The 102,379-nt window shown below is 39.4% G+C and overlaps 2 protein-coding genes and 1 pseudogene across 7 annotated transcripts; all 3 read left to right on the top strand.

The window, feature by feature from the left end:
• The first annotated feature begins 10,584 nt into the window (after positions 1 to 10,584).
• On the top strand, positions 10,585 to 27,768 carry LOC137260431 (AN1-type zinc finger protein 5-like). 4 transcript variants are annotated; one of them, XM_067798089.1, is made up of 5 exons: positions 10,585 to 10,740; positions 17,363 to 17,615; positions 23,131 to 23,295; positions 24,082 to 24,183; positions 25,481 to 27,768. In XM_067798089.1, the coding sequence occupies exons 2-5, from the start codon at positions 17,390 to 17,392 to the stop codon at positions 25,627 to 25,629; spliced, it is 642 nt and encodes a 213-aa protein (XP_067654190.1). In that variant the 5' UTR covers positions 10,585 to 10,740; positions 17,363 to 17,389; the 3' UTR covers positions 25,630 to 27,768. The 4 variants fall into 4 exon arrangements, with proteins under 4 accessions (XP_067654190.1, XP_067654192.1, XP_067654193.1 ...); XM_067798091.1 differs by having other exon boundaries at positions 10,637 to 10,740; positions 17,363 to 17,561; XM_067798092.1 differs by having other exon boundaries at positions 10,637 to 10,888; positions 17,363 to 17,561.
• Positions 27,769 to 45,593: 17,825 nt separating this feature from the next.
• LOC137260054 (synaptic vesicle glycoprotein 2B-like) lies at positions 45,594 to 83,813 on the top strand. Of its 3 annotated transcripts, none has more exons than XM_067797746.1 (12): positions 45,594 to 45,746; positions 64,039 to 64,107; positions 65,330 to 65,491; positions 68,765 to 68,927; positions 69,451 to 69,572; positions 70,280 to 70,440; positions 71,629 to 71,703; positions 72,548 to 72,646; positions 73,936 to 74,024; positions 75,917 to 76,167; positions 77,393 to 77,552; positions 78,647 to 83,805. In XM_067797746.1, exons 3-12 carry the CDS (start codon positions 65,446 to 65,448, stop codon positions 78,828 to 78,830), a joined length of 1,350 nt encoding a protein of 449 aa, XP_067653847.1. In that variant the 5' UTR covers positions 45,594 to 45,746; positions 64,039 to 64,107; positions 65,330 to 65,445; the 3' UTR covers positions 78,831 to 83,805. The 3 variants fall into 3 exon arrangements, with proteins under 3 accessions (XP_067653847.1, XP_067653845.1, XP_067653846.1); XM_067797744.1 differs by lacking the exon at positions 45,594 to 45,746 and adding an exon at positions 48,439 to 48,633 and having other exon boundaries at positions 78,647 to 83,813; XM_067797745.1 differs by lacking the exon at positions 45,594 to 45,746 and adding an exon at positions 59,112 to 59,282.
• Positions 83,814 to 86,043: 2,230 nt separating this feature from the next.
• Positions 86,044 to 92,710, top strand: LOC137259632 (uncharacterized; annotated as a pseudogene).
• The last annotated feature ends 9,669 nt before the right edge of the window (positions 92,711 to 102,379 follow it).

Here is a 102,379-nt window from a genome sequence, read left to right as displayed (position 1 = left end):
TTTCTGCAGCCTAAACTGGTGTTATACAAAGGTATCCGCTGCAGTAGGTATCTTGTGCGACACTAGAGTATTGATTATAGAAGGTAAGTAGTGCGTATAAGCTATCCATAATCTGTCATACAGACCCAAAAATACATAAATATGTCCAAGAAAACCCATGCAAGTGTAGAATATGTGGCAAGTCTATATTTTCACAGTTTCATAATATGTATTGTGGCTGGGGGTTTGGGGCGGGCGCATTGCATTGTTTCTTTAAACATATTTTATTCATGAAAATATACAAGTCATGAATGGACGAACGTCGCTCCCATGTTAAAATATAGAGATACAAGCAAGTATAGAATGAGCTGACACAATATTAATAATGATACAATTGCTATATATCAGCATATATCAGCTGGGACGCATACAGTGCTTTGTCCAATTTTACTGCGCATTCCTGAACCCGTAACTAAGTGTTTGCATCATTCCACTTATATGGGTCTTGTCCTACCTATGTCGGTGTTGTCACACCTGTATGAGTGTTGTTCTACCTGCATGGGTGTTTTTCCAGCTTCACAGGGGTTGTCCCACCTATATGAGTGTCATTCCGCATATATGTTTGTTGTCCCACCTGTACTGTATTCGTGTCTTCTATTATAATATTGTCATATTGCATAAGTGTATTCCGTGACATGTTAAGACTTATTTGGACTAAAATATGTCACATACTTGTCATTCTGTGTTATAGAGTTTCTCTCTTAATACACACATGCACCCGCTGCGTTGTAGAGTTTATCTCCTAATACACACAGGTACCCGCTGCCTTGAAGATTTTATATCCTGAGACTCACGGGTACTCGCTTCCTTGGGTGGTATATATCCTAACACGCAGATACCCGCATCCTTGTAGACTTAACTCCTCATACACACATGTACCTGTTGCGTTGTAGGTTTATCTCCTAATACACACAAGTACCCGCTGCGTAGTAGAATTTGTCTCCTAATACACACTGATACCCGGTTGATGTAACCGTTGCCTTGGTTACTTATTTCTCCTAAAATAAACAGAGGCATCTGCGGCCTTGTAGAGTTTTATCGCCTGATACATTTAGAGATGTCAGCTGCCTAGTATGGTTTTATCTCTTAACACTCGCATTTACCCTGTGTTTGGTAGAGTTTTGTCCCCAAACACACTCAAAGGAAATTGCCTTGTAGATTTTTTTCTCCTAACACAGACATGGGACACGGTGCCTTTCTCCTAAGACATATATAGAGAAACTGTTTTCTAAAGTGTCACGTGCTTTTACAATATGTACATACATTAAATATATAAGCACTTGGGCTGTATGGCCAGAATATCACAGCTTTACAATAAAGTAAGAGAAAACAATCACATGGAAGTTATAACCACGTTGACGCACGCATGCACACAATAATGCTCTTCCTCACTCATACACTCTCCCATGCATACACGCAATCAATCATTTACACAGATTAGCAATCGGATAATCACACGCTCACATACACAATCACAAGCTTATTGTGGTTTCAGGGTGGTTTATTCCTTATTACATATTCATTAATTAATTACTTAGTTCCCACCAGGTGTGTACTTTGTCATCTGACATATACAGGGGTAACCGCTGCTTTTTAGCATTTCATCTCCAAACATATGTAACTGCTGACCAGCTGCCTTGCAGAGCTTATTGCCTTTCTATAAGGGAAAATACTACATTTAATACTTACGGAAAATAAATCTTTTGTTGCAGATATCGTATTGTTTGTTACAGATATGCTCAATATATGAGCATGTACAAATATGTTGAAAATAACACTTGTACGAATATTGAATGAACTTAGTTTGTGTTAGATTTTATTTATAAATTTAAAAAATCGCATCACAAAATATATCTGCATGCAAGATTAGTAATAATTAAATTCATTTCACAAAGTCTTATAAAAGGCCCCGAAAATATATCTACACAGCATTTGTACCATAACTTCAAATTTTAGACAGAAATTTGAGTCGACACTGGTAGTGACGCAAAAAAACTTCAGTATCAATTATTATGCTACGATATATTAAATTAGTTAATTGCAGGGTGAATGGCACCATTATATAAAAGGACCGTCGTGCATATAACAGACTTATATACACGACATTGTCTTGTCGTGTATATAAGAGCATTATATACACGATGTCGTGTATATAGCCACAGCCGAACAAAATGGCGTGTGCGGTTTAGTCATGTAACTGTAAATTTGATTGGCTAGCGGTTCAAGAACTAACCAATATCTATTGAGTTTACAACGAACATATCAAGGGAAATAATTCTCAAGTTCAGTGACATTCTAAACTGGTTCCACTGATATACGCATGGCAAGCATAGCGCTTTAAGTTCACATACAGGCGCCTAGTCACGAGGAGACTTGTTTTCCTGAGAACGCGTAGGCCAAATATAACACGCGTTACAGTAGCCAGAGGTTACAAGATGGCGTGTAAAAATATTTTAGAACAGTAACAGTTATTTAAAGTCACTGGACGGCATTTTGAGAACTTATGGATCTCAACTTTATCTTTTTTATCTTTATCAACTGGATCTTTATTTATATGGAAAAACAAAAAAAATTCTTTCCCTTAAAAGCCGCCTGTGATTTTTTCAACGGGCTTCCAGAACCAGCGGTTTTGTGCTTAATAGATTTCGTTACCGTAACTGTTATTGAGCTTCTTATTCCGGCGTCTATTAGAGGAAATATGGTATGTCACTACAGGCGAATGAATGAAAACAAAGTGCATGTGAAACGCAAGCTGTAATTAAATAACAAGGGAAGCCAACAGTTCATCGCGCTGTTTTGTAATATCAGTGGTCAAACTGATGTCGCATTGATTAATTACAGTCAGTATTTCTTAATATTTATTTTCAAAATCTTAGTCCTATAAACCTATAATAAATGTAATGATCATTATATAATCATATATTATATTGGACAAGGAAAGTTCAAAATGAATGAAACAATGTCTTTTTAATTATAGCCATTTATGATATGAATATTGAAGCATTTCTTTCTGACTGTAATACTGGATATATTTTAGTGTTTCTCTCCTCTGACGATGCTAGGATTTTATATAGTGTTAGTCAATAAATAAATAAACAATAACCTCTGATGGGGTTGAAACATTTTCGACTCCAGCGGAGAGAAACAAAACAACAAGCAACTGAAGCAGTTCTTTTTCCTTTCAGCGTTGGTGACGAATGTTGTCAGGGAACGAGTTTGTCTGTAAGACCCTCTTATAACCCTGTTCGTACTCGTTATGCCGCTGTTCGTTGCTCGTGTTGCCTAAAAGGATGTACCCGGAAGGCATTCGTCAAAACTGAAACATATACTTTTACATGACAATTTCATACGCAAATCCAAAAGGGATAGACTTTCACACCTGTATCAAATAATACAATGGTGACAGGTAGATTAGATGGGGAATTTTCTTTCAAAGCGCGAATCAAAATTGTGTTCTCATTTGCATATGCATGAACATCAAAAAGACAAACGTGGGTGAATGAGTGAGTTTAGTTTTACGCCGCACTCAGCAATATTCCAGCTATATGGCGGCGGTCTGTAAATAATCGAGTCTAGACCAGACAATCCAGTGATCAACAACATGAGCATCGATCTGCGCAATTGGGAACCGATGACACGTGTCAACCAAGTCAGCGAGTCTGACCACCCGATCCCGTTAGTCGCCTCTTACGACAAGCTGAGTCGCCTTTTATGGCAAGCATGGGTTGCTGAAGGTCTCTTCTACTCCGGACCTTCACGGGTCAAGACAAACGTAAATGATACGGAAATGATATGGTTGTATGGCGGTGATAACGATGCCCCATGTGTAATGCGTTGTACATGCAGATTGAGAAAGGAGGCTGTGTGAGCTATATTTAGATATGTACTTGATTTAGAAAGGAAAATCTTGAAAGTTCTACGTGGCGCTGTTCCGTAGACGTGGCGTCTACTACTACGTCTACTATTACTGGAATGCCAAGGCCTTGTCGTTTGTCTATATGAGGAGCTGGCTATTGCCTTTCATCTTACGGGACATCTCAGGATACAAGGCTGGCGTTCTTGCAATGATCATTATTCCATTATATTCACTGGCCACTTTTGCAAGTTTGATAACTACTGAGAGGGCATGATAGTAGCCCCTTTTAAGTTGCAGTCTGCCTCGCAGCCCCTGAGGTAGACTAAACCGCCTCTTTCCGTGACCTGCAAGCTTGCCGGAATGACACGATCGCGAGTACCAAGTTTAGTTGCGCGGTACTCAACATTATCCCATATACATGGCGGCGGTCAGTAAATAATCGGGTCTGGATCAGACAATCCAGTGATCAACGGCATCAATCTGCGCAACTGGGAGCCGAAGACATGTGTCAACCAAGTCAGCGAGCCTGACCACCCGATCCTATTAGTCGCCTCTTACGGCAGTCATAGTTGCCTTTTATGACAAGCATGGGTTGCTAAAGCCTTGTGTGGAATCAAATCTAGGTCTTCGTCGAGATGCGCGAACGCTTCAACCACTGGCCTATCAAATGGGAATGGGGTAAACTATTTTTCGTAGAAATTCTTCAAAGGCATTTAGAAGTTGGTGAGGTAATACAAGACACTATTATGGATGACAACTTCTTTAATTCTTTTAACACAAGGCTAATTCTTACCCCTTCGTCAGGTGGATAATGATCATAGGTAACATTGCAGAATATATACAGGTATACATGAAGCCAGAGAGGTAAGATGTATATACAAGCACATAAATGTAATTAGGTATGTACAATCACAGAGGAGAGATGAAAGGAGGAAAGTTTTAACAGTACATAGTTGTTTACACAGCTGATAGATTCAGAGTCTATGAGTCCTTGTTGACACACCAGTATATCCACTACCTATCCAACCACCATCCACAAATAAAGCAAGCCATAGTCTCCACCCTAGCCAGACGTGCCAAAGCCATCTGTGACCCAGTCCACCTCCAAGACGAAACTGACCATAATATCCATAATAGCGTCTTGTATTTTTCGTAGGACATGACTTTTGGTGCACCAGGAACTCTCGGACTCTTCCTGACGTTAAAGGTCAACTGATACATTTTGGTTTGATTGTAAACATTTAGCAGAGATGGCACTTTCTCAGCCATATGGCAACGAGACTAAGACAGTTTAAGTACAAAGCTTAAAGGATTTGAGCATTTGAAAAACATATTTGTGTGTGAATGAGGTTTTAAGCCGATTTTAGCCGTATTCCGGCATCATCAGGGCTAGGTACACCAGAAAAGGGCTTCACACATTGTACCCATGTGGGGATTCGAACCCGGGTCTTCGGCGAGATGAGAGAACGCTTCACCTACCAGGCTATACAACCAGTAGAGATGAAGCCGCCATGAGACAGGTAGATGTGGGACAAAGAGAAAAGAAGTATAGTGCCTCACGCAGTAATGTTCCTATTTTGGACCACTCACACATTCAAGTAAACATTGTAAGTTTGTTTGTTGGTTGTTTACACCGCTATCTGAATCAATCCAGTGATTCAGGCAGTCTATCTGACTGTCCGTCCGTCCGTTCAACTATCCATGTACATGTACACGTCTGTTGAATAGACAGACAAACAGAGATAACTAACTGCATACATATGGTATATATACATATATATAGCTAATGCCACACTGATACTTTTCCTAGATCTAGTGTTTATAACCCCCTGACGGGAATTTCTTTTATTATCTCACCACTTGTGAAATACCCAAAGGGTTAATTACGCTCTCGTGCGACTGCTGAGATCGAAAGAAAAGAACAACAAAATCTATTTTGGGCCTCACGTCATCCAGGATGAACTGGTCGGATCTATTTATAGCACATCGCATGAACGCATTCGCCGCCATGCAGTTGAACGACCGCATGGCCTATGACGACTTCTGACGTAATCAGTTCAGAGCTTGCGTTTATGGGATGAGGAGGGTGTTGTATATACTGTATTTCCTCTAACATGCGCCGAGTCTTTAATAAGCGCGGGGATAGAGCAGCTCAGCAACGGCGATGACACCCAGTAATTAAGCGCAAACTGACGGGCCTGTAATAAGCCCGGGACTGATAGAAGTCCGTTGACAACATCAGCGCCTGGGCGCATATTAGAGGAAATACGTAATGTGTCAGTTGAGTCTCGTCGCAGTGTGGCTGAAACAATGATAATATGAAGTAAAATCTCACTTCACATTATATAGGTACATTTAAAAAAATAAGTTCCGCCATCTATTTTTAGACCATATTTGAGGGTTAAATTTAAGCATTGATATCCTCCCGAATTCAAACACTTGTAAGATCGCAGTTCTTTTAAGCTAGGAGTCGTCGACGTGTACGTATTTTCTGAGAAATTACGTGATGCGTAATGTGTATTGCGTGTGCGTAGTGTCCATTTTCATGTGTAAGTGTATAAAGCTACGTGATGCGTTATATCAATTCTTTCGTTTCCTGGATGCAATGAGAACCAAGTGGCATTTTGGGAAACCCCTTTGGGAATCCTACTTCCGGTGTGAACATACGTAGTTGACTGATGTGTGAACAGTTGCCTTTCAAATATTGTCTATATTCGTAACATCCCTGAGGTCCGTCCTGGGTACATCGTAGACAGATGGATTATATCTAACGAGTTTGATTAATTGTTCAAAAAGTATCTCTGCTACCGGAGTCCTTCGTATATTGATACTTGTGCAATGAGAACCAAGTGGCATTGGGAAACCCCTTTGGGAATCCTACTTCCGGTGTGAACATACGTAGTTGACTGATGTGTGTCCGGACACTGAGCGTAAGCAAAATCATGCCCTGCGCACAGCACAGTAAGAATGACGCCTGTAAGAAAACGGCTGTTACTATTTTAGTGTTGTTTACGCACACGTGGAAATGCAGCTTTATTCGGATGTCGTTTAGAGTGAAATAAATAAATAAATAAATAAACAAACAAACAAACAAACAAACAAATAAATAAATAAATAAATAAATAAATAAGTCAGCACCCCACCCTACCCCAACCCGAGTCCTAAAGTATGAATGGCCCCTTACAAATTGATGCACACACAGAGATGATGATGATGATGGGGTTTTTTTGTTTTGTTTTTTGCTGTTGTTTTTTGTTGATAAACAGGCGTACGTATCACTTTCTTCATAAACATAATCTCAAACACCGGTCCAAACCGAAAGTGTGCACTCGGTGGAAAACCCGTAAAGTTTAAATAGAATATTGATTCAAGAATTCAACCGTATCAGCAGTATTTCAATGGGGTGCACATTAAGACACGATAGCCGAGGTAGCTTGTATCGGTTGGCATCAGATTTACATACAAAACGGCTTACTTCCCCTTGTCCGAACATGATCTGCTTCTTTGCTTTAACTTTTCTTTATATGTTTTTCCTAAGGTAAGCTGTAAGATGCGTTTCTTTGTATTCTGCTCAAATTTGAACGCAACACCCCACTTGATAAATGTGAAACTGAACTGAAAGAAAATACCTTCAATCACTCACTCGCTATGCCATGTTTCTGTCTGCGGGTAATGACAGCTTGCGGTCACTCCAACCCGGAAGATGACCTTTGTGCATGTATTCAATATCAGTCCAACACGTGCTGACTGCGGAGATTATTGACGGCCATGCAATTTAATGTCGGTCAAGAGGTCGATCCAAATTAGGGGGCATTCAGCGCATGCGCGTAATTAACTCTCTGTCGCTTGTACGTATTCAGAAGACATTAAAACGTGTGAATAAATTGAACTCACGGATAATACAGACTTCGCCGCTGGCTTGGGGAGACCTTAAATTGTGACAACGTGACTGGACGATTTTGTGTAAGACGAAGGTGGATTAACGAAGGATAATCCCTACATGTGATTATTTGTTATACCATGTTAATTCCTGCGACTTTCGAAAGGTTAAATATCAATGTTATTTTATGTGTTTGACGCAGGGGAAATTTACGATAGACGAGACTTCAGTATTAATGCGGCGTTGAGCCTGAATTAGAGTGGATTAGGTCATGTCTGGTAGATTTCAGTCTCTGGCCACCGGCATGGCTCGTGGGCATCATCGGCCATCTTGTGAAACATCATAAACATCAGTGACGTCACAAACATCCTGAGATGTGAAGATCTGTGTTAAAATTGATCTTCAATAACTCATACTTGTCGTAAGAGGCGGATGGAGTTGAAGAGGATCGGGTGGTCAGACTCGCTGCCTTGGCTGACACATCATCGTATTCCAATACTGTAGAATGATGCTCTTGCGGTTGATCACCGGATTGTCTGGTCTAGACTCGATTATTTATAGACCGCCGCCATATAGTTTTAGATGAAATATTGCTGAGTGCGGCGTTAAAAAAAACCCAACCCAATCCTGAACCCAAGGAACATAATTAATTCCATTATCATTATAAATATGATTAACATCCTCGAGATCCCAAACATGATGAACAACCTCACATGGACCGTGAAACGTTATTAAACATCCTCGAGATCCCAAACATGATGAACAACCTCACATGGACCGTGAAACATTATTAAACATCCTCGAGATCCCAAACATGATGAACAACCTCACATGGACCGTGAAACATTATTAAACATCCTCGAGATCCCAAACATGATGAACAACCTCACATGGACCGTGAAACATTATTAAACATCCTCGAGATCCCAAACACGATGAACAACCTCACATGGACCGTGAAACATTATTAAAGTCATATTCGTTTTAAACATGAACATCCTGGAGATCCCAAACACCATGAAACTCTGAACATCATTTGAATCAAACACAATATTAACATCATAACCATCATAGGCGTAAGAAACCCCATAACACAATTAACATCATAACCATCATAGGCGTAAGAAACCCCATAACACAATTAACATCATAACCACCATAAGCGTAAGAAACCCCATAACACAATTAACATCTTAACCATCATCTGCGTAAGAAACCCCATAACACAATTAACATCATAACCATCATAGGCGTAAGAAACCCCATAACACAATTAACATCTTAACCATCATCTGCGTAAGAAACCCCATAACACAATTAACATCATAACCATCATAGGCGTAAGAAACCCCATAACACAATTAACATCATAACCATCATAAACGTAAGAAACCCCATAACACAATTAACATCATAACCATCATAAGCGTAAGAAACCCCATAACACAATTAACATCATAAGCGTAAGAAACCACATAACACAATTAACATTATAAACATAATTAACTTATGAACAACCATAGACATAACAAACATGACAGATAATAATAACATCAAAACATCATTACAAGCTGTAACATCATAAAAGTCTTTTAACAAATCTTTTTGAATCCCCCTCCTCCTCCCCCCCCCCACTCTCTCTCACCCTCTCTCTCTCGTTGTCCTCTTGTAAAAGATAGAAAGGAAAAAAGTAAAGTTGAAATAGAGTAACTATTAACAATTTCTTTAAAGCCTTCGATAAATGTCCGCTCGCGTGATGCCCTACATTGTTTGAAAATATCTTGAGATATTAATGATTAGGTTAAAAGTAGTTTACTCATTTGATTTACGAAATCACAGTCTTCTACTAATAACACATTGTTTTCTGAAATCAAAAACATATTCATGACACACTTTGAACACGTGTTCTAAATCACAGCACGCCTGTTCTAAATAAGGCCTATATGTCCCAGTTCAAAGCATGTGCGGAAGCGTCGACTGTGCAATTTGAACACTTGAGGTTCAGAGTGCACGCATTAAAAGAACCGTTTATATCTGATTAATTGCATTGTAGCTGTCCGTGGACGTGTGTTGACGTTAGCTTTCGTTAAATCAATAATTGTCAGTAGGTTTGTCAGACAGGATTTTCCCTAACGCTGATTTTGAACTAAACTATGGAAAGTTGGTAATATTGGTCACAGTGTTCGAGCTCGCATAAGAGAAATGAAAACGCTCCAACAATGTCGTGAATGCATCTGTTGTCCAAAACCGGTAGACAGAAGAGATTGAGTTAATATACAAGTGTAAACTGCTTGTAAACACAAACATACATATCACAAAATTATCATCTTTGTCATACAAAACTAAACCACCTTCATGACTTTAAGCAGTCGCTGAAAATTTATCATTATTTATTATTAAGTTGAAAATTATTAAGGTGAAAATTTAATTATTAAGTGCAATTTATTATTGTTTAAAAAGAAACTGGTATAAATAATACGAGGACGAATGAAGATCTGATTTATTTTTAAGTGTGTCATCATTATTACACATGGCGAGTTTATGGGATGAGGGATATGACACAATACGGAAGATTGTTATTAAGTGGGTGTGGCAACTTCCAAATATATGGGTTTCTTTAAATTGTAAATCCTTGTCTTATGATCCGTTCAGTGGGTATTTCTAAACGTTACTATCATAAAAAGTAAATAAACGTGTGATCCGGTGCACTGTTTTCATTACGCTTTTCCTTTGTGATGGGGAAAAGTTCATTTGGTAACGGGACCTATCAAGCAACTAGTCATCTGTTTGTGACGTCACCAGAGAGGTCGCTATTTGGGGTCATGTACGTTTCAGCCAATCAACGACTTGGAATGGAGGTCATGTGACTAGAATAATCAGGAATCGTGACACTGTGACTTTGAGCTGGGTTCACACGTAGGCAACAGAAAAGGTTTGGTACGCAGTTAAAACTCGACTCCACCAGGTAAATACTGACTGTTAGTTCAAGAAAAAGATCCTAGCAAGACTTACGAACCAATATTTTGCCAATGAAGCGCGTTTAAGGAGGATATTTGAGCGACGAAAGGAGACTTTTCCACTCAGACGATTATTCGGTCGCCATCTTGGACTGGGTGAGAAAGCAAAACAATATTTTGTATTGTCTTTATGGATGAAATACAGTGTCAGTGGGCCTCCTTTTTCGCCTATTATTGAATCCATTAGAATGATAATCGACCTATGTATGTTTTAGAGTTGTCTTTGTATAATTTGGGTGGGTGGTTTTTGTGTGAACGGTATTTTCCTTGATGGTGTTTATTTCTCTGCCAACGCAACGACCCAGCTTGTTTAGCTGGTTTGATAAAGCAGGATACACGTACTTTCCTTCCCTCACCTTTCCCAGAGATTTATGTCACTATCGTTACTTGTACGTGGTGTCTTGAACATGAATTGTTGAGAAATGGCTCATTTTACGTATTTTTGTCCGCTTGACTCTAAGTAAGCTAGATGTAAACAAAGTGGAACTTTACGAGTTGAGATTCAGGTATGATCAATTATTTCTAAGTAAACGCAGACTTAGGGTTTAAAAGTCTGCTATATCAACAGAGAAAGTCGATCTTGTGAATTGTTGGGGAATGCATGTGTGAAAACATATGTAGACGTATATATGTATGCTTTCATAACAGTTGGTTGAATAACAGGTCTCGGGAGTGGACAGCTGTGAGTCACAACGGGCACATAAATACTGTTAGTTATGAGAGATCATAGTGCTTTGTTCACGGTCTCTGCTGTTAAGGAAGGTCAAATTAGGATGTCTGACTGTACTTGGACTTTGTCTCCATGAAGTCAGTACATGTTACTTTCACCTGTCTTTCTAATTTTGTTTGTGTGTATTAATGACGAGGGGATTACGAAATTCAGCTGACAATCAAACAATTCTGCATCCTGAGTATATCCTTGGATGGTTGGTTATGCACTGTTTGATGTTAAAGATGAACATGTCACAGACTGTGTTAATGGGACCATCTCAGTTATAATGGAGTTGCATGGGTGTAATTCTGTTAATTAATTTATTGTAAATAAACCTATTCCCTGATAAATTAGACACTGTTTTCCTGGGGTCTTAGAGTTTTGTGATGTGTAAAATAAATTAGTCCATACATTTTTTTCACCCATCCATCATTCTCGTCAACATCTAATAATTTGGTAAACCATGTCAGGAAATGTTTCTGTGGTTTAAACTTTTTGTCTTTGGGATACTAATTGTGCATAGAGAAACATTTGTACCTTCATCAAATTTGTACCAATTTTGGATGTCTGGGACTGCTTTGGGATGGTCTTTACCCAAATTTGGACAACTTGTACCCAAATTTTGGACAATTCAAACCATACCCATGAAACATGAACTGATAAAAAACGTATAAAACACAATATTTAATTTCATGATGATTTATTCACCCCCATCAAAACAATCTACTATACATACCTCATATGTTTCAACCATTCATTCATTATTCATTCTAAACATTCATTCATTATACATTTCAAACATACATGCATTTTAAAGGTTTATTTATTGAACAATTCAAGCATTTCACACGCAGTATGCTGAGCTACTACAGATGTTTTGCTAAAATATCGAAGGGGTCGACACAACTTTATCAGACGCTAACAAACTTTTTCGCAATACGTCCCACTGCATTGACATCTTGACATCATTCTTGTATATATTCCCAATGGGAAAGGATTGGCTTTTTTGGTACCTGCATCATTCATGTGTACAGTAAAGCTGCCATAATTCACCCAGATTTCGATTCGATTTTTGATATTTGAACTTCCATTCAATCATTTGTTTAGATTTGATCATCATACAAGTAAAAACATCAGATTTCATTTAACTCTTAGCAGCCTCTTTAGCATGAAATCCATTGTCAACTTGCCAATGACTACTAACAATTCATACAGAGCACTGAATACCTTCCACCAGCTTTGAAAGCATGCAGTTTACTTTTGGTAAGGGTTGGGGCTTGGGCAAGCTTTAGGGTTAGCATTAGGGTGACATGAATCTAAACAAGATGGCGGGTAGGTATCCATTAATCTATAGGTGTATTAACAATTCTTACTGGATGATTAGCTCTGCGTCAACCAGTCACATGTCACCTTGTTCCAGACCTCAAACATGTTGAAGTTGGAATCAAGATTACGTTCTGGTGGCATGGAAATAATTTAGCGATGTAGATAAGCATTCAGATATCAAATCGAAAGAGTAATAATGGTTGTTGAAAATCGAAAGTAAGGTATCAGATTTGATTTTTGATGAATGCAACTGTACCGTTGCAGCCCTAGTGTTTAGTTAAGAATGCATATGGGCTTCCCAGCATCATGGGTTGTGTCGCCAACTACAAATTCAGGCTAGTGGAACTAGCACAGTTTTGTTAAGGACAGTATACTGAAGGAATGGATATTTTGATCCAAGGTCCAGGACCATGGTAGCATATTTCACATGTTTCAACTCTGTAATGTAGGCTACATGGATTTGATAGTGTGGGTTGTGAGGTAACATACTGGTTGAAGTATTTGCTTGTCATACTCCTGTCTCCACATTTGTACATGTGAATCCTATCTCTGGTAAGTAAAAGCTGTTCAAACCCTGCTTGGTAACTGATGGTACGATATCCATCAGGTTGAGCGGTTGGACTACTGGCATAGGCTTCGCTTTCAGACCTTTTAATTTTTTGTATGTGATGATATGTCATCAATTTTGAAGCACGGTGTGAAATAAAGCCTGTGCGACAATCTGAGATGGTCTAGATTTCTGATGGACTGTCTAAATTTACAGCTAGGTGGTTCGATGGCCTGGTAGAAAATTAGATTTCTTTACTGTCTTTATATGTTCTGTAAAATTCAGTGTCAGGTCAGGTTAAATCTATTTGGGCTGGTAAGTTACCAGCCCTTGATGTCAGACTGGGTTCTTAGCTTTTTTCATACACTGCTTGAAAATGTTCAACATTCTGCTCTCTGACACTGACATATCATCTTACTTGATGTCCAGTGCTGTTTTTCCCAGTCCACAAAGAATAAATAACAACCTGTCAACCCATAAACACTGACATTATGATCGAAAGTGATGGGACATGGCTGAAGTTATGGTGTGTCTCCCAATAGTTTGTGTGTGATGAATGTCCTAGCTTTTGCTATGGTGCAGAAACATTAACTGAACACTGGTCAGCAGTGGATTTCAGATAAACAGTTATGAGTTTTTTTGTTATTTGAGTACTGACTGGACTGGTTTCTAACCCTTAATTATGTTTAAAGTAAAAGTTGTCGCTAGTTTATTTCAGATGGATTATATATGTGGTATACTTCATCATGACACCTTTTTAGGGCTGAAAATGTTTCTCAGTTTATTTCAGTGCTTTAGATTAAATATTTTTTATTTATTTATTTTTTTCCAGAGGAGAAATCTGATTGATTTTATACTACATTTGAAAGCTCTAAATATTGATCCGAGTATTGAAATTTACAGTCGCATAGAAATGACCGATGAACTTCCAATGATTTGATTTAACAAAGCAGACATTACCCAGGTGTAGGTTTGTATGTGCGCGATCTGGTGCTTCATGGACGGTGTGTGTCTAATGTTTAGATGGATATGGTGGTGGATAATTTGTGCTGGAACCTGTTGTGATCCCATTGATATTAGAGATGTGCAGCAGTGATGGATTGTAATGTCCAGATGTTGGCAAATCGTTCAATGTAATGGCGCAGACAGACGGTCAGTCAGGTGGTTTCTGGTATTTCTGTTGAGTGTCAGACTCAAGCAGTGGAATACTCTTGTAACCATAAAGGAACAGCGCTAAGATATCATATTATTAAAAGTAAGAATTTTACGGATGTGAAATTTTTTATTTTGAGGGATACACTAATTTAGCGCTGTTTCTTTAGTTGCCAGAGCACCCTTGTAACAAACTGGGAAAATGCACAAACAAATGATAACAGTTTCTTAAACAACTTTTCTAGTTTTGTGACAAAATTATGCAATTTTTTTTTCCAGAGTTGTTCTGTTTTTATTGCACTCTATGTTGGTTGAATTTTTTATGTCTATTTGTGTGTGTATTCGATTTCCGTTAAACATCATTTTGTCTCAAATGGACTTTAACAAGATATCTAAAACCCTGATGATATGCATGGAGGCATGTCTTGTCTAGATTATTACCAGTATTAGGAGTTAAAATGTTCACAATGTTGTATGTTTATTCCTTGTAAACGGGAAGGAGTAATGTGATGTGTTCATTGTTACAAGGACAACATATGAGACCATGCAGTCCTGCTGAGGACATAAGGCAGGTCATGTTTGACAAGTGCCATTTTCAGTCACTGTAAAATCCTTAAAATTTAAGTTTTGTCCTGAATAGGTTTGGTGGGGACAAACCAAGTCAATTTTGAAAGATAAGAATAACACATTAACATAAGTTAAAGGTCACATGCAACGTAAAACACAACTTTGCAGATTCTTGTACCTTTTGGTATGCATTTACCGAAACAAATCATAAAAAATGCCAATTCAGCCTATAAAGTTGGAAAAAAACGCGATGAAAAAAAAGCCCGCGAAATCGGAGTTCAAACGTTTCACTAAATTCCCCCCAGCGCTGGGGGGAAAACTGGTTCCAACAGATGTGCTGCGCTGCGCCCGTGACGCATGCGCAGTTAATAGGTTCGCGGAGCTGGAAACAGTATGTATGCCCAGCGTCTGAGGTTGTGAGCAGTAGTCTAATCTTGGTTGTGTACACAAACAAGTAAATAATCTACTCGTTACGTAAAAAAACTTGTTGATTGTGGTAAGCAGTCTCTGTCACAGAGAAAGCTCAGTGTCTGGTTTATTCACACCTATATGTCTACCTGCCTGTCTGCTAAAGGCAACATGCAATACAAAGCTTCGATCATTGACCACGTGCAATTTGAACTTAACACCTATCAGACTATACGACATAAAGAAAATAAGTTGATTTATGACTCGTGCACCCGAGTCCCGTGTCTGCCACATTATGTAATTAGGCACGTGTGATACACATGTCATGTTTTTATGTCTGTGGGTTGCAAACATACTACTTTCATTTTTTTCGGATGACTGGATCTGACGGAAACTGGTGCAAACTCTTGTCAGTTTCAAGTCCTGCTTTGTACTTGGACGAATGACAGATTCCAGTAGTTTATCATCTCTACTGAAATGATTTTTGATTGGATCGAGCGCAAATTCGGAGAACATGTATTTTCCAAACCCAACATCTCTACATTCTTCATGGATAATGGCTTCTTTTGGGGTATATGATTTTGTTTGACAACAGTATATGAATCCATACTGAAACGACGCATCAAGTACACAAAAAGAAGTTGTTATCCATACAGAATCTTACTTTCTTGTGACCGGCTATGCTTCTAAAATGCCCATCAAATAAATCATCTTTCTGTACACACAATGAACCCTTAGCATATCAGCAAATGAAACAGCCAATCGGAAGCCGTCGTTACACTTAAATGCATATCCACCAGCTATGACTGGGTTCGGTCTCCCGAGGGCTTCGTTTCGGGGGAAGTAAGCCCAAGTACAAAATAAGGCACTTTTGAATCGCGATTGTACGCTTATAATTTGTTTATTTCTTTTTTTAAAAGCAGCAATGTATATTGTATGTCATGAATAAGTGATACATGTGTTTTAATTATGTTTGATTTTTTGGTTGCATGTGACCTTTAACTGTTTAAAGAGAATCGTGTTTAAAAGGAGGTTTATTATTTCATTACATCACTGTTTGGAAAGTTTACGTTATAGTCAAATTGCCGCTAAATGTTTGATTCAGAGGATAATTAATAGGTAAGGTTTTTTTCCTCATTTGAGTTGAGGATTATTTTTTTCAGCGTCATTGATGTTTTAGTAATATGACTTTCTCAATACTGTGAGAATTGCACTTCATTCCCTCTCTATGTACCACGTCTTGTCATAGTTGCCCAACCTTGCATAGGAGTTTACCCTGTCTTCATCCAAGTCCCACCACGCAGTGCACACCTAGCAACATGTTGTGTTTATGTCCCTCACCTTCCACGTAGTGCCCGAGGACTACATCCAGATTTCCACAACATATGACCCTACCGTGTCTTGGCCCCACCTTTAGAACCCACCTGCCACCACAATCTGTGCTCCAGCGTACTTTGTTTTCTACCACTGTTGCTTTAACCGTGGATGTCACCATCCACGTTCTGGCCCACTGTCCCAACCATGCTGCGTCCTACTGTCTCAACCTGCCCCAAAAGGCGACTATGCTTTGCAACTATGGGGCGACTAACAGGATCGGGTGGTCAGACTCACTGACTTGATTGACATGTCATCCCAATTGCGCAGATCGATGCTCATATTGTTGATAACTGGATTGTCTGGTCGAGACTCGATGATTTACAGACCGCCACCATATAGCTGGAATATAGCTGAGTGTGGCGTAAAACTAAACTCACTCACTACTGTGTCAACCACGCCGTGCCCAGCTGTCTCAGCTTTGTTGCACCCCACTGTCCCAAACAATTTGTTCTCTTCCTCATGTGTGTACCCTCTGTTTCAGTTGTGTGGGTGCCTGCCAGGGTTCTAGATGGAACAGAACGGGAACCAGAACCTGCCTCCCACTACACTCTGTCGCACAGGCTGTGGTTTCTATGGCAATGCTGCTTTCGATGGCATGTGCTCCAAGTGCTACAAAGATGCACTAAAGCGAAAACAGAACTCCTCCTCGCCTGTGAGTAGCGGTCGAGTCAGCCCTACAGGTGAGACCAACGACGTCTCCAGCATGTCTGCCACATTGGCTCAGACATCTCTAGGTAATTCTTGTCATCTTTGTTTGTAGTTCCATCCCCTTGTTCAGTTACCTCCCTTTGTTTAGCTCGGCTTCTTTTATGCAGTGTCTTTATCTATCCTTTAGATGCTTTTGTGGTAGACTTGTGACAATAACGCCTCAATGTGTACAGGTCTATCGCATTGGCAGACATTTTGGGCTAATTCTTGGCGCCTCCATTTGTTTAGCTCTGCTTCTTTCTACGTGTCAATATCTCTCCTGTAGATGCATTTGTGGTAGACTTGTGACTACGCCTTAATGTGTACAGGTCTTTAGTTTGAGCTAATTCCTGTCAACTGTGTATTTCCATCCCCTTGTTCAGTTACCTCAGTGTTAAGCTTTGCATCGCTATCGTCTTTGCTGAAGCTTTTGTGGCAGACTTACAAACTTCCTCAGTATGTACATGGTTTGGTATTCAGTTTACTGTCACTGAATGCTGCTAGTAATACTAACTCGTATTAAGCAAACGTCAAATAAGCTTGATGTTGATTGTTTTTAAGGGAATTCAAAATGTTTTATTTCTTCGCCTCTGTATAAACATACATACCAAACCTGAGAGCATACAAACTAAGGAATATGTGCTCGCTTCAAATAGAAACAGCAGCAGTCATTGGACACAAGGAGCATTTCTCATAATGATTTAGAAGCAACTGATGCTTGACACAAAAGACGACTGCAGATAGATGCTCATGCTGTTCATCACTGGATTATCTGGTCCAGACTCGATTATTTTCATACTACCTCCATATACTGATACAGTTAGAAAGCTCCATTCCCTCGCTCAGGATCAGTATATGTTTGAATGGTTTATTACAGTCTGGGAGCATGTTCCACATGAAACGTGTTTAAACTTAGGCCATATTTGATGCCATTTGGATAAACATCACTCACCTAGTTTGTTTGCGGAATGTCTCTACCGACGAGTCATGCTTGACTCAGTCCATTTATTTAACTGCATGTTTTTGATCTGTTTCATGTTGCAGTAGTTGACACACAGAATAACTTTCCTTGAAACTTTCACTGGGATAACAAGATTTAATAACCTGTTACATTTGTATGTGTATTTTACAACATTGAAGCTGTATGGATACAGGGCCATACTGTCACTTTAGTTTTTGAAGATATTTGCCATTCTTAGTGATTTAGTTCCTATAGAAAATCTATATATTCATGCAAAATTGTAAGGTTTCTGTTAGTCGTTCTCCTTGGAATTGAGTACCAGTTCATTGGTCAAGTTTGATTGTGGCAGTGTGTAATTATCCCCAACAGCATGTTTAGCACAGAGTTAGGGATATGGTATCAAACGCCATCTGTCTGTCATCACATACGTATGAATTGGAATATCTTAGTAACCTGTTGACTAGATTCTTTTCATATGTGGTACCTAGGTTGATCAAAGTATGCGAAAGGTTTGGGGACCTTGACCTTCATTTTTTCCCTTGTCATCCCAAGAACCCTGTGCTGGATTTCCTTCATATTTTACACAAGCATCATCAAGGGAATGCGCAGGGCCAACTACTTCTGGCGACCTTCTCATAAATGTCGATGTCAATACAACTTGTTGTTCAGCTTGTTAGTCTGCATGTTAAGTTTATCAGCGAGATACCTCAAGAAATATTCTCTGGATTTTCTTCATGTTTGACACCAAGCTTTGGGAAGATGCATGGCCCAGTCAATTTTGGTAACCTTAATTTTCAAGGTCATTGTCTCAAGCACACTTCTTGGGATTTGTTTTAACAGCTACATAGCAAAGATCAGGAGAGGTTGTCTGGTCATATTTTTGTTGACCTTTAACTTTATCTTAAACTACGACCATAAATTTCATTACTTTTTGATTTGATCATTGTGGGGTTTTTCACCTTTGTGACTACTACTTCTTCTCTATCACATTCTGTACAGTACTACCCAAACAAGGAGGCAAAAATATCACTTGCAAAATACAAAAATCCTTGGTAACCTGTTCTGCTGGAGCAACTTAATGGTTGGATGCGTGATACCATGTTTTACTTTGCTTGTAATTTTTGCATATATGCCTAAACAATTTTGTTGAGGTTAAATAGTCCCTAAGCATTTTCATGTATGATTCAAGCTGAGGAAGTACTTTTTCAATCTAAAAAACACTTCTAAATGCAATAACCATGCCCTCCATCAAATTACTCTCAGCAGAAGACAAGATCACAGAAGTGGAGTCACAACCATAGTTTTATTTAGACTTTAAACTGGATATAATGGAGACCTCCATTTGTGAAGGGGTGGTGGGGTAACCTAGTGGTTAAAGTGTTGGCTTGTCACACTGAAGACCAGGGTTCTATTTCCCACATGGGTACAGTATGTGAAACCCATTTCTGGTGTCTCCACGGCAGTGATATTGCTGAAATATTGCTAAAGGCAGTGTTAAAGTGTACTCTCCTTCACTCCTATTTATCACAGACTGTCAGAGGCTTTGACTTTCATTATATCAATCACTAGATTGTCAGGTCCAGACTTTATTCTTTCAAAGCCACGTTTCAACCTCAGTATTTTCAAAAAGAAAAACAGTGTTAAATGTAAATAATGACTTTGAAAAGAAACTACATTTTCTAAGACACTCAAATTGGTCAGTAAATCAAATAAAGAGAACCATTAAACATTGCAGTTACACTTCTGTTTACCGTAGACACATCCTAGACACACTTGGCTCAATTCATTGTCTTTCCCACAGAGGTCACGCGTGTCATATCGTCCCATGTAAACTCTAAAAAAATGTTCTAAAACATCCATATTTCCCAGTTCTCATAAAATCTCCCAGTGGCCAAAAATCACAACACAAATTATCTCCCTTCTTTCTATCCAATCTGACCTTGTACCATGGATAGATTTGGATCAGAATCAAAGGCAAAGAGAGTGCAGAATTCAGTGGACAAGGTGTTTTTGTCGATGTGACATACATGACATTAATTGCCAAAATGTCCTTTGTCAATGAGAGCGATGGAGACGCCTTTGAGCCTCCATTAGATGACTTGGTTCTTTCTAGAAGAAATGTTTGCGCATGGTGCTGGAGAAGACACTTTAGTGTTCCCAATGCATACTGAAATTTCTGAAACTTTGCAAATGTTCAGTTTTGAAATGTTGCTGATCGCACAAGTAAATCTGATTACAACCAATCATGAATCCAGAACACTTGTACCATGAAAGGGCCATACTAAAACAGGTTTATGTAGGAATTTTAACAGGAGTAACTTCTGTGGGAAGATAGTGGATTCGATTGGTCATAGAATGTAACATGGATTGAAATTAATGAAAGATTACAGACAAGATGTTCTCTCAACAGAACCTTTTCAGAACAGATTGTGTCAGAATAGAAATAACTTATATCTGTACAGATTGGTTGCTATAGTTTCTGGCACAAGAACTTCCAAAATTGACACTAATTGTCTGTGTGTATTGAAGGCTGGGCTATCTAGAACAGCAAAATGATATGTGGGGTCCTCAGCAAAACTAAATCAGCTTTCTGAAACAATTAAGATTCATTTCTATTCCTCCATTCAGAGAACTGGTGATGATCCAAGTACGAATTGGTCTTCAGCAACTCAAGAATTCTGTTAGACGACTGGCAGAATCAGGTGGTCAGACTCACTGATATGGTTGCAGCATTTCTCTGTTTCCCAGTTGTGTCGATTGATGTCAGAAACCATGTGAACCAAGTTAGCAAGTCTGATTGCCTTGTTTAGACTTTAGCCTTTCATGAAATCACCAGTGCTGACCTGGATCTTTATTGGTGCTCTGTTACTGTAGCTCATCTCACAGGACTGAACAGAAATTTACTATAGAGAGAGTGAGCCAGACAGGGTTCAAGATAACTTCCATGTTTGTGTATGTATTGATAAAAAATGTGCATGATACAGTAGGAAATAAGTTTGAAAACATAGCAGAATTGCACCACAGCAGTGGTGTCAGCAATCATTTACAGTATTTGTCTGAAACATAATCTTGATTGCAAGCAATGTCCCATCTATGAATTTATGTGATAGTGACACATTGAGGTTTCCCATGTTGTGTTTTGGGAATCCTGGTTGCAATGGTTAAATTCAGCTGATCAAAATTGGCCATGTGTATGCAAACATGGCAACACAGAAACAAATGAGAAGTTTGTCTCAGAAACATGACAGTGTCTAGACGACTTGTAAACAGTCAAGTAATCAAATTTATGCACGAATGATAATGAACGAACTGCTTACTAGCATCACTGATTTGTCTCGTCAGTTACACTCGAGTTAATATCATTCAGTACTTCAGTGAATATACGTCTAAGGTTTTCCAGTAGTCCTATGTTGAAAAATTAAGAATTATGTACTCCTTATCAAATTATCAGGAGCCCTGTCCAGAGGTTGAAGTGATTTTCAGTGTTCACAAAAAAGTAGTATTCAGTTTACAAGTTGTTGTGTGAAAAGTTTAGATGTATTGGCTGAGTGCCTTTCTCATGCGTGTGCTTGGGTACAGTGTCTGGTGGACCCTAATCGGGTTACTGGTGTTTTCTGCCATGATATTGCTGGAATAAACACCTTCATGCAACATTTTTCGCTCCTTCCCCTCTTGCCAAGAGAGAGTAGGAAGGTGATTCAAGATGCTACTCTGCTGGGCAATGAGTGGATGTAACATGTTGGATCAGAGTCTGTGACTTTGTCTAAGTGTGGGTTCTCCATGCTGGAACAGCAATGTGATGGCAGATCCAGAAATATGAAAGGCAAATATTCGCAGCCCAATTTTATGACCTAGCATGCCCAGATTATATACATGCAGTTATCAGTTCTTCAGCCAGGAGGCACCATCGCATCATTCATGCTAAAAGATATGCAGTGGCACTTTTTACAATGCTAGAGCGTACCAGTTGGTGCAGTATTGTATATTGTTACTTGCCCATGGAAGATACTGCCGTGTAATAATTTTACTGCAATATTGCACTAGTGTAATACTGCTGGATGTATGGTGGCATGAGAGGTCAGGGTTGTGAAGTCGCAATGCTTATGCCGCTGTTGCAGTGGTACTGGACCTTGTTGAACTGGAGGAAAACTGGGAGTCTTCACACTGTAGCTGCAGTTTCTGTCCATTTGTGTTGGAAGTAATAAACAGAATACTAAACTGGCTTCAGTGAAATACCATTTTCATTATTTAGTATCAAACTTTTGTTTTTGCTCATTTGATACCAAATTATTCTTTTTTTGTTAAATAAAAATGGTATTGCACGTAATGTTGTTTAGTATCCTCTATTAATCCACAGGTTTTCTATACATTGGTAAACATGCTAGGCAAAAGGCTCAACTGCATTGGTACACATTTTAGTAGTTAGGTGCAAGTAGCAACACACCTGAGAATCCTGGTTGAAGCACTGAGTTATTGGATATTTATTCTATTGTAGTCATAGGTCGATGGTCGATTGTGTTTCTGAAAGAAAGGAAAAAAAAGCATTAGCCTATAATAATGCTTGGCTGACTCAGCTCTGACTTTCCGTTTGCTGCTTCCAGGTACAACATCATCAGATCCTCCATCTTCCACGTCGCCACCCCCTGGCAGCACCCCCAACACTACCAACACCACACCTAGCGTGGAGACAGCCACGCCCACTGTGCCTGTAGCCAGCGCCAGTCAGGAAAAGCAAGACACGGAGAAGACAGAAGAAGGAGCCACTGGTAAGAGTTATCTCCCCTTGATATTACTTTGGATATTCTCAGTTCATAATCGCATCAGAGGTCATGAATAGTGTCAGACCCTTTAGTAAATCTGGCACATTCACTGACAGTGCGATGAAAGTCTACAACCTGCCAGCCCCTATGTCCTGTTGTATCTTTTCACAATGACTGAAACTATATGTGACAGTTGTTTACTGTTTATTAATTTTGTTTGTTTAATGTCAGTCATAAGAAATATTAAATCTGAAATGTGTGTTAAAGTTGTATTCTGTTAGTTCTGTGAATTTTCAGTGGGTCAGACGGACATCTGGAACTTACATGACCCAATTCATTTGGTTTGTCTCCGAGTTATAACTGTTATATCATGTAGTACGTGTTTGGAGAGCAGTAGCATTCTTTCACTAAGGTCCTAATTATATGAAGGTTTCGACAAAGGAGTAGTTTTTGTTTTTGTGTCATTTCTTATGGAAAGCAACCATGAAGATCCAGGGTCTTCAGCAACCTATGCTTGCCACAAAGGCAACAATGTTTGTCGAAAGAGGCAACTAAAGAGTCAGTCTCGCTGACTTGGTTGGCACATAGTTGATGCTTGTGTTCTTGATCCCTGGATTGTCAGGCTTAGAGCAACTTGATTACAGATTGCCACCATATGGCTGGGGTCTTGCTGTGTGAGGCGTAAAGCTAAACTCACTCATTCACTTGTTCGTTCTCATGGAAACAGTTGTGAAAGCATGTAGTCAAACACCAGGTGTTTTGTTTGCCTAACTGACAAATGTTTGTCTCCAGGGGGGACTGAGGTGTCAGATGATGGGAAGTCCGAAGACGGGAAAGACAAGAAGCCTAAGAAAAATAGATGTCACACTTGTAAGAAGAAGGTTGGACTAACAGGTGAGTCAGCCAGGACCATGAACTCAAGGAATAATAAGCCTCATCAGTAATAGATTTTAACACAATTCAGTGTTTTGTGCAAGCAAGGACAGTTACTGTTGGCTGTTCGAATCAAATGCATCTTTGGTTGCAACTTGAAAGGTTCCTTTGACTTCTATGCCATCTGAGTAGGAATGAAATATTGATTTTTTTATTGTACTTCAGTTTAACAACTTACTCTGAAACTTAGAAAAAATCCCGATCCTTATTGATCAAGAAGAGGTATCAAATCACAATAACCACCTCATTTTAGTCAAAATTAATTGGTAGCTCTTCTTCATCTGTCAGTTTGTTTTGGAATTTTTACATGATAAAATATGTACTGTTATTGCTTGTATTGAATTTTAAGTGTGTATTGCTTTACAATTTGATCTCAAAGATTGTTCTCATAAGTACTTTTAATCCTGTGCTGTGTGACTTTGAACATTAGACACTTCCAGCATGCATTGTGTGTGGAGAACTGCGCATTGTGAATGGACTATTACTATTACAATCTCTACCTTACTAACAAGAAGTCATCAGTAACAGTGCATGCCATAGGAGGCGACTAAGAAGATCAGACTGGCTGACACATCTTATACTAGTTCCACAAATTGATGCATATGATGTCAATCACTGGTCCAGATTGACATCATATTATTCCAGACAATGGTCATATGGATGGAAATTTGCTGTTAAAGATACCCGTGAAGGTCCCGGGGTAGAATAGGCCTTCAGCAACCCATGCTTGCCATAAAAGGTGACTCTGCTTGTCGTAAGAGGCGACTAACGGGATCGGGTGGTCAGGCTCGCTGACTTGGTTGACGCGTGCCATCGGTACCAATTGCGCAGATCGATGCTCATGTTGTTGATCACTGGATTATCTGGTCCAGACTCGATTATTTACAGACCACAGCCATATAGCTGGAATATTGCTGAGTGCGGCGTAAAACTAAACTCACTCACTCACTCACATTGCTGTTAAAGAAACGAACAAATCAAGCTAAAATAACTTGATTTGAGAGCAGTGTATTTTGACATGTTGCTGTCCATCAAGGCATTTGGTTCATCACAGATTTGTTAAGTGAAACTGCTTCTAGATGAAGAGAGGTTGCAGAGTAGATGAAGAGATGGTTTCAGTTCCCGCGTGGGTACAGTGTGTGAAGCCAATTCTGGTGTTACCTGCCATGATATTACTGGAGTACTGCTAAAACTAGCATCAAACAAAAACTCACTCACTTGCTGCTGAATATTGACGTGTGATATTTGTATTTTCCAGGCTTTATGTGTCGCTGTGGGGGGCTCTACTGCAGTCTACACCGATATTCAGACAAACACGACTGCAGTTTCGATTACAAAGAGTTAGCGCAACAGCAGATCCGGAAGAATAACCCAGTGGTTGTAGGCAAGAAGATTCAGAAGATATAAGTTACCAATAAGGATAGAGAAGAGCATTGGGATTTGAAAAGTGGGAGTTTTTAAAAATATCAACAATTACCAACATGATTGCGTTCTGCCTCTACCACTGCACTAGGGGCTCTGGTAAACTCTGATACAATGAAACCCTCCTGTTGTTTTGTTGGTGCAACAAGCGTTGGTGCGGGTTTTTTGTGCACACTTCAGTGCATTATCTCAGTGCAGCCAGAAAAGACTGAAGGGCATTATGGGATTTGCACCATGGATAAGTTTGCCACAAGTGGATTTGGATTGGTGGTTATTCCGAGCTTCATCATGGCTAATTATAATATGTTGATCATGATACAGATTTTCTTTCCTTATTATTATTATTATTTACAATTGTGTGTAATTTGAACTTATGGTACACTACATATATGTGCGTATGTAAGTTTGTATGTACGTTCGTTTCCGAATCTTGGGCTTTTTCTATTACCCCGGATGCCCCTCAATGTTTGTTTGTTTATGGTGTTATGACAATGTACCCTCCAACTGACACATTGAGCGCCTGTTAGTTGTAATTAAGCGAGTGCTGTGGATATGTCTATTAACAATCACCTGAATAGGAGCTTTCCTTCGCCACTTTTGTATGCTTAAATAACCACAGTGATTATCCTCGGTTTAACTCGTTGCGGAATGTGTAACATGATTAAGCAGTATTACCACAAGGATATATACTGACCAGAGATCATACTTAACATTAGCTGCCAGGGAACGATTTAGGAGATGCTAACCCACTTGCACCAGGTGCAACTAAGATAAAAACCTAGCTGCACCAGACAGATTCCAGATGCACTGCTTTTTCTTGCAAGAAAGAATATGCCTTTGAATTACTAGATTTTTTTATCTGAAGTTTTCCCAATTAATAATTAGTGCAAGTTAGACTAACAACTAGGTTGCACCAGTGCAAGTCAAAAAGCACTAAGTCCAGCTGCCCACTTGGAAAAGCGTTGTACCGTGTTCAACGACATCCAGGCCTCGTTCCTCGGAAGAATCATGGCTCTAAGACAGTCATAAGTCTATGTTGAAGTACTGGAGTTATGATATCATATTGCCACGATGCTTTGAGGAGTGTGGCCCAATGAATATGCAACTAAAAATCTAAGGGTTTTGGGAGACATTTCTTTGTAATTGTGTCATTTCAAGCACATCTTCCCAATGTTTTGTGATCCCTAATTTTTTTGTTAACTATGTCTGGTTTTTCACTTCAGTTGTACAGTACAGGCACATGATATAGTGGAGTTAAGTTTGATCTCTGTGCTTTGTGGTTTTTATTTAATATGCCTAGTATACGCATTGTTTCCAGTATAAATGCGTATTTATTGAACGTATTAGGACTTTTTTGATTGTGTATTAATTGATTACCTCCACAATCCTGCTTTGTAAATTGACAACTAGCCAAATGTCACCTCAATCACCAGTTCTAGTGATTGATGCCTTTATGCTGATGGTGGAGTATTGAACTTATATCTGTAATTGTGTTCTGGGTTTTAGTTTGGTTCAAGGTAGAGGTACATATTGATGATTTGCTACCATTTTGAAGTCTAAAATGTATATTAGCTATATAATTGATTTGAAACCAGAATATGTATCCTCTAGTCTTAATTATGATTGCTTTTGATTATAAACCGTATCAGTAACTGTTGCCATGGTAACTTACCATGGTTACACTTTACCTCATTTTGTAGGACAGTTCTGAGCCCTTGGCAAAATGACCGCAGCTCTGGGACCTTATATTTCATAAATCTATTATCAGGACTTACTATCCCAGTGTTTCGGTTGTTTTGTGAGGTTCCACTTCAAGTCACTTAGAATCCGGTTTATAGACTGAAAGCTCCTTACCTCCAACTCTCCACTCTATGACAGTGTGTATCTTGATTACCACATCCTTTCACAATGTACAGATTTCAGCCACTGGATTTCTTGAGCATGAAATATTATTTTCTTCTATGCAGAATAGTTAGAAAGTTCTGTTCAATATTTGCCATGAATACGGTATATGTAATAATGCGTCAGAAATTTGAAAAAAAATATTAATATATAATAAAAAAAATTGTCAGTGCTTTCTTCATAAAGCAAGAAGCATTTATGAGTATTAAAACATGAAATACATGTAGTTGTTTCATTATGTCCTCCATCCGATTCAGGTGAATGAGACTTGGAAGCTTTAGGCTATTACTGCAGTGGAGAGCAGAGATGTTTAGCCGCATTGTATTCATATCTATTGTCAAAATTTAATACACAAGACACATATATGGAAAAACATTCTGGTACGGACGTTTGTTACTTGAAGTTGACACCGTGATCTATCATCTAAAATTGGCCTCGGGTGGAGATCGCCTACGTTAGGAAGGGAGATAACTCTGCTTTTGAATTGATAGAAGCGACACCAACGTCTGCTTTCCACCAAATATGGCGCTGAGCAACTTACGACGAAAAGATGGAGCCAAGCTGAAACATTGCCCTGTTGCCCCATCCTGAAATAATAATTCTCCGGATCAAGTGTTTTGTCGTTATGTTTGGTGTAGTAAAGCATAATTTGTTCGACTTTAAGACAAGAAATTTCTGAAGGGAAGACCTCGGGGAAAACTATTTCGCCCCCATGAAATCGAGCAAACTGCCGGTATGAATCAGCGTGTGTGTTGTTTCTTGAAGACGAGTGCTTTAGCACTGTCAACTTTAACAGACCACCGTAATACTAATCATTGGAGAATACACTGATTGTAGAATTAACTACATGCAATCATGAAGTGACTTTCAGTTTTTCCAAATCTAATCTCATATTTTTGGTATCTGAAATAAACAATAAAATTCGACGGGTGCAGAAGCAAACCAATCGTTTCGATGCAATACATATACTTGTCATCATTACTTGAAATATTTATCTCGTTTATACTGTTTTAGTCAGGTGTTCGGTGTTGAGAGACAGAGGAAGAGCCTCATGATTACAGCGTTCGCTCGTCACACCGAAGACCCGGGATCGATTCTCCACATGGGTACAATGTGTGAGGGCATTTCTGGTTTCCCCAGATGTTACGGGAATATTGCAAAACGCAGTAGAAATTCAACTGTCACTCTCCCTGGCATTGAGTGTCATGGGTATTTGTGTTGTCCTATCGCAGGAAATTTGGAGCCCAAAATATGATACGGCGCACTTAAACCAGTATTAGATAACAGATTTGCCACTTCACATAGGGATAAACAAACTCCGGTGGAAGCCATTTCTCTGGAAGCCACAGTGACTAAGGAAGTAGATAAGACTGTCCAACAAACGTACTAGAATCTCTACTTAACTGAGAGTTAGATTTCCTTTACACCGCATTCAGCAGTATGCCAGCTACAATACGGCGGTCTATAAATAATGGAGGCTTTTGACAATTCAGTGATCAACAGCATGAGCATTGGTCTACGTAACTGGGATATGATCACGTATCAACCAAGTCGGCGAGAGCCTGACCACTTAATCCCTCGAGTCGCCTCTCATGATAAGGGCAACTTTACAAACAAAGCGTAATCCTCCACCAAGAAAAAAAACTCTTTAAAAATTCTAAAAAGAAGAATAAAAACGCCCCCCAAACAAAATTAAAAAACATTGTCCACACTATTCATTTAAAATAATACAAAACCAGAGTCGATCAATCAACATAAACAGACAAACATGTCCTGCTTAGTCAGTTCTAACGTGTCCAGCACTGCGTGTAGACTAGTAGAAAATAACAGACAAGCATTCTGTGTACTCTCCGAAATGTCTGATACGAAATTAGCTGTACATGGCATATGCTCCTTGTTGGGAGACAAGCGGGCGTGTAGTGCTCACATCCATTACCCCATTACCCCAGACAACATGATTCTCTATCAGACAACCACTATAAACGACCGTGACACATGAAGGACAGGGTCGTGATAAGATGGCAGGGAGAGCGACGACATGTTTATATTGGGAGGAGCACCATACGAACCGGAACAGTTGCCGTTCGTTGGTGTCAGCAAAATATTTTCGTGGTGAACCAAATCGCATAGTCTCCCAGCCAGGGTCAGTGTTAGGGTTAACCAACCCTAAATACTTTATTTGAAAATAATATGATTTTCAACTTCGAACTTGGGCCAACCAAGCTGGTTTTATGTTTGAAATGCGCATTTAAGAATCTCCTAGATTGTATTCAGATAGGGTTAGCCTTGTGACTAAAGGGTTTGCTCGTCACGCCGAAAACCCGTCTTCCATTGTCCTAAAGTGTTCGATCTGTAAAGTCCACTTCTGGTGTTCCTCGTCTCGATATTGTTGGAATGATACTGCACCGCAAATGAGGTGCGACGTAGAAAAATGACCTGTCTTCCTGTTCGCTTGCATATAGAAAGACTGGTCATTTTTGTCATTCGCAGAACGACGCCATATAGTGGAATATTGCTGAGTGCGGCGTTAAACGTCAAACATCCACAGCAAACATACAATCACTGGATTGTCTGGTCCTGACTCGATTTATTTACAGACCGCCGTCATATAGCTGAATGTGGCGTTATACTGCCAGCAAATCATAGTCAGTGACTAGATTATCGGGTCTGACTGTACTATTTACAGATCGCAGCGATATGGCTCGGATATTATTGAGTGAGGCGTTAAACAACATGAATATCACATTGTCAGTCACTGTATATTGTCAGGTCTGAAATCGATTATTTACAGACCACCGTCATATATCTGGAATATTGCTGAGTGCGGCGAAAAACAACAATCAAATCACGATGTTAATCACTAGATTGTCTGGTCGAGACTCTAATATTTACAGGCAACCATCATATAACTTGGATATTGCTAGTGCGGCGTGAAACAATCAAATCACGATATCAATTACTGGATTGTCTGGTCGAGACTCGAATACTTACAGACCGCCGTCATATAGCTTGGATATTGCTGAGAGCTGCGTTAAACAACACAACAACCGGGGTGTACGGGCCAGAAAGTGAAACGTGTTGATAATCTTCAATACAACAAAAAACGTAAACATGTTGAACTTGATCAAACTTCCTTATCAGTCGTTAAGGTGAAGGTCACTTGCGCTACTGACACACTGACCAGCTGTCGTCTATTGTCCTTGTTTTTGAACCCCCGCTACAACGAAGTGCGAGTCTATCAACTCAGTTGTTATGCGTACCAGTTATTGATTGGTACACAAGTTCGTCATGTTCTCCATGATCCCTAGATGTGTTTTTTGGGGGGTCACACCACTTTATTATATTTTATTTTTTGTGTGTATTTTCCATGACAACATGTTTGACCTTGACTGAAATTGATGGTTGAGCTCTTTTCCGGAGCAGAACTTTAAAACCGTTCACTATTTCTTCACCAAAACTCGCCGCATAGATAGGTCTGCAGGTAGGTTACGATGTCTGAATAAAATATTTCTTTGCGTTTCCATTGGCAACAAGTTCGACCTCGACTGAAGTTGGTGGCAGTGTTCTTTTCTGAGCAGAACTGTACAATTCTGCAATCCTCTCGTTCCACTCTGCCATATGACACGAAAACGCTGACACACTGCAATAATAATCAATAGACATACTACTAATCACGAAGAGTATTTTGCCATCGCGATATTGATGACTTGTTGTTTCCTTGGATGCACATGCATCTAGGGTAGCGCTCCCTTGGCGAGTTTCAAATGTTCGAATCCCTGGTTTTGCTCTGATTTTGTATTATTGGGATTGTTAACACAATAGCCACAATAAATCACAAGAAGGTACACAGTGTATGAAATAAGGTCTGCCCGGCGGCCCGCTGCTTGTTGGTTACATGGCGGGCTTTCAACTTTTATTTTATAGCCAGCTCTGTGGCCTAATACATTTTCCAAGGGTATCCACTGGACCATGTCACTGACTACGGGATATATTTCCAAAATAATTTACAAATGTGGTAGCTAGACGATGTCTGTTTAGTTCATGATCAATCAAACCGTAACTTTCACCCATTTTATCTAACACTAAATGTGATTGGTCTAGAGCATGCTTTCAGCCAATGAACAGTGTGGATCGTTTCTGATAATATGTAACAATCACACATCAATTCATTAATTACATTATTATTTTCACGACTTATTTAAGTTTCCTGTTTTAAATACAGCACAGGCTACATGTTGACAGGGCCGGCGACATCTTCAGTTGTGAGCTTGTTGGGTATTTTAGGACTTTCATTCATTGATCGGGTACATGTATATAGCTGCATAGGGTTTCATCTTTAATTTCGACGGATGGTGAGGTAGCCTAGAGGTTAAGCAAGGGTTCCATTCTCTGCATGGGTACAATGTGTGAAGCCCATTTCTGGTGTTCCCTACATCGATATTGATGGATTGTTGCTAAAAGTGGCTAAAACTAAACGCAGTATAGATTTGTGGTTTATGCCAGTGTTGAAGTTTGTCGGTTTTGTTGAGGTTATTGGCAATGCCGAGGTTTATCGGCAGTGTTGGTAATGGTTGGTACTACAGTAGGAGTTATCGGTAGTGTCGAAGTTTATAGGTAGTGTCGATAATGGTTGGTGGCATCGTGGCATCGTTGGAGTTATCGATAGTGTTGATCTTTATCGGTAGTGTTAGAGTCTATCGGTAGTGTTGATCTTTATCGGTAGTGTTAGAGTCTATCGGTAGTATTGTGCAGCTCTTGAATCGCGATAACTTGCGTATCGATTAATCATCACAACTCTAATCGGTAGTTTTGAGGTTTATATGCAGCATCGATAATGGTAGTATCGTTGGACTTATCGGCAGTATCGAAGTTTAGAGGTAGTGTTGGAGTTATCGGCAGTATCGAAGTTTATAGGTAGTGTTGGAGTTATCGGCAATATCGAAGTTTATAGGTAGTGTTGGAGTTATCGGTAGTGTCGATGTTTATCGGTAGTGTTGGAGTTATCGGCAGTATCGAAGTTTATAGGTAGTGTTGGAGTTATCGGTAGTGTCGATGTTTATCGGTAGTGTTGGAGTTATCGGTAGTGTCGATGTTTATCGGTAGTGCTGGAGCTAACTGTAATGTCGATGTTTATCGGTAATGTCGACGTTTATCGGTAGTGTCAATGTTTATCGGTACTGTCGACGTTGGCAGTAAGACTTGTTCAGTATGTAGACTGTCTAACTAAAGAGAGTATACACCTAGTGTTATGATATTATTTTCCAACAAACGACACAAATATACCCATAGAAACAAATACTAAAACACCCCTTGTGCTCTGAGAGTATTTATGGCAGCAACCACACAATGTTTGTGACAAGTCAGAATCAAAACATTCAAACTATACTCATGGAAACAAATAAATGAACACAGTGTTCCTTTATTTTATACATTGCACTGTGAGTGAAATTCTGGAAATAAATACATGATCACTTGTCCTTTCATGTGTTCCCTTATTTGTGTCCATGAGTATAGTTTGAATGTTTTGATTGTGGCTTGTCATAAACATTGTGTGATTGCTGCCAATAATCAGTGTATGAAACTCCTGGAAAAAGACAGGAAGCCCACAGGGCTGATAACTAAAATATGTTTGCCGGCCCTGTTAACGTGTAACCGGCCCTGTTTTAAATATAGGGAATTGAGATATGGTGTTAAAAGAACGTCATTAATGAATTACTTGTAGTGAGGTAAACTTAAACATGTGCTAAAGCAAATCTAATAAAATCATGACTTGGTGGTCGCTGTTAATTCATTTAATATCACTGTCATCAGAAAAGAACGACATTATTCATTGACTGAAAGTATTCTTTAAACCAGTCACATTTAGTGTTTGGTAAATGGGTAAATGAGTAAATGGGTAGGTTGATCTGTGGAAGTTACAGTTTGATTGATCATGAACTATACAGACGTCATCTAGTTACCACAGTTGTGAATTATTTTCGAAATATTTCCCGTAACCAATAACATGGTCAAAAACATACCGTTGGAAAATGTATTGGCGCACAGGGCCCACTATAAAATAAAGTTGTAGAACCGCCATGTAACTAGTAAGCAGCGGGTAGTCGGGCCGCTATTTCATACACTGCAAAAATACTCTCAGAACACAAGGTGTGTACTTTCTTTCTACGTCCATTTATGTGAGAATTGTTGAAGGTGTGCGGCTGTTGATAGCATGCAGACGCGCCAAGCTGTCGAAATTGTTTCGTTATGTTTTACATGTGCTAGGATAACAACAGGTGGTTTGAGTCATGGTGTTCGAGCACATGACCAAAACGTGCAAATCAAGCGGGCATTGTTCCCTGTAAGCTCGATACTTGAGTATTCGCGTGAAATACATAAGAGAGTTTATCTCTACACTAAGTGAAGAAAAAAAACCAGACAAAAACAGCCGTTACTAACAACAACAAATGTGTATATATGTGCAGCAGAACTGAAATTTGTGACCTTTTCTGACATTGCTCTCATTACATAAGCACAAGAAATATACCGTTAGATCGGATCCAGATCTATTATTAAATCAGTGAGTGAGTGAGTTTAGTGTAACGCCGCACTCAGCAATATTTCAGCTATATGGCGGCGATCTGTACATAATGTAGTCTGGTAGAGGCAAGTGTTCAACAGCATGAGCATCGATGACATGTGTCAACCAGGTCAGCGAGTCTGACCACCCGATCCCCTTAGCCACCTCTTACGAAAAGCATAGTCGCCTTTTATGGCAAGCATGGGTTGCTGAAGACGTATTCTACTCCGGACTTCCCTGAAATCTCCCAATCCTTGTCAATGGAAATGCACAAGATTTTACCACTATTAGAGGTATTGCCTCTTGTAATTGTGACATGTGTCAAGTAAGCACTGCTACAGTATTCGACCCGTGAAGGTCCCGGGATAGATTAGGCCTTCAGCGACCCATGCTTGCTATAAAAAGGCGACTATGCTTGTAAGAGGCGACTAACGGGATCGGGTGGTCAGGCTCGCTGACTTGGTTGACACATGTCAGTGGTTCCTAGGTGCGCAGATCGATGCTCATGATGCTGATCACTGGATTGTCTGATCCAGACTCGATTATTTACAGACCACCGCCATATAGCTGGAATGTTACTGAGTGCGGCGTTACAGTATTCACAGTCATCGACAAGAGATAGCTTCGACACACAACTGGAACAGACACAGGGAGACACAACGCTTCCGTTAAACTTGAACATTACCATAAACCTCGAAACTACAGTGAGTGAGTGAGTTAAGCCTCACGCCGTTTTGAGCAACTTTCCAGCAATATCACTTCAAGGGACATCAAAAATGGGCTTTAAACATTGGCTCAAGCGGCATTGTCCACTCACGTCGAGTACAGTACAGTGGGTACAGTGTGTGTTCGAATGTTGCTGAAATGTTGCTGAAAGCAGCTTAATACCATATTCACTGACTCACGTGTGACTCCCATGGTCCATTGATCATGCTCACTCAGTGACTGGCTCAAGGACTTGCCTGATTGCATATCATTGACTGCGACAAGTTTATCTAGACATGGAAACGGAAACATGTGGGGACAGATTTCATTGTGTAGATATGCATTTTAAAACACGCGTCATATTTTTGGAAACTGCAAGTCATCTCTCTTAAAGACGGACTAACTGTTTGGAATAGTGAGTGAGTGTAGTTTTACGCCGCACTCTGCAATATTCCAGGTGTGTGGCCGCGGTCTATAAATGATCGAATCTGGTGTTTGCAGTAGATGACTGTCGGTCTTGTAGTAGTCGGCTAACGATGTCCTAATACGCAACAATTGTCTGATAGGCGACTAGTAACGGTTTGCAATAGGCGACTAACGGTTTGAAATAGGCGACTAACGGTTGTGTAATGGGCGACAAACGGTTTATAATAGGCGACTAACGGTTTATAATAGGCGACTAACGGTTTGTAATAGGCGACTAACGGTTTACAATAGGCGACTAACGGTTTGTAATAGGCGACTAACGGTTTATAATAGGCGACTAACGGTTTGTAATAGGCGACTAACGCTTGTGTTATTGGCGACTAACGGTTTACAATAGGCGACTAACAGTTTGTAAGACTAGTGGTTAGGAATAGGCGACTAACGGTTTGCAATAGGCGACTAACGGTTGTGTAATGGGCAACAAACTGTTTGCAATAGGCGACTAACGGTTTGTAATAGGCGACTAACGGTTGTGTAATGGGCGACTAGCTGATTGCAAGAGGCGACTAAATGGTTTATCATGGCGAATAACGGTTTGCAATAGGCGACTAAGCGTTTGTAAGAGGCGACTAACGGTTTGTAGTAGGCGACTGACGGTTTGTCATGGGCGACTAACGGTTTGCAATAGGCGACTAATGGTTTATAATAGCCGACTAACGGTTGTGTAATGGGCGACTAACGGTTTGTAATAGGCGACTAACGGGTTGTAATAGGCGAGTAACGGGTTGTAACGGGGGACTAACACTCTGCAGACTCGAATCTATTACCCACATGGGTCAATGTGTAAACTTGATTTCTGGAGTGACAGATTGCCGCCAAATAGTTGGAAAATTGTCAAGTGCGGCATAAAACTAGACTCACTCACTATAATCCCGTGACATCCGTGTTGTGAAAACAGGAGCACACAACTTTTAGTGTCACCATTTTCCAAGATAATACAACAACAACAACAACAACAACAACAACAACAACAACAACAACAACAAAACAGCCGCCTCTTTCGACAAGCCAGGATTGCTAAGGACCAGTGCAACACCAGTACTTCGTTGGTATAGACTAGTAATAGTTCTGAAGACTACATAAGACTATAGTCCACCTTTAAGACAAATTACTCGCAAACACAGGAATGTTTCGCTGTTTTAAGTACACATCTACACACCTATATCCGGATCCACATTTTTCAGTTTCCACGTGTTATGTACACTCTCCTGTCACGTGCAAGGACTGACCCGTCACGTGTAAGGACTGACGACAAGCGTGTGAGACGACGGCCAACATGGAAGGTAGGGAAACTTTATACAAGTGCCCATATGGCAATGGTATAAGACAGATATCGACCGATAACGCCTTGGTGTCCATTCATGATGATATTGTCTGCTTATCCAGTATTTTATACCACTAACAGCGTCCATCTGGGCTACCACGTAGGAACCAAAAGTACGATATGTCTCCATACTCTCCAGAATGGTGTCCTATCTTTCTTTTATGGAGTGAGCGAGTGAGTTACGTTTTATGCCGCTTTTAGCAATATTCCTGCAATATCAAGGCGCGGGACACCAGAAATGGGCTTCAAACATAGGGATGGAACCCGGCTCTTCGGCGTGGCTCCCCAACCACCCCTTGGTTGCTGGAGATCTATAGAACGTATTTATAAGGTACCGTTACGCGTACTGGTATTTTATCGTTACAGTATCCCTGGTTATACAACTACCGTTATATGCTTGTACTGTCATTTTACTGTCCTTTGGCAGATTTTATAAACCATGATTTATTTTCTTTGTGACAATCACAATTAAGCGAAGAAGGTAGGAAATAACACGTATCATTTTCAGAAAGGTTGTCTCTACTACGTTTTGAACCAAGACCAGAAAACGTATGTCATTTTATGCTTGAAATTTATGCATGATAATTTAAGGTGTATTAGTACCCTAAACATTTCGGCGAAATATATTCAGCAATGTCAATATGTTCATATCCCCAAATCCCAAAACTGCTTTGCCAAATATACATTTCTTTGTATTGTATGGAGAGGTGTGTTAAATGTTTTTACGGATTCAAATTTTGATATGTTACCACCAACAATGTGACTATTGATGTCCCAACATAACTATACTTTTCCTGTGTTTTTTATTATTATTTTGTTTGTTTGTTTTGTTTTATTCTTTTATTATTGTATTGTAATAGGGGCCGGTGGCCTGATTACGGATTTAAAGTGAAGTGAAGTCACAATTAATTTGAATATTGCTGACGTGACAATAAAAGTTAACTCATTCTCTTGTTAACAGTGTTGTAACTGAGTCAGGTGCCTAGTCTCTCAAAGAGGCAGGTTCGTTTTCTGGAGTTAAGGTGAGCGGGCACCTGATCGTAAATTTCCTGAGGGAAGATTCCTATGTCACAAATTATAGTTTCATGGGGAGAATAACGAAGTGCTTACTTTTGTATTCGATACTATGACATCTTCTGTTTTTAAATGGTGGTGAAATGAAAATATACGTTTTCAAATTCAAACTCTTTTGGACGATGAAGTTAAAATGGTAACGGATGTAAACTCGATCTCGTCTCTATATGGCAGGAAAAATGCCACTGTGACGTAAAGCCCAACTCAACTCCATGGTTGAGTTACGTCCCATGGATGCGTCAGATACAGCCCTTTACGGATCAAGAAAATCCGCTTTGTATAAAATTAGTTATGGCATCTACCCCTGTCTCTATCAGTATCTTTCGAGCCCAGAGTTTTCGCATTCGGGTGCACCTGCTGATGGAAAGCAACTGGATGAGGTCACATTGTATTGTAAAAATCTATTCATATAAATCCCAAATTCGCAGATTTCCACCAATAACACGTTGAGGGACACCAGAAATAGCTCGGTACATTGCACCCATGTTGGGAATCGAACCCGGTTTTCGGAGTGCTGAGCAAATGCTTTAACTACTAGGCTACCCAGCCGTCCAAGTACGGAAAAAGCTACGGACAAATGTATTCGAAAATACGGATCCGTTTCACGCATACGGAGCAAATGAATTTACGGCCAACTGTGTTCCCTTAATACTTTCAGTCTCTCCTCCTACCTGGTTAGGGAGACGCCTGTAGAGACTACAGAGATTGTTCCAATTATTTATTGACAGATAGACCATGAATTATTGAAATAACAGAAACATATTATATCACATACTTTCATAGATAAATAAATCACTAAAATTATTACTATTATTACTGAATGATAAACTGACAACCAAAAGAAAGTACACAGGTGAAATCACAAATATGCGTTACAACTAGCAAAATTATTGAAGAGCATTGATTGCATAGAAAGTAACCATCATGTTTCCTTTGCGAAAATGCAAACAAAATCATTTGTACATGTTATGCACGAATTTCGCAAAATTGTGATTATTGTTCAATGTACGATCACTTTTCGCATAGAGGGTATAAAACGTATTTGTGGTGACATTAATTTCAACTCTGACAATGGTGAAGACTACAACGAAGTATTTTCCCTCCATGAACTACAAACTGCTCTCGTGCAAGCTCATGATACAGCAACAGGGGCTGATAATATTCACTATCAGCTCCTGAAACATACATTTACCTGATTCATGTCTTGAGGTACCTTTAGACATATTTGATGCTGGTGATGTATATAGCCCCTGTTTTATCTTGTCTTGACCAAATAGTTCTATCACTTTTACCGTTCCACACTAGTTTTATCCGTAACTGTGATATTCTAGTTGTTTCACTGTCCTTTGACGACAGTTTTTGTATAGTATGCACATATCCCATTTTAATTTTCAATCTGTTCTCGTCACGATATGGCTGATGTATTGCCGATGTGACGTTAAATATTAACTCACTCACTCACTATTTGTCGTGAAGACTGAACAATCACTTGACACAAAATCTCACGAGAAGATGCCGAGACTGACGTCGTCGAACGAGAACGGCCCACGGGAGCTTCAAAGATGGTGCTTCTAACAGCCATATTGAAAGGACATCGGGTTGCACAAGACAAACCATAGTTAGGAGATAAACATGTGTTGACCGATTTCCGGGTGTTATTGGGTGTTTGAAGCACCGAAATACCGACGGTGAAAGGATGAAAAAGCTTAAATCAATGATATATGTTGTGGTATATACCAACTTCTAATTGCCGCCAAAAGACGGAATTATGTTTTAATCAAATTTGAGATACACACCACAGTGGTATCATGATACAAGATATGCATAAATACATATATTCTCTTTTCACATTTACAATTCCAGGTATGCTGAAAATATTATTACTAAAAACTCGCATATATACACACAGAGACACATCCATAAAGTGGAGATACCGCTAGGCGTGACGGAGAACAAGATGGCTGAGTAAAAGTTTATTTACTGCAGCGTTAAGAGTTCCGCCCGTATAAACCCCACTCCCATCAAAAACCAAAATCAATGAACTTATTTCATGAACTCTTTCAACTCCAGCAAGTTTATTTGTGTTGCATTTGAATAGGTAGGCTTCTCTTAAGGAAAGTTTAATCATATCTCTGTTTAATCATATCTCTGTTTAATCATATCTCTGTTTAATCATATCTCTGTTATTACAGTTTATTGAATGATTAGTTTATATTTTGTGATCAAGCGAAATTTGAGATTTGATGTAAACGGTCGTTAATCAGCTGAGCCTAATGAAAAGACTGGGCGTGGCAATTGTTCATGTCGACAATTGGCAAGTGTCGAGATGTAGCAATTTTAGGGTTGGGCCACAGGTAGGGGCGGGGATATTCTAGGAACTTGACAACTGTACAGACATGACGATATCATGGATGGGGCATTTGCAGGAGCGGGGCTATTGTAAGGGCAGGGGACCTTGCTGTTTTAAAGATTGTCGAATTGTAGAGGCAGGATTATATTAAGGACGTGGTATTTTTTTTTGGGTAGGCCGGTTCTTGGGGCGGTGCTATTATAGGGCAAGCCGAAACTATTGCACGGATGGACAAAATGTGAAGACGGATAAACATGAGACTATGTGGTGATGTTGTATTGGAATGAGCTACTGAGAGACATTAGGTTTTAATAAGTTAAGTGCAACTCGCTGCTCACAGTATTTTTTCTCTCAGGGGGGATAACTCTAAGTTGGTAACGTTATGAGCGGAAGTTGAGGGTTGAAAGGAAGCTATGCGGTCTGTCGCGTGAAGTGGTAAATTTGAAGGTTTGTTTTGCAGAAAAACAGGTTCAAGTCTGTATTCGCCAGGAAAGTTTCACCTAACGTTTCAAATAACCTTAACATATTACTCACAAAGGTTATGCTTCAGTTTCAACGCAGTTACATCAAATTCTTATGAATGTTTCACCAAGTCGCTACTGACTTTCTACTACGTGTTGGAACCTTGTTGTAACAGTGGAGTTTTGGATTAACCCAATTGAGACTCCATGAATACGAAGAGGCTTAGCCACCCACCAACATCGAAAAGCAATACAGATATACGAAGTGAACGAAAACAATCGTCACTCAGGAATGCAACACATTACAGCATCACTCGAATACACAAGCATGTGTACCGAGAACAGACAGATATACAAGAAATGGGATGTCTGTCCCCACTTATAAGGTGCTGGTCAGTCCACTGACCGGGTCAAATACCACCGACGCCAACCTACGAATACAGAGGCATCTGTATATAAGATAGGTAGGTTCCACGGCAGGAAAACGTCAGCAATACCGCATCCGTTTGGTTCAAATGCGGATTAATATGCAAATGCGAAAGGTCGGGTACTACTTTCAGTGTTTCCAAACATGGCGGCTGTCCTGTCACTCGGCGATCGAGTCAGTATTAACCAAAGACGTACATTAATGTACGTCTTTTGATTAACTAACGAGAAGGTTACAGCCACATTTCCGAAACAGAGAGCCTCAACTGATGTGGCTTTCCCGGCAATAGTTACGGCTGCGTGAACATGGAATGTGGCTCTCCCGGCTGTGTTGTCAAAACACGCTTAGTGATTCAAACCCGTTACCGTATTAACAAAGGAAGACATGTTTCCTCATAATTTTATTCAGATACAACATGTTATTTTGTTACACATCCTTAAAAATTCAGTTCTGTGAACGCATGTTTATGAAATATACCTGTTCTACAGTGAGACTACACTGTGTCAGATGAAAAGGTGAAATCTGCTAGTACTTTTCAATGCTCTTGATATTCCCTCAACTGTCTCACATTAAAAATTATTGCCCTGAAGGTGATTTGAAGAGAGTATTGATATTTCTGATTGATTTCTGACAATATCTCACTCTTTAGGTAATACAACATTTACTTTCTAGTCCTGCTGATGAAAGACAGTTTCGTTACGCAAAGATACTCTACGTTATTGGAAAGAAAATATGTCAAATAAATTTGAAAAACTATTTAATTGTAACAGAAATGTTTGATCTATCTGTAATGAAAGAAAGAGTTATTTGAGTGTTACCAGGAAAGACAGGAAAGACATTTTTCTAGTATACAAGAGAAAAAGATTGTTTTTTACTTCAAAATTCAGCTTGAAAATCATAAACATCTACGAGGAATGGGAAAAAGGTCTATTCTTTTCAACTACTCCAGAAACAATATCTTCTTAAATGAAATTTCGTGCACAGCAGACACCCGATTTTAGGTTTCTGCATCCGGATACTTGACGAAATGCATATCCTTTGTTACAAAAAGGAATAAAAAATATTTGATCCTTTTGTTTGTAATAACAAAATTCCCAGGCTAGATTAGATATTGCCAATGAAGGAGATATCAGAGTTTTAACACATTGATAAAATTTGAAAGTTATATAGTGCCAATCTTGTTATAAAACATTTACCCACTACCAACCATTTACGCGTGTGCTAAATATATAACAAACCTCACCCTGGTCATACGAGATTTCAAATGTATTGCAATGCATGTCCCACCATCACAACATTTACATATGTTACACATGCTGGAAGCGAAATGACAACAATGACCAGATTTACACACGTGTGAAATACATGTAAATGCAGAGATGATTGTTCGTTTATTTTAACACTGCTTTGAGTGTGTGTAAATCTGGAAGCCAGGTGATACGTAGATTTCAAACGTTGTTCATATGGCCACAGGATGACACGTACATTTTCTAAAAGGAAATTTGAGTAAAACGTTATTTTGTGCAGTGTTATAGACAAACAGTGTTATAGATTGATTCAGTGTCAATTTAAGTGGGGACGCTATTTTACCGATTACGTTAATCCATTAATTAATTAACGTATTTGAAATGTGGCTTTGCCTGCTACAGCCATATAATTGAAATGAGGCCTTCCCGGCCATAGTTATTTTTAAAATGTGGCTTTCCCAGCCTGATACGAACGGGAGTATGCAGCAACTGCTTTGTTATTTTCAAAACTGTAGTCTGAAATATTGAAAGTATTACTAACCCGAGCGTTGCTAAGAAATGCTGGGAAAATTTACAAGTTCTGGAAAATTTCCAGATATGAACTGCAAAAACATTTGGCAAGGACAAAACGCCCAAATCAAGATATATCATTTAATCAACTGTGCTTACTGCTTGGTTCATTTTGCCAAATTTATGAAATACTGATTTGTCCAAAATATACTGATGTACAATAGAAATTACGCATATATTTTGAAAGTTGTTTTAACTGTGACGCTAACCTGTTTCCAAAACACCGCTCATATGTCGTACGTGATTGCGACTTTGCAAGCGTTCCTCATTTATTCACTCGATGTTGGGCGTATAATTCCACGCCCCGAAATGGAGTCGTCCTATCACACCATTCCTGAACAAATGCTAAGGATGTTGATATCGTTCTGGCAGTGCCGTATGTCTGGCCGATGCTGTTGTGTGGTTGAATCACGTAAGATATCTGACGGTAAAGAGCCCGGAAGTTCTTGACTGACTGAAAGTCATTTCCAGTTCCGTGTGAGTAGGGGATAGTTGCGAGTGGGGAGGGGATCATACTACCCTCCTTCACTTGTACTTGTTATTAATTCGCTCTTTAATGGATTGTGATTCCAATGCCTAGGGTATCCAGTGCAAAAGCAATTTATTAAAACTAATGTTTATTCACCACCACCACTTTGACTCGATCTGCCTTGGACCTATTGGAGCTTTCTTCGTGAGACTTTAGTGCTTCCGGCGACAAACAACGCTCCACATTTCCGAATGGTCTCATGGTTGTCAGTCGACAGTAAGAAACCGATAGTCCTTGCAGGAATAACAACTGTCCTATCTTAACATCCCTAAATTTGCCAACCCTACGACAACAACAGCTGTGACAGCCATACATGGTTCTGCACTTGGCCCTGTCTAGTATAGTCATATTTGGCGGTCGCGCAATTTGGAACCGGAACTGGTTATGGAATATGTATATTTTGCACCGAGACTTACAGGTCCTCTATGCAGGCACATTCCGGCGCAGCGATGATTTAGCATAACATCACTGCCACAGGCTAATTTGCATATCACGTGATCGGACTTTTCTCTTGTTTGTGAACAAATGCGCTTATTCGTAAATAAGCTGAGACTGGCATAACGCAAGCTATTCGGCGAGGTTTTCACATTATTTTACACTGTTACGTAAGTATTCTTCAACAACTATGTCAATAAGGTTTATGACAATACATATTTATATGTCAAACCGGCTACATTGTTTTCATCTCCATAAGGATTCGATGACAGCACGTGGGGCCGTACAGCCCATGTAAACAAAGGATCGTTGGCAACTTGCGCAAATCGAAATAGTGTTACACGTTTTAAGGTAATTTCTCAGTGAAACTGAACCATTTTAACAACGATTTTAATTATATGTACAGACTCATAAAAAATGAAACAGTTATCTGCAGATTATATTGAATGAACTGTGTAAGACGTGAGGAATCGTCACATCTTTCTGGCCTGTGGCAGATACACTACGCTGGCTCGCCGCATGGAGCTCTGGGCAGGAGAGTGCTATGCAGGGCCTGAACGGACCTTCGATCCCTTGAACAGCGCTGCGTTAAACTTTCCGTGCAGTATATCACTAAATTACGTTAAATCGGTAAAACTCTGCACACAACTGCAGACCTTACCCTCACCAAACTTAACAAAATCGAAACCAATTCTTTGGTATTACAGGTAGACTACAATCAGTTGCGTTCCGTGTATAACACCTATAGATCCATTTGTAAAAACAGAACCAAGGATGATGGCAAGGTTTCCACAGTCACTGGATCCAAGACTTCCCAACAATACTTCAGTCTTCACTGCTGAGGCTAAAACAACAAAACCACTGGAACTTCATATTCCTTGTCTTGTCCTTTGGCACTTTACAATGCCGCTGTCTATCCATCTTGTCATTCACGACATTTTAGAACTTTTGATTCTACTTGCCCAGACCCGTGAAGGTCCCGGGGTAGAATAGGCCTTCAGCAACCCATGCTTGCCATAAAAGGCGACTATGCTTATCGTAAGAGGCGACTAACGGGATCGGGTGGTCAGGCTCGCTGACTTGGTTGACACATGTCATTGGTTCCCAAATGCACAGATCGATGCTTATGTTGTTGGTCACTGGATTGTCTGGTCCAGACTCGATTATTTTCAGATTCCCGCTTATAGCTGGAATATTGCTGAGTGTGGCGTAAAACTAAACTCACTCACTCGCGTCAAGAACAAGAACTCTACTTGCCAGTGTTACATTGTCCTCTGTTGGTTACCAGGTGACATAGGCAGAGCAGGTTATGTAAAAACAGATGTTGGAATCAGCTCTTGACAAGCGTTATCTCCACTGCTGATCCCACACAGAGACTGAAAGCTACAATCTGTTATACCTGTCAATCAAGGCGTGATAAAGCCATTTTATGAAGTTGGTGGCGCATTGTCCTGAAAAATATACATATGTGCAGACTTAGTCTCGTCGCTTTGTGACTGAAAAATATGCCGATGCGACTGAGAATTCAGCTCAAAGCGGCGTTACACCCAACTGACGCACTCACTCACTCACTGAAGCAAAAGTACACATATGTACTACGTATCACACTGCCTCCATATCAAGTCAGGTTTTATCACTCATATGACGTTATCTCCTACGCTGACGTTATCTCCCGGACGGTATTCAAAAGTAACACTCGCATCCACGGTTCACCAGGAGCGTATCCCACCCCTTGACACAGGTAAACCTGCCGCAGCAGTCACTGACTGTAATCATCATGCACACGTCCCGTCTCTCCAGTGAAACAAAGATCGACGTATACATATTCTGTCCTCAGCGTCAAGTAACTACGGCCCGGAATGTGTATGCTAAATATGATTGCAGTCACACGCTGAGTTTACTTGTAAGAACTAGGACTTATATTGGAGGTTTCGTTTGTGTTTGGGGTTATGTGTTTAGTGTTTTGTGTTCAAGAGGATGACGTCATACGTTCGCCGTGGGCCGGGGGGCTCTACCTATCAGGCCGTCTACAGGTAAATTTGGCTGACTGGGTCTCCCATGTCATCAGGACATTTCTCATTTGTCATGGCATGACAATAGCATTTCTTATACCAGTAATACTGCATCGCACTTAACGTCAATCTGTACAGAGTGTCTTTTCATATCGAACACAAACTGAACAGCCAAAGAAACGCAACTCTGGCCTTTTGTCAAGTTTTTAAATGGAAGACATGACGATGAGAGAATCATTTTATGAGATTTCGGGTTTTTTTTAAACTTGCGTTTCTTTTGCTGTTCAGCATATATGAAATGATTTAAGTTTCTGGTCGAGCAATTTCATAATTTTGTCAAGGAATGTTGACAGAGTCTACATAAAAAGACGCAAGAATAAGATTATGCCTTCTTTTTTTTAATTTGAAAGAGTTATAATCTGAGTCGAGTGTAAAATTTACAGATAAGTAGTCAGTTTATCACTTGATTCTCTGGTCCAGAGGGACGTTGCAATACCGAGACTGACCTACATAGGCGTACGACAGTCTTAGCGCTACGGCTGTCGTAAGTCTATGTTAAAGTGAGGGAGTTACGATCACAGCAATACGAATGCCGTAACTCTGTGTTGAAGTATGGGATTTACGATCGCGTTAGAGCTACGACCCGGGGCCATTATTCTCGAAACGTTCGCATTCCACAAAGTTCTTGACTTTGATCGTAGCAAATGTGTTAAGGATGGACTTCAGAAGTTCGTAGGGGGCCGAACGTTTCGAGAATAGCTAGCCAGACTATTGTCTACAGAATGTCGTCTTGAAACTGGACTGTTTCTGACAGCGACATTGTTGTGTTGTAATTACATTCTTATGCAGCTATAGGAAACATACCAATATATATGTATGTTCTCAGAAAAAAATACACCTTACATTTGAAAAAAAACACACAACAAAACAAATGAGAAACAGTACAATGTATCAATTATGTCAACACGAGTCGATAAAGTTACAAATACCCGAGGCTTGCCAAGGATATTTTTACCTTCATCAAAGACTGTTGATATAAGTGACATCAGTAGACACGAGATTCTAGGGTGAGATTCATCAAAATTCATTCCTCATACGTTTTGAATTAATGATTACCTCTCTCATCACTGTAGTACCGTCAAATTTGCTGTGACGTCACAGCATTGTGACGTCATCAAGTTCTTGACGTCATTGCATTGTTAGGACAGTACAAAATTTACTGTAAAAACGATATCTCCTAGGAGATATAGAGGATACTAAACGACCTTCCGTGTAATACCATTTTTATTAAACGAGTTAATGATCTGGTATCAAACGAGCGAAAGCGAGTTTGATACTAAATCTTTAGTGAGTGAGTGAGTTTAGTTTTACGTCGCACTTAGCAATATTCCAGCTATATGGCGACGGTCTGTAAATAATCGAGTCTGGACCAGACAATCCAGTGATCAACAACATGAGCATCGATCTGCGCAATTGGGAACCGATGACATGTGTCAACCAAGTCAGCGAGTCTGACCACCCGATCCCGTTAGTCGCCTATTTCACGGAAGCGAGTTTAGTATTCTGTTTATTACTCGCCAACATAAACTGACAGAAACTGCGGCCAAATTGCCTATAGTGTGAGGACTCTCAGCTTTCAAGTCAAGCAAGGTCGAGTAAAATCGCGACATCAACATTAGCATTGTGTCGTCACAACTTTGAACCATTTTGACGTCATAGGTCAAGCGGTATTACACTAGTGTAATATTGAAGTGAAAATATTACACTGCAGTATCTTCAACGGGCGAGTAATAATTAATCATCATACAATCTCACACAAGCAATATCTACTCTGGAACTCAATTTTGGAAGATAAATCATATTAATACCAATCAGAGACCATATCTATTATATGGTCTCTGTACCAATATAAATATGTTGCTCATGCCATACTATATTTACGATACGATCGAGAGCGAGGGATGTAACAGTTCGTCGGCTCTAGTTTCATAAACATATTTTGATATGGGTGCGAATATAATGTTTTATATTTTATCGAAGTTGTCAAATTGAGGAAACTAAACCCAAATGTACTTTCAAACATAGATTGGCTACCCGCCACATGTAGAACGCAACGTCAGAGAAAAAGTAGCACTGCTCACGACGTCAGACCACCATGACACAGTGATATTGCCAAGGGGCATCGTATGAAATATATGAATCCGGTCTGCCTTCTTCGCTGTTAGGTCCTTTGAACATTTTGCTCATCGCAATATTTGGCTAGGCTACTGTCTACACACACGGATGCGGAATAATGGCTGCGCGTACCAATCACAATTCCAGTTAAGGTCCCTTGCATCATGTGAAAAACAAAACAACGGTCAAATATAGCTACCTCTGAGGAATGGAATGTCAGATTCCAAACTGATCATCATGACTTCACTCCTTATGTCCACGCGTGTCCACAGGGGACTGTCACTTAAACAGAATAAAATTATGACCAAAATGTCTCGGTAAACAGTTGCAATATATCCCCATACAATTTAGTTCACAATATCCCCATACCCAAACAGCTTCACTGCAGAGAAAGACCATATGCTGTATAATATTTCTAAATCTAGAGCATAGTCAACATAGTTAGGTGACACAGCCCTGGGAAGTATCAGTTTTACTAAAACGTGTTTTGAAAATATGCCACGTCACTGCTTCATATTTCACAGGAAAGTAATTGAATATTCACCGTCTTAACACAAACATGAACACAAGCTATATGACTGAAGTTTACTAATGTCGGTGGACAGAACGCAGTCAGGGGAAGATCTGAGGCGTATCGAGGACGAACATTCCTTTACAATGGACGGGGACGACGAGAGGAAGCGCCTTATCCAGTGGGAGGACGGCTTCGAAGGGGATGGACATGGTCGACGAGGTTGGTGAAGATTTGCTGGCCTAAATAATCTGGATGATCGTCAGCTGGTCATGTAGTGTCAGTCATTTTCGTAACTAGTGTCATGTTACCTAACTACCGCAACCACAGTTTAGGTCACATGGTTTTTTTCTCGTAACGTCTATTCCTTTTTAATCATTTCATATCTTAGAATATAGGCTTATGGCTTATGAAAAAAGTCTAATTAATCCTACCCCAAACCTAACTCTAAACCCTAATAAATAGATTACATTCAAACGTGGTTAGAGCGAAATCTTTGGTGATGGTACTTCAACCATTGTGATATTTGGCACCCTTTGCCATAACGAAAATGCTGTATTTTACATACTTCCCATGAAAAATTTAGACTCACTATAGTATATATATAGCCACTTACTTCAGGCAACTGTTAAACTGAATTTTGCAAAATATTCAATACTGTTTAAAGGTACTGTTTACACATATGATGTATTGTAAAACAAATTCAAAACACTGAAAAGATTATTGTCATGAGTTCAATAGGTGCTAATAGTCAGTGAAATTTGGCAAATTCTTAACAAAACTTTACACCAAGAAGCAGCTGTTCATATGAATGATTTTTACAGCAATGTGATGCTTGATGCAGTTCAACTGCATGAGTTAGTTCCCCAAAGTTAGTGGAGAAATAAATCTTTGATATAACCATATGCACTACTTAGCGAACGAGGTTCTGCTTGGAAGAATAACGCAAAACAGGTACGGGGTTGTTAACCGACAGCTATCTTTATTTGTTTACTAATTTTTTTCCAGTTCTTTAAGTATTATATAAAATACTATTAAAATGTCTGGCAAATTAATTACACCAGCCATATCACAAAAAGAACTTTGATTTAGACATGAATGATATAGACAGGGAATCGCAGCTACAGTTAAACTGAAAAGATTATCTTGAGCAGATTACATTGTATGCCTTCATCGGTGGATCCAGGAATTTTGAAAAGATGGGGTTGAAAGGAGTTCACTGGCTCTGCCAATGCGAAAAAAAATATCTTCTATGTGATCATAAGTCATTTCCAAAAGGAGGGTTTGAATCCCGCCAAACAACCACACACACACACACACACCACTACCAAGACCACCATGCATTACTCATTACTACCCACAAAGGCTGACTCATTACTACCCACAAATTGTCAAGTAGGGATTTAAAAATCCCATCACAAAGGACAAATCAGTTTTCATTTTGGCCAGTTAAATAATGGTATCTTACATGTCCGTGGGTTACTAGATAATTTCCGCTTATGGTTTCAAACTGCAAATAAACTTGGATTTCATTTCACATTTGCTCAAAATGTAGCTGTTTAATTTCGCAATGATAATAAAGTAGAGTTATCTTTCTTTGTTATTTATCACTTATCGATAAGTAGTCCAGTAAACATTAACATCAAATACTGTGTTGATTTATCCTTTCATCATGATTATGTTATAAAAATCAGGGCAAGTGGAAAATTAGTCAGGTTACTCTCTTAAAAGGTCACTTGCCCTGTGGCAAGTGGCTTTTTAAAAACATTTTGAACCCCTGGTCAAGATATGTAGTCAATTTATACAAGATGTGCAGCTACCTAGCTATCAGTGTCCAGTTGGAATATCCAACAATTGTTTGCACAATAAGGAGCAACTAGAAAAAATGGCAAATATATAATATATTGGACATAAGTTCATGGATTAAGAGAGAAATTATGTTACCTTTAAAGCTGGTAGAATATCTGAACATTTAAATATACATAAATACTAATTATGAACTACTAGTCAGTAACATACACTAAATGGCAAGTTATTTGTTGGTTTAATTGAAGAATATATATAGAGGAATATATCTTATCAATGCATGAACTCAAACACAAACTGGCCATACGTATACATAGAAGTGAAGTCCATGGCCAACTCAGTTGACAAAAAGCCAAACTTTTTGCCCAGCAAAACATGTATTGGACCTCTGACTTGTAAAAGTAGTATCTGACAACTGCTTGATGAAATAAAGTTGTAAACTGTAGGCAAGGGGACTTACATAACATGAAGACAGGAAAAGGGAAGACAATACAATGCACTTGTCATCAGAGTGACAGTGGCTATTATGAAATCAGTGTTATATAAGTGCTGGGGTAAATCTATTGTTACTGTCTGTAACCTGTGTAGGTGATGCAGCTTGTACAGACTCTTAATGATCTACAAACAGTATGACTTCTGTCCGTGTCTGTCCTAAATTATAACAGTGAGGAATAATGTCTTTGAGTGACATATTTGTAAGATGGATATTGTTTTCAGTATGTTAAGATACAATTAAGGAACCATGTTAAAACTAATTTTTTTAGATGAGACATATATAGTCAAGTGATATGATTTGACCAGAGTAAAAGTTAAGGGGGAATACAGAAGTCTTTGCCTACAAGCTAGGTAGATTACAACATATTTCTGAAAAATTTGCAAAACAAATGCAAAATCATCTCGGGCACATGTACGTAACATATAGTGTGACCAGAAATTATTGAGAAATTTAGGAATAAGTTTACTTGGATTTCTTGTATGAAGAACCATGACCAGCTATCAAGTGCTTGGTTTCATTCATTCAAGAAACCCCATTAATCCAAAGACATACATGTATATACATACATCTTTGATTAATCATTTTTTATTAGTTTGTGAAGAGTTATCCTCCTTGGTTTTCTTGCCAGCAGATGACATCTTCATTGATCCTCAGTATGGATGATTTAGAGAAGAGGAAGTAGATTTTAGAGTATTATAACATGGACATCAGATCATCTAAAGTGATTTCAGGTAGAACAGGCATCCCTTTGTCTGCTGTTTATTGTGTACTGAAAAACATTGCAAATAGATATGGCACTGAGCACCAGGGAGGTGCAGGTAGGCCCAGAAAAGTGACTGTCGGTGACAGGAGGTGGCTTGGTATTGTTGTTTCTGTGGCTGTATGTAAGGAGACAATCTGAACTGAGCTGCATGTAATAGGTTGACAGAGAAGTCAAGGAATTTTATCACCGATCATGAAACCTGAACAAAAGGAGCAAAAGTTGAACTTGCAGCGTAGAAATTTTAACTGGGAAAATGTGATTTTCTCAGATGAAAACACTGTATGACTGTATCTGAAAAGACTGAAATTCTGGACCAAACATACTGAAAAACCTTTGTATCAGATCTGTGTTAGGGGCACCACCCCTCTGTGTGTTTGAGTGAGTGAATGAGTGAGTTTAGTTTTACGCCGCACTCAGCAATATTCCAACTGTATGGCGGTGTTCTGTAAATAATCGAGTCTGCACCAGACAATCCAGTTGGATTTTCCAGCATGACCCAAAACATCGTTCAAAGCATTCACAGACCTGGTTTCGGACCCATGATATAAACTAAAGTGTACTTCTCACTATATATTAGGTCATCTCTTGTTTTCCCAGAATAACCACATTTGAGGTTTTTGCTTTGGAGGGACAGGTTTTACTTTTCACTAGAAAGACCTCTTCCCAGGTTTTACTGAATATGAACATCAGGGCGGTGGGGTAGCCTAGTGGTTAGAGCGTTCGCTCGTCACGCCGGAGACCCGGGTTCGACTCCCCACCTCGGTACAAGGTGTGAAACCTATTTTCTGGTGTCCCCCACCGGATATTGCTGGAATATTGCTAAAAGCAGCGTAAATCTAAACTCACTCAATCACTAATATGAACATCCACATTAAAATGATGTATGAGAAAATATTGTTCAAAATGAAACTCATAATACTAATATTTTCCCAAGCAGTGCGAGTCCATGGTTACTAGCTACATCCTTAATAGTTTGATCACGAAGGTTATTCTTTGTTACGTCAGCTATCCTTCATAATGAATCTAAGACTAATTTCAAAAAGGGCTATTAAAAACTGCCATTTGTGGTACAATATCATCAAACACTAATTTGCATAGAGAAATTGTTCCAAATAAGTTGCTTTGGACTTCGAAAAAATCCACATTGCTCATATCTGGACCATTGTCTCCTCAGCAGAGTCCATTTTTGTTATTCTCTATATCCCTACCACTGGAACTGTAGTTAAATTGAACTTACTTTAACAGATATTGCACACTTTCGCATATCAACCACTTGAATTGTATTTGTAGAGATAAATGTGTAAAATTGTCTTTGATTATTTCCAACAGTACCAAGGTACACACGCACTATTACTATTTATAGATCTATGTACACATAATTAGCCCAAGATTAAGTGTAATAAATGTTAAATGTAATATAAATATAATATATATATATATAGATATAATATATAATACTGCCAATTTTTGAATAATGATGTCGATGGACTATATTACTGATATCAATCAGCTATACATATTTTACATTGATGAGTGTTTTTTCAATAACCAGAGCTATAAGCTGTAAACTGTGTCAGTTACAACTGAAAGCACCATATGATTTTGAAGCTCCACACACTAATTATTCTACTGGTTTCCTGAGTTATTGCTGATCACAGAGAATAATTATGAAAATAATATGCTGTATTTTCACAACATTGCGTATAATGATGAGAGTGCAGAAATGTAGATATAAACATAATGAAAAACACCAGCTGTGTTAATTACTAATGAAAACATCATATAACAAAATTGATGACACTCTAAGTATTTTACTGGTGTCATGAATTATTACTGGTGCCATAATCATATTATTATCTCATATATATACAACACTGTCGTTGTGAGACGGTAGGAATACAAATATATGTTTAAGGAGGTTGGATACAAAATGAGAAAATTTCAAGAAATTGCTAAATTTGGTATCATTTTGTAGAAAAAAGTGTCCCATATTGTAACAAAAATAGCAAATGACATCAGCATTTGTTTGACAAATGGCATGGTCTATGAATTGTAAAATATCAATAAAAGTTCTCTTAAAGGTCAATTGTTTACCATACTTTTATTATTCAATATGTGTCTTTTTATAAAGATATTTCAGTATTGATATGAAATAATGCTGGAAAATCAATGTAGGATTTGACACATTAATTAACTTCTAAAAAAAAGGTTTTTTTGAAAAAAATATTGATTCATCAATGAGAAAAAACAATTTTTTAAAAAATGAATTTTTATGTAGTGCATTCACACTTGATTAATATTCAGAAATAAAACAAATATGGTACCCAAGGGTATCAACATTATCTGCATATAAAACAGCATTATCAAATTAAATTTGATAAGGGGAGAAAACTCAAGCACAGGTTTACCTCAGAATAAATGCATGTATGGCCAAAATATCATGAAGTATGATTAGAAGGTAGACAAAGGGAAATAACTGCATAACATAAATGCATGCTCTTACTGTCACACCCTGTCGCATACAGTATACACTCAGTCCACGGTATCCAACCTGTTTAATGTAAAAACATATTTGTTGAGTCTTAAGTAACTGTTTCTAGCCTCATTATAAGTTACTGAGGATGTCTAGATTTACATGGCCAGTTGCTGCTGCTCTGCAGAAGCCTTTTGGTGCCAGTCTGTTTTTGTTTTCTTCTTGAAATTTTGAATGACCGTGAAAGACTTTGTATCCTATGTTGGGGACTTTAAATGCAGCAGTTATCAAAAAGAGACATTATAAGTTATCACATCGTGCCGAGGGAAATATGGGGTTTCATCAGTATCGAGTAAGGTTGTATACAATTCAATAACGCATTTTTCTACCTGAATGTTTTCACTAAAATGTTAGAACGTTTTACTTCAATTTCGTCTTCTGATGTTGTGGCAAAATGTTTCATTGCTGCCATGTTGACACCAGCTGATCGCTTGACCTCAGTGAACCACACGTTACTAAATGCTTGTTGATGCACTCTTTTCTCACTTTGCGTTGTATTTTATCAGAGTCACATGGACCAGTCAAAACTTGACATTTTTACATGAGGTTAGATAATAGGAGTCGTGTGCTTCTCTCAAGGGTAATACAGTCTGATGTACACTTTTTTGTAGTGGTAGCACCTGAGCCGGTAGGCGATGGATGACACTGCCTCAAAGACACTTACACTTGACTGTATTACCCGAGGGAGAAGCACACAGCTCATAATGTTTTTCAGTGTCATTATTTCGATGGAATAAAGTTTTAATTTTCTCACACAACATACAGAGTTAGGACTTTATTTCTGGCCTGCTTTTAAGTTATGTTCAGGACGCTGTTTTGTTAATAATCCTTGCAAAAACATCACCACTCTTCAGTCTTCTGAAATCAGTTAAGGTCTGGGTTAGAATATTGGCTTTCAGAAAACCATCCTTGTCATAAGAGGTGATTAACGGAATTAAGTGGTCAGACTTGCTGACATGGTTGACACATGTCAAAGCAACTGATTCCTTTTTCATTATGCAAGCGATTTTTTAAAATGAATTTATTTTTAAATGAATATTATGCAACTTTTTGAGTATCTGACATTTTAAATGCCTAATTGGCACACAGCAATTATTTCTAAAAGTGTAATTGAGAATTTTCTGTGCTTGATTTACCTGGACGTGCAGCTTGTCTGGGCCTCTGTACCGGTAAATATCAAGAGGCAAAAGGTTTTTGTTTGGAGCAAAAGTGCCAAAGTGTCTTGAAAATATATTTCAGAAGACTCAGTGAGTTTGGTTTTATCCCACACTCAGCAATTTTTCCAGCTGTCTGTGAATAACTGAGTCTGGACCAGACAATCCAGTGATCAACAGCTTGAGCATTGATCTGTGCAATTGGTAGACGTGTCAACCAAGTCAACGAGATCTGACCACTCTATCTCGTTAGACACCTGTTACGACAAGCATAGTTGTCTTTGGTGGCAAGCATGAGTTGCTGAAGACCTAGTCTCTCCTGGATCTTCATGGGCAGTAAGGGTAGGAAGATCTTTGTATAGCTGTAGTGAGCGACTTGATCTGGCATTTTTGATATTGGAATATTACAAAAAATTTCAAAATGAAAATTTTTAAATATTTTCATTTTCATAAAATGAGAAGAATTAGGAATTTTAGATTTCAAATTACAAATATCACTATCAGTCTCGAGCAGGCAGCACTCATAATAAAATAATTGGAGTTGTAGATTGTTAATTAATTAAAATATTGCATTCTTGCCAGGGCTTTATTTAAGAAATTTTAACCTACTGGTACCAGTAGGAGCACAGTGACACAGCTGTTTACAAGATATGTCTATATATAGCAATGTTTCGGTGCCACAGCTGTTAAAAATTTAGAAGAAAAATAAACTGACATACATATATAGGTAATGTTAGATTTATCGTTGATTTATATCTCAAAAAAAGACTTGCACTTTGTGCAAGTGTGACAAAAAGCTAGGTTGCACTTTGTAAGCACAAATCGACCCCTGCTTACCCATGACATTGCTTGAATATTTCTAAAAGTGGAATAAAACCCAACTCACTCACTCACTCTCTCTTTCCCATGAAGGAAGGACCGAATCTGCTGCGAGGTGACCTAGATTGCTCACGTCCTGTAAGCCATGAACGTGATTACTGTGGCAGTGCTGACCAGGAAATGTAACAATGACAATCAAAGGTCATCATGCAGCTCCGAGCTTACAGAGCATGTTGATTAAATCATCAGTTCTAGATTAAATTGTCAGTTTTAGTGTTACTGTTGTACCATATGGTATACTGATTGGATATTGACATGAATATGGAAGCTGAATATCAATTTTTGATTACCTATTTTGGCTCATACGGGTTTGGAAATAACCCTCTGCCTGACGTCCCAGTCCAGTGTTTTTTTTCTCGGGCAAGCATTTTTTTTTCTATCATGCCATACCGGTGTCCATTTTTATTCCATTGTTAATCATGTTGTTTATATAAAAAATTGAACATTGAAATCAGGAGAAAAATCATCATGGCCACCGTACTAAAGTACACAAGCAGTTTTACAGTTATTTCTAACTCTCCCATATATGTGTTGTGATGAAGATAATTTCCCTAGACGATTGCAGTTGTGAATTCAGGATTGTGAATCTGGGTACAGTATGCAAGTTTGGGTACAGTGTTTGAATCAAGGTACAGTATGTGAATCTGGGTACGATATGTGAATCTGTATGTGAATATGGGAACAGCATGTGAATCTGGGTACGATATGTGAATCTGGGTACAATATGTGAATCTGGGTTCAATTCCAGATGTGTGAAGCCTCTTTTTTCCAACCATGGTTTGCGAGCTTGCCACTCACCCACTCACCCACTCACCATGCTGCTTGTTGATGTAAAATTGTAATCCCTACACACATAAATGCAGTTCATACATGCAGTTATGAAATAGCGTCTGCCTGACTACCCGCTGCTTGCTAGTTACATGGCGGTTCTAGAACTTTATTTTATAGACGGCCCTGTGGGCCAATCCATTTTCCAAGGGTATATATTTGACCATGTCATTGACTACGGAAAATATTTTGAAAATATTTATAAGTGTGGTAACTAGATGATGTCTGTATAGTTCATGATCAATGAAACTGCAACTTCTACAGATCAACCTATCCATATATCTAACACTAAACGTGACTGGTCTAGAATAATTTTGTTCTGATTTCAGTGACACTAAATGAATTAACAGTGACTACCATGTCATGGTTTTATTAAATTTGCTTTAAATTTGCATATGTTTAAGTTTACCTCACTACAAGTAATTCATTAATAACTTTCTTTTAACACCAAATCTCAATTTCGTATATTTAAAACAGGACTGGTTACATGTTAACGCAGCCACAGTATTAACGCAGCCACAGTATTTAGTTATCAGTCCTGTGGGCTTCCCCGTTGTTTTCAAGGAATCCTTGTCATATTTGTTTACTGGTGAGTTGGATAATTCATCTTTCCTGAAATCAATTATCGTTTCTTTTGTTTTGTTCACATTTGAAAATAGAAAATTTGAATTTGACTCCAAAAAGTCACTAATTTTATTTCTCTTATTAGTCCCACCAGTGTGACATCATCCACAAATTTAACAGTAAAGGCAAATTCAAGGGTACATCTGCAGTTATTTGCGTAGAGAATGAATAAAATTGGTGAAAGAACACAGCCTTGCAGTGAGTGAGTGAGTGAGTTTAGTTTTATGTCGCACTTAGCAATATTCCAGCTATATGGTGACGGTCTGTAAATAATCGAGTCTGGACCAGACAATCCAGTGATCAACAACATGAGCATCGATCTGCGCAATGGGGAACCGATGACATGTGTCAACCAAGTCAGCTAGTCTGACCACCCGATCCCGTTAGTCGCCTCTTACGACAAGCATAGTCACCTTTTATGGCAAGCATGGGTTGCTGAAGGACACAGCCTTGCAAAGCACCTGTGGCTGTACAAACACGTTAAGAAAAAATACCTTTTAAACAAACTGTAGTCTATTGACAAGGAAAGAATTGATCCGTCTCATAAAGTTTGGGTTTAACATTCATATCTAAGAGCTTCTTCATTAATACATGATGTTGAATGGTGGTAAATGGTTTTAGAGAGGGGCAGTACTCCAGCTATATGGTGGCAGTCTATAAATAATTGAATCTGCACCATACAATCCAGTGATCAACAGCATGAGCATTGATCTGTGCAAATTGGGAATGATGATATGTGTCAACCAAGACATCGAGGTTGACCATTCAATCCTGTTAGTCGCCTTTAGACAATCATGTGTTATAGAAGGGGCCTAGTCAAAATGACAAAAGGGCCGCAAAATGGAGAAGTCTAAAGGGCCGCAAGAAAGTCAAAAGGGCCGCAAACCCCTAGTCAAACCATTACATAGTCTATTGTTTATCATTATTTTCTTTCTAATATTGAAAAAGATATCTGTTGAGTACAGGACTAGTATGCACAAAATATACACTGTGCAGATGTGAAATATTTTACAATGATTAGTTTGAAAAAAGATGTTGTTATTATTATTATTTTACTTTTATGTGGCCCTTTTGACTAGGAGTCCGAGGGCCTTTTGACTTTTTGATGAGGCCCTTTTGACTAGGGGTTTGCGGCCCTTTTGACTTTCTTGGGGCCCTTTTTACTTTTCCATTTTGCGGCCTTTTTGTCATGCGGCCCTTTTTACCTGTTACCTTACAGAATATAATTGTTTAGTTGGATCTTCATGGTTCAGTGTTACATTGAACAAACTAATTACTAAATAATGATAATAACAATCATTATTTCCCATTATTATTATTGAGATATAATTTTTCAGTTCTTGATCAGTTTAAAATGTGTTTGATGCATTTATTCTGTTCATTATGCGTGTATTGTTATTGCTTAAATTGGCAAAAGGACTCAGATTTCTGCCCCAGGTGTTTGTTATGGTATTGCTAGATGCTTGAAGCAACAATGTCACACATCAATCATTAAAACTCATTTGTGGTCTTGTTTTCATACAAAGTTTATATTCCACCTTATACTGAGGCTGATGATGATCCCGAACTGAGCTTTATGGTGAGGTGATATTGATGGACTGCAACAGATTGGCTGTTAAATGTTTACACACCGATGAAGACTGTCATGCCAGTGTGAAAGCTTGCATGACAAAATAATTTTGCACAATGTGAGGACCATTTTTTGGAGTAGGCATCTGGTGATTATGCCAACTGTGGAATATGATCAGTTATCGGAGATAGGTAGCCATGAACAGTTATATTTGACAGGTATGTTCTCTGTTCATATAGGTCAGAGCAACCAGTTCCTCTGTTTGTAGAAAGAATTTTTTGGACCCATTTCGGTCGTAAACCACACAAGGTTTAACCAGAGACTACCATATGTAAGAATGTCCATCTCCCATTGGTTCATTTGAACTTGAACAAATTACCACCGTACACCGCCCAAAAGGGGTGTAAGTCTTTGCACAGGAGAATGAATGATTTATACCCGAACTATGAAAACGCATTCATCCATGGCTGTTAGTGAACCATGATGAAGCAGTGATTCGGATCGACTAGCTGGTACTATGTTTGTAAATTGTATGATTGAATTTCAGCTTGTGTTTGTGTTATGCTTATGTAATGAGAGATTTACTTATTCGGTAATGTCAGTTTGCTGTAGCATTGTGATGAAAGGTAGACAGGGCTTCCATGCCCCTGGTTAGGTTTGTTTCACCTAGGTTATGACTCGGCATAAAACTCTCTCTGCCTGGCATCACAATGCTGCATTGTGTATTGTAATGTCTGTGAATACTGACTGCCATAGCTTTGTGTTTTTGAGGAACGAGAATGTACAGTTTGGTTTGACCTAACCTGTCATTAGCTCTTTTATGATGATGTCCAGTTTGGAAGCACAGTTTGGTGCCGGGATTTTAGAGAAGGGCAATGCACATAAATCATGAAGTCCTAAGGTTGGGGGAAATAATCTTCAGGGAAAGTTTTCTGAAGAGTGTCATTACTAGCAGTCATCCTCATTCTCATCATGACATGTCCCTTTCCTCTTACTAACACTTGTCCTCACTCTACGAGCACTCGTCCCCTACCTATTACTGGTGCCATTCCTCTTCCTATTATTGACTCATCCTCATTCTATTACTTGCACTCATCCTCTTCCTATTATTGACTCATCCTCATTCTATTACTTGCACTCATCCTCTTCCTATTATTGACTCATCCTCATTCTATTACTTGCGCTCATCCTCTTCCTATTATTGACTCATCCTCATTCTATTACTTGCACTCATCCTCTTCCTATTATTGACTCATCCTCATTCTATTACTTGCACTCATCCTCTTCCTATTATTGACTCATCCTCATTCTATTACTTGCACTCATCCTCTTCCTATTATTGACTCATCCTCATTCTATTACTTGCACTCATCCTCTTCCTATTATTGACTCATCCTCATTCTATTACTGGCACTCATCCCCTTCCAATTACTGGCCCTCATCCTTTTTCTGTTACTTGCAGATCCTCTTTCTGTTACTGGCACTCTTCCTCTTTTAATTACTGGTACAGGTGTTCTATCTGTCTTGGAGCTAAGGCAAATACTCAAGTTTCAAAATCTCAACCATTCACATTCGAAGTCGAATTTCAGGATGTAATGATATATTGAGGCAGATATATCCTAATATTATGGGCGTGATACAAAACTTGTATTTCGATAGTTTGCATTGTGTCACTTTTTGTGACCGGCAAAAATGTGGGTTAGAACTGCTTGTCGTTAGAGGGTGTTGGATGGTCAAACACGCTGAAACATGTCATTTGCACTTGGCTGAAACATGTCATTTGTACTTGGCTGAAATATGTCATTTGTACTTGGCTGAAACATGTCATTTGTACTTGACTGAAACATGTCATTTGTACATGGCTGAAACATGTCATTTGTACTTGGCTGAAACATGTCATTTGTACTTGGCTGAAACATGTACTTGGCTGAAACATGTCATTTGTACTTGGCTGAAACATGTCATTTGTACTTGGCTGAAATATGTCATTTGTACTTGGCTGAAATATGTCATTTGTACTTGGCTGAAACATGTCATTTGTACTTGGCTGAAATATGTCATTTGTACTTGGCTGAAACATGTCATTTGTACTTGGCTGAAACATGTCATTTGTACATGGCTGAAATATGTCATTTGTACTTGGCTGAAATATGTCATTATATTTTTAATGCGTAGATTGATGCTCATGCTGATACCGTAGATACTTGACTTGTTTGGAATGTAACCAGATGTTTGGCGTTTGACAGGAAGGACACCAGATGTTTGGTGTTTGACAGGAAGGACACCAGATGTTTGGCGTTTGACAGGAAGGACACCAGATGTTTGGCGTTTGAAAGGAAAGACACCAGATGTTTGGCGTTTGAAAGGAATGACACCAGATGTTTGGCGTTTGAAAGGAAGGACACCAGATGTTTGGTGTTTGACAGGAAGGACACCAGATGTTTGGTGTTTGACAGGAAGGACACCAGATGTTTGGCGTTTGACAGGAAGGACACCAGATGTTTGGCGTTTGAAAGGAAGGACACCAGATGTTTGGCGTTTGAAAGGAATGACACCAGATGTTTGGTGTTTGACAGGAAGGACACCAGATGTTTGGCGTTTGACAGGAAGGACACCAGATGTTTGGCGTTTGACAGGAAGGACACCAGATGTTTGGCGTTTGAAAGGAATGACACCAGATGATTGGCGTTTGAAAGGAATGACACCAGATGATTGGCCTTTGAAAGGAAGGACACCAGATGTTTGGTGTTTGACAGGAAGGACACCAGATGTTTGGCGTTTGAAAGGAATGACACCAGATGTTTGGTGTTTGAGAGGAATGACACCAGATGTTTGGTGTTTGACAGGAAGGACACCAGATGTTTGGCGTTTGAAAGGAATGACACCAGATGTTTGGCGTTTGACAGGAAGGACACCAGATGTTTGGCGTTTGAAAGGAATGACACCAGCTGTTTGGTGTTTGACAGGACGAAGGACGCCAGATGTTTGGTGTTTGACAGCAATGACACGAAATGTTTGACAGGAATGACACCGGATGTTTGGTGTTTGACAGGAATGACACCAGATGTTTGACAGGAATGACACCAGATGTTTGGCGTTTGAAAGGAATGACACCAGATGTTTGGCGTTTGAAAGGAATGACACCCGATGTTTGGTGTTTGAAAGGAATGACACCAGATGTTTGGTGTGTGACAGGAAGGACACCAGATGTTTGGTGTTTGAAAGGAATGACACCAGATGTTTGGCGTTTGACAGGAATGACACCAGATGTTTGGCGTTTGAAAGGAATGACACCCGATGTTTGGTGTTTGAAAGGAATGACACCAGATGTTTGGTGTTTGACAGGAATGACACCAGATGTTTGGTGTTTGACAGGAATGACACCAGATGTTTGGTGTTTGAAAGGAATGACACCAGATGTTTGGCGTTTGACAGGAATGACACCAGATGTTTGGCGTTTGAAAGGAATGACACCAGATGTTTGGTGTTTGAAAGGAATGACACCAGATGTTTGGCGTTTGAAAGGAATGACACCAGATGTTTGGCGTTTGAAAGGAATGGCACCAGATGTTTGGTGTTTGACAGGAAGGACACCAGATGTTTGGTGTTTGACAGGAAGGACACCAGATGTTTGGCGTTTGAAAGGAAGGACACCAGATGTTTGGCGTTTGACAGGATGGACACCAGATGTTTGGTGTTTGACAGGAAGGACGCCAGATGTTTGGTGTTTGACAGCAATGACACCAAATGTTTGACAGGAATGACACCGGATGTTTGGTGTTTGACAGGAATGACACCTGATGTTTGACAGGAATGACACCAGATGTTTGGCGTTTGAAAGGAATGACACCAGATGTTTGGCGTTTGAAAGGAATGACACCAGATGTTTGGTGTTTGAAAGGAATGACACCAGATGTTTGGTGTTTGACAGGAAGGACACCAGATGTTTGGTGTTTGACAGGAAGGACACCAGATGTTTGGTGTTTGACAGGAAGGACACCAGATGTTTGGCGTTTGAAAGGAATGACACCAGATGTTTGGCGTTTGAAAGGAATGACACCAGATGATTGGCGTTTGAAAGGAATGACACCAGATGTTTGGTGTTTGACAGGAAGGACACCAGATGTTTGATGTTTGACAGGAAGGACACCAGATGTTTGGCGTTTGAAAGGAATGACACCAGATGTTTGGCGTTTGAAAGGAATGACACCAGATGTTTGGCGTTTGATAGGAATGACGCCAGATGTTTGGTGTTTGACAGGAAGGACACCAGATGTTTGGTGTTTGACAGGAAGGACACCAGATGTTTGGCGTTTGAAAGGAATGACACCAGATGTTTGGCGTTTGAGAGGAATGACACCAGATGTTTGGCGTTTGAAAGGAATGACACCAGATGTTTGGTGTTTGAAAGGAATGACACCAGATGTTTGGTGTTTGAAAGGAATGACACCAGATGTTTGACGTTTGAAAGGAATGACACCAGATGTTTGGTGTTTGACAGGAAGGACACCAGATGTTTGGTGTTTGACAGGAAGGACACCAGATGTTTGGTGTTTGACAGGAAGGACACCAGATGTTTGGCGTTTGAAAGGAATGACACCAGATGTTTGGCGTTTGACAGGAAGGACACCAGATGTTTGGCGTTTGAAAGGAATGACACCAGATGTTTGGTGTTTGAGAGGAATGACACCAGATGTTTGGTGTTTGACAGGAAGGACGCCAGATGTTTGGTGTTTGACAGCAATGACACCAAATGTTTGACAGGAATGACACCGGATGTTTGGTGTTTGACAGGAGTGACACCTGATGTTTGACAGGAATGAAACCAGATGTTTGGTGTTTGACAGGAATGACACCAGATGTTTGACAGGAATGACCCCAGATGTTTGACAGGAATGACACCAGATGTTTGGTGTTTGATAGGAATGACACCAGATGTTTGACAGGAATGACACCAGGTGTTTGTTGTTGCAGACAGTGAGCGTAGCCCATCTGACAACAGGAAGAATGTCTTCACGTATGAAGAGGCTGTCAAATGTATTGGTAGGTACCACTGCCTCTTGTTGTAACACAAGCTGTTGAGTGTTTGTTTGTTTGAACCCCACCTGATGATGTTTGTTTGTTGTGAAAAAACGCTTTGAATGTTTGTTGTAATATCAGCTGTTGAATGTTTGTTGGAACCCCACCTGTTGAGTGTTTGTTTGTTATGAAAAACCCTGTGAATGTTTGTTGTAATATCGGCTGTTGAATGTTTGTTTGTTGTGACACCACCTGTTTGAATGCTTGTTTGTGAGGCCTAATGCCACCTGATGATGTGATGATGATGATGATGATGTTGATCATGATGATGATTACAGTCGTGCTCCGTTCATCCAAACCTCAGATATCCGGAAACTTGCCTTCCAAATGAGAATTCCATAAAACGAATTCACAACGTTGTAAAAGTACTCACCTATCTGGAAATCTGGTTTCCATACCTGTGCAGTCATTTTCACACACAAAACACTAAAGTATGTGCATTTTTTGTCTCGTATATCCGGATGGTTGATCACCTGTATGTTTACACACGTGATTACTGAGGGCCTTGCATGCCATAACAAATAAGTCGGCAGTCTTTGAAGCGTGAGAAGATCAACTACCTCTGAGTAGCAAGGTGACACTGAGTTAATTTTGAGGCATGTGAATTTGTGGCTCACTGTAATTAATTAATTCAGATGATCAAGCAAGCCTGGACAGATGTGAGCGAAAAGACAATTGCTAACTGCTTTCGTCATGTGGATATTATCCAATCAAATGAGGACCCACAAGAGGACTTGGCTATGATTGACTTCTTCAAGCTAGCGTAACTGCATGAACAGGCATAAGACATTGTATGCAATGATATTTGTTTATGTGTACCGTAATCAATAAAGGTTATGTCTGATGCCTACTATGTTCGTTTCATTGTATGTTTCTTTGTACATATGGCCCATGATTCAGATATGCGAAAATTCTCTTAAAGGGACAGTTTCAATAAAAACATGTGTTTGGATAAACAGGGCACGACTGTATAGTGATAACAATGATGATGGTGATAATGCTGACGATAACAATTAAAACAACAATGAAAACGACAACAAAGATGATGATGATGATGATGATGATGATGATGATAACAATGATGATAACAATGATGATAACGATGATGATGACGGCGGCGATAACAATTGTAAGAATGATGATGATGATGATGATGATGATGATGATGATGATGATGATGTTTCAGGCTATGGTAGGTTCCATGTCATTCTGCTGCTGCTGTGTGGCTGGGCAGTGTCCAGTGATGCCGTGGAGGTGTTGTCAGTGTCGTTCCTGCTGCCGTCCGCTTCCTGTGAACTCAAGATGACATCATCTCACAAAGGCTGGCTTAGTGCTATAGTTTTTGTCGGTGAGTTGCCATATGAAGCCATGAGAACAGGGAATGACACCCAGGCAAGGAGCCAATTGAATGGGACAGAACAGAAAGCCTTGTATAAGAGACACACAATAACCATCACCACCAATCACGACTCCCCACCTGCCAGTCCCTACCTGCTTGAACTACTCCAACCATGACCTCCCTAAATCACTTCTACCCCCATTCAAGCCTACCAAAGAAAACTTTCTCACTGTGCAAAAGAGTGCTGAATAGTTCACATAAAAATAGTCAACATAAACATAATTTCTCTCTACTGAAACAGTAAAAATGGTAACTTTAAATCACTAAAACTGGATGGGAAAATGAAGAGCCTGCATCTTTGATTTTGTGTATGGAAGATGAAGTCTCAACTGCAGGTTGACATTTTCCAGCTTGGACAAAGCTATATTGCTAAAACTGGATAAAAACCCCAAAGTTCCTGCAACTATGAGGAACACATGTTGACATTTTCCAGCTTGCACAAAAGCTATGTTCCCATTTTAAAGTATTTCTGTTGTGTCATTTGCCAGTTATCATCATGATATTTGCGGTCACACTTGTTCAGTTTACTTTCCATTGGTATGAAATAATAGACAGCAATTATTTCGATATAATCATACTTTTCTTCTTGAGGAGATTCACAGATGAAATTTGACAGAAGCGCTGATCTTATTGCACATGCTCTGTGGAGGCCAAAGTTCACTGATATGAAAATGGTGCAGTTCTATAGTCCTTCATTGATTGCTGTTTTTACTGTTTCAGTGATGTGTGTATGTTCCTGTTTTCACCTACATTCACATCCTGCATGACCTTGTCATGATGTTGATCCCCATTGCCACCTCTATTCACCTCCCCCATTGCCACCTCTATTCACCTCCCCCATTGCCACCTCTATTCACCTCCCCCATTGCCACCCACCCCAATTGCAGAGATGCCAACCTCTACAATTTTATTGTCGTTGCAATGAATTTTAGCTTCAAACCATGCAAATATGACTGCACTAGAAATTCTGTGAAATTTGAAGGAAATTCATTAATATTCATATATGTAGGCAAAAACATATGACGACAAGGAGGAATGTAAATCTGATAATATGAAAATCTGCTGTTGGAAGTAACTAAAGCTTCACTCTTAATTAGTGCCATATTATCTTTTAGCCGAATCCATCATAAGTTTAAGGATTTAGTTGTCTACCATTTTTATGGTCAAACTATTTTGTTCCTTGAAACTACTATATGCAATACTGTGTGGTTTGCATCTCTGCAAAGTGTTTTCTGCTTTTGTCTGCGCTTGATTTGGCTCTAACTTATGCGTAGAAGGGGGATAATGTTAACTTATGTGTATAAGGGGGTTAATGGTAACTTATGTGTATAAGGGGGTTAATGGTAACTTATGTGTATATCGGGTTAATGGTAGGTTATGTATATAAGGGTGTTAATGGTAACTTATGTGTATAAGGGGTTAATGTTAACTTATGTGTATAAGGGGGTGAATGGTAACAGTCCAATGCCTGAACAATTATAGTCTGTTCAAGTCAGTGGTGTTCACTCTCACCACTGAGCTCACTAACTGACCAAACTGAACACAGTTTATTATCATCACTACATTTTTTTAGAGGGAGGTATGGGGGCTGTGGGAACCGAGGTGGCAGTTTGGAGACTCCTAGGCCAGGTGATCCAAAAACTGCTATTGTACAGTCATGCCCCGTTTATCCGAACCTCAGATATCTGGAAAACTCGCCTGCCGAACGAAAATTCCTTAAAACGAATTCACAACGTTGTGAAATTACTCACCTATCCGTAAATCCAGTGTCTCATGCGATTACCAAGGGCTTCGAGTGCCAGAACACTTGCACCATGAAAGGGTCGTAATAGAACAGATGTTTGTTGGAAGATATGACAAATAACCTCCATGGGAAGAAAATGGGGGCAATAAACATAATGGGATAAACTTTAATGTTTCCCAGCAAGTGCTGGCATACTTACATGTCTACTGCAGACTATAGCTTCAATTCCTAATGTTTGAAATGATTATGGTCCAGTTTATTTAATCCCTAAACAATACGTGTAGGCACTTGTTGTGATTTTGTAATGTGTACAACATTCACCATGAATTCAGCTCCACGGAACACTGAGCGCACTGTGTTCATCAGCAGTGTCCACGCTCCAATGGACACTGACAACAAGTCTTTGAAATACACTGCACAGGAAGCATCTGTGGTTAACAGCTGATGAAGAGGAGAACAACGCTTTTGAATGTTGAATTTATGACCAATAATATCACAGTGTATTTTCAATACAGGGCATGTCCGTCATACTTATTTGTTATTTACATATCTGTCTCAGGTGGATGAACTATTTGGCTTGAGATCTCCACATAGTTTTAAGGTTCTTTGTCCAAGGGACTTAACTCAGTACCAGTTACTTCCCTTTGTTTTACCAGGTTTGAATCACTTCTGTTGGTTGTGTTCTGGCTCGAGACAATTATGTTTTTTTGTATTTTTACATGTTCCTAATGTAAGGGGGTAGCCCAAGTCAAGTTTCCACCTATCCTTAAGTAGACTGGAATTTTCAGGGCTTGATCTAGAGATGCCAACCCTCATGAATTTATCAGCATCATCCTGAAAAATGCTTGTTGATTCTGCAATCCAGACAAAGCCAAAGTCTTAACATTTTTTTTGCAAAATGTAACACAGATATAAAATAGTCATGTTAACTGGAGGGCTGGGATCATCTTTGACTATGAATAGAGATAATTAAATAGATATAACACTTTATTTACAGAAGTTCTCAAATTGTTTACACAAGAATGTAATCTGGATTTTGAGGTTGGCTGCTTGGTAAATTCCGCACACTGTTTATTTTATTCACATAACATTCACAAACACTGCTGGCGAGTACTGTTAACTGGTTTTAGTTGTATTTAAAAATAGGATCGTTATGTGTCATGGCATAGAAAAGTTTCATTCTTGAGTATAGCAATTTATAGGAGATCCCTAATTTGGGGGATAATTTTTCTGTCTGATGGAGCTCAGGTTCCTAATTGCACCAATTAGAAGTTGCCATCTCTGGCATCATGGCACCACCTTAGCTACTGATGATGACTTGGAGTTTTATGTCCATTTTGCAAAATCATGGATATTTCACATGCAGTTACTTAGTGTTAGATTCATGCCACTCACTCACTCCCTCACTCCCTCACTCCCTCACTCACTCACTCACTCACTCACTCACTCACTCACTCACTGTCAACCATGTGTTTCAGGTATGATGGTTGGGGGATATTTCTGGGGCTCCCTGGCCGACAAGGGTGGACGTCGTTCGATCCTGCTGTGGTCACTGATGGTCAATGGAATTGGAGGGCTGCTGTCCAGTGTGGCCCAAGTCTTCTGGCTTTTTCTCCTCATGCGCTTCATCAGCGGTGTTGGGTGAGTCAGTGATGTAGTTGTCTCCCCTTTATCAGCGGTGTTGGGTGAGTCAGTGATGTAGTTGTCTCCCCTTCATCAGCGGTGTTGGGTGAGTCAGTGATGTAGTTGTCTCCCCTTTATCAGTGGTGTTGAAAAGAAAATAATAGATTGTACATTTAACTTTTCTGAAATGTTATGTGTGTTTTTCAGTATTAGAAACATTAATGCGTATGTTTCAGTGTTGGACATGTCAGTGTGTATGGATCAGTGTTGGACAGGTCAGTGTGTATGTTTCAGTGTTGGACATGTCAGTGTGTATGTTTCAGTGTTGGACATGTCAGTGTGCATGTTTCAGTGTTGGACATGTCAGTGTGTATGTTTCAGTGTTGGACCCGTCAGTGTGTGTGTTTCAGTGTGGGGGGCAGTATGTTTCAGTGATGGACACCTCAGTGTGCATGTTTCAGTGTTGGACACCTCAGTGTGTATGCTTCAGTGTCGGGGGCAGTATGTTTCAGTGTTGGACATGTCAGTGTGTATGTTTCAGTGTCGGGGGCAGTATGCCGGTCATCTTCTCCTACTTCTGTGAATTTCAACCCAAGGACAGACGAGGATCCATGATCTCATTCTTGGCAACATTCTGGATGGGAGGCAACATTCTTGCCGCAGGTATTCACTGATATACAGATATAGTGGCTGGAGTAACAAACCGATATACTGGCTGCAGGTATTCATTGATATACAGATATAGTGGCTAGAGTAATAAACCGATATACTGGCTGCAGGTTTACCTCTGATATAGTGAATTGGAGGCACACACCGATATACTGGCTGTAGGTATTCACTGATATGCAAATATACTTGTAGTTACACACCTATATACTGGCCTCGGCTATTAAGGTATATGTATATTCAAATACTGGCTGTAGGTACACACCGATATACAGATATAGCAACTGTATTTACACACTGATATGTTGATCGGCGGTATTAATTGATACGCAGACAAAAGGCTGTATTTACACGTCAACGTACAGATATAGTCTCTGTACATACACATCATTCACTGATATACAGATATACCAACTGCAGGTACTCACTGATATACTGGCTGCAGGTATTCACTGATATACAGGTATAGTTCACTGATATACTTGTAAAACATGACACACTTGTACACTATGATATACTTGTGCATGATGATACACCCTTACATGATGATATACTCATACACTATGATATACCGGTACACTATGATATACAGATATACACTGACATGTTGTATGAGTATGTGATGTTGTGCTGTGTATGTGATGTTGTGCTGTGTATGTGATGTTGCTGCTGTGTATGTGATGTTGCTGCTGCTGTTGTTGCAGGGCTAGCATGGATCATCATCCCTCAAGAGATGTGGGGCTACTTCTCACCCGAGTTCACTTACTCCAGTTGGCGTATCTTCATCGCTGTCTGCACTATCCCTGCGCTGTCATCCGCCGTTCTCTTCTTCCTGATGCCTGAGAGCCCCAAGTACCTGCTAACGGTAACATTCTCTCTGTAGCCTGCTCATGGTAACATCAATTCTGTGATCTGCTCATTGTAGTTTTCCATCTGTGATCTGCTAAAGGTAACATCCTCTCTGTAATCTGCTCATGGTAACATCATCTCTGTGATCTGCTAACAGTAATATTCTCTCTGTAGCTTGCTCATGGTAACATCCTCTCTGTGATCATGGTAACATCCTGTCTGTGATATGCTCATGGTAACATCCTCTCTGTAGTCAGCTCATAGTAACATCCTCTTCGTAGCCGTCTTATGGTAACATCCTCTTTGTAGCTTACAGAAAAGCATGCAGACCCCATTAAAATTAGTTTGATGACTGTAGTCCTGACAAGAAATAGATTATTTAACACCAGTATCTTTGTCGGCTTGTTGGCCATGAGGTAGAGTGTCCGCTTACTAATGTGACAAATAAATGTGTCAATTGTATACTTGTTTTTACGATATTTTCCGTTAATTTCAAACACTCGCATATCATCTGAATTTAAATGTTCATATAGAGTTAGGAAATGGTCTAACCTGGGAAGAGGTCTTACTTACAAAAAGGAAATAGATCTGACAAAAAGTAAAGTTGGGCACAAACACAAACCTGAAATGCGGTTATTCTGAGAAAAGAAGCCATGTCGTTCGTTCGTTCGTTCGTTCGTTCGTTCGTGAGTTTTAACGCCGCTTCTAGCAATGTTCCAGCAATATCACGACGGGGGACACCAGAAAATGGGCTTCACACATTATACCCATATGGGGAATTGAGCCCCCTATTACCACCCCTAAACACAATGCTTGATATGCAGGTCCACAACGCAGTAGCCACATACACATGTACGGGGTCCCATTCTTGATTTTGACAGTTTTCAAGAAGGTCGTGAAATCACTTAGAATATTAATTTTGACACTCGTCTTGCATCACACATTTGTTAGTATTTGTTTCTAGTCATTTGTTTTAAAATGAATATCGTACACATGCAAATAACATGCCATACACCAATCATCTTTCAAATGCGACTACATTCCAAATAACTATGGTTGTAAGGACGTGCAAATGGTGATGCACTCTCAAAACATTCAATTTTATCATATCAACATTGATTGACTCCAATAAATAAATAAATATTTTTAATTGTAAATTAAAAAATGAAGACCCGCTACTTGAAGAGTATATGTTTCTCTGCAGGTTCGACGAGAGACTGATGCCATCTACGTCCTTAAGCAAGTCCACGAGAGAAACAGAGAAAGAGAACCTTTTAAGGTAAGTAGAATTTAAATCAAACTTTGCCGGAACAAGTAATAATTATAATAATCATCATGCTTAAATGTGTACAAAAATCCTCATTTTTTTTTTCAACTGTTAATGGCCATTATATCTCTTCCTTGGAAGTAGTATTTTATCCGTGAATTACCTTAATGTCCCTTTTCCAATTTGTAATTTCAATAACTATACCATTGGCTGTCTCGCTGAGTATGTTTTTTCCTCATTCTTTACTTTACTGAAGTTAAGTTAGTAACCTGTTTGTTTGTATTCACTATAACTATACATGCTCATTTCAACTGGTGCTCTAAGGTTAATATCATTGTTTTTACACCTTCACATGAAAAATGGGCCGATGGCCTTATTTACTTTCGAATAAATAATTTGAATTTGAATTTGAATTATCCTCATTTTCTGAATTAGTTCACAGATTCTGTATTTGGAAAATGAAAACTCAAAGACTGCAATATATTTCATCAAATGCAGACTTACGTTTTACGTTTTACGTTTTACACACATGAAGTAGTAATTTAGATGTGGTATATGTTGCATACTTGTCTATTTGTATACAGGCTTTCTGTAAAAATGTATGATTGTATGATATGTCTGTTTAATATGTTCGAGGTGGATGCATGGTTTGATTCCCCACATGGATACAATGTGTGAAAATCATTTCAGGTGTCCCTTGTTGTCGTATTGTTGGAGTATTGCTAAAAGCAGCAAAAAACCTAACTCACTCTCTTCAAATTTTTCTGATGGTACAGGAATTTTCGAAGAACGAAAATAGTATTGACCTTTAATGTGGTTGGAAATTCACTTGACCTGTTGTGGTTATCTCCCTTAGGTGGAAGCGTTGGTGCTGTCGGAGGATGAGAAGTATGGTCACACGTCTGTTTCTGACAATGTGCAGAAGCTTCAAACCATGAAAGACAAGTGTGCCCATGTATGTATGTCATGTGATTTAGAATTGCTTCTTTATGCTGAAAGGTCACATGCAACCAAAAAATCAAACATAATTAAAACTCGGCTATCATGTGTTCATAATATGTAAAATGCACTTGTAGTTGTTAAAAAAGCCAATGAAGTTATAAGCGTATAATCACAAATTAAAAGTGCAATATTTTGTACTTGTGTTTACCTCCCTTGAAACGAAGCAGCCATGTTACCAAACCCAGTCAGAGGTGGTGTATGTGCACTCATGTATAACAATGCCTGTCATTGGCCACTGGTGCACTGGTTTGACGATATGCTTAGCCTGCTCTTTGTTTATGGCTTATAAGCCCAATAGGTGTTAATTTCAAATTGCAAATGGCAAGTATTTGAAGTTGTGCATTGCATATTGTCATTAGCAGACAGGCAGAAATGTAGGTGTCAATAAACCAGACATTGACTTTTCTCTGTGACAGAGTCTGCTTATCACAATCAACATGTTTTTTTAATGTAGAGTAGATTATTTACTTGTTTATGTACACAACCAAGATTAGACTACTACTCATGACCTCATATTCCGAGCAGGCATACTCTCTCAAGCTTCGCGAACCTACCCATGGCTCATGCGTTATGAGCAAAGTGCAGCATAGCTGTTGAAACCACTTTATACCAGGGCTGGGGGAAAATTAGTGATTTGTTTGAACTATGATTTCGTGGGCTTTTTTTCATTGTGTTTTTTTTCAACTTTATAGGTTGAATTGGCATTTTTGATAATTTGTTTCTGTAAGTGTACACTGAAAGGTATCAGAATCTGCAAAGTTGTGTTTTATGTTGCATGTGACCTTTAATGGTAGTGTTTCTTTATATGTAAGTAGCCGAGTGGCTGGAGCTGGCTCATCGTGCTTAGGATCTGGGTTTGATTCCTAAGTGGGCCCATTGCATGATCTATGCAAATGGGCCCTGAGCATTGATATAGGCAAATGGGATGTGATGACATGTGCCAAGCGAGTCAGACCACCTATCCATTTGTGTCTTTTGCCAGAAGTTAAGCTGGCTACTGAAATTTAGCTGTAACGCAGAATTTCAAAATTTAGCAGGCCCTAATTTTGTTTTGGAGAAAGAACTATTTGTAATATACAGGCTCAGTGAGACTTGGAACCTTCCAGAGACATTGATTGAAGGTTATGACATCTGACTTCAGCTTGAAGTGAATTTTTACTTCTTTCAATGGCTCAACGCTTAATTTTCATTATCAACTCCATGAGGAGTATACAATCCAGCACTGCCTGACCTCTGTTACAGCTGCTGGACACGACTGTGGCGCTGTTCCGTCCACCACTGCTCAGACGAAATGTTGTCCTACTAGTGATCAACTTCACACTTGCATTTGGGTAATTTGGTTTTAGTTCCGTGTGTCCTGCGAAACTAATAGCAGGAGTAATATCAGTGTCCTTTCCATGTAATTTAGATCAGAGCTAAATGACATTCATTTTCTTTCCTTGGGTTCAAAATACGAAAAGCTGGGTTTTACGCTGTGCACAAATCTGCGTCCTGTATGTACAGATGCAGAGAATGGACACAGAAACAACAACAAAAAATATTACATCTTGTTCAGCTTGACCTGATTAAGTGATTATCAGTGCATTGCGAGACTGTATCACATCTGGCTGGGTCTATTATTGTAAAGGGGTGCACCTTTGTCAGTTGATTGTAAACATGTCTGAATAGCCGAGATAAGGTCACCGTTTAATATTCTCTGCTCCCCTGTTTAATGAAGTTAAGCTGACCTGTCATTTGTAACAACTAGTTAATGAGTGAGTGAGTTGAGTTTTATGCCACAGTCAGCATTATTCCAGCTATGTGGTTGCGGTCTGTAAATAATCAAGTCTGGACCAGACAATCCAGGGATCAACATTATGAGCATCGATCTGCGCAACTGGGAATAAGTGATACCTGTCAACCAAGTCAGCAAGCCTGACCACCCGATCCCGTTTGTCACCTCTTATGACAAGCATAGTCGCCTTTTTATGGCAAGCATGAGTTGCTGAAGGCCTGTTCTACCCCGTGACCTTCATGGGTCAATTATATGAGGAAGTAACAGTAAAAGGATGAGTGTCAGTAATAGGGAGAGGATGAGCGCCAGTAATAGGGAGAGGATGAGTGCCAGTAACAGAATGAGGATGAGTGCCAGTAATAAGGAGAGGATGAGTGCCAGTAACAGAATGAGGATGAGTGTCACCTTGTGTCAACTAACCTATCAGCTCATGCATATCTAGACTAGCCCAGGACAAGCTGAACAAGCTCTGCATCTGAAGGAGTGCTGAATACTCGAAAACAAAAACTGTTTTAACCGTATACTTTGTTGGATCCTGGGTCATGCATGACACACAAATGTGCATCCAGTAATGACAAATGTTGAGAATGGACACCGAAAACCCCAAATACTGCATTAGAAGAGACCCATAAAATGTCAAGATAGTACCTACAGCATATGAAGATATATGTGTCACCCATCACTTATGACCACTGTCCTCATGGTCACTGATTCATTCCTGTCTCTGAAGTATGTACCTTCCCTCTATCATTCAACACCCTCCTTCCTTCCTCCAACATTCATCACCCTCCTCCCACCATCATTCAACACCCTTCTTCCTACTTCCGTAATTTAACATCCTTCTTCCACCCACCAATCAAAACCCTCCATCCTGATGCATCCTTCAACACCCTCCCTACCTCAACCATTCAACACACTCCTTTCTCCCTTCCTCATTCAACATCCTCCTCCCTTCCATCATTCAACACCTTCCTCCTTCCATCATTCAACACCTTCCTCCTATCATTCAACACCTTCCTCCTTCCATCATTCAACACCTTCCTCCTTCCATTATTCAACACCCCGTCCTTCCTCCATCATTCAACACCTTTTCCCCTCCATCATTTAACACCCTCCTCCCTGTCTCCCTCATTCAATACCCTCCCTCCTTCCATCATTCAACATCCTCCATCCTCCTTTCCTCCCTCCATCATTCAATGCGCTCCTTCATCCCTTCTTCCATTTAACACCTTTCTTCCTTCATCATTCAACACCCTCTTTCCTCCCTCTATCATGCCATACCCTCCCTTCATCATTCAACACCCTCCTTCATAAATCATTCAACATCCTCCTACCTCTATCATTCAACACCCTCCTTTCTCTCTCCCATCCATCTTTCATTCAACGTCCTCCGCCTGTCAGTACCCAGGAGTTGTTCATTCCTTCACTCCCCTGTGTTCTCCCCACCAGGTACTACGGGTTGTTCATGTGGTTCCCTGAGCTGTTCAGTCGGATTGAGAAGTTTGGCGGGACACCATGTGACCCTGGCCCCATGAACTCAACCATTGGCAACTCCACTGACAACCACAACAACACGACCATGTGTGAGCCGCCAAGTAACACCATCTTCTTGGAGGGTTTCCTCACAGCTGTGTCCAACCTTCCTGGAAACTTGTTCACCATTTTCCTCATGGACAGACTCGGAAGAAAACTACTACTTTGTGAGTGTTTTTTGTGAGAAGATGGAATGCATGTTGAAGATGATACTAGTAATGTTCTTATTTATTTAGAAAAGTGACAGACAAAATGTAATGCAACAGTCACCCCAGCCCATACTACAACCATGCCATGTCACATCACAGTCACCCCAGCCCATACTACAACCATGCCATGTCACATCATAGTCTTGTTCTTATTTATTTGGAAAAATGACAGACAAAATGTCATGCAATGGCCTAGTCATTTCAGGCATCAAAATGACGGTGCAGAGGTATTTTCCTTTGGAGTGCCAGTAACCTGTGACTGTATGATTAGACATGCCCTGAGAATGGACAGCCATGCTGATTGTGTTTTTGTCTACCTGAGTCCTACGGATTAATAAATGTTTGAAGGAACACCAGGCTATGCCTTATACACCATCCAAATCACCCTAGCCCATACATGCCATGTCACATCATAGTCATGCCACACTAAGTCACACCACATCACAATGCAACACGCCACAGTCACACCAGACCAAAGCCACACCACGTCACATCACATAACACCACACCACACTACATCACATCACATCATGTAACACTACACCACACCAAAGCCACACCACATCACATCACATAACACCACACCACACTACATCACATCACATCATGTAACACTACACCACACCAAAGCCACAACACATCACATCACATAACACCACACCACACTACATCACATCACATCATGTAACACTACACCACACCAAAGCCACACCACATCACATCACATAACACCACACCACACTACATCACATCACATCATGTAACACCACACCACACCAAAGCCACAACACATCACATCATGCAAAAGCCATGCCACACCATGCCACAGCCGCACCACACCAAAACCACACCACACCATACTAAACCACACCACACTGCAGCCACTTATACCAGCCATGCCACCCCATGCCACGCCGCACCACCCCACATCACATGCCACGCCACATGCCATGCCACGCCATGCCAAGCCCCACATCACAGCTACCTCACCCCACATCACAGACACACACGCCCCCACCCCACCCCACACCACACCACGCCATGTATATAATAGGACTGGCAATGTTCATGGTTACCTCCCCTTGCTAATTCTTCTTTGGTCTTTCCACTTCCAGCAAGTGTATATGAGGGCTGGAGGTGTTCATGTTTACCTCCCCTTGCTAACTCTCCTCTGTTCTTACAGCATCCAGCATGTGTATATCAGGGCTGGCGGTGTTCTTTATATGGTTTGTACAAACCAGAGTACAGAATGTAGCAATATCGTGTGTGTTTGGAGCTGTCTCCACCATTGGCTGGAATGCACTTGATGTTCTCTCCACGGAGCTTTTCCCAACCAACGTCAGGTACGTAGTACTCCACCTCTAGGAATCATACTAATGAGGAGCACTTAACATTTTCCCCAACTATCCTGTTGATGCAAAAGCAAGAGAGTAACAAGGTGATCTGAACCCCTCAGTGGCTATATCTCACAGATTAGGCCAGACCAATTTTATTTCCTGTTTTACTGTTGCATTTTCTCAAAAAATAGAAAAGAAAAATTTTTTCACAAATCAAACTATAAAATCCAAAGGTTTTTAATGGCCAAAAATGTGAACTTACAGGACAACTTTTTAGATTGTTTGTTTGCCCCATGTACAATTCAAAAGTGCAAAAAGATATAATGTTGAGAAGGACCCGATGTATTTCATGAATATTGTCTATTTTAAGAAACTAGTCATGGTTAAAAATACCTGTAATGCCACACTCAGTGCTTTAGTTCATGCAGTCATGGGACGTAGACTGTTGCCAATCAACCCACAAAATTACTGTAAGTCCCCATGGTCCCTAGTGTGGTGATCTACCTTCAGTTGTTGGCGATCTATAGCCTGTTTTTATACTGTATTGTCCATATAACGATATCAGTTTTAACTTTCCACACTAGTTTTAATGCTAATTGTGATATTGTATGTGTTTTGCTGTCCTTTGTTGACAGGTTTCATAATGTACATATAGTCCTTTTCATTGCTGAATGTTCTCGTCACGATATGGCTGAAAAATTGCCAAGGTGACGTTAAATATTAACTCACTCACTCACTAAGGTCACAGTGGAAGTGGAAGTCACAGAATATCGTGTCCCTTACTTATTATGTAAATATCAACTTTGTAGAAAAGTTCACCTTTGCAGGTTTTTATGATCTCGTATAGCTGAGGTTGTTTCTGACTCAAACGGACTGTAGATAAGCTAAATTTTGAAGTGGTGGGATGGTCAAAGTATCTATCTATCATGCTAAATACCTGGGTTTGATTACCTGCATGTGTTCAATATGAAAAGCCCATTTCTGATGTACTCCACTGTGGTATTGCTGGTATATTCCTAAAAACAGAGTAAAAATTAAACTCAATCTCTCTCTCACTATGTGGAATACACCATTATCCAAACTGAAATTTTGCATTACAGAACTACAGCATTTGGTGTCCAAACAGGGATGGCTCGTATCGGTGCTATCCTCGGCAACGTGGTGTTTGGTGAACTGGTAGACATCCACTGTGCTGTACCGATGATCATGGTGGCTGTCTTGTTGTGTTTGGGTGGCCTGACGGCCATCAAACTCCCAAACACCACCGGCGTCGACATTCACTGATGTACAGAATCTCCAAACATCACGTACTCCACATCTATATGCATGGATTGCATTGGGGACAGTGCTCAGAGACTCTGTATGGAGCTTATGCAAGTGCTGTCATTTCAGAATGGTAATGTGTAAGGTATTCCTGTTTTCTCGGTGCTTAATGTACACAGGTTTCTTTAATGTACACCGCTCAAAATAATTTAAAGGCCACATGCAACGTAAAACACAACTTTGCTGATTTTGATACCTTTCGGTATGCACTTGTTGAAACAAATCATCAAAAATGCGAATTCAACCAATAAAGTTGAAAAAAAACACGATGAAAAAAGCCCACGAAATCAGAGTTCAAACGATTAACTAATTTTACGCTGGCACTGGGAGACAATGTGGTTTCAACAGTTACTGTGCGCTGCGCTCAGAACGCAGGCTATATACTTTGCCTGCAATGCATTTTGTGTATCATGAATGGATAGCTATGTTTTAATTAATTTTGATTTTTTGGTTGCACATGTCCTTTAAGGATCACTCATTCTTAGAAAGAGGCGGTGCGGTGTAATGTTTAAAGTGTTTGCTCATCATGCCGAAGATCCGGGTTCAATTCCCCATATGGGTACAATGTGTGAGGCCCATTTCTGGAGTCCTCACTGTGATATTGCTGGAACATTGCTAAAATTCCTCACTCACTCACTCACTCACTCATCCTTTGAAATGATGCTTCAAAAATATTTTTGGACTTTAATGTTTTGATTTTGTAACATATCAGTGTCTTACTCCTTTTTCGAGATATGCGTGAGATTGTTCTTCAGCAACCCATGCTTGCTGTAATAGTTGACTTGCAAGTCTGCTTGGTTGACACATGTCATCATGACCCATTTGCATAGCATGATGCTCATGATGTCAATCACTGAATGGTCTGGACCTGACTGGATTATTTGGATTATTTTTTTTGCAGACCATCACAATATAGCTGGAATATTGCTGAATATGGCATTAAACAAACAAACAAACAAACAAACAAAATGAAACAAATATTTCTCTTCAGTTGAATGACAGAGCTGAAATGGATATGCATTGATCTGCTCCCCGAGCAATGTACACAGCTAGGACAAAAAGGCAATATATAGTAACAAATCACCTGAAGACAAAGACTAGTTGTTAAAGTGTTCAGTCTGAAGACCCGGGTTCGATTCCCTACACGGCATTATGTGTGAAGCCCATTTCTGGTATCCCCTGCTGTGATATTGCCAGAATATTGATTAAAGGCTAAACTCCCTCATTCCTGAAGACAAAGAAACCTTGAAACGTATGTTTTAAAAAATAAGGAGATGATAATATTAAACAACATTAACTTAAAGTTTACTGACACACTTTCTACAGTTCTTATTCTAATTAAGGATCAATTTGTTTATGAAGTATAATTATTTGGGGTTATTTCATATGCAATGCTGATATTGAAGCTAAGGTTTGTATATTTGTACAACATGAAAGTTTTGTACTTCATGTTGGGGTATATTTTTTAAATGTTTCATATTTTAACTCTTAGGTTGTGTTTAGAGTCAGACAATGCCTGATAACAGTAACATGTGTCCTGGTATGTAATTGTTTATAAAGAATGAAGACATGCTTGTGTGTTATACGTCATGAATATGGTCCACTGTTCACAGAAAACACAGATCCTGAATACTATTTCCCTAACAACTACTGTCCTTCAGGAATATCCACATGTATATTTTTGTGTCTTTATTTCATAAATATGAGGCATTAATCCAGAAGTGTAAATAGATCCAGTTTGTTTTAAGGTGATTGAATGAGTTGTGACCAGCTGGCATTACTGACAATCAGTTGTTGGAGGATAGTATTTAGGCAGTCTGAGTTAGAGAATGTTATTTGGCATGGATCTGTTCTGGAAAGCAGTCTTGCATTGGAGCTTCCATACCTTACAACAATATATCATAGCCCAAAGAGGATCCAAACTCCCATTCTGAATGAAGACTTGCAACAATATATCATAGCTCAAAGAGGTTCCAAACTCCCATTCTGAATGAAGACTTACAACAATATATCATAGCCCAAAGAAGATCCAAACTCTCATTCTGTAATGAAGACTTTCAACAATATATCATAGCTCAAAGAGGTTCCAAACTCCCATTCTGTAAAGAAGACTTTCAACAATATATCATAGCTCAAAGAGGTTCCAAACTCCCATTCTGTAATGAAGACTTACAACAATATATCATAGCCCCAAGAGGAACCAAACAATCAGTTGTGAGAGGATAGTATTTATGCAATCTGTGTTTCCCCAAGTTAAACTTTGCAGCTGGATTTGAGCCCTGAGCTTTTTCTTTGTCTGCACTCCTAGTGTCACTACTGAACACACCCTCGACTCCCCATCTCGCCCCCATCCATGCTCTTTGTCTATACTCCCATTGTCTCTACTGAACATGTCCTGACTCACCTCGACTGTATCACGACTCTCCTCGTCTTTATTCCACTGGTCCTTATTCCTCTCATCATACTCGATTGTCCTTATTCCTCTGTCCTTACTCCCTTCATCCTTACTCACTTCATCTCTACTTCCCTAGTCCTTACAGCTGAACTTGTGCCTTCAACCAGTTCTACCTGTTTGTGGTAACATGGAACTAATGGGACTGGGTGGATATATTGACTTGGTGCATGTCTTCAGCCCATGTCAGAGAGCACACTTGTGATGGAACGGTTGGGTTCACTGACCTAGTTGACACTGTATCAGTTCCATAGATCGATGCTTATGTTGTTGATCACGGTATTGTCTGCTCCAGACTTGATTAATTACAGACTATCCCCACATAGCTGCATGATGCATTGAAAAGGACAAATAAGTGCACATCGCTGAATGAAGGTGAACTTCAGTGCCTATAGTAGAAGTATATACTGAGTGAGTTAACATTCAGCACTCACATCTGCATTACTTCAACCATATTGTGACTACAGATATATCAGTCTAATTAAACTTATCCTCAGTACTTTTCGTTACACTCCACTACTGAGTCTATCAAAATCTTATAGGAGGTTGCGTCAGGTAACCTTTGAGATTGAGCACTCAGAACACAGCTTACGAAATCGTGAAAGTGAACATTCGCACATACCTTTTGAACTTTTTATCTCGAAAAGGTTCATACCCAAATGCTATATAGCGTATGCTTGCTTCTGGGTGATGCACACGGTGTACATACAACCATGACAACGGTGAGTAAACAGTCGCTGAAAATAGTGTTTTGAGCAATATTCTTGCGGAAATATCAGCTAATGGTAACCATGTCAACAGAAACCCCAAAGCAAATATACTGCAGGTAAAATAACTGTGTTATATGTGGACTTCTGTTTGTGGAGAGATCTGTGTCAGTGATCTGAATATTTTGTCCCTCCGATCCCTAAATAGTAGCCGTTGTCTGATTGGTGAAATCTATTTAACTGTCTCGCGTTTGATTGGACGGTCATTGGTGACTCAAAGGTTACCTGACCACGACCTACTACTAGGTTTTGTTAGACTCAGTGGTGGAGTGTGACGAGATACACTGAGACTAACTTTACTTAGACTGACAGATATATAGGATTATTAAAAACTTATCACAACGTATATGGTTAGGGATATTGGTGTTTTTAGGATTGATATTGTATCAGTGTAACAGTGAATAAATACATCATTATTCATACATCTGTAACTATGTTTGTCTGGTATATTACAATGGGATACAGGGTATGGCTATCCCCATAGGATTCACAGTTGTATATATACTCTTAATAAAATCTGGGAACTTGAGCATTTAATTTGGATAGGATGTGTAACCGTTAACTATGGTTGTAAGGACGTGCAAATGGTGATGCACTCTCAAAACATTCAATAATATTATATCAACATTGATTGACTCCAATAAATCTCCTAAATATGTTTAATTGTAATTAAAAAAAAGAAGTTCTGCTACTTTTTTTGAAGAGTATACTGTATATATTCCAGCATTCCACCAGTCCACATACATGTCATATGTACTGAGGGAAACAAGTAAAGGAACACATGAATTACAAATTTGTTGACTATTTCCAAGTTTCCTTGCACAGTGGGTGAAAATCTTGATATGTTTCAAGGAACACTGTGACAAAGTGGTGTTCCCTTACTTGTTTCTCTCAGTATATTATTTCCCGTGAAGTAGAGCTTTGTTTAATTTGTTGAATGTATAGTTTTGTTTATGCAATTGAATATGCTGTATGACAGACTGTTTATATGATTTTTATGTATACTGGACAAAATTTAGGGATATTGTTATTTTTATGATTGATATTTCATCAGATTGTCAGTGAAGAAATATTCATTATTTATAATTTCAAAATTTATATATATCCCTAACTGTTTTTGTCCAGTGTATATCTGGGTATTTTTATGGTTGTACTTCAGACAATGATTATGATTATGTATTTGATTGTTGAATGATTGTTGATGATTTTATCTAGGGCTGGCTAAATTTATCAATATCATGAAATATCGTTTATAGGAAAGATTATCGATGATTATTGATATGAAAACTTTTATCGATATCACTGACTTTTGTGATGGAACAAAGAAAATGTTTCATACAGCACATTTAGGACTTTATCTTCCGGATGCCATTTTGTAAACTGTTGAAAAGCATGTCATCACTCACCAGTAAGGTGAAACACTTTAATTCATTTCAGACATTTTTTGCAGTGTTTCTCAAAGTTACAGCTCTGATATGTATCAATAATCGATAGATACCTACTGAACAATGATTGATCTCTATTATGTATATCAATAGACAGCCCTGATCTTATCTGTAGTAGTACTTCTGTGATGATAAGTGAGACAAACACCAAGTTGATGCTGTTTCACATATATTTTGGTAATGCAAAAAGAAAGAGGAACCAAGAGAACATTTTTTTATCTGACTGACTGTATTTATACCAAGAAACTTTTGAATAAAGATGTTTACAAAAACATTAAAATGTTACACCATGGAGAAAGACATTTTTTCTTTCGTATAAAGACTCGCAATACATTTTCTTTCAAAAGCGAGGAAGTTATTTGGCATGGATCAGTTCCAGAAAGTCTTGGATCTGAGCTTCCCTACCTTACAACAATATGTCATAACCCAAAGACGATCCCAACTCCCATTATGTACTGAAGACTTTCAACAATATATCACAACCCGAAGAGAACCCAAACTCCCATTCTGTAGTGAAGAGTTTGAACAATATATCATAATCTAAAAAGGTACCAAACTCCCATTCTGTTATGAAGACTTTCAACAATATATTAACCCCAAAGACGATCTCAACTCACAATCTGTAATGAAGAATTTGCATCAATATATCATAGCCCAAAGAGGATCTTAGCTTCCTTACTGTATTGAACACTTTCAATCAATATATCATAGGCCAAAAAGAGGATCCAAACTCTCATTCTGTAGTAAAGATTTACAGCAATATATCATAGCCAAAAGAGGATCCAAACTCCCATTCTGTAGTCAAGACTTACAACAATAAATCGTCGGCTGAAAGAAGTCAACACCAGAAGGACAAGGGCAACTGCCACTAAGATCTTGAAAGCCTGTCTTTGTGAGAAAGGTTACTCCACGGATTTGGAAGAGCTTGAAGTTTGCAAACTTGACTAGGTGCTGTCAAAATGCAAACTGAGACAAGAAAATGGCGAGCAACATAAACGCAGTTTGTTTTCTCTGCGTCATGGAATTAACAGGTATTTGGCGAACGTTGGAAAACAATTTGTCATGTCACATAACCCAGGGCTCTCTGAATCGAACAAAGTGTTTCGTTCTATGACAAAAGCGGAACTAAAGCGGAGGAGTAGATCCTTATCCACCCACAGAGACCGCGTACATGCAAACCATCGTTTGATACAAACTGCAAACAATACAGAGAGAAGATGGAAAAAATGTTTCCGACAATATCCGACTGTGCGTAGCCTGAATGCTGTTAATGTCAATAAGCAAACTAAATGCCTGTCATGGGGGATATGTGTGTCCAAAATCGACTCCCGCACACCCATAGCCAAGATGTGGAAAATGATTAAAAAATCAAGGGCAAAGAATCCAAATCTAGTGTTCGCCATCTCAAAGATGGTGATGCTTTTTTATGAAATAAATATGAAATTTGCGGACAATCTTGACAAAACTTGGCAAAACTCTCCTCTTCATCAAATTATAACCCTCAGTCCCAGAAATACAAAACCCAAAAAGAAAAGATACCAGTTAATTTTGATTCTGATAAAGGAGATGATTACAAGGAATTACGTACTGTCCTCTTACATATACAACACGTGAAGGTCCTGGGCTAGAATAGGCCTTCAGCAACCCATGCTTGCCATAAAAGGGTGGCTATGCTTGTCGTAAGAGGCGACTAACGGGATCGGGTGGTCAGACTAGCTGACTTGGTTGACACACGTCATCGGTTCCCAGTTGCGCAGATCGATGCTCATGTTGTTGATCCCTGGATTGTCTGGTCCAGACTCGATTATTTACAGACCGTCGCCATATAGTTGAAATATTGCTAAGTGCGACGTAAACTCTCTCACTCACTCTTACATATACATGAATTGCAAGAAGTATATGGTTCATTAGGTCAGTATCATTCCCTCCAAGTAACACTGTATATTTTGTCAGGCTAAAATTCTTATGGTTATCCTAACCCTCTCATTCACTTAATGCAGACCATAATAACTGTACCAGAGCTACCCCGGCTGCTTGAAGGAGTGCAACAAATAGATTTCATAATCAAATCTGCCAACGCTGACGTCTTGCAGTGTGCCTAATTGTCAGAGCATCTTTTAGATGGTTATGATAGGGACGGTTCTCCTTAATGATCATCTCACATTAAATATGTCAGTGGCTGGTTTGTGAAGTGTAACCTGTTTAAAACATAACTGAGGACAAAGTCAATTCTTGCAATGCTCTGTTGTTCTCCTGCTACCTGGAACCATTCCAAGAACCGAGAACAGGTCTGCGTGCGAATTTGAAATGATAAATGCCCTTCCTGCTTCTGGACAGACATGTCCCTTCAAGATAATCACATCATCAATTTGTCAGTGATTGGTTGATGAACAGAACCATCGAATTTAGTTACAACGTAACCGAGCGTGTGGTCAATCCATCGATTAATACAGATTACCCTCCCGTTCTCTAACTAAGGGGAAATGTTCCCAGAATCGAGAAGCAACGGCATGGCTCTGTGGGAATTTGTTACACTTGTTTTCGCCATCACCATGACTTACAGTTTAGCTTCACAATCATGTGGCACTCTGAAGTTTCATCATCTTGAAAGTTTTGATGGCCACCTGTTCAGTGACACCTTCATCACTGAACGCAATGTTTCTGACAAAGTTGCATGTTTGTGGTGGTGTTTCCATGATCTGCAGTGCAACATGGTACTGCACAATCCAGCGTCACAACGTTGCCGGTTGTACTATTCGTCCGTCATCAGTGGGGAGGAACAAGAGGCAGACTGGCAGTATTATACAGGTAACGAATGCTGTGTGTCATTCTTGTGGTATGCTCATAGTAATACATATCTTTGTTTGTTCTTTAAAGTTGTTCTCATTTCTAATCCTGCTAAACAGATAGAACACAGATTAGCTTGGACTATACAATATAGCTGCCTACATGAACAACATCGGTCTATGAAGTTAGGATACGATGACTGACAAAGTATTTGAGCTTTGTTTGCTTTTGACACCCCGAATCTTGCAGTATCGAATGAAAATAATGATGGTTTGCTAAACAACTTTTATATTTTGCTGACACAAATTATAACAAACTTCTGCAGTGTTGGTGTGTTTTTCCTATCTACTTTGGCGTCAGCTTGAGTCACGATTATTTGTTTTTGGGTTAGAGTGCAATTCATTAGGGAGAGTTTGATTGTACTTCATATCAAACGAATGACTTTTCAGACACCAAACGGTTCATAAAGCTAAAAAATTGTGTCATTTTTCAAAGAATTCAAATTCAAATCCTAATAACGTACCCTCATAACATTACAATGAGTCAGTGAGTGAGTGAGGTTTACACAGCTTTTAGCAATATCACGGTGGGGACACCAGAAATAGGCTTCACACATTGTTCATGCATTTTTGTCTTCTTCAGAGAATTAGAACCGCCTTATAAAAATAAAATACGTATAATATTAACATTTAAAAGGATGGATATGTCATTCTGGAGGTGAAAGAACTTGAAAGGTATTGTCCCAGAAGAGGGACCTAAAAATGTACATAATATTCGGCTGAGTGAGTGAGTGAGCTTAGTTTTACGCCGCATTCTCAGATGACCTGTGCCAACCACGTCAGCGTGCCTGACCACCCGATCCCTTTAGTCGCCTCTTACGACAATCATGGTCGCCTTTTATGGCATGCATGGGTAGTTTAAGGCTTATTCTACGACGGACTTTCACGGGTCTATTCGACTGAAGTGAATGTGTTGGTCTAATTCCTTCAGGAGGAGAATCTATTAGTCTGCAGTATGGTGGTCTCAGATAGATTACTAGTGTCTGTAGCCTGGTAATAAATAGGGAAAATCGATATGCTTTTTTGTATTATGTTTGGGCTACTTAAACTGATACATTGATACTGTCCTTTGTCGACAGACCATTAAATAACTACTGTTTCCTTGTTTCCTTGTGTTTCCTGGCTAATGACATCTAACAGTCTAAGTCAGTAACTCAGCATTAAACATTTATGTCGTCAAAAGCATCAAATAACCCATTGCATGAAGCAATCATAATAATCCTTCAACACTCATAATACTTGTGATAACAATCAATCCAAACCATTCGCATAATAAATGGACCATAACAAACCAAACTTGAGATGTATGTATAATTCACGTTCATTGCAACAAGAGTAGACTATCAGTTTCAGCATCTTTATCTACACCTATTTGTTTCGATAATATTATCAAGAGTCTTTAGTTCCTTCTCAGCTTCATGGAAATACAAACTAAATCGATTCTGTCTCTAAAGTGGGACTAAAGGTGTTGATAATTCAACTTCAGATACTTTGGACATGGTATGGTACAAATGCTTTATCAATTACAGATGCGGTTCTTTTACAACTTGTTAGTGACACTAGCCACTCAGAACAAATTAAACCGCAATCAGCATTCATAACAAAACACATTCGTTTGAGGAACTGACGCTTATAATGAGTGAGTGAGTTAATATTTAACATCACATAGGCAATATTTCAGCCACATCGTGAGGAGAACATGTCTGATATTGAAATCAAATTCAAAAGACATTTGTCAAAGGACACTAAAACAACGAGACTATCACAGTTACAATTAAAACGTGCGTGGAAGTTAAGACTAATATCACTATTTGGACAATACAATATAAAAACAGGCTCTAGGTGGTCAACAACTGAAGGTAGATCACCATACTAGGGACCCTGGGATACCTGCTTGGACTCTCCCTTCAGCCGCTGGCGAGTGTGAGAAATACTTGCCAAAATTAACATACTCTGTCTGAAAATCCTGCTAATTTTAAATCTGCTTCAAATCTGCTTGATTTGGGACTTACGTACTCTCTCGGGAAGACAATAATTTTACAATACTTCAACCCACTAATAATCTCAGTTGCTCATCTAAACTACCAATAATAAAATATTTACATATTTACAAATCATTTAACAAATCTAATTCTTTCAAAAATGGAGTAATAATTATTTTAAAAAAGTCCTTCATAGTTGGTGATATTCTGGTTTATATTGTAATTCATTCGTTTCTGATTTTTCAAAATGTAGTTAATGTTAGATCAACCTGTGAAGCTATATTTTCCAGCACAGTGCTGGCAGCAGTAAAAAACGGCTTAATTCTGAGCCCAAGGGGCGGAACAAGAGAAGATTTCTTGTTTACAGTTCCTCATAGAGGGGATTGAAGAAACAGTTATATGCAGGGTTTGGCACTTTGGAATACAGTTTTGTGATGTAGTGTAAAGTTAATTTTACACTGCGTTGTTCAAGAGATGGTACATAAGCCTCGACGTAGAGACTGTCCACAGATAAAGTTCTACAGGAACCAAAACAAAGTCTTAAACCTTGGTGGTGGACAGAATCAAGAAGTTTAAGGTTGCTTTTGCAGGCTCCACTATATACGATTGAATAATCATAATCAAGTTTTGAACGGACCAGTGATCGATATAGGTGTAAGAGGGTAACCTGATCCCCTCCCCGCTATGAGTTAGAGACAACTTTCAACAAGTCGAGTGCCTTTAGGCATTTGGCTTTGAGAGATTTAATATGCGGCACAACAGTTAAATGGGTGTACAAATGAGGCCCAAGAACATGATCTCCTTCACAACTTTGATGGGTGTGCCATTTAAAGATAGTTCAGGGTCATTATGAGGCTTATATTGACTACAAAAATGTATACAATTAGTTTTGGATTTAGAAAATTTAAAGTCGTTCTCAAGACACCATGCATTTATTTATTTTGTTTGAACATAACTGTAGTTCAATAGTATGCATATTTCTACCACTACAAGAAATATTAAAATCATCCACAAATAACGATCCATCGACTGAATAAGTTGAAACCTTGTATAAACTGTTTATCTTGATGCTAAACAGTGTGACAGACAAAAGACTGCCTCATTTATTCACTATAGCATTTTGAACAAAGGATTCTAACCGTACCAAATGGTCAATTGTTCTACGATTTTTCCTGAAACTGCATTGAATATTTGTTATGAGGTTACTGGTTTCAAGATACCAGACTAATCTATTATTCACCATACGTTCCATGGTTTTACAGACGGAGCTAGTTAGAGATAACGGCCTGTAATTTGACGGATCTGTATGATCCCTGCCAGGTTTAGGTACTGGTATTACAATGGCATAAATGTTTGAGGTAGGAGCTGGATGCACTTATATATAAAGCGAAGTTTCATGAACTTTCTGTTGTTACTTTGGCTCAGCTATACCGGGATATTCTAGAACATGCCCTTGAATTTTTCAGCACATCAATGCTTGTAATGAATGGTAACAGAAACAATATAATATGAACAGAACACCGTTCTCTAGTGTCACATGGCTGATGTTATCACTACATGATCGTACAGATCGTACAGACTGTACAGATAGGCATCAACTGCTGATAATGTATTTGCCCAGTCTCCACCAGACACAGCTTATGTATCAGGAGAAACACAAAAATTATTAAACGTCACGTGCAACTAAAAAAATCAAACATAGTTATCACACTGATCATTTGTTCATGATACATAAAATGCATTGGTGATTGTGAAAAAAAAATGAAATAAAAGAATTTATAAGCGTATAATCGCAAATCAAAAGTGCAAAAGTTTGTACTTGGGTTACCTCCATTGAAACGAAGCAGTCACGATAATGAACCCAGTCAGAGCCGGTGAGTGTGTACACATTACACATGTGTAACGACGCCTTGTCATTGGCCACTGTTTCATTTGTCAATACACTTTCTGTTTTTGGCCTCTAAACCCAATAGGTGTTGATTTCAAACTGCATGTGGTCAGTAAGTGAATCGTTTGAACTCACATTTTTTCAGCGCTACATCTCATGTTTATAGGTTACGTTGATATAGCATTTTTGATGATTTGTCTCGGTAAGCTATCAGAATCTGCAAAGTTGTGTTTTGCGTTGCATGTGACCTTTAATAGTTTACCGTTTTTGGACACCCCCCAAAAAAAACCAAAACAAACAAAACTGTTGAAATTAGTTTTTATTGAACAGATTACTGCTTCAACATTGTAATCACAGCACAGGTTGGAAAATAATTCATTCATGATGAGATTGATGTGGATTCTATGTTGTCTTAAGTTGCCTGCAGTGACTTCCGGGTCCTCAATGCACTCTCAGTGATGACGAACCAGACCCACGTGACTGTGTCCTGCTCCAACGGATTCTCCTACCTGCTGACCACGTCAGGCAAATGTTTCCATGACAACGTACCATTAGACGTAGGGCGGTGCATGCAGACCCTCTGGATTGACCCGGTAAGGTGATACATGTTTGTAGATCTAATGCATGTATGTGCTCGCCTTCAGCATATCATGTGCATCACTTCACATCACTTACTGAAAAATGCACTGATGACTGATAAAAAATAATCATACATTTAATTCAATTAGGTTTAAACTGATACAAAAATACTATAATATATGTATGAGATAAGTCTTTACTTCATTGAATAGATATAAAGCACTGACAATTACACAATTTGCTTCAGTTCTGCATAACATTTCAACAGGTGCCTGTATTCAGGAGGCCTCTCCCTGTTCCCCCTGTATAATTGTTATGTAACACACACCTTCTCTGTGTTTTCTTTACAACAGGTGCGAGTATTAAGGACGCCTATTTGCTTCCGTGTCTAGTTATTATGTCACACACTGCTGCTCGCCGTCTTCTTTACAGCCAGTGGCACTATTTAAGACGCCTCTCCCTGCTCCCCTGTCTAATTGTTATGTAACACACTCCTGCTCGCCATCTTCTTTACAGCCGATGGCACTGTTCAGGACACCACTCCCTGCTCCCCTGTCCAATGGTGCGGAGATTATCGTGGAAGCAACCACAGATGATATAAATACGTAGGTGTTTGTTTACAATAATCAGCACTATGTTCCTGGTAATTCCTTTGCGTTGGTTGAGAGGGTTGGAATGGGATAGATTCAATTGTGGCTGACGCACGGACAAATCATCCATGTACATACAGTCTGTTAATAATGGAGAAGAGAAGTATAGGCAATGATCCATGATAAGAAATAACGGAATTAGTCTTTGGTCACCACGCCTGTTGAAAGATGACCCAGCTGACTTTCTTGATGCTCCTCATCGAATCCAAATTGCATAGACCAATGCTCATGATGTCAGCCAACACCTCATCTGAGACAAAGACAAATCACAGACAAGGGTTGACATATGTTGAATACAAACATCTTCTTCAACTCTGAAATATATCTGCTGACCAAGACAACAGCTGTGTTATGATATAATACCTGGTGAAAGGGAACACAGCGTCTTCTGCTTCTTATTCTTCAGCTCTGAAATATATCTGCTGACCAAGGGTGACGATAAAGCGGTGTTTTTACTGTCTGCTCGGTGGTCGCCCAACACCATCATCTACAATGTTGCTGGTCCGTCCTTGACATGGGGAGATGAAGAGAGGTCTTCCAACCCTGTGTTCACACCAAACGAGATGTCAAGTCTCTCCATCAAGATGACAGAGACTCACTTTCTGGTAGGTTCTAGAGGGATTAGTGCAAAGACATGTAAATGGGGTCTGCTGTCTGCTTAGAAATTTAGTCTATATCGCGGTGGCGATCTTTACTGTGAAAGGCGAAGACTTTAACCACTGTACTACCCCAACGTTCACGTGGAGCAAACAATCAAACCTGTAGTATGTCTTCAATGTACACATTTGTACAATCAAACCTGTATTATGTTCTCAATGTATACATTTGTACAATCAAACCTGTAGTATGTCCTCAGTGTATACATTTGTACAATCAAACCTGTAGTATATCCTCAATGTATACATTTGTACAATCAAACCTATAGTATGTCCTCAGTGTATACATTTGTACAATCAAACCTGTAGTATATCCTCAATGTATACATTTGTAGAATTGGTCCTGTAGCATGTCCTCGATACATTTGTTCAATAGCATTAGAGTGATGAGAATGTAAGCCCTCATTTTAGAGCTGAAAATTACTCTAATGAAATTGAAGTGGTTTGTATCTATTTCAGATATCCGTCGATGATGGCAGACTGTTCGAGGTTCTTGCAAGGATACCTCTGGACGAGGCCGTCACTCTTCAAATTAAATTCACAGTCATCAAACGAGTGCAGATAAACTATCCATAAGTGAAAACTATACTCTGAAAATGCTCTTTTGATTTCGATACATTTGGCAATAACATTCAGATTATACAATGGAAAATTCTTTTGTGAAATTTGTGAAATACTGATTCATCGAATCTTTGATACCTTTGTCCGAATATTCTCTCATACCAACATACAGACTTTATTTTGTCTTGGACGTTTCCTGTGTCAATTTATTCACTGTGTTAATACGTAAGTACAATATGATGTTAACATTGTGCCTGCATTTCTGGATCAATATCTTAATAAATGAGATACCCCTGAAGGTCCCGGGGTAGAACAGGCCTTCAGCAACCCATGCTTGCCATAAAAGGCGACCATGCTTGTTGTAAGAGGCGACTGACGGGATCGGGTAGTCGAGCTTGCTGATTTGGTTGACACATGTCTTCGGTTTCCAATTGCGCAGATCGATGTTCATGTTGTTGATCACTGGATTGTCTGGTCCAGACTCGATTATTTACAGACCTCTGCCATACAGCTGTACTAGTGCTGAGTGCAGCGTAAAACTAAACTCACTCACTCACCAATACATGTATATGAGAAATGTGAAGATATTAAACATGTACATTTGTTAACCACAGTATAAATTTATCAGGACAACATCTTGTAATAGCACAAACACACTAACTTGTTTTTTTACGTTGCTTCTGCTATATGAAGGAAGCAAGAAGCAAATATGATATTATTTATTATTATTTATTTATTCATTGTGAGTGAGTGAGTTAATACGTAACGTCACATCGGCAATATTTCAGCCAATATTTCGAGAACATTTGACACTGAAATAGAATATATGTATATCATAAAAACCTGTCGACAAAAGACAACAAAACAACTAGAATATCACAGTTAGATACAAAACTGAGTGAGTGAGTGAGTGAGTTAATATTTAACGTCACATCGGCAATATCTCAGCCATATTGTGACGAGAACATTTAACAAAGAAAAGGACTATATGTACATTATAAACTCTGTCGGCGAAGGACAGTAAAACAACTAGGATATCACAATTTGATTTAAAACTAGCGTGGAAAGTTAAAACTAATATCACTATTCGGACAATACAACATAAAATCAGGCTATAGATTGCCAACACCTGAAGGTAGATCACCATACTAGGGATCATGGGGACATACAGTGCCTTTGCCACCTGCATGGACCCTAGTTGGATTTACATCATCCCCTCAGCTGTTAGCAATTTAGTCCCATCTAGCCAAAAATTAAAAATACACATATGCTACGATTAATAACAGTGGAAGTCTAAACGTACAGGAAAGGTTTTGGGACTTACGTACCCTCTCAGGAGGACAATAATTTTATGGTACTTCAACCTCCTTTGAGGGTACAGCCACTAACATTTCAAGTTACTAATCTAAACTACCATCAATTAAAATGCAGCTATCTACACAACATAATAATCAAAATTCAACGATGAAATCAGTTTCTTTTAAAAATCCAAGAATTAAATGAGAACTTACGGTGTTAAAAAGGTCCTTCATTGTTTTCACATTGAAATATTTATCCCTTGTGATGGAGAATTCAACACAGTCAAGCAGTATATGCTTGACCGTGGTTCTCTCATCACAAGGGATGCAAAACGGAGGATCCTCACCTTTCAATAGGTATGAATGAGTATATCTAGTATGGCCAATACGACATCGTCGCATAATGACCTCTTCAAATCTGGACTGACAGCCCAAGTGAGTGTAACCAATATAAGGTTTTATGGCATGTAATTTATTTATTCCCACTTGGGTGTCCCACTTCTTTTGCATCAGATCACGAATGTAAGTTCTAATGCTCACTGTATGGAATAAGAAGTGGTGTCACAGATTTGTTGAGTGCAGCCTTAGCAGCAAGATCGGCCATTGCATTCCCAGAAATACCTACATGGCTGGGTAACCAACAAAAGACAATGTCGTATTGGCCAGTAGCAAGATCATTGTACAATTCAATAATTTCTATTAAAAGTGGATGTTTACAAGAAAGATTTTTAATCGCCTGAAGACAAGAAAGAGAGTCTGAATAGATTATATATTGTTTACGTTTAGGGTGTCTTTGAATATATTTGAGAGCTGTTAATATAGCGTTAGCTTCTGCTGTAAAAATAGAACTATTATCAGGTAATCTAGAAGATATTGTTCTGGATCCAATGACAGTGGCACAAGCCACTGCGCCACCATTCTTGGACCCATCTGTAAATAAGGATTTATAATTGCTATATTTATGTTTCAAATGATTATATTCTTGTTTATACTGTAATTCATTCGTTTCTGACTTTTTAAATGAAGTTAATGTTAGGTCCACTTGGGGTCTGACCAACTGCCAAGGAGGAGAAGAAAGAAGACGGGAGGGAGCTATGTTTTCCAGCTCAATGCCAGCAGCAGAAAGAAAGGGTTTAATTCTATGTCCTAGAGGCGGGACAAGAGAAGACTTTCTGTTGTATAAATCCTCATAAAGGGGATTGAAGACACAGCTATATGCAGGGTTAGATTCATTAGAGTGTAATTTAGTTATGTATTGTAAGGATAATTTAATACGACTTTGTGTAAGAGATGGTTCATCGGCCTCAACGTAAAGACTGTCAATAGGTGAAGTTCTGAAGGAACCAAGACAAAGTCTTAGACCTTGATGATGGACAGAATCAAGACGTTTCAGGTGGCTTTTGCAGGCTCCGCCATATACGATGGAGCCATAATCAAGTTTGGAACGGACAAGTGATCTGTATAAGTGTAGGAGAGTAGCTTGATCCCCTCCCCACTTTGAGTTCGAAACAACTTTAAGTAAATCGAGTGCCTTCAGGCATTTAGTTTTTAGGGATTTGATATGTGGCAAAAAAGTTAAATGGGAGTCGAAAATAAGACCCAAGAACTTGGCCTCCTTCACAACTTTGATGAGAGTGCCATTTAGAAATAGTTCTGGATCCTTATGATGCTTATATTTTCTACAAAAGTGAAGGCATTTAGTTTTAGACTTTGAGAATTTAAAGCCGTTTTGTAGACACCAGGTATTTATTTTATTTAAACACAACTGCAATTGCCGTTCAATAGTGTGCATATTTTTCCCACGACAAGAAATATTAAAATCATCCACAAAAAGTGATCCGTCTATTGAATCATTTAAAACATTGGATAAACTATTGATTTTAATACTAAACATTGTGACCGACAAAATACTGCCTTGCGGAACACCCTGATCCTGATTATAATGGTCAGACAGGGTAGAACCCACTCGGACTTGAAATTGTCTGTCACTCAAAAAACGTGAAATAAAAAGAGGCAAACGACCCCTCAAACCAAAATCATGTAAATCCTTTAAAATACCATGCTTCCAGGTGGTATCGTATGCTTTCTCAAGATCAAAGAATATCGATACTGCATGTTGTTTATTAACTACTGCATTTTTAACGAAGGATTCTAGTCGTACCAAATGATCAATGGTACTACGGTTTTTCCTAAAACCACACTGAATATTTGTTATAAGTTTATTGGTTTCAAGATACCACGTTAACCTACTGTTTACCATTCGTTCCATGGTTTTACAAACACAACTCGTTAAAGAGATTGGTCTGTAATTAGACGGATCAGTATGATCCCGGCCAGGCTTTGGAATAGGGACAACAATGGCATTACGCCACGAAGGTGGAAACTCTCCTGAAGTCCATATGTGATCAAATATTTCTAAAAGGATTTCTAAACATGAGTCGGGCAAATGCTTTAGAAGCTGGTAGTGAATATTATCAGCTCCTGTTGCAGTATTATGAGCTTGCTCAAGGGCAGTATGGAGCTCATATAATGAAAATAATTCGTTATAATCTTCACCATTGTCTGAATTAAAATTGATTTTTTTCTTCTCCTGTTCTTTCTGATATTGTTGAAACTCAGGGACATAATTTAATGAAGATGAATTCGTGGCTAAGGTTGCACCAAGTTTATTTGCAATGTCAGTTTTGTTAGTTAATATAATCTCACCGTCCTTCAGATGATGAATAGTAGATTTGGAGCCTTTGCCCTTTATTCTTTGGATCATGTTCCACACCTTTGACATTGGTGTACGTGAATTTATTCTGGAAACATAATCTCGCCAAGACTGACGTTTGTTTTGTTTAAATGCACGTCTAGCCTTAGCGTTAGTAATTCTGACTTTGTCTAGATTATGGACAGTAGGATGTTTGCGAAAATATTATTCAACTTTCTTCCTACACTTTCTAGCCTGTTTACATTCATTAGTAAACCGTGGTTTACGAATGTGCGGAATTGGAGAGGACTGTAGAATTGTTTTGTCAGCAATGTCGTTTAGGATGCTCGAAAACGAGTGTATAGGATCTTCACTGTTCTTAAAAAGATCACGCTTCAAGTGTTCAACACACAGTCTGATATAAAGACCAATCAGCCCTGGCAAAGTTCCTTCTTAATACAGGTGGATCATCAGCAGGGTTTATGTTCTTGAGAATGGTGGGGAAGTGATCACTGCCACATAGGTCATCATGGACCATCCATTCAAATTCATTATATAAGGTGGAATCAGCTAGTGATAGATCCAGGGAAGAATATGTTCCCGTAGCTGGATGTAAATAAGTGACTGAGTCGTCATTTAAAATACATAACTTATTATCGGAAATGAATTCCTCTAAAATTTTACCTTTATTATTAGTATTTTCACTTCCCCAAAGCGGATTGTGTCCGTTAAGGTCCCCCATAATAATGCATGGTTTTGGAAGCTGATCATATAGATTTTGAAGATCGGATTGGCGAACATCTGAAGATGGAGGAATATACAAACTGCACAATGTCAAAACAATGTGTAAAGTCAGGCGAACTGCAACTGTTTGAAGATTCGTATTTAGAGTAACAGGGCTATGTGTCACACTCTGGTGAACCAAAATAGAAGCACCTCCAGTTGCTCGATCTCCCGGAGGAGAAAAAGAATGATAATTGTTGAACTGTCGTAAAGTAAAGGTATCAGTAGTTTTTAAATACGTCTCTTGGAGACATAGCGCTGATGGCTGAAAGTCCTGTATCAGCAATTGCACTTCGCTGAAATTGTTTTTCAGTCCTCTACAATTCCACTGCAGTATATGTGACAACTGTGTCATGGTGCCTCAATGGGCGATCTTTCACGTGAATGTGAAGAAGAACTATTCCTCCGCTTGTCCTGTTGGGACAGAGTTACGTCCATGTCTAGAGGTCCAAATGAATTTTGGAGAGGAACCTCTGAAGGTGAAGAGTCAGTAAGTGAGAGATTTCTATTTAATTTTTTCCCTTTCTTTCGTTTTGATTGAACTGTGGCTGGTTGTGAACTGACACGTTGCAAGGTAGGCGTTTGTGATGACTCAGGCTGAACATCAGTCTGAGACCCAGACGTCGACAGGATAACTTGGGCAGTAGCTTGTTTGGGTGAAAGGACGGGTTTTTCTGACTTGACCCATGTCAAGTCAGTCTGACACAATACAGACGATGTTACCACAGATCGGGAGACTGCAGCGGAATAAGTTTTAGTCAATGGAGGTGTTGTCTGAGTTTGAAACAGTTTCTTTGCCTCCAGGTAAGAAATATTATTTTGACACTTGAGTTTCATGATATGTGATTCTGTTTGCCACACTGGGCAAGACTTGGAAGACGCAGCATGAGTGCCATTACAATTGCAGCATTTGAGGTCCTTCTGGCAGTCAGTGCCATCATGATTGTCACCACACCGATGACAGACAGGAGAGTTCCGACATAAGCTTGAACCATGTCCAAACTTTTGACATTTATAACATCGGAGTGGAGTGGGGACATACACCTCCACTCCAATGTTAAAATAGCCTGCTTTGATGGAATCAGGAAGGGACGAACGAGCAAAAGTCATTAAGTATGTATTTGTGTTAATGATAACACCATCTTTCTTTATTGTGAAACGTTTGACAGCAGTTACCGCCTGGTCTTTCAACTCGGTAGTGATTTCATCCTCAGATATGTCAGACAGGCAACGAGCCCTGTCACGAACAATGCCTCGACAAGAGTTCAGAGACCTGTGCACAGTCACAGCAACCTCAACATTTGCAAATGTTTTGATTGACAGCAAATTGAGAGACTGCTGTCTCCGTGCACACTCCACAAGAAGCGAACCACTACGGAGACGGCTGACGTTGCTCACCTCACCACAAATCCCAGATATAGCTTTGGAAATGGCAAATGGGTTTAGTTTGATTGGTGAAAAATCAACAGCCTCGATCACCAGAAATCGTGCCCATGAATCATTATTAAAAGAAGTATTTCCAGATGAAACATCCAAATCCTCAAGACGTCTTTTCTTTTCGCTGCGAGATGAACCAGAGTTTATTAGTGCCATGATGAAAGAAAAACGTTTCAGCACCCCTGCTCCCCACCCACCATGGAGTGTCAACAAGGACGGTGTCAAATAGCATCGGATATCCTAGATGCCGACACCAGGGATACAAGGATGTTATACTCCAGTGAGTATGACACAAATAGCAACATTTGTATACCATATTAACTGCCAGGGTGGTTCTGCCCATGACAAGAAATTGGACACATGTTGAATCTGGAGGTCAACATCACCAGATTGGCCCTTGAGCCACCGCCTTCTGGCACAGGAATCTAGGCAATGTAAATATATTACAGAGTAGAACGCACCTATGTAAAGTTATGAATCATTTAAACATTGCAAATCAAAAATGTCCAAGACCCAAAAGATAATTTACTGTGCAAATATAATCACCATGCACAGGGCTTGGCGTGACCAGCCGATTGGTCGAACCGGGCCCATTCGACCTCCCGTCTAGGTGAAGTCAGGGCCAAAGTGGTGTGTTGAGCAACAGGAACACGGTTCCAGGCCCCTGTTACCCTCAACCACCAGGATCCCTTCCTCCACCGACACAGGGCCGCAACCCACGGCCAACGGGTTGGTGGATCAAATATACCCCCGGGTCCACAACGGGGGTGTCGGCGAGCTCTTGGCGTTACCCAGCACCCACCGCGAGGAGGTGGCTCGCCACGGGTGCCTGATACTAAACTAGTGTAGAGAGGTAAAACTAATATCACTTTTTGGACAATACAATATAAAACCAGGCTATAGATTAAAGGTAGATCACCATACCAGGGACTTTATTCATTGTATTCTCTGTACTAATATTATTAAAAATGTGATGTCCTGCATTTGTATTGATGTGTTAATATATGAAGATATTAGACTGCACACTTTTAAACGACTATTTTGATTATTTTAGTTGGCTAAAGTCGCGTAATAGCATACACTAGATTGCCTTCTACGTTTCTACTACCATATAAAGGAGGTAACATATTTATATGTTATTCATTATATTCACAACATTGATATTTAAGTATATGCATTTTTATACCAATGTATCAATTTCTGAGTCAGTGGGTGAGTTTAGTTTTACGCCGCACTCGGCAATATTACAGCTATATGGCGGCGATCTGTAAATAGTCAAGTCTGGACCAGACAATCCAGTGATCAACAACACGAACATCGATCTGTACATTTGGGGAACGATGACATGTGTCAACCAAGTCCTCGAGTCTGACCACCCGATACCGTTAGTCGCCTCTTACGACATGTTGAGTCGCCTTTCATGGCAAGCATGGGTTGCTGAAGGCCTACCCCGGACCTTCTAGGGTCTCAATATATGAGACATATACGGCCTTGTGTATTGCCTTACAAGAACCTGGCCACACCACCCCGTCTGTACACTTGGAACTGTGTACAAAACAAAAGGAGCTGTGTACATGTGTTTTATGTTGGGTCATACATATACATTACGACGTTGATGGAAGACTGGAGTCTATCTGCACTACGTTTTGAAAACTCGATGAAAGATCCTTCACACAGTGTGAGCCCATACAAAAGAGCACACCCAAAGGCTGTGAATTATCAACGGTTGCGAAACACGCAGATTTTACGACGCATCACACATTTTCACATACTACACACAACAGACGCCTGTGTTGATATCACTTTCTGTCAGGCGACTGCAGTGCATTAGTATTCAATTCCTGTCATGATACTGATTGGAACCAATGCCTTGCCTTAGAGGCGACTAACGGGATTGGGTGGCGAGTGAGTGACTGAGTGAGATACGTTAGGCCGACAGTATTTCAACCAAATCGTTACCCTCACTGATTTCATTGATGCATGTGGTGGTATCGTCATTGCATTAATCAATGATTATTATGTCTGTTTTGTCTGGCGAGGTAATGGGTTCCGTTTGTAAATATATGGATGCTGAAGATCCGGGTTAGAAGGGATCTTCAGCAACCAGGTTTGTTGTGAGAGACTTGGGTGACAAACGTCTTCTGTATTTCACTTGTGAAGATCGATAAGAATGATCACTGGAATGTCTGGTCCAAGCTCGATTATTTACAGACCGCTGTCATATAGCTGAAATGTTGGTGCGTGCTGTGTAGATCCACTCTCATTTCGATCAGTGCAGTTTGTGGTAAAGAGTCGATTATATACAGACTGGTAATTTAGCTGGAATAATGGTGTGTAAACAACAAACAAGGAAACAAACAGACATTAAACATCAACGATAGTCTGTGAATAATGGTTTTATCAGGCACTGGTCGACAGGCGACTACTTGCATCAGATGGTTTGGGAGTGACTGAGAAACAGAGTTACAGATACATGTATTTCAGCTATATCGTAGGTCTTAGTTGATGCATGAGTGAGTGAGTGAGTGAGTTAACATGACATAACATCTTATGGCATGTCATCGGTTCCCAATTGCGCAGATCGATGCTCATGTTGTTGATCACTGGACTGTCCTGTCCAGAATCGAGTCTGAGTTGATGCATGACATCTTATCTTTTAAATCTTCCGACTGCCTCATATTGCTGAATGCAGTGTTAAAACAGCAGCGAACAAACAAACAAGCAAACAAGCAAACAAACAGAACAAAGAACACCACTACAACAAACATTTGCTCACACCTGACATTTTATGTGAATTTGATGTTCTCTGCCATTTAGATACAACCAATGTTCTACTCTTGCTTGTCAGTCCCATCTGAGTGGAGAGGGTTTGACCAAAGTGGTTCGTGACGGAATCAAGCAGCAATTATCCATGTTCTGTTCCCTACTATAAACGAACCACTTCCTACAACTGATAGTGTTACCCATCTTCCAAGAAGCACAACAATAAAAATCTAGGAATCAAACTGGTTAGTTTACATAACAGTTTCGAAATGTTCTCTCCTACAGTTTTCTTCCTTGAGAACTAAATTCATTTACTAATTTTGAATAAACTAATTATTCTCATTATTAGATATTTATATAACGTACATATCCGCGGAACTAGAACATGCACATTCTGGCATTCCTTAACAAGCTCAACTTCCTGGGGAGTATTCAACTCATGCACAAAGACTCATCCTCACACGGTACCCATATGCTTTTGGGTGGCCAGGGAGACTTAGTTGCAACATTTTGTCCTGAGATACTGCACTCGCAATAAGGTATCTGCGCATGTTTGTGTGTACACCATTTGGTTGCCTACAATCAGATGATTGGGTTGTCTTTCAGTGTATAGGGTTGTGTATTGCACACTAGGGGTCGTGACAACACTGAAAGAGTGAGTGAGTGAGTGAGTTTTACACAGCTTTTAGCAATATTCCAGCATTATCACGG

This window comes from Haliotis asinina, chromosome 13 (genome assembly GCF_037392515.1).
Source record: "Haliotis asinina isolate JCU_RB_2024 chromosome 13, JCU_Hal_asi_v2, whole genome shotgun sequence".
Taxonomy (NCBI): domain Eukaryota; kingdom Metazoa; phylum Mollusca; class Gastropoda; order Lepetellida; family Haliotidae; genus Haliotis; species Haliotis asinina.
The sequence above is the reverse complement of the archived record's forward strand: the minus strand, read 5'-3'. Positions and strand labels throughout refer to the sequence as shown.

What these genes read in the sequence shown, in the direction of transcription:
- LOC137260431 (XM_067798089.1), top strand. Translation starts at nt 17,390, where the DNA reads ATGGAACAGAACGGGAACCAGAACCTGCCTCCCACTACACTCTGTCGC. An exon ending in ATTGGCTCAGACATCTCTAG is followed by an intron (nt 17,616 to 23,130) that starts GTAATTCTTGTC and finishes TGCTGCTTCCAG; the next exon opens with GTACAACATCATCAGATCCT. An exon ending in GACAGAAGAAGGAGCCACTG is followed by an intron (nt 23,296 to 24,081) that starts GTAAGAGTTATC and finishes GTTTGTCTCCAG; the next exon opens with GGGGGACTGAGGTGTCAGAT.
- LOC137260054 (XM_067797744.1), top strand. Translation starts at nt 48,492, where the DNA reads ATGTCGGTGGACAGAACGCAGTCAGGGGAAGATCTGAGGCGTATCGAG. An exon ending in TAGTGCTATAGTTTTTGTCG is followed by an intron (nt 65,492 to 68,764) that starts GTGAGTTGCCAT and finishes CATGTGTTTCAG; the next exon opens with GTATGATGGTTGGGGGATAT. An exon ending in TGAAAGACAAGTGTGCCCAT is followed by an intron (nt 72,647 to 73,935) that starts GTATGTATGTCA and finishes CCTCTGTTACAG; the next exon opens with CTGCTGGACACGACTGTGGC.